General features: G+C 37.5%; 1 protein-coding gene across 1 annotated transcript; it reads left to right on the forward strand.

The window, feature by feature from the left end:
- The first annotated feature begins 22152 nt into the window (after window positions 1-22152).
- LOC149922954 (uncharacterized) lies at window positions 22153-111549 on the forward strand. The gene is made up of 7 exons (XM_090163255.1): window positions 22153-22287; window positions 36594-36779; window positions 36844-37588; window positions 58018-58198; window positions 62132-62271; window positions 68599-69002; window positions 110778-111549. Exons 2-6 carry the CDS (start codon window positions 36633-36635, stop codon window positions 68898-68900), a joined length of 1515 nt encoding a protein of 504 aa, XP_090019381.1. The 5' UTR covers window positions 22153-22287; window positions 36594-36632; the 3' UTR covers window positions 68901-69002; window positions 110778-111549.
- Window positions 111550-144179: the final 32630 nt, after the last annotated feature.

The raw sequence follows: 144179 nt of genomic DNA on the forward strand, positions 1-144179 counted from the left end.
CCATTAGTTTTGCCATGGCAACCGAAAATGTTTTTGACAACACAGTATGTATATTTTCCCATTGAAAATAACAATCTGATCAATTTTACATATTTTGATCAAATTGACCAAAATTCATCAAAATATCATAAAGTTCATTTCATTAGTCAATTTTGATCTATTTTGTTTTGGTTGAATTTTTTTTTAGAAGTGCTCAGATTCCTATGTTATTTTCAATGGGAAAATATAATTTATACTGATTTAATCCTGTGTCTTGTGGAACAATAAAATAAAATGAAAAAAAAAAGCATGAACAATTTTAAAAGAACCGCGTATAACATTTAAGAGAAACAATCAAATTTAAATAATTCCATTTAAATTTCAAACGTCATAAACTTAGAGTAATTTAAATTTGACTTTCTATAAATCTTAAAATGTAAATCAGACAAAAACCACTTTGTTCACCAGTTCTTAAAATACCGATTGCCGACTTAACGTCAATATTAGAGGGTAAAGAGTTCCACTCAATAACAATCCAGATGAAAATTTACAATGGATTCAACCTTTGCCATTAAAGTTCTGTTTCAGAAGCATTATAAGCTTAGAATCATCCATTTCCACCCAAATATTTTCCATCCATTCCCTAACCGAAATCAAGAAAAAAATCTTATTTGTGCCCATTCCCGGGTAACCGTGCAAAATGGTAAAAATGTATCTGATTAGAAAATTTATTTATTTTGAGTAAATGAATAAATTTTTAAAGTAATTGTTGATTTGACACTGACCCGACGTGAGCTCAATAAACTTGGAGCCAATTAAGCCCTTAATTATACACACATACAAGATGTTTCAATTTTAAGGAGTTGTAGGGGGTGAGTTGAGAAGTATGCCTGTTTATTTCCCATTTTCGTACGATGAGTTAAAAGAGCGCCAGAGAGATTCAAAGTGTGGCCTACTAGCCCCTGGAAGTAGGCTGCAACCAGCGCAAAACCAAGCAGCCGGGAAATGCGAACATTAAAGTTTGGGTTCATGTGTTTGGTAAAAAAGGACTTTGTAAACAAATCGAGGTAACCAGCGTAAAAAAAAGTAAAATTAAACAGTATTTAAAGTCCCTGCTGTTTGGTTTTGCGTTTGTAGGAAAATGGGGAGAAAACCGGCATACTTCTCAACTCACCCCCTACAACTCCTTAAATTTTTTTTGCATAACCTTTCGTAACACCCTGTATACTTTAATAGCATATGGTTTTTTAGCTCACCGGTCATGGAATTATCTTTCCAACTAATGGTTCTCATTTCAAATTCCAACGCGTCAAGGAGAAAATAGTACAAGAAGCAAATTTCAATAACCGCACAGCTAAATAACTATTAGAATGGTACTTTTTCACAACAAAGGGAAGCCGAAGTTGACGTCATAGGTCACCGAGGTCACACTGAGGTATGACGTTAAAGTACTATTATCGCCTAACTGCGCGTGTGTTGGATAATATTGAAACTCGCGAATAAATCTCCAAGATAATGGACTAAGATTAGGAAAAGCAGACAACATGGATTACTGACAATTGCAATCGTTTCTTATGGAATATTAGTAAGAGTCATATTTTATTTATAACTATGATCTGTAAAGCGTCATAAATTGGAGAAGAAATTCGTGCTAGTAAGGCGCTTAACCTCAGTCTACTATAAAAGCTAAAAGTTTAGGAGCGTGTAACAAAATATACGACTTCTACGCGAGTTTTTCTAAAAGCCCATCCACTTTCCAACATCCAGCATAACTAAATAGTGGAGTACGTAAGATTTCAGAGGCAATTTCTACTTAAGCCTGGTTCCCTCAAAAGTCAGCTTGAAATATGAGTGCAAACTCTGAGTAGACGGCCCAAATCTAATTCCGAGCGTTGCAATCTAATTTTCGGCACTCTCGCGCGCTCTCTTTAGGACTTATAGAATAAGACTACTTTGGTACATACTGGAGCGTCTCTTATATTTTAAGAGCGCACGTCCTAAATGCGGAACGCTAAATGTAACGGCAACGTAGTACTCGTCAAACCTAATAACGTCGCGTTTCCGCGTCACAACGCGTGGCCAAAGGGTTAAACCATTTCACAGTTGTCTTTTATGACTTTATTGGTTCGAGCTATACGCGTCTCATTAGGGAGTCAAATCCAATCAAAGCGAAGTAAGGCTTACCTTGACCCACTTGGCAGAAACTACTTTAATCCACCCAGCTTCGCGACTACGGCATTTTGCCAATCGCGGAATATCGCCTACGGGAGTCTACTGAAATTGAACGAAGCGCTTTATAGAATTTGATTAAGATAATGGATGGATTCCGAATAAATTAAAGGGATTATTTTATTCCGAGTCATTTGATTGCAAATGTAAATTACTCGGAAATAAAAAGTGGCGCGGGGAAACCGGATTAAATGTAATTGAGTGCGGAGGCGGTAAATGCGCCAACATAAAGAAGCTTTATTATCGATAAACAAAGAGTTGGTACTGTTTTCTGTCGTGTTATTGTTTACAGCTGAACGTATTCAATCTCAAAATGTATAAGCACTGAAAATATGTGGGCAGCATCTCTGGCAACCTTAGGCAGCACCCTGTTCACCTCCCGATTTCCGAAAGAAAAACCACGCCCAACCCCTTCGCCCTTTGTAGAGTGGGGTGGCGTTGTGGTTAGCTTTCGCCTCGCAACGAGAAAAGCAGGGTTCGATCCCAACTTGTGACACTGGGTGGAAACTCGGAACCACTCCTTCCGCCTTGAGTTTGCGAGCTTTCTCCCCGCTGGTTAAAGTTATTTTCCCCCGAGTTTTTCGGTTTCCCTTCCATAAAAACTTGTAGAGTGTAGGGAGCTGTTGGCAAGCGTGGCATGAAGGGCTGGCCACCACCCTCCTACGCATTGTAACCCGGCCATCCGAATTAAAGGCTTTAAAGGTTGCTGGCTGACTTAGGCCTAGGGTGGTGCCTTGGGTGACTTCGACCTAGGGTGGTACTTTGGGTTTTAGCCTAGCCTATATATTCTATGACATTTCTTTTGGTATTTTAGAGACGTGGTTAAATTGCAATTTAACTGTGCATCGAAATTGAGTTACAAGTATATATACTTGGTCACCACCCTCCTACGCATTTTAACCCGGCCACCTAAATTAATGGCATTTAAAGTCGCTAGATGACTTCGGCCTAAGCTCATACCTTGGGTATTAGCCTAGGCTGCCTAGCTGATTAATATTATTTCTTAACAAGTTGGCAAGCCAAAATATCTCTCTCCTTGGAAGAGTTAGTCCATGGATAAATAACAGGAGGGCCGACTCAGCCTTTGGGCTATGAAAGTTTATTTTGAAAGGAGATGCTAGCGTCACCTGCCGTCGTACTGTACTAAATAGCGCTGAAAATTTTAACTTGTCCTGTTATTCCTCCATGTGTTTTTATGATATTATTTATTTTCATTTCGAAGACGTGAAAGTCAGTGGCTCAGCTGTAAAAGGTCCACCTGCTAAGATTATGACCGGGTTCGATACCTGGCAACGACGGTATTTTATATTAAAATAATGAATTAATTTTAATTTAAGCGTAAAGGAACACGGACTTTCTCCAAGGCTCTTTGTCTAAATAACGTTGTAGCGTATTTTCCACCTCCTGACGTACAATATCCGTTTGCTAAAAACATGACTCGGGTTCGATTCCTGGCCACAACCGTATTTTAAATCAATTAATTTTAATTTAATCTATAAATAAAAAATCTTACAGAATAAATTAACTTTTATAAACTTATTAACGTAAATTTATTATAGAACAAATTGACGTTAATAAGTTCGTAAAAACGTAAACGAAGACGGACTTCCTCAAAGTTGTTTTCTAAATATCGTTGTAATATAACATGTGTCGGTAGTTCTGTCACGCAAGAAGGCTCGAGTTCGGATCCCGCTTAGTACTATCGCAAGTGACAATAAGAGCATTTGTTGGAAACCCTGCCATTTGGATGCTAAGACGTTTAACATAGCCCTTAGCACTCGGTCCGTCCCAAATCTCAATAAATAGAAGTTGGAAAGTAGAAGCCCCGTACACGCTCAACACAAACACAACGCAAACACAAGACAAAAACAACACAAACACAACATAAACACAGCACAAACACAACACAAACACAACACGCACAACACCACAACAAAAACACAACACGCACAATACAAACACAATAAGCACAACACAAACACAACACGCACAACACGCACAACACAAACACAACACCCACAACACAAACACAACACGCACAACACAAACACAACACGCACAACACAAACACAACACGCACAACACCACAACAAAAACACAACACGCACAATACAAACACAATAAGCACAACACAAACACAACACAAACACAACACGCACAACACAAACACAACACGCACAACACAAACACAACACACACAACACAAACACAACACGCACAACACAAACACAACACACACACATGTCGCAACACAAACACAACACCCACATGTCGCAACACAAACACAACACACACATGTCGTAACACAAACACAACACACACACATGTCGCAGCACAAACACAACACGCACACATGTCGCAACACAAACACAACACGCACAACACAAACACAAAACAAACTAAACACAAACACAACACAAACACAATACAAACACAACACAAACACAACACAAACACAACACCCACACATGTTGCAACACAAACACGAATTTGAATTCTGGCGTTTTAAAAACAATAAACCCTTTTCAAAAATTCGAGAAACTGCGAACGAGGTTTTTATTACACTTGGCCCTGGTACTGCGAACAACAGACAAACAAACAAACAGACACGGTGATTGCAAAACCCCTAATAGGCAAAAAGACACTGCAGTGGATCGTGAGCTCTTTCCTACTAGGCAGAGAATATCTTCCGCGAATCATAAATTCAGTTAGCCTGAATTCGCGAGACTTGATTAGATTATCGATATATATTATTGGAAATAAAGTGAATAACAGGAATTCCACACTTATAAAGAATGTTTTACAGTTCAATCCTTTTTGTAATAGGCGTTTCAATAAATGCCGCTCTCTTTTTCTTTCCCCCTACACGCATGCGCGTGAGTTACTGAATAAAAGAGTCACGTGTTTATGTTAGTTTTTTTGTGCAAGGCTATAGTTGATAGCGCGTGCGAAATTGAACGAGCTCTTCTTTATTGAAATATTAAGTAGCGCGTGCTTTAATATATCACGCTTTTACAAGTATGGCCTGGCTCTCTGTATTACTACTTCTAGGCAGATCATTGAACAGGTTTTATTTAAGCGTCTATTTTTTTGTTTAAAGACCTCTATTGTAGGTGATTTTGTGAAATTTATGCCATGTTCCTACGGTGATCGTGCAGATTTCTGCTGAGTGCATGAAAGGATAAAGGGTAAGAAAGATTTGAAATTCGAGTGAATTTGTACAGCGGGTAAGCAATTTATGGAAATGACCTGTCAGGTTGACCGTGTTCCTAAAACTACTTTTTTTTGGATTCCCTATGTTTTATTCAGCCATTTTCATTTTTTCATCAGCGATCTTACAATTTATGTACACTGTTAACGTTATTCGCGTGGAACATTTAATTTCGTAAGTTTTCACTGGGTACTTTTCGAAAGAAATAATACTGAGATGGAAATTTGATATTATAAAACTATTTCATTAGAAAAATACAGTATATGTTTCACCTAGGAGCAACAAACACAAGGAGAACGCTGCTAGCCTTTAAACAAGCTAAGGCAGTGTTGTGTACAAATTACAAATTTGATTGGACGAGCCTTTACGCTAAAGCGTCTAACCAATGAAAGTTGTAAGCAAGAAAATCCACGACTTTTGACGGGTTGCGTTCTGTTTGTGTGGGGTGCTGTTTGTTGCTCCTAGCTTGCACATTTTGGCGAAAAATTAACTATCATTGAAAATGCCTTGAGATTGCCAGTGGCGTAGCTAGAAAATTGGACCCAATGCAAAATAGGAAATGGGTTCACTCGGAAGACTAAGCTTGTGGGTCCCATTGCATTGAATTGGGTGCTTTGGCTTATTCACGCAACTGGAGGCTGCGATGGTACACTTTTAATTTTTACGTCCCAGATGGATACTTTTCTCGTAACAGGTATTTTATTTACTTCTGACATTACTGAGAAACAGAATTTACCTATATACTGCAACAAATTTTATAACTTTCTCGAAAAAAATGGGCTAAGATATCAAAAGGTTGCAATTGACTATAATAGTTTGTAGCCTTAAGACCAACAAGGATCAATGCTCAAGGTTTCTAAGAAAAGGTGAAACGTAACCCCACAGTGCGATTGCTACAATGAAAAGCGTATTCGATCGTTTAGGACGCCTACGCTCGCGTTAATACAACGCGCTTAGGGTTACGCTACCGTTAAAAGTAACGAGGGGGTAAAATACGAACACTCGTAGATAGGGGTAACCCTTAGCGATTACCGGGATTAAACACCCTTCCGTATTAGAGCACTCGTCTATAGAGAAGGACAAACCAGGAGAATATCTATCTACCTTCGACAAAAGTTACTATATTTAGCCAGCGACGTATCTTTTATAGAAGCAAAGAAAAAGATAGACCTTAATCTAGTTTGCAAGCTACTCTCGAAGGGAGTTGCCTGCCAGCACCCATTCTTCAACTCTATATAATCCAAGTTCGGACTGATGGAAATACATCCTAGATACCTTCCCACGTTGGGCAGGGTTTATAGTGCGAACGGGGCGTACCCGTATACGTGGGATTTAGTCTAAATAAGCGAGAGGGCGGGTGCAGTTTCTTCTTCTCCGTATCTATATATTCCGGAGCGGTGGAAGTTAATAGAAGGCCTGATAGGACTACGGAGGATCCAAGGCTTAATTGAAAACCTGGCAAAAGGGATCGAGTCTGGAATACCGAAGGGAAAAATCTGGGACGAATGATAAAAAAGGCTTTCCTTCTTCGAGCACACGAGCACCTGTGCACCTTCGGAGGGCCCCGCAACGATATAATGAGTTGTAATTTCTCCTCTAACCCCTTATTTCCTTTTATCCGTCCTAGAATAAGGGAAAGCGCCTATGCCTCTGCGCTGGAATAGAGGATTCCAAGCAGAATGATAATGAGCCTCTGAGAGACCAATCCAATATCGACTATAATGACGCTGTTATTAATTAATTAGATAATTATCTATTAAAGAATGTTAATTTCTGCAGCCCGATTTGACCCTATAATTCTGAAATAAGGTTTAATGGGGATAGCAAAAGGAAACTGTTCAACAATTAAAACGATTACGGTAAAATAGGGCTAAAGTTTTATTATAAAATATTTACAGAAATAAATAACATAATAATAACCAGCTAGACTAATACACCTTTATCCCAAGTTCCGAGTTTTCACCCAGTGCCACTAGCCTCACTCGAACCCGACTCCCCTTATTACTACGAGGCAAAAGTGCATCCCACTGTTAAAATATGTAGTTTTGGAATAACGTTTAAAATCATCATATTCGACTGTAATATTAAAATAATCAGACTAGACTGAAGGACTCGTGAATAGTGGTTTATTTTTGGAAAGTCGATTTGATTCTATTGTTATTTTCTTTCTCACCCTGGCGAAACCAACACAAAAAAATCTAAAAGCCGTATCTTATATTGTTTACGAGAAAAAGTAAACAATAAATAGGTAAAAAGTAATATTATTATATTCTAAAATGGGTAATAGTAAAGAAATTGCTAATTATCGATTGGAAAAACTTAGCAGTTATCAGCCTGAATAATTGTAAAAATGGTCATTCATTTGCCTGGGTAATTGAAAATTATCACTTATCAGCCAGGATAATTGGAAAAATGTTCACTTCACTGCCTGGATTATTTGGAAAAATGTTCACTTCTCAGCCTGGATAATTGGAAAAGCTATCACTTATCATCCTGGATAATTGGAAAAACTATCACTTATCATCCTGGATAATTGGAAAAACTATCACTTATCATTCTGGATAATTGGAAAAACTATCACTCATTTGCCTTGATAATTAGAAAAATTAATTAGCCTGGATAATTGGAAAAATCTTTACGTATCAGGCTGGATAATTGGAAAAAATTATCACTCATTTGCCTGGATAATTGGAAAGATTATCCCAAATCAGCCTAGACAATTGGAATAATTATCCGAAATCAGGCTACAAAATTTTAAAAAATCACTAGACTAAAAATTGGGTATATTAATCAGCCTCAAAAACCAACTTCTAAGAATAATAAGGTATAAATAATGGTAGTTCAATAATATACTTGAATACTTAATTTAAGCGTAAGGCAAATAGAGCAACGCGACTTAATTGGCAACCCGGTAACCTTCGCCAACGAAGCGATATCTTGTCCACACTACACTTATTACTTATCGCGGTACGCTTGTTACGAAGGAAGAACTAAAGGAAGATTGGAAATAGGAGAATGCCCCAAACACGAGAAAGAAACGTTACCTCCCCCAAAAAAAATAAGAATTCCGAGATCCCGAGAAAGAAGCTCAGGCTAGACTGCGGAAGAAGATGGGGATGAGAGGAGAGAGGGGGACATGTTAGCGTTGAGAAAAAACCGAGTTGACACTCCGTCTTGTTATTCGTGACGGATTAGGTCTGCCCCAGAAAGCTTCATATTCCGCTCCAACGAAAAGAGTGCCGCGCAAATCCGCCGATAACAAGCGGACGAAACGGAAGGGTTCTCCCTTCGAAGTGAGCCCTAAACAGCGAAAGCTTTACCAAAAAAGCGAGTGGCTTTTCGCGGAATGTTTGCCTCCTAATTCAACAACAACCGAATTGTTAAAAATATAAATTCCGTCGTGAAATATTAAATTTTATTTTTATTTAAGAAGTTGGTTTTTTTATATTCTTTTGTAGGGTCTTATTTGTTTTTATTTCAAGTAAAAAAATTTCTTTGGTATTTGCACACTTACAAAGAGTATAAAATATTCTAGTACTTGAAATAGTTTTGATAATATTAACACAATGGATAAAAAGCTATTACCAGAAGCATATGTAACGTAATTACTCGTAAGTATGCCGCTGTACCTTTATTCCATTAAAAAATCTTCCGAAATGGTTTGTTTCACCACGAACCAGCAAAAAGTTGGACTACTTTAAATTTTAACCGTTTTATTCATCCTACTAATTTTGGAAGTCACACTATTGGCTAGAAACAATTGTATTTTATTTAGGCCAATGGGAAACCTCTAAATTGAGAAAATCGTTAATAATTATGAATAAATAAAGAACTAAATTAGTTAGAAAAACAAATATATCCCGTTCGAGCGATAATTTTGGTCTTAGGTCGAATTAATCAACAATTTTCGACGAGTTGCCAGACGAACTAAAAAAAAACGAGTCTGAATCTTGTAGACAGATTGCCGTAACGTTTTCCGCGAGTTGATCCAGAGCCAGTTGATGAAAGATCGTATTCAGTTTTTTCGTTCTTAATTAAGCTCCTGCAAGTGGAATAATGGCGTAATTGGACTCCGACACGCAACTCACGCGTTATCCTATCGGAGGATGAGAGGCTAAACCAAACAATTTAAAATTACAAAACTCGTTGACTAGCAACGGAAAGACGAAAAGTGGTGGATAATAAAATATAGGAAATGCTAGTACGAACCTGCGATGAATTGCAATTTGAAGAACGATGGAAAATGAGAAAAGGTTAAAAATCAACACTGCGCTGAAAGTCTGGAACAACTACGCGCAACCTAATTATTTATTTATGAATTTAATATATTGAGCTGTTGGCTCTCGTCGAATGAAGGGCTTGCCACCACTCTCCTACGCATTGTAACCCGTCCACCTGTTTAAGGCATTAAAAGTTGCTAATTGACTCGGGCCATAAGGTGGTGCCTCGGGTGTTAGCCTAGCTGATTATTATTATGATAAATCGAGATGTTGAACTAATAAAAATAACAGCTGTACTACCCCACAATTGGACTATCCTAGAAAGACTATGTTATGGGGTCCTGCACTCTAAAAAAGGTTGGGTTAAAACATTTGGGCAAAACATACTTTGACCCATATTGAGTCAATTTTGACCCAATTTTGGTTATTATGGATATTTTGGGTTAGTATGTTTTACCGTATGAAATCGGGTTATTTTGAAATCTACCACTTCAACCATACTTGGGTTATTTCTTACCCAAAACAAAGTATCAAAATATAATTTCATCAGCTGTGGTTTCTACCTTTGTCAATTTTTTCATTCGACATAAATCTCGCCAAATTTTGATCACTAGTCACTACCAACAGTACCGGCCGTCCGGCTTACAAGCTAATACAATAAAAGGATGAAAGTTCATGTAATGGTAATTTTATTTTTAGCTAATAGGAGTATAATAGAACTTCATAGGATTAAATTAATAAGCTATAGCTTTTGTTCTAAGTAACAAATATTTACAATGAAGAACAGTAAATTGGAAAATAAGCTTTTGATGGTTAACAACAGCACTAGACTATTGACCCAATTTATTTAGTTAAAACGATGACCTAATTATTTGGGTCAAATTAATAGCACAACCCTTTATTTTGCGCTATTTTTTACCAAAGCCCATAATTTTTATTTATTTATTTTTTGCCCAACCATTTGGGCAGTTGTTAATTTATCCAATTTTGAATTATTTATTTTTACCCAACCATTTTGTCAGTTGTTAATTTACCCAATTTTGGGTTATTTATTTTTACCCAACCATTTGGGCAGTTGTTAATTTACCAAATTTTGGGTTATTTATTTTTACCCAACCATTTGGGCAGTTGTTAATTTACCCAACTTTGGGTGATTTTTTTACTCAACTTGGGCTGTTTTCATTTTGCCCAAATTTATTGGTAAGTGAAATACTGACCCAAAATTTGGTAACAATTGACCCAAAATGGGTAGAATTTGACCCAACCTTTTAAGCGTGTATGCTAAATATTTATTTTCATAATTTATTTTAAATCTTAAATAATGAGGCCTGCTTTTCAAATGAATATCTAATCGAAGACATGGTTCAAGGTCATACAATTTTCCGAATATTAAAATATCCCACCATGATGAGATTGTCTAGCAAATTTCGACAATGTAACACGACTTGTTTTGGAGTTATTAGCGCTGTCTTGCAATTTTCCCTTTTACGGCCTTTATGATTTTAGTAAATTTTTCTCGACTTCCTATTGGTCGAATCCGATTGGGTCTACGCTATTTAGACTAGGGTCTTTGCCCAAATCCGTGTTTCTATATCCGCTTAAGGTTATACGTGTAAAGGTTTTAAAAACCGTTTCCAAAACCGCAGTGTTTTAAAAGTAAACGGATTAACGTATATTTCAAGGGTACCCGTGTAGTTTGATTCGTTTACACGGACCTATCGACACGCTTATCTTAAAACGAAAATCCGTGTTAAAAATACGTTAATTTCGCGCGTTTTAATTTAAATTTAAACTTATAGTATGTGTCATGAAGAAGCCTTCTTGGCATCGCGGATAGACTTGTGGTAGGTGGTGAGGGTGCGTTTATATTCATCCCAATCACCACCCTTCTTTGCCCTATTGCAGAGCCTACGATTTTTTTGCGCACACTGAGAGAAAAAAGCCCTGTTCAAATTACATTAAAGTGTTGGAAGCAGGGGATGCCAAGAGGTTTCTGTAAATATAACAGCTTATTCCGTATAATAATATTACAAGTAATTTTATGTTAATTTAACATGATGAAATAGCTGTAAGTAACACAGTAATAAAGTCTGTCAAATCAACATGAATAATAGTCGGGAGTACGTAAACCTTTTTCGTAATTTTAGTGGCATATTAAAGTTGGTTTTACACATGCTCCGGTAGAAAATACTTTTTATATCTCAGTAAATTCGATAAGTAGCAAATAATTAATTCAACAAACAATATTGTAGAAAATACACTAACACGTATAGTCAAATTTACGAATAAGAAACAGAATTTTTGACGTGGTAGCTAGGAAAAAACAGCTAATCTGCAGCGCTTTCTCCCATTTTTCATTAAAATGTAATTATAAGGTTATCCGAACAGACAATTCGATAAAATCAAGGGGCTAAACCGGGCAAATCCCTCAGAGAGACCCAATAATGCACAACTTGTTCTTTGGTTTTTTAAAATTACGCTTATGTTCAGTCCTTTAAAGTTTGTATTTTTTAAAATTTCACGCGTAAGGTTGATTTCTAGTACATAGGTAAGGTAACCTACGTAAAGAGACTATATTTCAAAATATAGCATGATTATAATTTACATGCTTACATAATTACTGATACACAGCTATTTCACTAGTAAAAATGATTTTGTTTTACGAGGCAACTGGGCTTTCAGGTTTGCCAGATAGTTACTAATCTAATTGTGAGCCTCTCTGGTTCAAGAGAAAACGGCCAAGCGTTTTACGTCTCTATAAACCAAAGTAAATAATCACGTAAGTAGTATTTTACCGAATTGTTTATTGCTGTAAATCAATTCGACAAACGACTAAATATTAAAACGCTCTTTTCCGAAAGAAACACTCGCTTAGGTTGTACAAAATATCTCACGGTTTTTATGTTTATCAATTTTTGTTATTTATTTCGTACAATTTGTATAACGTTTTAATTAATATTTAATTAAAACCATTTGAGGCCGATAATGGATGGCTATAACCACAAAACATATCCTGACTCTATCAATAACAGATTTCAAAATAGAGCTACTGAAAGTTAAAGTTTAGTCAATCGGGCAGTGCACACAAAAATATAATTTTCGGCAATGTCGGAATCGAAGACATTTCCATATCACTTCTTGGTCTGCAGGGTGAAGGATTATCAAAGAAATTAACATGCATTATGCATAATTAAATTTACGGGGTTCAGATGCTATTCACTAACAACCTTGTAAGTGTTCACCAATTGTTTATTGTAGAAAATGGAAAATTTTCATTTAGACCACTTTTTCAAATTTGAGTTTTAAATAAATGATAATATATTGTGCAGAATATCAAAATTTAAAACTCAAATTTAAAAAAAATTGCCTAAATGAAAATTTTCTATATCCTACCATAATCTATGGGTTAACACAGATTAACAATGCCTTTTTTAAACTATATTTAAAGGCAACTTCGCTTACATTTAATTCTGAAAACACTGAAGCTCCGTTCAACACGATAACTTTAATTCATGCCAATTTCCCACAGAAATAAAACTATTTAATCCAAAATTATTTAACCACCCTTATTATTGCTCTAAGTATAATTAGTCAGTATTGGGTAAGTGAGGGTGAAAATACTATTATAGGTGTGCCATTTTTTAAACTTGTATTTAGTTAAGCCTAGGCCATTTGTGTATATGAAAAATACAATACATATATTTACTCATCTTTAATGACTTCATTATTTACTTAAGTATTACTTAATTATTATGAAATTCTACTTACTTATTTGTTGTGATGATAATTTTATCTGCATGGCAATTTCTGGCAAAGTCCGATATTACCACGACCTAACCGTTACTTTTTGAAAACCGCTGTCAGCTATCTCAACAAGAGGGCAAGACATAGGTTATTTGGTATTAATATGTAACACAGGCGCTCCTTAAACGACCCTTTAGATGCAATATATATGTTCCATGTTCAACAGATGTCCTATGGACGTAAAGAGTACGGATTAGACCACTTAAAGTACACGTTGAACATCTGTATTGCGTTTGTAAATAAGTAAATAGCATCTAAGTCATACGTATGTTCAACCGATGTTTTTAGGCGCTCTTCAGATGTCATAAAGATTTGCAGTGTAGATGAAGGGTGGTAGTGCGGGGCGCGCCCCCGCAGCAATGAAACAATAAATAAAACTGATCAAAACATTAGTGTGCTGAAATAACCAGTTTTTCAAAAATACTCGCTCTCCGATGAATTATACGTTTGAAGTTTGTAAATTGAAATTAATGGATTCCAGTATATCTACAGTGTCAGATATGCTAAATGTTTTTAAAGAACTTCAGTATTAATCTTACTGAAGCTGGCCGTTTAAGTACACATCTGTTATTCAAGTAAATTTTACATAATGAACTGTTCATTTTACACTCTCGATGTATGTAATAAAAACAGCTGCAAATATTCCTGAACATTTTTACAATGTCCTTCTGTACATTTTACAAGACCAACCCATTATTATAGAATACAGGCCATTTATGTACTTAAGTTCCTGTATAAAATAAAGGATACTTGTAATTTGTACAGAATTATTCTGTACAAGTTGTACACACACGTTTCATGTAAATATCTTCTGTTAAATTAAAGGATAACAGTAATTACCACAGGATTATTCTGTGTAAGTGATATACAGACGGTGCATGTAAAACTATCCTGTTAAAACTAGGGTTTTTTCCCTCAGTGCAGCCTGCCAATCTCGTTGTTCCACCAAGGCACTAACCTTGACCGGTTGGCAGGCTTTGCCCGACAATTGCGGTGATAGGAGTCGATAATGGACTGTTGCACGCGATCAAGAGCCAAATAGAAATCCAACACCGATGACAGCCGTGGCTTATCACCCTTAAGGAAGAAGCTTAAGTCTTCCCTGTAACCGGACCAATCTGTGCCCTAGGGTTACGAATAGCGGTACAAGCCCATACAGGTTTGACCAGAATATTAAAGCAAATGTGTCTGTGATCCAACAAAGACGGTTCGTTAGACACATGCCGGTTCTTAATTTTATCTGCGACATTCGCTGTACACAGTGTGAGATCAATGACCTCACTTCTGTTAGAAGTAACAAAAGTTGGTACATTGTTCCTATTCAGAATGTGAAGTCTGGTACTAACCAGATATTCCATTAAGTCGTTACCACGCTAGTTGCAGTCTGAGCTGCTCCAGATTTCGTGGTGAGCATTAGCATCGCAACCGATGACCAACTTCCTCCCCGAACTCTCACAATAGTTGACCAAACTGGCCATCCCCTGCGAGGGGGGAAGAGCATCGTCGTACGGTAGGTATGCCGATGCCATAGTAACCTCCCCACCACCATCCGACGAGGTGATGAGTTTTACCGTGGCAATATCCAATTGTCGCTGTCAAAATCAGAGTTAGATATGAGAGTTGACGTTAAACATTGGATCTTGTTTACGCCCAGCGACCCAGGCCTTTAAAATTGTACTGTCCAGTTTTGAGAAGAAACTCCTTAACTCATATCAAGTAGGCAAGATTAAGTTACGTGTTACACAACTACACTATCAGGAAACACACGGGGAAACGTTACGAATAATCGATTGAATGGAAAACCGATTAAACGATTAAACGAAAAAAACTGTTAAACGTTTATACGGTTATACGTTTTGAATAAATCGTGTAAACGGATAATTCCAAAGGTTTAGTGCTATTAGTTTTATAAACGTACTTCACTTAAAAATACGTTTATACGTAGACACGTTTATACGGATAATAGTAAGCCCTAATTTAGACCTAAACCGCGACGGGGAACACTTTTATAATTGGAACCAACTTTCTAACACTTACGATTCTCGAGATAGTGTTTGGATGACCTTGAAAACATGGTTCAAGGTCATCGAAATTTCCAAAGAAGATTTCCCCCTACACAATCTATGCGACCTAAAAATTTCAAAATCGTACCTAAAACTATTTTGGAGATATTCGCCCTGGTCCATATTTTAGTGGACACAATATAGTTTTATGGCTAAGCCTCATTCCGTGTGTGATAAAGCCACGCACGGCTCCTAACAAGCATTTCGGCAAACGCCATTGGCTAAGAATAGGCCACGTGGTCAAGTTTCGTTTATCTCCTGACGGATCATAAGGAAAGGATTCCCCATAAGGACAATTGAATAATTGTCCTTTGATTATCCCTAAGAGAGAAACAAGGATTTATTCTTACGTAAGGAATCCTTATTTTTAAGGCGAGTTCTAGAAGCAGACGCCGGTACCGATTAGACCTTAGGCCATGGCTCGAGTACAAGCTACATAATTGGCTCTTTTAACCATCTAAACACGTGAATTTAAGAGAATAATTTCACGGGTGTTGCATTCGACTTACAAGGAGAGTACCCGAGGTGTTTATTTTCGATTTTGTTCAAAGTCGGCCGTACTGTAGACCTATATGAGGTATGAAATTTGCCAAAAGGAGACGTCGCACTACCCATTCCGAAAATGTTTTTGTCCACTTAAGACCAAAATAAGATTTTTTCCTTATTTTACTCAAAAAATGTTACAATTTTAACCCAAAAATGTTCCAATTTACCCAAACTTGATGAAATTTACCTAAATGTGGTCCAAATTACCCATTTCGTGATTTTAATTTTTTTTTTAAATTTTCGTAGGTAGGATCCTTTAAAACCGAAAAAAATCCCATGCTTTTTTAAAGGAAAAGTCCAGGTTTGGTAAAACTTGGGTCTATTTGAAAGATCATGTTTAAATATACTCAAAAATATCAGTCGTAAAATTGTATCTTTTTTTAATGACGAGAAATTAATTTTTAAACGAGCGAAATTTACCGCCAAGCGATCTGCCATTTTTTGTTTCGGGGTGACGTTTTAGGACTTTAATCACGCGCTGTTCGCGCTATAACAGGCTTTAACAGCGCTCTGTTCCCCGCGCGCGCTTGCTCCGTGTGCGGTCTGCGGAGGGAAGGTGAAAGAAAATGGCAGCTCGCTTGGCGGTAAATTTCGCTCGTTTAAAAATTAATTTCTCGTCATTAAAAAAAGATACAATTTTGCGACTGATATTTTTTAGTATATTTAAACATGATCTTTCAAATAGACCCAAGTTTTACCCAACCTGGACTTTTCCTTTAAATGGAGATTTTTTGTTTTAAGTGGTCAAAACATTTTCGGTTGCCATGGCAAATCGAATGGGTTGTGGAACGTCTCCTTTTGGGAAATTTCATATCTCATATAGGTCTACATTACGGCCGACTTTGAACAAAATCGGAAATAAACACCTCGGGTATTCTCCTTCAGCACGGTGGAAATGTAGCCTTCGACATTCCAAGTGTATACAGGTATAATTTCCTAATAATAGAATTTGAACCCATCTCGGGTTAGGCATTTTACCACGTTGGAACTTCTTTTTATAGAACGTTTCCCGCGCTGAAATCAATCATTCGGTCCGGTACAAATTCATTTTGCATAATTGCTCGCTAGAATCATTTTAGCGGTAGAAAAAGCGATAAAATGTTTCGGGAGGAGGGTCGTATCAGTTCGCGTCGTTAAAATTTCGGGTGTGCACTAAATTAATCGTGCTCGTTTATCACTTTGGCGAAATTTTGAAAATCTGAAATCTACTTTTCGCACTCGCGATGGCGTAGATCCGAAGTTCGTGTAGAATTGGCGTACGGAGCCGAAATTTGTCAGCCATTAAAATAGCGCGCATGCAGCCAGTGGCCGTCGGCGAATCATTAGCGCCACTCAGCTATGAGGCCCGCTATTAGCTTAAAGCGATTAGTCGCGGGGTGTTTCATAAGTCAGACGGGCCCGCGATGCCGACGCTCATTCCTCGGCTGCCGGTGATATTTTTACGCTAATTGCTCATTAATTGAATTAGCCTGTAATGAGAACTTTTTACTGTACGCCGCTTATACGCGGAGCGAAGCCACCCCATTATTCCGTATGCCCGCGGAAGAACATTAACGCTGAAGATTTCCCCTCAGTTCTCTCGCAACAAATGGACACATACAGAATGCGATTTGTTTACTTATATTTCTAAGTTGTTAATTAGCTTAATTTTGTCCCATTAAAAGCATACGCCGGGATGATACGCGCTAAGGGGTTCCAAAATGGGCCAGGGCCCCCGTTTAAACAATAATGAAAAGCTTCTACATAGTCGTTAGTGGAGATACTTTGCGAGAAACTTGGAAGAAGTGTTCGAACTCTGACCCCCCGGCTGCACGGGCTCCCTCAATTTGTACCCGCTTAAGCCTCTCTTTACTCTCTTCCGAAAAGGCTACTTAAAGGGGTTTTTAATAAACCAATGTTTATTTCATATAAAGTAATATAAACCGTTTAAAAGGTGGATTTCTACAGAACGCATGTGGTCGGATAACATTTTATTAAATTTCTTTAAATTTCACGGTTCCAGAATTGAGTCAAAGGATTGTAATGATAATATCAATGTGAAAGCGTTCACTAAACAAGATTGAGTTTTATTCGCGACCGAAAACTATCGCTACGCCCCCTTTGGTTAGCCATCCAAACCTAGATAGCAAACGCTACTAATTTTTCCTCATCATTATTCGTAAATTTGGCTTTATAGATAATGAAACTTTCATTTTAATATAATTTTTGCAACTTTGGCTTATATTTTGATGTTTATTTAAGAAAAAAGTTCTAATGCCTTTATAATTGGTCTGTAACAGACGCTAAATCATAGGCGCTACCTCGGAGAAGCTAGCGTTACGCCACCTAGACTCGTTTCGGTCGAGAATAGCAAATTACCATAATAGGGACTAGAAAATGTAAAAGCTTCTACGTACAAATAGAGTAGGTAATTATAAAAATTACTCGAGTAACCAATAGTTATCATGGAAATCATGAAGCGCTGGCGATCAGTAAATATATTAAAAAAAAGCAAATAATGGAAAAATAATTGTACTTTTTGTATTTAGAAATTTAATAAATGTATTTAAGTTGATCTCTAACACAAAAATAGAAATGATTTCAGTACGTTTCAAATATATTATGATACAAAACCAATATTTCTAAAAAAAATACGAACCGTTTAGCCCCAAGATTTTTAATAAGTCAATTTGTAGTTGACTAAAAAGTTGGAGGGGACAATTAAATTAGCCGCTTCCTCCAGCAAAATATTAATAATAATCAGCTAGGCTAATACCCAAGGCACCGCCTTAGTTCCAAGTCATCGAGCATTGCCCCCCCCCGTGCATTCCCCCATTCCCTACGCCCCTGATGAAGCGTAAGAAAGGTATAGTTAACCCCCCGTTATGTTCTCTTGTTCTTTATTTGCTTTTACGTATACAGCGGTCGCTTGTCAAGATGATGCGTCTCCGGGGAGGATGTGATTTCCTGACTGACATTTTGCGCCATAATCGTAACAAACCCATCACGATCAAGTTGACATCCGCTATAAACGAAAGCTGATAACAAAAGAGAAACTATACAATAGATCGGGCGGCGCGGCGGGGAAGGCGACAGAAGGGGCAGATACGTAAGGTGTCGGCGAGGTGATCGCTACTAACTACTTTTCATTCGCTGGTAGAGAGGAAGGGGTTGACCCCTATTTACTGGAAGTGTCAATTCTGCGGGGGGGAGGGGAAGATAAACCGCGGCGGTTGGGCTTTCACCCGGAAAACGAAAAGGAAGCCATAGAGGACGCGCTTCATTTTATCTATTTGGTGATTGATTCTCGGGAATTAAGAGAAACAGTGTCCGTTTCCAATTCGCCGTATCCGGAGGTTTCCGACCCAAAGACGCGCGAAGGATATGTCCCGAAACAAAGGGACCACGACTGTCCCCTAAGAAGCCCGAAATGACAAGATGGCAATATATTTTTGGACTCTTTCCCCTTAGTCCGCCGTTTCACGCGTCGCTAACCACCGCTCGCGCTGTCCAAAACACCTGACTCGATTCTAAGGACAGTTTCTTCCTTTTTCTTAAGGGTTTAAACCACCGCCGCTTCTACCGAAGGGCGTATACCTTACAATTTGGATAAAAGCGAGGGGCAGGTCACTTCCTTGATTAACGACGCACCCCGATGATTTAATCATGATTATTTTGATTAAATTCAATTTAATCACGATTAAGTTGATTAAATCACGTTTAATCATGATTATAATGTTTAAATCTGATTAAATCATGATTAAATGATTAAATCTGATTAAAATTATTAAATCTGATTAAAATGATTAAATCTGTTTAAAATTATTAAATCCTGATTAAAAAATTATCGTGATTAGTATGATTAAATCGTACTTTAGTTTTGATTTTAATGATAAATTCTCTATTCGACCGATTATATTGATTAAATCTAATTAAAATGATTAAATGTAATTAAAAATATTAGATCATGATTAGAATGATTAAATCTCGTTTAAATCGTGATTAGATTTTTTAATCTTGATTACCCTGATTTAATCACGATTACCCTGATTTAATCATTTTACTATGATTAAGACGCACCCAAAATGGAAGTGACCTGCCCCTCGGATAAAAGGAACTTTTATTTAGAAATATATACGTTTTTTATATCCGGAATACAACGCCTCTGTCGGAAATTAAATAAAATAAAAAATACCGTTTTTATAAATTTTAATAAATAATATTAAACATTTTCCTTGAAATAAAATTTTCGAATTTCACTTAATACTGAATGTGAATTCTATAGTTAAAAGGAACCATGGCTATGGACTACATTGCAATGGATGATAAAATTAGCGAATAATCAGATTAGTCCATAATGAAAAGGGATAAAAAAGCTAAACCGTAAACAAATTTGAAGAAATTCAAAAACTTACAAATAGCTCGTACCAATAGGTCTTCCCTTTTGGACTAATCTACTTATTCGCTAATTTTATCATCCTTTGCAATGCAATCCATAGCCGTGGTTCCTTTTAACTTAACATTTGGTATGTATTATTACCCACCACTCTCCCCCATTTCGGATTTCCGTTGCTACGCAACGCGTTTTGAAATTTATAATGTTTAGGGTTTCTCTATTCGGTGTAATAGTCGCAAGCCAGCCTTCCCGCACGGTACTGACGAGTGTCAAATAGGACGAAACCGGTATACCGTTGGAATTTCTGTCCATTATTATTTTATTTTATTTTATTAAATTTAGTTTCTCACATGAAGATCTATGTGGTCCGAGTTGTGCGTCTTTATGTTTGCTCAAAGTACCAGTTATTTGTAAGTTTTTAAATTTCTTCAAATATGTTTAGGGTTTAGTTTTTATCCCTTTTCATAATGGACTAATCTACTTATTCGCTAATTTTATCATGTTAATTCTATAGTTTTTCTTGACGGACTCACTTCTAAAAATTAAATTAAAACAGTTTTAACGCCTTCTTATCGTAAGCATTGTAACCCGGCCACCTGTTTAAGGCATTAAAAGTCGCTAGATGACTCGGGCCTAAAGCCCCATTTTCATGCTCGCTGGTAGCGGATAAAAATCGTCAAAATTCGCTTCCGCCACTCGCAAGCGTGAAAATAAAGCTAAAATATCTGTTTGAAACAGATCGACGCGGAAAGTGAAAAAATGTGTAGCGGAAGCGGATTTTGTCGATTTTTACCCGCTACCAGCGAGCATGAAAATGGGGCTTAAATTTAGGTGTTGCCTTGGGTATTAGCCTAGCTGATTTTGATTATGATATAAAAGCTCTGACGTAACTGGTAATTTTCGTACGTCCGACTATTAAAAGAGCGCACTCCGTAGTAGCAAAAGATATCGGTATTTGCATAAGTAACATTATAGAATAAGTATGACACTTCCTATTGCTATAATGCTAATTTTCTAGCCGAACCTTTTATCGGCACTGATACTCTCTTCAAGCTATGACTTGGACTCGTGACTTACCGTTTTGGATGACAACGTTTTGATAAAAATTTAAGCCTTACATCGGAGAGCACGTTCTGGAGTCGCGAGGGGCCTTGGCTTTGTTTTGAACATTGAATTGGGAATAGTTTTGAAGCCCGCGTGCGAATCACGCGTGATAAAAAACATGAGCTCGTAGTGCCGAGAAAAACTTTTTTAATTTTTATCATTTTAGCCTAATATTCCGCCTATCTATCGGAAACCAGATATTTCGGCTTAGCGGAAGTCTCGCGTATATTAGACACTAGAGGGCTCTGTGCCGAGAAAATCTTGATTACGCAATAACTATGAAAATCAGTTTGGTTGTAAATCTCGTTAATTGTCATACTTATTGTTATTACGTTACTTATGGTATTTGGTATAAAACGAATTTACACTGGTTGGAAAAGCGACGTAGTAGGGGTTTCCGACACCAGGTGACGCGAGCGGTTCTACGGCGATCCTGCCCGGATTCGACCAGAAGAACGTCGCGTTGAATCTCGTCACAACCTCCGCGAGTCTCAATCGAAAGAAGCCGCTTGGCCGGCGCAGAGCTCGGCCGCGACGTCCCATTCGCGCGTTCTCTCAGCGCCTTCAGATTGCCCTCGAATACATTCTAGTTTCAAGTTAGAATTCCGTCGCTTGTTATTTGTGGAATTCCGTCGGCGGCGCGTGGACTTCGATTTAAGTGTGATTAACGTCTAAATTTCCAAACGTAGAGGACGCGAGCTGTGTACATGGTGCTACGGACTAAAATCCGTTTAGGTCCATGACTCTACAACCCTAGTAAGTTAAACGTACCTTTTGGTTTTATTTTGTTTAACAATAGGCTGCAGTATAGCTCGTATCTATTAAAGAGCACTAGCTTCATTTTTTTTAAAAGCAAAATCGTGTATCGTGAATATTTACATAAAATCAATAGCGTTATGTATATTAGAATATATTTCTTCCCGATGGTTCTACTTTAAATAAGCCGAACTGTTAATAGCTTCTATTTCCTCCGGAAATTTATGGTAAATATAGATTAGGTCGACTGCCAGGCCGGTTCGTACGGTGTGTTTAAATACGGATTTATTAATGGCGTTTTTAGTACTAGTAAATCGGTCAGATTGAAAACGATCTCCTGGTAGCGTACTTCACTCTACACATAGAAGCACCGCGGTTGGAACACTTCTACAGGCGTATGTAGATCAAAAGTAGACTAAACCACTCCTTCGATGATAAAATAGTAACAAATTAATCTCCGGTACCAAAGTTATTTAGGAATGTAAATTTAAAAGGTAAAAATATGAATGTAATTGTTAATGGTTGAGCTGAATAATAAATTACGTATTCGCGTCATTAACGTAACGGGTCTTTTTAAATGATATAATATCGAGGTTATAAAGGAAACGAAAATGAAGAATGTGAGTTCAATTGTCATTCCTTCGGAGAGGTTCGTGGGAGGGGGGTCCAATAAAATGGAAGGCGCGTTCCATTAGGCCAATTTCGCAGTCGTTCATCGAAGTGAAACGAAGCGGAAGAACTTCTGATGGACACACCCCAATCGCGTTGGCCCTGCCAAGTACCAAAAAAAGGAGAGCCAACTGAATATGAAAGAGTTGAAAGAGAGAGAAAAAAAAACGTCGGCGAAGAGGGTTGGACATTCTCGGACATATTTAACCCGTGCGGGGAAAGACGGATTTCAGTCATCCAGCCCAACCCGACACAGAGAGGTAAAGGTTCGCAGCCAAAAATATACTGCGAGTTTCGTTTCGCTTCAATCACTAATTTATTCCTGTATTTATAATCGTATCTGTAATATGCAAATTAGGGAATTGGTGGAGTATTTTCTGTACCGAATTTGGTATAATAGGATACGCGAAGGTCAAAAGCGTTGTTGGACAGTAGTGAACAGAAAAGAAGAATAGTGTAAAGTGTTCGGTTTCACGATTACTGTTAAGTTTAGATAAATAAGGTTTGGTTTATAGCTTTAAATAAGTTCCTAGGTTGAATTACTTTAGTGATTTTGGTTACGTTATGTTGCAAGGTAAATTATGTTTGCAAGTTAATTTCAGAAAGGTTGGTTTTGTTGTTTTAATTAGGTTATGTGGCTTGGATTAATAAGGTTTTGTAGTTTTAATTGATTAGGTTTGATTGTTTCAATTATGTTCTGTGGTTTTAGTTAGGTTTTATAGTTTGGATCAATTTGGTTTTGTAAGTTTAATTTCGTTTTTCGGTTACATTCTGGTTAGGTTTGGTTAGGTTGACTTAGGTTTGTAAATATAATTTTGTATTGTTGTATTAATAAGGTTTTGTTGGTTTAATTAGATTTTGTTGGTTTAATTTTGTTTTCTAAGTTTAATTTGTTTGATGGTTACGTTCAGGTAGGTTAGGTTGGTTTGGGTTAAAGCCTTAATTGCTTTTAATTAGGTTTTTTAGATCAAATAAGAAGCACAATAAAAAACAGTTTAAAACTCAAATATTTTCTCCAGCTGGATATTTATACGTTATACGTTTAAATATTCCTGAAAAATATCCTCCAAAACATATTGGATGTAAAAATAAATTTATATTGTAAGTTTTTTATGTTTCATTAGTAATTTTGTAGGTTTAAATAGGTTTTGTAGTTTGGTTTAATAAGGTATTGTAAGTTTAATTTAGTTTGCCGCTTACGTTCAGGTAGGTTAGGTTAGATTTCGTTAGGTTGACTTAGCTTTGTAAATTTAATTTCGTTGGACGGTTACGTCATGGCTTAAGTTTGTAAGTTTAATTTCGTTTGACGGTTACGTTAAGGTAATTTAGGTTAGTTTGTAAGTTTAATTTCGTTTGACTGTTACGTTAAGGTAAGTCAGGTTAGTTTGCTTAGGTTTTGTAAGTTTAATTTCGTTTGACGGTTACGTTAAGGTACGTTAGGTTAGTTTGCGTTGGTTTGTAAGTTTAATTTCGTTTGACGGTTACGTTAAGGTAATTTAGGTTAGTTTGCGTAGGTTTGTAAGTTTAATTTCGTTTGACGGTTACGTTAAGGTAAGTTAGGTTAGTTTGCGTAGGTTTTGTAAGTTCAATTTCGTTGGACTGTTACGTTAAGGTAAGTTAGGTTAGTTTGCGTTGGTTTGTAAGTTTAATTTCGTTTGACGGTTACGTTAAGGTAAGTTAGGTTAGTTTGGGTAGGTTTGTAAGTTTAATTTCGTTTGACTGTTACGTTAAGGTAAGTTAGGTTAGTTTTCGTAGGTTTGTACGTTTAATTTCCTTTGACGGTTACGTTAAGGTAATTTAGGTTAGTAATTTCCTTTGACGGTTACGTTAAGGTAAGTCAGGTTAGTTTGCGTAGGTTTGTAAGTTTAATTTCGTTTGACGGTTACGTTAAGGTAAGTCAGGTTAGTTTGCGTAGGTTTTGTAAGTTTAATTTCGTTTGACGGTTACGTTAAGGTACGTTAGGTTAGTTTGCGTTGGTTTGTAAGTTTAATTTCGTTTGACGGTTACGTTAAGGTAATTTAGGTTAGTTTGCGTAGGTTTGTAAGTTTAATTTCGTTTGACGGTTACGTTAAGGTAAGTTAGGTTAGTTTGCGTAGGTTTTGTAAGTTCAATTTCGTTGGACTGTTACGTTAAGGTAAGTTAGGTTAGTTTGCGTTGGTTTGTAAGTTTAATTTCGTTTGACGGTTACGTTAAGGTAAGTTAGGTTAGTTTGGGTAAGTTTGTAAGTTTAATTTCGTTTGACTGTTACGTTAAGGTAAGTTAGGTTAGTTTTCGTAGGTTTGTACGTTTAATTTCCTTTGACGGTTACGTTAAGGTAATTTAGGTTAGTAATTTCCTTTGACGGTTACGTTAAGGTAAGTCAGGTTAGTTTGCGTAGGTTTGTAAGTTTAATTTCGTTTGACGGTTACGTTAAGGTAAGTTAGGTTAGTTTGCGTAGGTTTTGTAAGTTCAATTTCGTTGGACTGTTACGTTAAGGTAAGTTAGGTTAGTTTGCGTTGGTTTGTAAGTTTAATTTCGTTTGACGGTTACGTTAAGGTAAGTTAGGTTAGTTTGGGTAGGTTTGTAAGTTTAATTTCGTTTGACTGTTACGTTAAGGTAAGTTAGGTTAGTTTTCGTAGGTTTGTACGTTTAATTTCCTTTGACGGTTACGTTAAGGTAATTTAGGTTAGTAATTTCCTTTGACGGTTACGTTAAGGTAAGTCAGGTTAGTTTGCGTAGGTTTGTAAGTTTAATTTCGTTTGACGGTTACGTTAAGGTAAGTTAGGTTAGTTTGCGTAGGTTTTGTAAGTTCAATTTCGTTGGACTGTTACGTTAAGGTAAGTTAGGTTAGTTTGCGTTGGTTTGTAAGTTTAATTTCGTTTGACGGTTACGTTAAGGTAAGTTAGGTTAGTTTGGGTAGGTTTGTAAGTTTAATTTCGTTTGACTGTTACGTTAAGGTAAGTTAGGTTAGTTTTCGTAGGTTTGTACGTTTAATTTCCTTTGACGGTTACGTTAAGGTAATTTAGGTTAGTAATTTCCTTTGACGGTTACGTTAAGGTAAGTCAGGTTAGTTTGCGTAGGTTTGTAAGTTTAATTTCGTTTGACGGTTACGTTAAGGTAAGTTAGGTTAGTTTGCGTAGGTTTTGTAAGTTCAATTTCGTTGGACTGTTACGTTAAGGTAAGTTAGGTTAGTTTGCGTTGGTTTGTAAGTTTAATTTCGTTTGACGGTTACGTTAAGGTACGTTAGGTTAGTTTGCGTTGGTTTGTAAGTTTAATTTCGTTTTACTGTTACGTTAAGGTAAGTTAGGTTAGTTTTCGTAGGTTTGTACGTTTAATTTCCTTTGACGGTTACGTTAAGGTAATTTAGGTTAGTAATTTCTTTGACGGTTACGTTAAGGTAAGTCAGGTTAGTTTGCGTAGGTTTGTAAGTTTAATTTCGTTTGATGGTTACGTTAAGGTTTTTTAGGTTAGTTTTCGTAGGTTTGTAAGTTTAATTTCGTTTGACGGTTACGTTAAGGTTTTTTAGGTTAGTTTTCGTAGGTTTGTAAGTTTAATTTCGTTTGACGGTTACGTTAAGGTAAGTTAGGTTAGTTTGCGTAGGTTTTTAAGTTTAATTTGGTAAAGTTAATTCGGTTCGTAGTTTATTTTAGTATTGCCCAACGAATGAATGCCATCTTCACGTACCCAGCTTTAGAAACTAGAAAATCCTGTCCTTACATTCTCCGGCGCTCATAGGGATGGGAATGATCCCAAATCGCGGAGAGAAGGGCTAACAGAAAGAGGAGGGCTCTCCTTTCGGCCCTACAGCCCTGATTGATGTTTACAGTGGAAAACAGGGTCGTATCGAACCCCGAACCAAGTCGGCGTTCCGTACCGGCTCTTTCTCTCTCTCGGGCCCGAACGCTCGTTTATTTATACCGCGCGCCATGTTGATTATCGAGGACTGTCGTATAAAACGATTATTGCAAATAGCGGCGAGCCCCTCACGCCTCGTCGAGCGTCGCTTTTCTCATTCGAGCGTACGAACCTTCGTAAGATATGCCACCTTTCTTTTATTCCCCGCGTCTTTATTTTCTGATTATTCGTTTACCAATGACGGGCCGGCCAATTTATTGGCTGCGCTTTTTTATTGATTAATACATTAAATTCGACATAGACGCGGGCTCTTCTCTACGTTTGATGGCGAAGGTCGGGTATCGGGTCGTTTGTCTTCGGCGATCGGCTCGCTGGCCCCGCGCGACTCGCTGTTTAAGGTGAATGGCACTGAGAAGTTATGCCCGACGTGTTAAAGATTTATGCAAATTACGCTCGGGAATTATTATAGCCGTAAGAATGGAATCTCCGTCGGCCATTTGTAAGGCGGCCGGGACAAATGGCCCAGTATTTTAAAGACTGACTCGCGGAGAGAATCGATGGATTTTAGAAATTAATTTTCTGATACTTTATGACCTTTGATTATTAACTCTTAATTGTCTAACAAACGCGTTTGATACACTATACAATCGTTATTATTAAATTTCTTATTTATCTCAATTCGACGAAATTTGTTTATAAATTTTAGAGAAAACGTAATGTATAACTGAAATAAAATAAATCTACTTTCTTATTTAAATAGATTTCTTTTATTTAAATCGATTTTTTATTTAAATTTATTTCATTTATTTAAATCGATTTTTTATATAAATAGATTTTTTATTTAAATCGATTTTTTATATAAATAGATTTTTTATTTAAATCATTTTTGTTGTATCGATTTATTTTATTTAAATAGACTTTTTATTTAAACATATTTTTAATTTAAATAGATTTTTTATTTAAATGGATTTTTTAAACAGATTTTTTCTTTATACATACTTTTTTTATTTAAATAGATTTTTTATTTAAAGTTATTGTTTTATTTAAAAATATTTTTTATTTAAATAGATTTTTTTAAATATATTTATTTTATTTGAATATATTTATTTTATTTAAATCGATTTCTTTTATTTAAATCGATTTCTTTTATTTAAATCAATTTCTTTTATTTAAATAGATTTATTTTATTTAAATAGATTTATTTTATTTAAATCGATTTATTTTATTTAAATCGATTTATTTTATTTAAATAGATTTATTTTATTTAAATAGATTTCTTTTATTTAAATAGATTTCTTTTATTTAAATCGATTTATTTTATTTAAATCGATTTCTTTTATTTAAATCGATTTCTTTTATTTAAATCGGTGTTTTTAATATTCTGATTTTTAAACAAATAATGGAAGTTTTCCAATCTAATTGATGCGTACTTTGGTTCGATCGGTTATATGTAATCTAAAATGAAACTAAGTCTTAAGAAAATTTTATTACTACTTAATATTTGAGAAAATATTTCTTCACAATTTTTATTCATCCATTGAAATACTTTATGTGTTTTAATCAAAATCTTAATTTAAATCAACACAGCCCCGAAGTCCGCTTTGCTACAATGATTAAAAGCTCTTATTTTTCGGGACACTCCGCCAACTTCATAAATTCAATATTATATTATTTTAGGTTTAAATAAATGCAAACGTTTTAGTTTATAATCATTGTTTGTTCGGTACTTTTTTTTCAAAAAAAAAGTGTAATCTGGACAGTAAATTTGGACCGTAATCGCGAAGGAAAATCCTTTACGCAAACAAACCGGAAAACTTCAATTCCCCCAAAAGTTTTTAAAAAGCTAAAACTATTTGCTTAAGTTAAATAAAGTCCACAATACACCAAGCAGCGATGCGTGTCTCAGCTTTCTACTATTTTTCTTTCTACAATGTACAGGTACAACTTGGTTGCCTTGGACTCGCCCTTAAAGCTATAGTCGAATGTACATTAGCTTTAATAAAAATAGAAATAGACTCTTTCGAGATTTCACTCCGTTGGGAATTTATCACGTTTAAATATAAAGCAAAGAAGTTGTTACTTAAGACAAAATGCCTAAACCTACTATGACGTATTCAGTGACGTCAACAGTCCCCCGCTTCTATCCCATCATTTATTTCGTTTATTTCCCAACGTAGAAATATTTAAAAGTATTAAAGGCCTAGGATTTCTTCCGCCTGTTTGCCTTTAAGTTTTCTTCCCGCCGCGCAAATATCCTGGTGGTAGGCCACCGTGTTCTGTGGTTGGCCTACCACCAGGATATTTGCGTGGTGGGAAGAAAACTTAAAGGAAAACAGGCGGAAGAAATCCTAGGCAAATTTAACTTCACCATACGATAGCGCATATTGAAATGTACCTTTTTATAAATAATATTTTATCTATTTAAGGGGGAAGAATATAGTAAAAGCCTCTTTTTCGTTCAAGCTGAACGTTTCTGTTTTAAAAATTATATAATTGAATTATATATTTCTTATTAGGCTGAACCTTTCTCTAGTGCTTAAAATAATTTTGATAATTCTAATATTAATAGTTAACGAGATATAAGGTTCTAACTAAAGGGTAGTTTGGGCGCATGCCCAACGTGTTTAGCTCCGAGGGTCCGAATTAAAACAAAATAACTTAATTACTTTTAAATTTAAAATTGTCAAAATTATTTTAGTCACTCAACAAGAGGCTGTTCTACATTTAAATATTAATTTTATAAGTTAAAATACAAAATTAAAAGAGTTCAGCTTGAAATAGCGCGAAAGTAAACAATGGCCACTGTAGTCTTCCCCCTTAAATAGTTTTAAACGTATTTCTGTCGTATTTTCTTTTGAAAAATTAAAGCGAGCCTACGAATCAATCAATTAAATACCATTAGAAGTATAGTAATACTTATCTCTTAAAAATAAGATATACTATATTTCTGTTATTACAAGATATACCATAGTATTTTATTTCAAAAATATGACTATCCATATAGATCGATTTACAATTTTTAACGGGCAAAGACGACTTTAAAGGGGTAAAATTCATCCGAGGTAACGTGGTGATGGCGTTATTTGTTAGTAGATGGCGCTTGGATAGCAACATGACGTCATAATTTTGATTTTCAACGATTGGTTGAAAGTTTTCAGTTTTTAGTGGAGAACGGTTTTGTCGAGATTTAAAATACAAAATTATCTTCCCTGATTGGATAGTTTAAAATTGTACTATAGTGCCATCTATGGCGGAGAGTGTTAACTACTGTTAAAATTAATTGTTAATTTAAATTACAAAAATTATATATTTTTAATAAGAATTTAAAGTACTATAATTTAGTAATTAATTAATAACTTTTTAAAAAAGTTCATTTTTCTTAAACTTTATTATTAAATAGGAAGGTGGATTTCGCCCCTTTTTGCATATTTCCCTGTAGGCAATATGTGAATGCGTCTATACCATTATGATGTATATAATATATTTCTGATATTAGTAGGTGGACCACCCTATTTTATTTCAAAATATTGAAAACAAATAATGAATCGTAGACTAGACAAAGACGTAGCTATAGGAATGACACGAAACATACACGTGAAAACCGGAACTCAATTGAGCCGGGCAGTTTCAATCTTGATAATGGACATTTTTTTAGCTCTCCAACCGGTACCACTTTCTTCGAGGTATAGCTATCACGAATGAAACTTTCTCCGGTCAAGAATAAGTTTGGCGAAAGAGAGGTGGGCGGAAGTATAAAAGATACACCGAAGCCAACTTAATACGCGGGACTAAATTTGGTATCGCCAGCCGATATTTTTTTTTGGCTCGGAACGGTTGGCGAATAAAGTTTGAAAGTCGCCGATGTGGCACGGTATGGAAAACTAAAGAACCGTGAAGAAACGAAGTAGAAGGCCTGGGCTCACCGTCGGCACTTTACCAGCACTGCGTTTTTTGTTGGTATTACTTCTGTCTCCAGCGGATACGACTTAAAGGTGCCTCGTACCTTTACCGGCGCCAAGTGCCCACGGGGAGCGCTGTTTTCTGGTTCAGTCGAAACTTTCGTCAAGCCTATAAAATATTTATGGCTTACGCGGCTACCCTTACAAAAAGTCTAGACGTAAATAATAATAATAATAATAAAAATATGCGACCTTATTCGAGTTACGTTCCGAAAATAAGTTTACTCGTAATTAATCATATCCGGTTTGCTAGTTCGAAGTTGTAGAATGAATTATGTCCTGACTCGAGACCAACTTTGATGACTATGATAAATGACTGGTCCGTGGCTAGACCCGCGAATGTCTCGTCTAAAATATGTCATATTACCAGCATTAACTTTTACGGAATATTGCTTATGTTAATAAGATAAATCACGTTACGCGAACCTACAGATTATCTAAGATGGATTCCTTCGGGCAACCACGCTCCCAGAACGGACTACAAATTTTGATACGCATGGGCTTTCTCTGATTTACGAAATTAATTGGGTTTACGGACATTTTGGATCTTCATTTGAATAATGGTCTGTGGATTAAACCAGGGTTGTAGAGAGATGGTTCGATCACTAAGCAATTCTACCATAGGAGAATTTAGCTAAAGAAAAAGTGGCAAATAGATGGCGCGCCCGACACTGTGTAGCCCCTTCAGATACTTATGGGCGTTCCCCCAATTCATAGAAGTACTGAGGTGCAGCCTAATTTATAGGAGATAGCGGGAAATTTAAATTTTACAAGCTAACTGCGATCGCTTTAATTTCTGTTTCGTTTCTACACGTGCGAATTTTAAAGAAACTTACTTTTTTAATATTTATAATTAATTAGCGAACATTAAATTTTAGTTTCTCAAACATTTATTTAGGAATATAACTGACCGTAGTTTTGCCTTTTGGCTATTAATTATTTTAGGTTTGCTTAGATTGTTTGCAATTTTCAAAAAAATAATTGTTAATGCGCTTATAACAAAGTGACAATGAATTCATTTAGAGGTCATAAAGAACCGAGATCGATCGACACGAAAACTTGGTAGTGTTCTCTTTCCATATGTACTCCAGTGTAATGAGGTAAAGCCGACAAAATATCTGTAGTGGCTACTTGGCGTCACTAGCGCCATCCGTGGTAGAAAAATATATCGTCAAATAAAAAATGTAAGTGATCGAACCATCTCCCTACAACCCTGGTTAAACGAAAAAATATGATCAAAATTTTCTCGATTTTAAATTAAACCAAATAATATGAACTTCTATCAGTTAGCGCCTCGAATCAAACCTCCGTTGCCATGTATACTGTTAAATTGGAATTAAATAATACTTATCTTAGAGTGGCCATATTGAGATTAACTTAAAACTTGCTTGAAACAAAACGGGAGCTAGAGTAGGCTAAGAAGGTTATAGACTACTTTTAATTTTACTTGGGGCCAAATGTTAAAGGTTAAATAAACTGCCATTGGGTAAACAAATCAGTCCAATGAAATTAACCACGCCTCAACCAGCTGATTTACGGGCCGAAAGAACGTAGATCTCAACGCAATTATTTATTAATCCCGCAAATATTCGACAGCGGGGCAATGCAATTTTCAACACTCTGGTAACGCGATAACTGGGCGATTTGCACTTAGCAGGAGTAACGGGATATCACTCGAAAGAGGGGAGATAATTAAATATTTAACATCGTGGGCACGATGGTAGCGTGTCTGAACTCACTGAAAACGCCTTTCGAATATACCTGTGTAATAATAAAGAGCGTAAATCCTAGTTCATATTTTATTTAGAACTAAAGGAGGGTGGAAAGAGGGGAAAAGGTCTAGTCGGTGCCAACGTGATTAACTGCGGAAATACAAACAGCCTAATCGCGCCGATAACGTTATATTACGAGTTGCAAACATTAACTCGAAAGTTAAGAGATAACTCATCAGCCGTGATATGTCTCGTTAGTTCGCGCCATACTTTGAGCGAAAGTTAGGTTGAAAATGTTTGAAGTGCTTTCCGTATTACTCGTATCATTACAGTAGTCTCTAGAGAATTGAGAGACGATGAATTATATAAATATTTAAGCTGCCGTCAGTCGATCGTTTATCCAGTTCGCAAACGTACGAAAGTATGACGTTGGAATTATTATTTTCAAAGAAACGTGATTTTATAATGGTATTTGAAAACCCATATTTCACAGTGACGGACAAAAATAAAGTATTTTAGAGCTTAACATTGAACGGTCCAAATTTACCCGTTTTTATGAAGAAAATATTTATTGGTACTTGCGGTATGGATTAAACACTAAAGGATGTTCCACGGGCTAGCTTCTTAAGGCAAAGTCCTCGTTAGCTACGTGTTATTTTTTGTTTTTCTTCTATCCAGGGGCACCGGATATGAGTTTGTAGCGCCATCTGTTATTTTTTGGAAGATTTATACCGTGATTTTTAGAATTCTACTGCTATTTTTTCGATACCATTATTTATTTAAAAGCACATGAGTTTGTTTGCCCTTTGGATAGAGAAAAATGAATTTCCGGTTTTTCGGACTGGCGACGCTAGGTGGCGACGTGACAGGGCATTTGTTTGTTGGACCATCCTTAAGTGTTTAATCCATGCTTGGGGAAAATGAGGAGATGGTCTTATTTTTCACGTCACCCCCGTGTGTTTCCGAACCCAATGAAATGCAACCCAGATCTGAGCGTACTATAGCAAACCACGAGGTTAACGGTAATAATAAGTAATATGGAGCTGTTGGCTCGCACGCGCAGAGACAGTTTTTTGCCTGTTACCGAGAAAAACATATCTATTATCATAGCCGGCTACGCTATGGCAGTCGTAAATCACGGTCCCCCGTGGAGCCCGTGGCGCCATCTAAGTAAACTGGCAGTTATATGTCGGATATAAAGGCTTGATGAAATGCAGATTTAACTAGAAATTTAGTTATACCTTTGAGCTCGTTAATTTAAAACGCAAATTATTAATTGAATAGACGTGGAAAACAGTGTAAATAACCTCAGTGATTATTGAAGTGGCTGAGGATGGCATCTAGGATCAACAAACACGAGGAGAACGCAGCTAGCCTTTAAACACGCTAACGCAGTGTTGTGTACAAATTTCATTGGACGAACCTTTACGCTGAACGTTTTATGGAAAGGGGGAAGATAATTTCCGAATTTCCCTTTCCAACGGCAGCAGGCGCTAAAGCGTCTAACCAATGAAAAGTGTACGCAAGAAAATACACGACTTTTGACGGGTTGCTTTCTCCTAGTGTTTGTTGCTCCTAGGTGGCATAAAGCACTTTCCACCACCCTCCTAGGAATTGTAACCCGGCCACTTGTTTAAAGGCCTAAAGTGGTGCCTTGGGTATTAGCCTAGCTGATAAGGAGAATTTTCATAAGTTTAAATAAACACGGATAAATCAAACAGATTTTAAACATCACAAATTAAATTCAAAATTTTGAAATGGATTTTGAAACTTAAAAGTGAAAATGTTCGAGCTCTAGATCTCTCAAAATCGCGAAGAGGGCCAACTTGTTAGGCAAATCAATGAACTGGTAAATGGAGATCGATATCGGCTGTTTGCGATTTCGCTTCGGCCTGGAGGCAGAAAACAGAAAAGCCGTGCCAAATAGAACGTTTGATTCGCGGAATATGAGATAGTTTGCGACGCGTGAATCAAAAATGACAACAACGGTGTGTCGTAAATTAAAGGGTGCGGCTAAAAATCACTACATAAACGGTTTCGATTTTCTTCCTCGAAAAGAAAACGCGATTCTAATAACTCGGAATGTGTCACGAAATTTGCCGGCTAAGAATTCATTTTAAGCCTCTCCCCGCCCTCCACCGATTCTCACGTGTAGAACCGTACTTCTCGCAAACAGCGCCCCCTTACGCTCTTTATACATACCCGATAAAGGAAGCCATGTTTCCTATAGCCCACTTTTAAAGATATTCCGCCCATTACAACTCCGAAACAGGGTCGCGTAGACGCCTTTATTCTACAAAGCTTCGGAAGTCGAAGCTAACGGAAACTTGAATACATTTGCTCAATAGACCTTTCTATAAAGTAACAATGGCCTTCTTGTTTAGATGAATCGGGCGCGTCACTCGTGACGTAGATGTGACGTTTCACTATAATAGCCAATAGACGCTAGCATAAACTTTATTTATGCTAGGAGCAACAAACAGAAGGAGAACGCAGCTAGTCTTTAAACACGCTAAGGCAGTGTTGTGTACAATTTTCATTGGACGAACCTTTACGCTGCACATTTTACGGGCGGGGGGAAGACAATTTCAAAATTTTCTCCTTCCGACGGCAGTAGGCGCTAAAGCGTCTAACGGTTCTAACCAATAAAAACTGTACCCAAGAAAATGCACGACTTTTGACGGGTTGCGTTCTTCTTGTGTGGGGTGCTGTGTTTGTTGCTCCTAGCTTGCACATTTTGGCGAAAAATTAACTATCATTGAAAATGCCTTGAGATTGCCAGTGGCGTAGCTAGAAAATTGGACCTAATGCAAAATAGGAAATAGGTTCACAAGAAGGCCGCGTTACTTTATAAAAATAACATATTCCGTGCGAATTTTAAAAGACGAGCAATGGACAAAATCCACGAAGAATATTTAGAATTGGATAGTGGTACAATTATAGAAGTAGTTTAGCGGAAGAGGTGGAAAGTGAAATCTACACTTCGCATATCACCGATGAAATATATAATTTTAAATATTTGTCGTCATGTTTATGAAATAGGAGCTCAATTAGACGCGGATCGATGGCGAATGAAACAGAGTACCGGAGATCGTTGATAAACACTCCAATCATACGCGCAGGCTAGAAGGCGGCTCGAGCAAAAGACACTCTCTGGCGGGCGCCTAATCTCTTCTCTCTGGCACTAAGAACGACTAAGGCGCCAAAACAGAAGTGTAAGCTATCCCAAAGGAAAGAGAAGATACTAATACCGACCCTGTGTAGCTCCTTTACCAGAAGGCGCCCTGATAACATTTCGCGTTACGATACGGTAAGACGGCGTAGTCAAACGTTAAAAGGGTGTCGACGCCGAAGACTTCACCCTCGCTCTAGCCTTACGAAGACCGTCAGCCGAAACGACACTGAGCTAAGCCTAGGCCGAGGGAAAATCGATTTCATAGACGTACCCCGGGCCGAAGCGGGGATGGCGGGAAAGGACATTTCGGCGTTCTGTGGCGACCCGGAGGGAGAGGGGTACGTTGAGAGCGGGGGAGGTCGAAGGGGGTGAAAGGCTTAGTCTGAATTCTTCGGCGAGGATTAGCGGTTTTAAATTTCCTCGCCCATTATCAACATTAAAGAAGAGGCGGGGTGGGGATGGGGAAATCGAGAAGGTAGGAGAAGACTCAAAAAAGGCGTCGGATGCTCTTTCCTTTCTCTTCGGAATTTTTTTTCCAGCTCGGCCGAAATTTTATGGAGACAAATTGAGGCGGGCTTAACTGGGGCTTCTCCTAATGGTCATTTGAATATAGGAAAAGCCTACGACGAAGGAGATCGCTCCCCGGGACTTTTTAACGACATTTTAATGGTTGATTATCGTCGCGCGTGTTGGACGGACGGAAAATCCCATACTAACTATAGTGAAAATCTTGTTCTCCTTTTTGCCGCCAGTTTTTTTTATCTTGGACGCGTTCCATTTTATTATATTTGAGACACTCCGGAACACCGAGCACCCGCGCTTTATTCCAATTCCAAGCCCATTTCAGGTTTATAGAGGGTGGAGAAAGAAAGGGTTAAAAGCTTTTTGCCATTTTGGTGGAAGAATTTTTTTTGGAAAAGTCGTCTGGGAATTAAGTTAATTTTATCCGTTTGGCAGCTCGCCTAGGCTTGGGACCAACGCCGTACCCTGCCGAACATGCTCTTGTCTCCGTTGGTTCTCTTGGAAGTGTTGCTCTGTCTGCCCAACCTGGTCTATGGCGTTCCACCTCTCCCCGCGCCCATCGGAGTCGTCCCTTGGTTCCGATGTCCTAGTCGATCCCACATACGACCGTGCGTCTGTCAGGTTGGTACCTAAGTTACTTATCGTCATTAGCGATACTATATTTATTGATATTTGACGTTCGCAGGAGCGGCCGAAAGGATTGGACGTGTCCTGCGAAGGAGGGACGGTGTCTCATTTGCGCGAGTCCTTGTCGGTGGTGTCTCAGTTGGGACAGACGGTTTGGTTCCTCAAGGTGCGCAACGTCTTCGTCGAGTCGTTGGAGAACTCCTTTTACCAGGGCATGGATATCCGTCACGTGACGATATTTAACGCGAACCTGTCTTCGGTGGACGAAATGACCTTCTCGGGTCTCGGGGACAGGATGGAGTTGCTGGACCTGTCCTATAATTCCTTGACTCAGGTGCCTTCCAAAGCGTTACGCGCCCTTCGCGTGCTCGTGGCGTTGAGCTTGAACCACAACCGCATCGAGATTTTGCACGCCGGTGCCTTCAAGGGCCTGATCTCGCTGCTGCGGCTCTCCCTCTTGGGCAACGAGATCAAGTTCATCGACGACTTGGCTTTCATCGGCATCGGCGGCAACTTGACGCGCATGAACTTGGGAGGCAATCAACTGACGTCGGTGCCGTCGCAGGCGCTGAAGAATCTGACCGTGCTGCAGACGCTCCAGTTGCACGAGAACCAGATATACGCCGTCTTGCCCGAAGAGTTCCGCGGGATGGGCGATAGTTTGGACGTGCTCAACTTGGCGCGCAATATGCTTCAAGAGTTGCCCGCCAGAACATTCGGGGCGCTGCGGACGCTCAACTCCTTAGATTTGGAAGGAAACCTGATAGGTAGCATCGATTGGGCTGTTTTCTGGGGCATCGAAGGTAAGCCTTTCTCTAGAGCTCTCTCTATCTAAAATACATACACGAATGTATATGGTTGCGTAAATAGTTGATGACGTACGCGTATACTGCAATAATGATTGCGGTTGGTGACTTTGAACCTAAATTCGTTTGGTTCTTTAGGCTGATTTTTAAATAACCATACAGGGTGTCTGAAATTGCTATGACTGTGCATTTTTCTCAACAACTACACGAGCTATAATTGTGAAATTATTAGGGTGGTATTTGTAATATTATATTAAAATTTTCAGAAGAATCGAAAAAAAATTCACGTTTTCCAAAAATTTATATTTTGGCGGGAAAATGCAAAAAGAAAACCTTCTATGAGAAAGTTGTAGATAATTATTGAAAATGTACAATAAAGTTGGTTTCATCGTAAAAGACCAATTTTTCACGGAGATACGAAGTGATGAAAAAAAAAGCTGAGTTTTTGTAAATGTAAGAAATGGCTTAAGTCGAAAATTTATTTTAAACAAAAGGATATTTTTATTCATTCAAAAATTAATTGAGGTCTACTAGTTGAGGTCTCAATTTTATTTTAATTATTAAGTCTACTATTGAAACATTTCTTTTTGCTTTTGTACAAAAGTCGGTTTTTTAATTAGTATTTAAAGTCTTTCCGTTTTAAACCATTCTCTAACGATTTTTCGGAAAATTTTAATGTAAAGCGTTGACGTTTTCGAGAAACATATCCAGTCAGAGCAATTCCGGACACCCGGTTTATTTTAAATGTAATACTTTATTAATAATAAAATGTAATTTTAATAACGATTTACTATGAGTACCGATATGAAGGCGTCCACGTATTGGAGCAAAGTCTATACACTCTTTTACGAAGTCGGTCATTTCACTACAGGCCTAATTTAAAATAGTACAGGCAAGGGCGCCTGCACGTGCTCATCAGCTCGAGACGTCGCGTGAAGCGGCCTTGCATGCACTATTTTAAATCAGACCTGTATTAAAATGGCAGCTCTCACAAATAAGGATATAAAAGAGTGTATAGCTAAAAAAAATCTGTCGCGTAATTAGAATATACTTTAACAACAAAAACGAGAAAAACAAAGTTATTTTTGAAGTTTCGCCGATGTCAATGCCAGCCCCTTTTTAATTGATAAAGATTTAAATTGAGTTTTGAAGAATAATTCAAAAACCGCCCTTAAAATCTTCCAAATCCCAAGGAAAACTAAACACGAGTCAAACATAAAACTGGATAAAACCAGACAGAAACCCTTATAGCTCCAGGAAACGAGCAGTCTTAAATTAATATCGTAGATTACTCTTAAAGATAACAGTTTATCTCAATCGCTTTTTACCACCGTTAACTAAAGCGTAAAAAAGCGTAAAAAATAATACGCATAAAACGGGAAAATCCTTTCTCGGAAAGAGTGTAAAAGAAAACAACAAGAAATATTATTTGCCGAGTTATTCTCCCGCCAAAAGTAAATACAGCTCGTCTTCGCAGTACGCTATAAGAGTCTGGGCTGGGTCTGGGTAGCTTTAGAGGTTCGACTTCGGAGAGTAAAAAACCAACTGAAAATAATAAATGTAAGGAACTAGTCGGGGGAAAAAACGCGGTCTAGGCACGAGAAAAACTTGGCCTCGTCGCTTGTTCGTTCTTCGTACTTTTTCTTCGGAAGGTTTCGGTGAAAAATTAGGATCGGCCAAAAAGAACATTTGGCTCCAGACCGACAAGCTTCGGCTATTTTACGAATGTACCAGCTCCGGTGGACTAGACGTTAACGAATCGCCGTAGCCGTCTAGCGTGTAGGGGGATATGGAGGAATCGCGAGGTTATACTTCGGCCAACAAAAACTAAGCTGGCCGAGTTCCGTGCTTTTAAGGGTCGGGTCGCGTGGTCCGGCTAAGCAAAAACTCGTTAGAAGTTTGCGGGGTATAAAAACGAGCCTCGTATATTATCGGGCTAGCAATGTCCAGAACGGAGGAAGCCAACCCGAAGAGATCGCGTGCTCACGGCCAACTCGCTGACGATAGGTTACAGGGAGCGGGCGATATCGGAGTACACGGCGTTGTTCTCTTACGGGGGCCATGATGAACGGGAACGGGTGCGCTCGTACGCAGACACGCGTAACTCAAAGTATAAGTTTGTTTTGTTCGTTATTTGGACGGACCCTCGTTAATAACTCATCTTTAGTGCCTACCGCTTTTCCACTCTATATACTCTGTTACGCGGCGCCGGTCTTGACTAAAATCAACTCCAAAGCAAGCTGATCTATTGAAACGTTTTTATATTGGCAAGTAGCCAGTGTCCTAAGTGCCACCTAGGAGCAACAAACACAAGGAGAACGCAGCTAGCCTTTAAACACGCTGTGTACAAATTTCATTGGAAGAACTTTTACGCTGAACGTTTTATTCAAAGGGGTGGGGATACAATTTCCGAAATTCCCCCTTCCGACGGCAGCAGGCGCTAAAGCGTCTAACCAATGAAAATTGTACACGAGAAAATGCACGACTTTTGACGGGTTGCGTTTTTCTTGTGTGGGCAGTGCTGTGTTTGTTGCTCCTAGGTGGTAGCATCTTGTTGATATAAAAACTTCTCGACATTTTGTTTTTATCGCGAAATTTATTTCAAATAACCTTATATATTTTTTCTTTTTAAAATATAAGAAAATAAGTTTGTTTAACAATGGTTTTTGGAATTTAGTTTATATTTATTTACGCAGAAAAATTCATCGTTTTTAGTTCAATTATAAAGCCTTTGTTGTAGTATTTAGAATATAATTGTTTTCCTGTTAAACAAATGCACTCAAAGGGCCGTCATTTCAGCGTTAAACAAATATGCAATTTTAGAAAATGTTCAACAATATTTTCCCGTTTTACTGTACGGAAATAAAATTAAAACCAGCCCCGGAACTAAACAAAGTTTCAAATCGTGAATTATCAACTTTTAACGCGATACATAAATCGTCAATTTCAAACGTCGTAAGTCCAGACAAATCCGAAACATCTTTTACTTCCGTCCTGTAAAACGTCCGAGCGGTTCCGATAAGCGGCAATAGCCCAGGGTGACCAGCCTTCTTCCATTGAAAATAGTCGTCATAACGCGTCACCAGAACAAACATCCGGAGGTTCTTATCGGGGAAACGGAGAGGGCAAAACCCAAATCGGAAGAGGGCGCCGTTTGTTTCGGGGCGGCGCGAAGATTTCTAGGACGGATGCGGGGAACGTAACCCCCGTTTCTCTCTTAGATAACAGGCGACGATAAAAGTGGCCCGTTGCTTTAGCTACTTTTATTGGAAAATATCGAACAAAGGCAACTTTATCGGAATATTAGGGCTTTTGTGGCAGACGCGGGGTGCGCAGATCCCAATCGGTGAAAGCTCATTTTCGGCCCATTTCTACGCCGTCACCGTATCTTTTTCTACATTGCGAGCCTTTTTTAATAATACACTATAATTAATCAATGGATGGAGGCGGATTTCGGGGGTAGCCAGCATCGCGACCCAGTTGATAAGCCTAATTGATCCATCGATTCCCTTCGCCCTTCGAACCCCCTTGTCCCAGGTTTCCCGAGATTTACTTCGCTACCGAGTTTCAATTCTCCGCGTTTGGACAAGCAGGACTTCGTATCCAGAAGAGTGGCTCAAATCGTGTCCTTTCGGTGTATGACGTTAATAAAGGAGCTTTATAGACTTTCTCAATATGGCGGTAATAGGTCTTTCTATAAAGCAACTTGGCCTTCTGGTTTAAATGTTTCTTACTAGAAGCAACAAACACACAAGGAGTACGCAACCCGTCAAAAGTCGTGGATTTTCTTGTCTACAGTTTTCATTGGTTAGACGCTTTAGCGCCTGTTGCCGTCGGAAGGGGAGCATTCGAAAATTGTCTTTCCCTTTCCGTAAAACGTTTAGCGTAAAGGCTCGTCCAATGAAATTTGTACGCAACACTGACAAGGAGACTACCCGAGGTGGTTATCACCGATTTTGTTGAAACTCGGGGGTTTGGTAGACCTTATGGTAGTATGAAAATTGCCAAAGGGAAAAGTTGCAATGGGCTTTAGTTTTCCCATGGCACCCGAAAATGTTTTTGATCTCTCAAAACAAAAAATCTCCATTTAAAAAAGCATGGGATTTTCTCAGTTTCACAAAGTACTACTGACTTAAAAAATTTTAAAAAAATTTATTTTCCAAACATACCCAAAAAGATTAATTTGACCTATTTTGGGTAAAATTGATCAATGATTTTGGCTAAAATTGATAAATTTTGGTTAAATTTTTACAAAATTTGGGTAACCTAGAAAATCCCATGCTTTTTTAAATGGAGAGGTCAAAAACATTTTGGGTTGCCATAGGAAAGCTAAAGCCCATTGCAACTTTTCCCTTTGGGAATTTTCATACTACCATAAGGGCTACCTAACTCCCGAGTTTCAACAAAATCGGTGATAACCACCTCGGGTAGTCTCCTTGTGAGTTAGCCTGTTCAAAGGCTAGCTGCGTTATCCTGGTGTTTGTTGCTCCTAGCTATAAAGTAACTTGGCCTTCTTGTTTAAAGGTTTCTTACTTTTACAAGTCTAGAAGCGCGTGATAGAGTCGCCAGAGGAATCTCGGATTGTTTTAGAGCGCGTGAAAATCGCGCGAACTACGATTGCACTAATAAAAATTTGTCTTACGACGTAATAGAAACATTTTATATTTCTATTTATTGTTAAATTTATTTTATAGAAACGTTAAAGAGCCACACCGGCGTTTAGGAGCGTAGGAACGTTCTAGACGTTGGAGGGGGCCAAGAGAAACGAACAGGGGCGTAGGAACGTTCTAGACGGTGGAGGGGGCCAAGAGAAACGAACAGGGGCGTAGGAACGTTCTAGACGTTGGAGGGGGCCAAGAGAAACGAACAGGGGCGTAGGAACGTTCTAGACGTTGGAGGGGGCCAAGAGAAACGAACAGGGGCGTAGGAACGTTCTAGACGGTGGAGGGGGCCAAGAGAAACGAACAGGGGCGTAGGAACGTTCTAGACGTTGGAGGGGGCCAAGAGAAACGAACAGGGGCGTAGGAACGTTCTAGACGTTGGAGGGGGCCAAGAGAAACGAACAGGGGCGTAGGAACGTTCTAGACGGTGGAGGGGGCCAAGAGAAACGAACAGGGGCGTAGGAACGTTCTAGACGGTGGAGGGGGCCAAGAGAAACGAACAGGGGCGTAGGAACGTTCTAGACGTTGGAGGGGGCCAAGAGAAACGAACAGGGGCGTAGGAACGTTCTAGACGGTGGAGGGGGCCAAGAGAAACGAACAGGGGCGTAGGAACGTTCTAGACGTTGGAGGGGGCCAAGAGAAACGAACAGGGGCGTAGGAACGTTCTAGACGGTGGAGGGGGCCAAGATAAACGAACAGGGGCGTAGGAACGTTCTAGACGTTGGAGGGGGCCAAGAGAAACGAACAGGGGCGTAGGAACGTTCTAGACGTTGGAGGGGGCCAAGAGAAACGAACAGGGGCGTAGGAACGTTCTAGACGGTGGAGGGGGCCAAGATAAACGAACAGGGGCGTAGGAACGTTCTAGACGTTGGAGGGGGCCAAGAGAAACGAACAGGGGCGTAGGAACGTTCTAGACGTTGGAGGGGGCCAAGAGAAACGAACAGGGGCGTAGGAACGTTCTAGACGGTGGAGGGGGCCAAGAGAAACGAACAGGGGCGTAGGAACGTTCTAGACGTTGGAGGGGGCCAAGAGAAACGAACAGGGGCGTAGGAACGTTCTAGACGGTGGAGGGGGCCAAGAGAAACGAACAGGGGCGTAGGAACGTTCTAGACGGTGGAGGGGGCCAAGAGAAACGAACAGGGGCGTAGGAACGTTCTAGACGTTGGAGGGGGCCAAGAGAAACGAACAGGAGCGTAGGAACGTTCTAGACGTTGGAGGGGGCCAAGAGAAACGAACAGGGGCGTAGGAACGTTCTAGACGTTTAAGGGGGCCAAGAGAAACGAACAGGGGTCTGGTTTTGAATTTCAATGGAGTGTAGCTTCTCCGAATGCATGTGTACTTTTTACTACTATGTAAAATGGAGGGAAAAGACTGAAATTTAAACACAGTTGAGGTTCTTAAGCTTTATATGCTTTTAAAATGAGAATTTGAGCCTTTTGAAGATTTCAACTGACCAAAAAGTTGGAGGGTTCAATAATATTAGTTTCCCATCCCAGCAAAATTCTAGGGAGGGGCATTTCCCTCCCCCCCCCCAGTTCCTACGCCCCTGCCGGCGTTTGAATTTGACGTGCTTCACGGGCTACTTTCCAAAATAGGATTGGTCGTATCAGCTACCACGTGCTGAATTTGGGCCGAATTTTTAGTTATAGGTGATTTTGTGAAATTTATCCAAATTTGAAATACGTAAATATGAAGCGAAAACCTACTCATTTATAATATTGCTATAATTTAAAAAATAATCTATTTCCTTAATTTCAAGTTCAAGTTTCAAGTTTGTTTATTAGTTATCTTTGACCTACATAGAGGTATTTAGGGCCAAGTCAAATTAGGCGTATAGAAGAATACCAAATTATCTAGAACCAAAGAAAATATATCGCGAAATTACTTATAAAAAAAATCATAATCACAGTGTTGCCAGTCATGACTTGTACATAATGGTGGCTGCCATATTTTGGCGCTAGCCAAATCTATACAACAAACGGTATATTTGGTAGCGATTCGGCTGTCATTAGCATTAGAAAAGTTTCATGTTCTTATAATATATTAATGGATATTTAATCATCGAGTACTCAGCCTTTTTTGAGGTCGAGTACTCGAACTCGACCTCGAATAAGTAATTGGAGAATACTCGTCGATTACCGAGTACCAAAAAATTGCATAGTTGGGTACCCGATTACTCGAATAAGCTGCTCTCTAAACTCGTCGAGTATTTATTTTTTCTATCCTCGTTGCTTCAAAGTGCAAAGAGGGGGTTTTACAACTTTTTGTAGGGCAATTAAAGGTGGAAACTGTGGTTCATTTGAAATAAAGGAATATTTTTCAGCATTGAAAGTTACTTTATACTCCTTTTAAATTTAATTTCATAATTTCTTGAATAAAACCAGCTCCTAATCAAGTACTCGATAACCCGACTCGTTAAAAATATTACTCAAGTTTTTTTAGCTACTAGACTCGAATAAGAGAAAGTACTCGATTATTCGACTTGACTTCAATATTACTCTCGACTCGAATAAGAGGAAGTTTCCCGGTAATCAAGTACTCGATTACTCGACTCGAATACTCGATGAAAACATTTTATACTCGATAACCAACTCGATTGCCTAATATTTAAACACGAACTTCATTTAGATTTAAAATAATCTTTCTTATATATTTTAAGCGACATTTTCCTTTTTAAAATAAATCTTTATTTCTTTCCGAACACCGGTTTCACAATTATTAAATATTTTTTTAAGAGAACGACACTGTTAGACGCATTTTGGAACACACTACGTAGGCTTATCAGAGTTCCAAAGATCTGAGAAAACTATTTCAAAATACATTTATCTGGATTATTTTAACATCGAAGGAGCGAAAGAAAAAATCATTATTCATTTTTGCGCGTAATTCATCTTTCATTTTTAATGAACTGACGATCTTTACATCGCGTGATGCTGCAGCGGAGGGATACGTAGAAAGGCCTAAAATAAAAAAGTTGCGCTACTCGAAATGGGACGAAGAAGGAAATATATGTAGCAAAATTTCCACTGCTCATACATTAAATGCCCAATTATTCAAGTTCCTGATTTACGCGCAATTTGATTCTCTCCATTTCAAAAATTCGTACTGTATACGTTCTTCTCAATGTTACTTGGAACTAAGCTCTTAAAAGTACACTGTGTTACCGTTCTTTTGCAGCGCATCAAGGTGAAGTTGTTTCAGAATATACCTAAACGCCGGGTCGCGTGCGCACAAAGTCCTTCCTAACACGCAATTAAACGAACCAAAAAAAAGCTAAATTAAAGGCTATAGTTTCAATCTACGCTGTAATAAAAAGCAATTGCTTATCAACTTTCGTGTAAAAAATTGTAGAATTAGTTTAGAAAAACGATGTATTAAATATATTTAATATTATCAGGAGTAAATAGCGGGAGTAGGCACTTTTCAAGAATTTTCCCGCCTTTTCTGTCTCTGCTTTCTGGAGTTTTACGCGGATGAATACCAGAGAGGGAACTACAATGTACTACGCTCCAAGCAAGTAAGACGCGTCTAAGAGATGTAAATTGGCCCTAGATCTATTTTGCGTTTCGGTCGAGGGTTAAGGTTTATTCTCGGTAATATTTTCATTTTCTGTAAAGTAGGGCTGTGCGAGTAGTGGTTTTAGGCAATCGAGTCGGGTACCGAGTATCTGAAAACTTTTCGTCGAGTGTCGAGTCGGGTAGTATTTTTGTCGAGTCGGGTAATCGAGTACTCGATTAAGCCAAAAATTTCTTTATTCGAGTAGTCGAGTAGTTAAGAAAAACGTTCGAGTACTCGATCGAGTTTTTTTCGGGTAATTTTCTTTAATTATTAATAATGGTATTCTTGATTATTCATTATACTGTATTAAACTTGATAACGAATTTAAAGCTTACCTATTCATAGATAAGTTGACTGATTAACTCTATTATTAAACATTTAAATTACTAAATTGATACCTACGTAACCGCCATAGCGTCATCCGAATTCAAGGAGACGAAAAGAAATATAGTCATATCAGAGCGTCGCGTTGAAATTATTGTGGCGGAAACACAAAATTTTGTAAAATACTCGTCGAATAGTCAAGTATACCGAACCTGATGGGGAAAATAATAACCCGACGAATTCAGCAAGGTAGCTTATTCGAGTATTCGAGTACCCGAATATGTAAATTTTCGATACTCGATAATCGACGAGTATTGCATTTTTCTAAATCGAGTTACGAGTTCGGGTACCCGACATAAAAATATGTCGGGTACTCGATGATGATCGAGTACTCGCACAGCCCTACTGTAAAGCAAAAACGTTTAATTTGGAATTCCGGGAGGAAATATGAAGTATGTAAATGTTTCATTTATATATTTATCCGTTAACATTCATATTTAAATAATACTAGCTGGGGTAATATGAATATTTGAATTATAAATTTTACGATGATTATTTAACTATTTGAATTTTTTAATATACTTAAATTACAATTTAACATTTCTTGCTTAAAAGAATGAAGGAATATCAAGGAAAAAGCGCTAGTGACGAACACAGAACGCTGCCATAAGAGTCTCCACGCATGGCACCTTACCCAATATAACCAACTATTTAATGACCATATAATCCATATTAACCAATTATACGTTGATTATAGAATAATTCGCCTTTTATTATACGGCCTAGTGTCTATAGAAGAAGTTTCTTTAAAAACAATTGCAATAATTTGAGTTTTTTTAGCGTGTATGCCTAAAGAACTAAGAAATTCGGTCTTTTGGCTAAGATCAAAGTGTAGTATCTTGTATATAGCGGATATACCTAATTATTAAATGAATTCAATTAAATAAAGTAATTTTTCCGACTGTAACCGTTGAAAACCACAGTCAGGGTAAAATGAGATAATATACCAAATGTGGTCGACCTAAGTTGAAGACTGTAGATTCCTATAGCGGACAAACATATATATAGGGTTTTTATCAACTAAGAATCAGTGGCGCTGCTAGCTAGAAAATGTTTTTCAGAACAACCAATAACAAAGTTGTTCGGGAATGATAAAAATGATCTTTATAAAATTTAAGGTAATTTTTAATTCACTTAAAAGAGCAAATTCAAGATCGTCCAAGTCTCCGCAGACATGTTATTTAGTTATATCTCAGTTGCTCCGTCACCCAAGCACACCCATAGAAATAGAAATGAGACTAGAACCACGATCGGATTGGGGGGAGACGTACCAGCTAGAAGGCCGCCATTAGATTGGAATCGCGCTTATCCGCGCCATCTAATAAAAAAATTGAAACTAAATATGATCACGTGGCAAAACGTAAGAAACGTAGTCTGGTTTGCTAAATGTTCTTCGATCGGTTTGTATAGAGTTGTAAAGAAGACAGATTTATAATTTCAACGACATTATATAAGTTATTTAAACAACTATGAAAATCGTTACGTTCGCAAGAATCTACATTTCCGTAAATTATAGTTTTATAAACGTTTTAAATTTACTGGCCTTGAAATAAAATAAGCTTTGAAAACTTAGGTCTAATTGCTTTCCCTTTCATTTCCAGGTTTTGGTCTCTGGCAATTTTGTGCAGTTGAACTTTGGCATATAATATAATTAGTTTTCTAATTTAACTATTTCGGTGATGGCCCATCCCCAACTGAACGCCAAACATATGGTCTTGAAGTTCGCTGAAAATGAAAAAAATAATTCCTATAATATTACATATTTATAAGCCGAGAATTTAATTATTTTCGAAATCGGTTACTACAGACCAAACAATAACGGATCACATGCCGACTTGCACTGGCCAAAGCTAATATTATTATATATGATATTATTTGGTATTTAATAAAGGGTCATTTCAAAATAATACAGTAAACTGTAAAATTAGAATATTAGAGTTTAAAACTTATTGGCTGTAATAATAATATAAACTTTAGTGTTAAAAAAAGTAGAATTAATTACCAAAACTATGTGTAAAATTTGGTATCTTCCCATTGCGCCGAATCCCATTCGACCGAATTCCCATTAAACCGAATTCCGCCAATGTTTTTGATGAAATTAGCCCAAAGGCGGGTTTTGTATTTTTAGGCTTATGAAAGGAAAGGAAATTGTGGAGGTAGTGGGCAAATGAGTTGACCACTTTAAAAATTACCTGGTTAGGTTAGGTTAGGTAACACTGCATGCTGTTCTGACAGATGTTGAAACGGATAAAACCGAATCCTAAAACCGGAGTAATGCGGGTTTTTCGGTCGAATGGAACAATCCCATCAGACCGAATCCTAATTCCGCCAAAGTGCGGCTTTTTCGGTCGAATGGGATTGGGTTCGGTCGAATGGGATTCGGCGCAATGGAACAGATTCTAAAATTTGGGTGGTTTAATAATGTGAAATATACGTTGCACACGTTCCAAGGACAGTTCAAAAGCAACTCCCGAAAAGAATGCGTTAAATCGTGGACGAACTTCCCTGGCAGAGGGACTTGTTATCGGACATTTCTTAATAAACACATTTTCATCGTCGGCATCGCCATCCGGTGTCATTAAAATAATTTAAACGTGTTTGGATTCTAGAGGCTGGAACTTTTTTTAATGTGATTTGTTAATTCATAAAAATTAACTTTATTATTATATGGTAAACCGTAAAAGTACAAAACTTGGATTAAGAATCGATAGAAATCGGGCGTACAAAGTTTCCCAAGTTTGGCAAAATTCTCTAAACTCGGAACAGAATATAAAATACAACGAAGCGTTGGCACTTTCCTCGCTGGCATCTCGTGGAAAAATATTCCGCCTTTAGGGTATATAGAAACACGACGAAATTTTTTTGGATATTTTTATTTTCGTCATATTTTTTTATTTTTTTTTTATGGTTCGTAAGCGTGTTACTAGGCTATCCTTTTTCCTTTCACATCCCCGAACCAGGTAATCAGCTAATCAATACTCGAAGGGGGCTCAAAATTGTTGCGGGGGGGGAGGGGCAAATGTATGCTCTAAAAAAGAAGCAGAAGACGCGATTGAAGTATAGAGAGATAAATTTGAACTTGAAGGAGACATTTTATCGGGAAAAATATGATCTGCCAGAAGGAAAAGAAAACTATAAATACATGCTTTTGAAGAATCTGCTGTTGCTTTAGTGGAATGCATGATGATAATGTTTTTAAGAGCATGGAATTGTCTAATTGAAATGAATAATTTCCCTGCCATCTGATAAGTAATAGCGTGTTACATTTCCCAACCACAGGGTAAGCTGGCGTCATCGGTTACTGAGGGGTATGATTATTTTAATATTAATAATAATTAATTATCAAAGAAAATAAAGTTTTGATAGCAACACTAGTCGAGGTGGCTAACTAAAAACACAAACAAAAATAATTTAAAAATAACATAAGAATAAATTAAAACTTCTAAAATATTTAACCATAAGATAAATATTAATTTATTAATAAGATCAGAAAAAATTAAAATTTCAAAAATATTTAACAATAAGATAAGAAATAATTAATACTTCAAAAATATTTAACAATAAGATAATTAGAAATTAATACTTCAAAAATATTTAACAATAAGATAATTAGAAATTAATACTTCAAAAATATTTAACAATAAGATAATTAGAAATTAATACTTCAAAAATATTTAACAATAAGATAATTAGAAATTAATACTTCAAAAATATTTAACAATAAGATAATTAGAAATTAATACTTCAAAAATATTTAACAATAAGATAATTAGAAATTAATACTTCAAAAATATTTAACAATAAGATAATTAGAAATTAATACTTCAAAAATATTTAACAATAAGATAATTAGAAATTAATATTTCGTTATTATTTAACAATACGATAAGAAAAACTTAATATTTAACTATAAGATAAAATAATTTAATACTTCTAAAATATTTAACAATAAGATAAAATAATTTATTACTTCTAAAATATTTAAAAATAATAAAATCGAACGAGAGATTACAAAATAAATTTAATATTACTAAATAAAATGTTGTGAAATAAAGGAATTTAAAACTTTCAATAAGCTATTACCTTAAATGAATTCCGAAAGCAATTAATGTAAAAGAGTAATTAAGAACACAGTGGCTTTCTCCTGTACGTCAGCAAACAACCTATTCTACGTCCGTTCACTTTGTACGACATCCATGTCCGCTTTCCAACTTAACTGGCGCATGCGCCACAAATTATTCAAACTAACTTGAAACGTGCCAAATAAAATTTCGCATACATCCAGAAAAAAAGAAAAGAAAGTTCAATTCCGCCTTAAATTGTTAGTCAGCTTCATTTTTCCAAAGTTGCAATACCGAGAATAGGGGGGTGCGATAGAGACGCTTAATTCTTGGCACGTAGTCGTCCAAATCAATGGTAGCCCACTCGAAAATAAATGAAGTAGTTCGACCTCCATTTTCAGATTGGAAGCCTCGCTTCCTTTCGCGAAGCCGCCGCGAAAGCATTAATTTGCTAACGCTAAATGTCGATTATGTTTATAATTAATGCTAACGGTTCTATAGGCCTTTCTAGACGACTTCCCAACCCTTTAACTAGGTTACGTTGTTAACCTGGCGGTTCTACGGAATTGGAATACTATCGCGTGATATCATAAGTAACGTAATAAAAATAAGTATGACAGTTACCATAACTTATTACCGAACTTATTTTAAGTTCTAGCTAGAGGTCTGGGACGGTTAATCATTATCCATGTTTAAATTGATTTTTTTTCGGAAAAAAAATTTAAACAAAGAAATTTACCGGTTAATATTTCGGAAAATTATTTATAAAACATGTGTTATTCGTAAAATTTGAGCTTTTTATCGAAAAAAATGTAGTTTTTCCGATTAATTTTACAAATTTATCAAACAATTAATCGGACAATACAGAAATATAAATTACTTGATCAAAACGTTTTACGAATAATTTTTAGAGCTTTATCTATTGAATAAAAGTTAACCATTCCCGACCACTAGTTCTAGCTTAATTCTTAACATAGAGACCCCTAGTGTCGAAATACGCGTAAGGCGAAATATACTATACAGTTCGGTTGCAGGTTTATGTGGGCGAGTCTGTCAGTGTCGAGAAATATTCGGTAAGTTAATGAACATTAATTAATTATTAATTAATTTCCATAGCCTAGAATTTAACATAAACGTGAAAACATACTTTTCACGACCTAAAAAGACCGTTAAGAAAAGTGTGCTTAAAATAATGACTTTAATCATAGTAAACTACCCCGAAGAGGAACCTATTACTGGATATTTTATATTGAGCAATTTTTTAACCATCATATCGCCATCTAGTGCGATTAAAATAAGTGTTTGTATTATAGAGGCTAGATCATTTTTTACAGGCTGTATTTTCAACCATTTTTGACGCAACGTTGATACAATTACAATTCCTTCTGGTGATATTTTGCCCATTCTTAAGATATCTAATCCTTCCCTTGGTTTAAAAAAAACACGTCTATAATTGAATAAATACGTTAGGAAATTTCAACCTACGTATAAAGCTATTGAGTGGTATCACTCAGTTTTCGGTCTTAGGCTAAATTGCTTTTTAAGACAAGAATGGATAGCCGATCGAAAACAAAAGATTTAATTTAACTCTCTATACTTCGAGCTAAGGAAACAAAAACGCTAAGTTATAAAAATCAACCGGAGACTTTGGCAAAGATTAAAAAGGATCTCAGAGCAAAGACCGTTATTTTTCTTTTCGTATTCTTTTTGGAATTTCTCCGAAGCGACCGCGAGATAAAAAGACCTTAATACTTTAGTAAAACAATTGGAAAGACCGTGTTTGTATGGAAAAAAACCGCCTGAAGGTGGACTCTACTTCGGCCGAGTTAATACGTGTAGGGACTCGCTTATTTCGAACTGAGGACCAGTCCACCCAAACAAATACTACACGAGGTCTAATTTTAGCTCAAATAATTTAATTTCTTAGTGCGTTAGCCAGAACTCAGAGGTCCGTGAAACGTTAGGACTTTTTGATCTGTGGGAATGTTATCCCGAATTAAATGTATACATAGTGAAAAGGCTGAAGTTAAATTATTTAACTTTCTTAATTATAGAAAATTGGCTATACCGGTTTTTATTAAAAAAAAGCTCATAAGAACTGTATTAAATACGTTCGATATCGTAAGTCGGAAAATTTTCCGCGGAAAATGACCGAGGCCTTTTTCCCGGAAAAGTTTCCGTGTTTTCATTCCATGATCAGTCTAATATTGTTTGCAAATTGAAATAAAGCGGAATTTTCGCCTAATTTTTTCAAATCTTTAAATAAAACTAAACCTCTAGACTGATTAACAATGTAACACTATTAATGTTGAGTAGTATGTTTACTGTTATGAGACATTTTATATCGATAAAAAGTTAAAAACATTAAAAACCCTTAAAAAGTAAAATGTTCCAATTTTTTCTTTTTCTGATTTGCAGAAAATTTGTCGAATTGTGAAACATTTTCAGGAAATTTTCCGCATTTTATTTTTCTGGAAAATTAACAACTCTAATATTAAGAGAGAACTGTCGTCTATTTTTGGCCTACTATCCCCTGTATAAGTGTTCTATACGCAAAGCACCGGTGCTCAGGGATAAGTCGACATTTAGGGTGGTTGTTCTTTACCCATGGTTTTGATGACCATCATTTACTGAAAGCATTCGAAATTTATTTATCAAATAGTTGGAGAAACTACAAACAGCTATAAACGGCTACACCGAAGAGTGCGAGCGGAGTAAATGTCCCCAAAACAACGGTCATATTTCACTGTCGCAAAAATGAAATGAAAATTTGTACTGGCGTCCTAAATCGTAACGATTTTCCATTAAAGCGCATCAGAAACAATAATAAATCCGGAATTTCCTGACGCTATTATCAAAAATGAACCCGATAAAAATGCGGAAGCCGACGGGGGGAAGGGGGCCCAAGCAGGAAGCGTGATAGATGGGAACAAACATGCAATAAACTTGTTAAAAAGAGAAAGCTGACAAAACCTCAAAAGGCGCGGGCCCTTATAATAACACCGACTGCAGCGCCATCTTCGCGGATATTTAAACGTCTATAGATGTCGGGGAGGGGGGGGGGGGTCTAAAGACCTTTGTAAAAAAGTAGAGGGGTTTTAAATAATCGTCAGTGGCGACGGCGCAGAGATAATAACGGTAATAAAGGACCCGAAACCCGGTTTCTCTCTCCATTCTTCTTTGGGCTCGTTTATTTCTCCACTGATATAATAAACCCTTTTTATGGAGCACCGTACGAGACCAGCCTTCGCGGCCGAAACAATGTAGTTCCTCAGCTGATAGAAATTTTCGAAACGAGAGACTCGGAAAGAAGCCGGTTTAACCATCCGCGGAAGATCATTTTTACGAATATAACGATCTCTGTACAAGGCCTTTTCTCCCGTTCTCTCTCTATCTGATTCTTTACTCCGCAGAAGGATAGGATTCCCAGAAAAGGGACCGAGACAGGGTTGCCACACTTTTTATCACAAATTCCCGGACTTTTCCAGATTCTCCTTAACCATATTTTCCTTAATTTTTTTTAAATAAAAATTTGGAAATTTTTTAATATATCTTTTCTATTTGCCATCTAAATTAAATTATGCGACTTTTCCAGGTTATCCAAGTACCGTGGCGACCCGTAAAAATAATTAGTATTTTCCACTAATTAAGAGTTGAACTTCTATTCCTCTCAAAATTTTAATTATTATTCGTTTAGTCCTTAGTTTTTTAATCACCATGAATATAAATCGTAGTTGGTCTTTTTTATTTCGCAGTTTTTTTTATAAAAGAGTCAAACTTTGGTTTTTCATTGAAAAAGAGTAAAAGTTTTTACTATCTCAAAAAAAACTAAAAAAAAAACCTCGTCTATAAAAAAGCAATTTTAATTTTTCGCCAAAAAATCTAAAATTTTTGTTCGTCGCCGAAAAAATTTTAGTTTCTTCCAAAAGAGATAAGCTTTTTGGAACCTGTGCCGGGTACTGCTCCCTATGGAGATAAGATTTTTGGAACCGGTCCCAGGTACTGGTCTATATAGAGATTAGCTTTTTGGAACCGGTCCCAGGTACTGGTCTATACCGAGATTAGCTTTTTGGAACCGGTCCCAGGTACTGGTCTATACCGAGATTAGCTTTTTGGAACCTGTACCGGGTACTGGTCCCTATAGCGATTATCTTTTTGGAACCTGTCCCGGGTATTGGTCCCTATAGACATTATCTTTTTGGAACCTGTGCCGGGTACTGCTCCCTATAGACATTATCTTTTTGGAACCTGTGCCGGGTACTGGTCTATATAGACATTATCTTTTTGGAACCTGCGTCGGGTACTGGTCCCTATAGACATTATCTTTTTGGAATCTGTGCCGGGTACTGGTCCCTATAGAGGTTATCTTTTTGGAATCTGTGCCGGGTACTGGTCCCTATAGACATTATCTTTTTGGAACCTGCGTCGGGTACTGGTCCCTATAGACATTATCTTTTTGGAACCTGCGTCGGGTACTGGCCCCTATAGACATTATCTTTTTGGAATCTGTGCCGGGTACTGATCCCTATAGAGATTATCTTTTTGGAATCTGTGCCGGGTACTGGTCCCTATAGACATTATCTTTTTGGAACCTGCGTCGGGTACTGGTCCCTATAGACATTATCTTTTTGGAACCTGTGCCGGGTACTGCTCCCTATAGACATTATCTTTTTGGAACCTGTGCCGGGTACTGTTCCCTATAGACATTATCTTTTTGGAACCTGTGCCAGGTACTGCTCCCTATAGACATTATCTTTTTGGAACCTGTGCCGGGTACTGCTCCCTATAGACATTATCTTTTTGGAATCTGTGCCGGGTACTGGTCCCTATAGAGATTATCTTTTTGGAACCTGTGCCGGGTACTGGTCCCTATAGACATTATCTTTTTGGAATCTGTGCCGGGTACTGGTCCCTATAGAGATTATCTTTTTGGAACCTGTGCCGGGTACTGCTCCCTATAGACATTATCTTTTTGGAATCTGTGCCGGGTACTGGTCCCTATAGAGATTATCTTTTTGGAACCTGTGCCGGGTACTGCTCCCTATAGACATTATCTTTTTGGAATCTGTGCCGGGTACTGGTCCCTATAGAGATTATCTTTTTGGAACCTGTGCCGTGTACTGGTCCCTGTAGAGATTAGCCGGGTACTGGTTGTTATTACCAACGTCACGACGGTAATTAAAAAACTAGAAATATTAATTATCTTATTCAAGACGTTTCCTTCGCGGTGGCCGGATCGAGCGTACCACAGTTCTTCCGGTAGCGGCTCTTGTAAGAAAAAGCGTAATTACAGGTCCGTATGAAAAGATGAATGCCGTCCGATAGTGCCAAGACGCGGACCTCGTTGAAGAGAAGGCCATTTCTTCCTCATCTTCCTGATTCGGTATCATGAAAGGAAGAACGCTTTTCGCCGGTGGTCAAGATACAAGGATTCTCCCGGGTGATTTGGAAAGCTTCTCCTCTTGTACGGACAAAAGGCGACACGCTATCATTCCAAAAGAGCCAGAAATAAACTTAACGACTAACGGGGACCATTAAGGCGATATTTTTTAGCGCGCCGCAACCAACCTCCAGTCCACCGCGGCGTGATTAGTTACGCGTCGAAAGACTCGCGTATATAAACTTAACCAAGTATAATTCTTTTATATCCGCTATTTGGCATTGTCCAGATAAAAATGGTATTAAAAATATAAAAAAAGGGTTAAATAATACTCTCGCTGGGCACCAGAGGGCGGGATTTCGAAACCACTCGATAATAGGACGGAAAACCGGAATTAAAAAAGATCGTTTTGCCACGAATTAAAGGATAAATCTAATTGCTTTTGTAGCTTTTTATACGGTTTAGTTGGCGGGAATTTTCTCCGCTACGAATAAATCTTATCTATACGTTGGCAGGAAACGCGCAGTCTCCAACAACGGATGGTTTTTTTTTAATTTCACTGATATACCGGGATGATAGCATTAATGGTTTTTGTTGCGCTAAAATTGAGAGGTTAATTACCCAGTAATGGTTGAAGTCGTATGTACCATTATCTGGTCTCGAGATACGACTTTTCCGGTTGAAACGAAATAATACGTAATTTGTCCTTTTTATTTATTTAACCAAATGTTTTTTTAATCCGTACTAGAGAAATAGCTGAATTAGTTTAAGGTTTTAGCTTCACACCGAAATCTATTTCGAGTGAAACTACTGTTTTACCCGAAGTATTGCTGTGGTCGTCGCTGACGTAATTTGCAACACCTTCTGAATAATAATGGAACTTGAAATTGAGTTAAGAACGAGTTATTGTGATAGATAATTTTTAAGGTGACGTATATGGGTACATATTGGTCCGAAACAGCCGTATAGCCCAAAAGGGCCAAAACAGTGGCGTTGACACAATTTAAGGGACCGGTTTTTCTATGAAAGGTATCTCTTTTCACCTTCAGGCGTAGTGTCAATATATGTCACTTTAGCGCATTGGAGGCTCAGTATATTTGCTACTTAAATACTTGCGGATATTTAAATCAATAATTTAATTTTTTTAAATCATTTGATTTAAAAATTTAGTTAAATCAGACAACCATAATTTGAAGTCATAATTTCATCGTGAACAATTCCAATCTCTTGTCCACTTACGTGACAAAAAATGAAAATGATAATTATTATTAATATAATATATATTGTTATTGTTAAATAAAAATTAATCAATTAATAATTTTTGGAAATTGACCAAGAAAACGTTTGTGCTCGCTGGGAATAAACTTTTCAAAAAAGGAAGTACCGTTTTTTTCAGACATGACTCCAAAGCTAAGGCAGTCGTATTAAAATGGTCAATTGTCCGGCGAAGTGTGCCAGATCGAAAGAATAGATGAGCGAGGTTTATCGAAAATCAGCGGTGTGCTAGCTGGCAGCTAGGAGCAACAAACACAGCATCCCACACAAGGAGAACGCAACCCGTCAAAAGTCGTGCATTTCCTGGTGTACAATTTTCATTGGTTAAACGCTTTAGCGCCTGCTGCCGTCGGAAGGGGAAAATTTGGAAATTGTCTTCCCCCTTTCCGTAAAACGTGGAATAAAATTTGTACCCAACACCGCGTTAGCGTGTTTAAAGGCTAGCTGCGTTATCCTTGCGTTTGTTGCTCCTAGCTGGCAGGCACAAAAGGTCCCGATCGCAAAGCAGACAGGCCGCTCGACCTTCTCCAAAATCACGTTTTGCGGGAAGCGTAAATGCAAAACGAAGCATTGAGGGTAAGAAAGTTTCAAGGGTGACAGGCAGAAGAAATATCTGGTACCGTTAAGGTAAAAACTTTGGAAAGGAATATAAATTGGAGAAAAACGAGCCATAAATAAATATTGAACTTTTGGTATATCCGAGATCGTTAGGATAAGAAATCGTTACCCGATCATATATTTTAAAAGTTAAATTATTACAATGACACGGTTAAAAACACGAAATTTATTTTAAAAACGTATTTAAAATAAACTTCATCTTTTTAACCACTTAGTAATCGTTATTGTAATATTTTAACTTAAATCAAATCGTTACCAGAGTTAAAACATCTTAACCTAAATAATCAAGATTTTAGAAAAGTAATCCATGAAGTTTTGAAGACTTTTCACAAATTATAACATGGTATTAAACAATTTTCAATAATTCAAAATTCTAAAAATCTAGTTTTAATAGAAAAAGGTGAAGTTACTATATTTTACTTTTGCTAATAGCAAAAAGCACAAATTCTAATATCAATTATGTTTTTTTTTCGCGATTGTTGTCAACAGGCTCACTGGAGTGGTTAAAGCTGGGAAACAACCAGCTGATGTCCGTGCCTTCGTTAGCCCTGCGCAACTTGACTAAACTGCGACAACTAGACCTTAGGTCCAACAACATCAGTTACGTCGGCGAAGACGCCTTCTACCCTTTCGGCGTCAACATCAAGTACTTGTACTTGCAGAAAAACAGGTAAGAAAGAGATTGAAAAGAAAAAAAACTAAACTCGAGACAACTTAATGGGAGACTAATTTTTGTCCGTGGAATAAATTAAACCCGCATGGTCGTTTCCCTTCGCGATAACGTCGCCGGAGAAGCGTGCTGGAAGGCGGGGCAATCACGTTTAGATATCGCGAGTTACGCGAGACTAACCGGGGGCGTCTATACTTTTATTAGATTCGCATGGGCAGCGGCGCAAAAAAAGGGAGTCCTAGCCCCTGGTCTCCGTCTCATTTATATTCAAATTACTAATTTCCATGCGTGAAATTAACGTTTTCCCGAGATAAACCCTCTGAAACGACGACGTAAGCCTAAAAAATTGCCAAGCTTGACGAAGCGACTCTGCGCGACAAAAAAAGGCACGGAATGAAGTCAATTGTGAGGGCTTCTAATTCTGGACGTCCAACGTGGTCGTAATGACTATTTAACTGCGCTAACATGCTTTAGGATCAATTTTTAGTCCTTTCGTAATTCATATTTTCCCCATTATACGACAGAGAGTATATATAAACTATCAAAAGGATAATTTGAAAATATTATAGTTATTCGGTAATGAATTTAATAACCTACACGGGACGGGTATTACCATTAAGGGCTACCGCGTTGTCCATTTGAAACAAAGTGGCTAATTTAGTTTTAAAATAATTGAGAAATTATGTTACAAAAAACGTGAAAAATCAAAGGATATCATTTACGCTTTTAGGTTATCAGAATAGCCAACTCTTTCAATTTCATACCACGCCCTAATTTTAAGCGCCATCTATAGTTTAAAGCTAGGTTTTGAGCAAAAACGTCTAGAATGCTTCGACAACACTATCACGATGCGTAAATTCTCAACCTATTGACTTATATTAAACATTACCGTCTAAACCGTCGAACATTTTCTTCCTCTAAGAAAAATAAATCAAGAGAAATTTTATAAAAAGTATGGATATGGAAATATAGGTGTATAGCGCGCGTTAGTTAGAACCATAAATCTCCGTTGAAATTTCCGGGGCTACAGCCACCTAGAAGTAACAAACACAAGAAGAACGCAGCTAGCCTTTAAACACGCTAACGCAGTGTTGTGTACAAATTTAATTGGAAGAACCTTTACGCCGAACGTTTTACGTGCGGGGGGGAAGAAAATTTCCGGATTTTCCCCTTCCAACGGCAGCAGGCGCTAAAGCGTCTAACCAATGAAAATTGTACAGAAGAAAATGCGCTACTTTTGACGGGTTGCGTTATCCTTGTGTGGGGTGCTGTGTTTGTTGCTCCTAGCAGCCACTATAAACTACCATTAAAGTAGATGAGGAGCGAACGCTACCTTGATCTTCTTCTCTGAAGAAGAAAAATGCCGTGGCTGCGTGGATCTCTTCCAGAGATGGGCATCAACAACAAACAAGGAGAAATGAGATCAGCCGGGATGAAAGGCCGACAGAGGGAGGCAGTGAGGTGGACGCGCCACCAGAATATCGTAGTGCGGAATATCCCACTCTCTTTGGGATTCATCGCTTTTGGAGGTCTTTGCATCCGAATTCGTGGAGAGTGAAAGTATGCGCGTGGAGATGAAAAAAGAAGCTTGATGCGAATGAGAGCGAATAGAGAAGAGCTTTGACCCTAAACTTTGACACACACTCATTCGCGAGACCTATACGTTATCGACCGAATTTCGTTTTCCCACTATCCGTCTTCTCAGTACAAACGCGAAGTTTCTAAGCCCAACTTTTGAACTATGGTTCTCCAAGTTTACCTCACGCGTATTTGAATGATGATTGTGAAACTCAAAAACTTCAAAATTAGGTTCGTTTTAGCCTCGGTTTTAGCTTAACATTTGGTATATACTATTCTCCACCACTCTCCCCCTATTCGGCTTTCCGTTGCTATTAATAAAAGAATACATTATTAGTGTTTAGGCTTAGTTTCTCTTTTCGGTGTAATAGTCGTGAGGCAGATTTCCCGCACGGTACTGACGAGTCCCAAATAGGACGAAACCGGTCTACCGTTGGAAATTCTGGCTATTTTTAATTAAATTTAGTTTTTCACTCGAAGATATATTTGATCCGAGTTTCGCGTCTTTATGTTTTAATTTCTTCAAATTTGTTTAGGGTTTAGCTTTTTTATCCCTTTTCAGTATGGACGAATTTATCGTGCGTTTCAGTTTAGCACTTTAGCTCGTATCTAACGTTCACGAAATTTCGTTTCCATGGTAACCTTTTCCATAGAACTAGGTACGGGAGATTTTCAATTTACGGTCCACTAATTGTATGTTCCGTGTGAAACAAGCTCTCACTAGGAGACTACCCGAGGTGTTACACACCGATTTTGTTCAAACTCGGGGGATTGGTAGACCTTCATGTAACTTGAAAAATCCTAAAGGGATTTTATTCAATGGGCAACGGTTTTGCCATGGCAACGAATAATGTTTTTGACAACTTAAAATGAAAATTTTCCCATTGAAAATAACATGGGATTTTGACCGATTCCTTGTGAAACATTTTACAAACTTGAAAAAAAAATTAAAATTATAAAAAAATTGATAAAAATTGACGAAAAAAATCAAAATTGGTCACATTTTTATAAATTTTTAAAATTTTTTTCACAGGGAAATCGGTCAAAATCCCATGTTATTTTATGTTGTCAAAAACATTTTTCGTTACCATGGCAAACCCGTTGCCCATTGAATAAAAACCCTTTAGGATTTTTCAAGTAACATGAAGGTCTACCAATTCCCCGAGTTTGAACAAAATCGGTGTGTAACACCTCGGGTAGTCTCCTTGTCAGTGATTTTTTTCACGGAGACGAATACTTATGAGATATTATGTTACATATGGAATCAAATTATAACTAAAATTTACCCTATTTACAGCTAGTAAATTTTCACTTTAACTTTATCTAAAAATTTCGTAAAACTTAAAAATATATACAGGACCATTTTTACTTTCGTAAAATAAGTTCGAGAAGGCTGCCATAAAGACGGTTAAATAAATTCTTTTGCCTCCCCCCCCCCCCCCAGAAAGGATTCTTTAGAGGTTTTTTGAAGTTGGGGGTAGGAAAAAAAGGGAACTTTTGTTGACGGCATGCTGCCATCTAGGAGCAACCAACACAGCACCCCACACAAGGAGAACGCAACCCGTTAAAAGTCGTGCATTTTCTTGCGTACATTTTTCATTGGTTAGACGCTTTCCGTAAAACGTTCAGCGTAAAGGCTCGCCCAATGAAATTTGTACACAACACTGCGTTAGCGTGTTTAAAGGCTAGCTGCGTTTTCCTTGTGTTTGTTGGTCCTAGCTGCCATCCTCAGCGACTTCAATAATCACTGAGGTAATTTACACTGTTTTCCACGTCCATTCAATTAATAATTTATGTTTTAAATTAACGAGCTCAAAGTTATTACTAAATTTCTAGTTAAATGAGCATTTTATCAAGCCTTTATTTCCCACATATAACGGTCAGTGTACTTAGATGGCACCACGTGCTACGCGGGGGACCGTGATTTACGTCTCCCATAGCATAGGCGGCTATGATAATAGATATTTTTTCTCGGTAACAGGCTAAAAATGGTATCTGCGCATGCTCAAATTTCCACCAATCTGGTGCTCCCTCCCTAGATAGGGTTCAGATTTGAAGAGTCAGCGACGGTTAAATATTTCACCGTCTATAGGACCGTGGGGCATCAGTGACCTTGTCCTATCCCACTTCTACTAGCCCCTGTTTATATAAGCTGCCGCAAACGAGCCTGCTATAACCGAATCAAGCCGACCCCCCGAAAGTACCAAAGTTTAAGAACAAACAACGTTTTCAAAGTCTATCCAACTATCTAAATTTTACAACTCGAGATAAGACCCTTTCTAGAGAAACATTGTTTTTATCTTAACGTGAATTAAAAAGAATGATTCTGTTTCCTCTCTTTTCGGTGGCACGCAGCATTGAAAATCTGGAGCCGGGTGCACTGGATAATTTGCACGCGGTGGAATGGCTCTACATACACTCGAACAAGCTGGATACGATCCAATACGAGACTCTGGGCAGCGTGCTAGACACGATACAAGTTCTGGACCTGCACGGTAAGTGCTTCATTTATAATACAAGAAGAGCCTCAGAAACACTCCGCGAGAGAATCTTCCTTTGATCACCGAGTTTATAAAAGGAAATTTCCTTTCTTTAGAAATGTCTTTTTTATCTCTCTCCCATTTAAAAAGTTCATCCATTTCAAAAGGGTAAACTTCAATTTCAATCGCCTTTTTTCACGGCCCCCATTTCTTTAAAGAAAGGCACTATTCTTATCTACATCACGAAAAATTTAAAAAGAGCTTTTATTCGAACGGTGATTGCGCCAAATATATATACCAAAGATCTCTAATGATAAATGAATCTCGTCTCTGGATTTGTCAGCGATGTACGATTTACTTTGGACACGTTTCACGGATTACAATAAGAGTTCACTGGTACATTTTTATGTCTGAAGTAAATGATGCGCCGTAAACTGCATCGTTTTTTTTCTAAGGGCCTTAAATTGCAGTCCAGTATACGCGCTAGTTTTTCAACTGTCACACCTACATCCTCCAAAAATGGCAGTTTTCCAGTGATTCCCATTGCATTTATCCGTTTGACTGTGCTAAGGAACCAAAATTTTACCAATAATTGGTTAAATAAGCACCAAAAATGGTTAAATAAACCACGTGTGTCAATCGAAGTTTTCGCAGTTGGGTTTTGAAATAGAAACGTTTTGTAAAATTTAAATTTATAACAATTTGTATTTGAGTGCTTGACATTATGTTATCTATCGAAGCAGCAGATACCCGTCTCGCCCAAACGGTTGAAGAAATATGTAATATACGGCAGGATTATTATTGAAACTTATGCATTTATGATTATCGACTGATTTAGTCGTAGTAGTTGTATTTTTCTAAGAATTACAATGTATTTTCTTAGACGGTTGAATCGCGAAATCCTAGAAATCCTTTGTGGATCGAGTGTGTTACGGATAAGAGTACCGAAACTTTCTATATGCATTCTATGGGTCTCTATGAGTAAACAATGTCTAATAAACATGGGTCCTAAAGTGCTTCGTTTCAGAGATATGGGCTCCCAAAAAACTACCCCAAAACCCGGACACAGCCTTAAATCTGGCAAACAATATTCTACCTTGAACCAAATTGTTTTCAGTAAACTATCAATTGTTTTTTATCCGTGAGGCGAGAAAATTTAATAACAAGTGGCACAAGTTCATTAATATTCTTTTAGAAGTAAAATGAGTTTGAAGACAAAGCCATTTTAATTTTATTGACACGGTTCCAAATAAAATAAAACATTTTGTCGTTACGAACGATTTTAATTATCAAAATTAAAGATAAAATGTCATAAGATTTCTAAAAGAATGCTTTTAAGTTTGTCTAATTCGTTCTGTGGTTAATATGGCACGTCCGAGAACGCTTTTTGGGTTAGAAGTTCAAAGATTCAATCGTTCGTATATTTGGTAAAACCAGTCGAAATATTATTTGTACCTCTCTCCAGGTTACATGCCAATCACAAAAAAAAAACAATGTTTAAACTTTGTGTCGATCTGACACCAGTCTTTTAGGAATCTACTGCTGGTTGAATCTTGGAGCTTCTAACCCATTTTTCTTGAGCCCGTCCGTGCAATAAACGTTCCTAGACCAATGTGCCATATTAGCTACAAAACGAATTAGACAATTTTAAAACCATTCCTTTGAATTTTTATGACATTTGTATCTTTAAATTTAATAATTAAAATCGTATCACTAAATTAAAATGGCTTTGTCTTCAAACTCATTTTACTTCTAAAAGGAAATTAATGAACTTTTGCCACTTGTTATTAAAGTTTCTCGCCTCACGGATAAAAAACAATTGATAGTTTAATGAAAACAATTTGGTTCAAGGAAGAATATTGTTTGCCAGATTTAAGGCTGTGTCCGGTTTTTTGGGGTAGTATTTTGGGAGTCCATATCTCTGAAACGAAGCACTTTAGGACGCATGTTTATTAGACATTTTTTACTCATAGAGACCCATAGAATGCATATAGAAAGTTTCGGTACTCTTATCCGTAACACCCTGTATAGAGGTCAGCGGAACGAATAAATTAACAGTCAAAATTTCGATTAACCATAAAAAGTTGGGTTAATTGTTTTTATGAACATTTTATACGAATAAACAACGATTTAACATGCAAAAATAATCGGTTTTTTCGTATGTTTTTTTTGGATAATTTGCGGTTATGAATAAAAATAAATAATTGGATAATTTCTTATTCAAACGCCGATCTCTATCTATGACAAACGCTTGTTCTGATTGGCTTAAGTGATTACTTATCACGCAAAAAAGCCCCACCCATCCTAGCCCCAGATGGTAAAAAGTTCTATAGTTCGATATCCATGGGTATTAGCCTAGATTATTATTATTATTATTACATTCATGCTAATACTAATTATATTGTTAAAAGACTCATCCTAATTTTTATCTTTACCACAAGTTAATTTACGTCTGTTCATACAAAAATGTCTAATACATTTTAGTTTACTTTTAAATGAAGGCAATGCAGTTCAAATAAACCCCCTAGTTTCAAAATTTCTTAAATAGGCCTTCTATAATATCGCCAAAAAATCAGTCAATATCTAGCAGATTTTTGGTTAGAAACGACTAACATTTGGAGAGAACGATACCGAAAAGAATAAATACAAAAGTCAGCTTCGAAAATAGCGTAAGCGGCGCCAAATGTAGCAAAGAGCTGTTAGGAGCGAAATTCCGATGGATGTAGTGTAGAGCGCGCAGTCTGATAGAGTGTCCCTGATAAGAGAAGGCCTTGGATATACGAGTGGAGGGAGAGAGAGAGAGAGAGAGAAAGTGGGCATCCACTTTTTCATGTAGAGCACGTTCAGTCATTTATGTTTCGGTCTAATACGTGCCCTATTCGGCCCAACTGTACCCCTTCGAATCTACCTTTAAAGTAGCGTAAAGGGCTCTCTCCTTCTAGCCAGCCTTTAGGTCAAATTAATCGATTGGAATAACAGACGCTATAGAAATGGCGGAAGCCAGATGAAAGAGAACGGACAACGACCACCGAGAGAAAGTGAGAGCACAGACCACCTATACCCAAGAGGGACATGTATCGCTGGTAGTCATTTCATTTGTTTTTTTATGTCTCGAATGTGATGTGACTTTTTTTTAAGAGCGCGCCATCTCAGGGCAAGTAGAGGCAGTTTTGAAGGTACAAAGACGAGCACGTGCGAGAAAAAAAATGAAATCGTGCACGACTTTTTATTTTAATTTCTTAAAATACAGAATTTCCACGAGCTATTTTCTGTTTGCTATAAAAAAAGCGGCATCCAATGAGGTAGGATAAATATAGATCCAAATCCGCCTTCCAGGACGTACCGTTTCGCGGGACAGTATTTATCGAGTTGGAGAGTTAGGCCTAGTAAATTAACTTAATCAAATCGTGTTAGCGCCATCTATCGTGTTGTTGGAAAACTAACCCTTAATATATTTTGCAAAGGTGTCTGCTTATAGATACAGATGGCGCCAACACGATTGGATAATGTTGAAACTTAAGCCTAATTCAACTACTCGTATAAAACGTGACCCGCGAATCCCAGATTTGCTTGGATCTCTATTTATTCTACCTCATTGGCCGCGTCACTTTTGAGACACCGTTTTTCGAGGTTGATGCGAATCCTTCTTGGGGTAGGTGGTTTGTGTTGGAAAAAGACGGCTTCTTATTTCTCCGAAACGTGGTCTTTCCAAATTGCGCCATTACGAAAGGGAACTAAGCTTCTGATTAATTTTTTAAAAGGTTTTTGGAAGAGGAATTTATGCCATTAAAACAGTTATTTTTATATTAAGGAATTCATTAGAATTTAATGGGGATTAACTGTTAATGTATTGTAAAAGGGATTTCAATAGCGATGGTTTTATATACAATACCTCGGGAATAAGTCAATCTCACGATCGATTGGTCAAAATATTCTCGTATATTTTTAAAATCTCATAGCTGACAAAATTTGGTATTTACACTATCGTCATCTGAAGCAACATATAGCAGGCGACAGTTTTCAAAATACAAATAGCTTTGATAATTACTAGTTCAGCAACGAATGTAGAAGTGTCGTCACGTTTTCATCTGTCATGACAGCGTGGAATCAGTTTATTGAAACACCTAAATTACCTTAAGGCGACTCCTAAGTTTCGTTAAAAGTTCTGAAACATTTTCTTGGTTTATGGTACCACACTAATTAAATTCCCCTTTCCATAAAAACTTGTAGAGGTTAACGGCAATAGTTAGTGTAGGGAGCTGTTGGCTCGCGTGGTATGAAGAGCTTGCCACTACCCTCCTACGCATTGTAACCCGGCCACCTGTTTAAAAGGCATTGTAAGTCGCTAGATGCCTTGGGCCTAGCTAGTTATTATTATTATTCACTTAAACCTCCTATTTACATACATACGCGTTGAAGTGACATCAGAACCATCTGCTATGTTTTATTAAACTTTGAGTTGATTAATTCAAGAGATGATAGTTTAGGCACAGCAGAGCACGTAGAATAAATCGATTACTTATAAATACATTTGTTAAATTTAATTAGTGACTTGAGAAAATTACCGATTAAAGGAAATATTTTACTCGATCCGGTAATTGTTTTGGGAGATGAGAAACTGACTTTTCGTCCACTGGCCATTTTAATATAATAAATGGACTCCAAATTTAATAGCCAAGCAGCTGTATGGGTTATAATGCTGCGTCTAGCGTTCAAAATTAATATACTCGAAGCGAATTTACCCGAGTTGAGAGGGATAACCCGAATTTCACAGTCAACGACCAATCAATAATTTTATTGAAACACGACAGCCCATCAAGAAAAGAGCTCACCAAATTTGGTTCTGGAGTCATTTGCAACGTGTATACCTCCTAAAAAAGGACATTATCACACTAAATTATTTTAAATTATATTAAAAATATTCGTCACTTTAAGATAGTGGATACATTTTGGTGGCGCCATCATTAGATCGTTAATTAATGTAAACTTTTAAGGTACCCTTTAAATTTAACTAATCACTATAATTCGGAAAATATTGATTATTTTATTGCAATATTAAGTAAGAAAATTCAAAACTTTTATTCGTGATAATTCGTTAAATATTTAATAATGTTTCTAATAATAATTTATTACGCAATTTCAAAGCTTATAGAACATGACAAAAGATTTCATTAAAAGAGGAAAATAAAAGTGTATATATTAACTGAAAAAATATTTTAGTTTGAATATGGTTTAGAATAAATTTTGTTGATCACAAATTCCTTTGCTATTTTTTAATTGCTTTAATATTTTGGTATCTTTTTACACGATTACACGCGCTTGTTAAATATTTTTTTAGGTTCTGGGCAGTTTTAACTTTCAGCACGACTAAGAAGTTAACTTAACATTATTTATATTAAAGAAGTTCAAGTTATGAACTGTTATAAAAAAAATAAAAATAAGACCAAAATAGTCATATACTTGATGTACATTTCGAATTTTTAGTTTTTCAAATATCTTTTTAAATGGAGCTAAATAATTTGCACGAGCTATCGATCTGTCAATTCTTATTCTACATTAGAAAAATTCGTCCCAAATTTAAATATGGCGGAGTGGTTAGCACTTTCGGCTCGCAGCAAGAGGAACCTGGTTCGATCCCGGCTTGCGGCTCTGGTTGAAAACTCGGAACCACTCCCTTTACGTTGAGCTTGCAAGCTTTCTCCCCACTGGTTAAAGGGGTTAAAACTTGTGGAGGTTGACAGTAATAGTGAGTGTAGGGATTTGTTGGCTCGCTGTCTCGAAGAGCTTACCACCACCCTCCTACGCATTGTAACCCGGCCACCGGGTATGAGAAAATGTATGTCAAATGGAATGGGAATGGATGGAAACGGGTGGTCATGGATTGAACAGAAACGAATTTTTGGACGGAAATGGGATGGTATATGAAACGTTTTCGACTCAACGGCAGCTACGAACAGCAAACACAGCACCCCACACAAGGAGAACGCAACCCGTCAAAAGTCGTGCATTTTCTTGCGTACAGTTTTCATTGGTTAGACTCTTTAGCGCCTGCTGCCGTCGGAAGGGGAAAATTCGGAAATTGTCTTCCCCCCGCCCGTAAAACGTGCCGCGTAAAGGTTCGTCCAATGAAATTTGTTCAACGCTGCCTTAGCGTGTTTATATGCTAGCTGCATTCTCCTGTTTGTTGCTCCTAGACCGCAGCTCTCTAGTTTGCAAAGTCAAAGGCTTTTTATATAAGTAGTAAAAGTTTGGATTAAATATAATATTTTGATACAATTCAATGTATCGAATTTTCGTAGCTCCGAAGGTTTTAATGAAATCTGTTCAATTTACAATTGGCAGATAACCCCTTCCATTGCGACTGCCGGATGACGTGGCTCCGCGACTGGATCAACGACCAGCAACATTCGGTGGTCAACATGCCCAAGGAAACGAGATGCTCGTCCCCGCAGCCTCTCTCCAACCACCCGATCTCGGACCTGGACGCCGGTCAGCTAGTCTGCAATTCGGCTCTCCGCCGCTCCGTCACTCCCTTCGCGCTGCCCCTACTTCTTCTCTTCCTACGAGTACTCGCGATCAACACCAAGAGCGACACCGTTTTCAGCGGCGACCGCCCGTCGTTGCCATCTACATACGGACAATGATCCGGCCAAGGACATCCGGCGTTTGGGCCGACAAAGAAAGCAGCGGGAGTCGGGATACAAAGGAGAGAAGGAAGGACACCGCGTACAGGTGTGTGTGCCGAGGTAAGGATTAACCGTTCCAACCCGCGAGCACCGAAAACTTTTACGAGATTGCGACACGGGCGAAAAAGGAAGCGACGCTTTAGCCGGAGTTTTAACTATTTTACCAAAGCGAGTATGTACATTTATTTAGACTTTAAAACGGAGAGGTCGCTATAAACCTTTTAGCGAAACTTTCGGGGGTGAAAATGGAAGAACGCTATCGAAAGAGGTAAACCTCGATCTAATCGAGACCGGAAGCTTAGCGAGATATCGTTTAAACTTTACTCTAGCGCCGCCTTTAAACGCGACGTCAACTAAGACTACGTAGCTTTACAATTTCTAGGAAAACGAGGCGCGCGAGCTTTCGGCTTAAAAGAAGGATTATTGCTGGAGAAGACGCTCTTCGGAGCGTCTCCACTTTTACGATTCAAACTTTTGAAAAGGAGTGCTTGAGGGGGGAAAGGCGCTTTAGAAGGCTTCCTAATGTTGTCGAGGCTTAAAAGCCTATATAATGGTATTTTCGGTATAAACAAGAAAACTAATTACACGGGTTGTTGAGAGGGGATATAACGTATCCAGACACACATAGACTCGGCCGTCCGAGGAAGCTTCGGAATAATAGCCGACCAACCGAGCCATTATATACCACCTTTTACGATCGCCGCCTATCTCACACTTGAACATGAGATTTCACCGCTGAGGGTATATATATACCCGATAGGGATAGATGGTATCTTTTATAAATCTTTTACACACCTTGACTTCATTGGGAGAGTTTTCGGAGAAATAGGTTGGACGCCTTAAGGCGTGGAGAGAGATAAGGGCCAGCTTATATTACTCTCCTAGGTGAAGTTGAAATTGCTCATTTGAGGAGGATTTTCGGATAAAAGTTCCTTCATTTGCTAAAAATTATAACGGATCTTGAGGTGATTTAGCTGTCTTCACTTAATTAAGTTCTTTTGTTTTGACGTTAGTAGGTAATAATGAATGAATTGATGAATATTTAATTACTCTTTGTAAAAGAACAAATCCCTTTTATAACAAGCAGGAAACCATAAATATGGTTTCACGAGAGACATACTTTAAAATATTTGGCATCGTCAAAAACATATTAGATCAGGAATCCATACCTCTACTTGGAATGCTTATCGCGGTAGATTTTCGTCTCGATGTGGCTGACGGTTTTTTTGACGTCACTATGTTAACTTAACAAACAACAACGTGAGAGTGGAGCGCGCGCGGAGGTTTTTTTTATCTCTCGTAGGCGGGGCCAAAGCCGTCAGAGTGATCTTACCATAAGCGATACGGCAGGATAAGCATTCCAAGTAGAGCTATGGATTCCTGATTATATACATTAATTTCGATAAAATAAGTTTGGAAAAAAAATTAAAGAAATATAGAAAAATAAAATAAAACAATATAATGGATTATGGATATAGCTAATATTACAGTTATTTACAATACGTACAGCTCAAATAGGAATGCATTTGCAAGAGGGAATAATGTTTTAAATTGGGCACTAACTAGAAAACATTTTAATTCATAATTGTCCCCAACGCCCCATTACATTATTCATTTCGTCACGACCAGATCTTGACGGTGTTCTGCGAGAAACGCGCTAATAGGGGCATACTAGAGAATTTTATAATTTAAAAACATTTATTTAGAAATATAGAGCAAAATTTTACATTAACCGAGACAGTAACGTAATAATATGAAGATTAAAATTATTTTATGTTAATTGCGTGGTATATGAAATGAAAATGAAATGAAAATCTTTATTTAGAGTGCTTTGCAACAGTTCATAAAGGACCAGCAAGGCAAAACACTGAAATTAGTTATATACATAAACAAGGTATAGAAAGAATCACTTGAAAAATATTTACAAATACAAAGTTAGAAAATGCAGCGATACATTAATTGAAATAGATGCGGTTTACAGGAGAAAAAATTACACAAGATTTAAAATCGATGAATATTTACATGAAAAGATGTCAAATTGAGTGGCATAAGAATTGCATGTCTGTTGCATACGCAAAATAGGGGAAATTGGTTTTGACTTTGTAAACGGAATTTGTTGACGGGTGCTATGAGATGGTATATGGAAGTTTAGGTGGGGGGTTAAGGTAATAACGTTAGAGTGTTTAATCAATTTCCAAAGGAAAATAATTTCGCGTTTGTGTAAGAATAACTGGATCGTTTCCAAGTTTAAGTGGTCTAGGAGGTAAGTGTAATGATACGGTTTGGTCTTGAAAAAGTGTGTATGGGCAAGTTCGATAAATTTGCGTTGCACGCCTTCGATCCTCTCAATCAAGTAGCTGGCACAACCACCCCAAGATAGAGCGTCAAATGTTAATTTCGTTCGCACTAGGCTAAGGTAGAGATTGCGGAAGCTTTTGGCGGAATGCAGTGCCCTCGCCAGGCGTAGGACTCCAAAAAGCAGGCGACGCGAGCGACCGACTGACCAGGAAATTTGTGCATGAAAATAAAGGCCCTGGTCAAAAAAAGTTCCAAGGTCCTTAAGTGTTTTAGTTCTCGGTACATGCTCATTGTTGACATGATAATTGGTCGCGATGGTATTGCATTTCCGTGTGAAAGATATGGCTAGGCTTTTGGAACCGTTGATTAGCAGGTTATTGTTTTCGCACCATTGGTGGATTCCTCTCAGGTCCGATTGTAGGGCTCTGCAGTCCGCAATACTGGTAATGGTTTTATAAATTTTGTTGTCATCAGCAAATTGCTTTACTGATGAGGACTTGACCACTGATGGAAGGTCATTGGCGTAAATATTATAAAAAAGGGGGCCCAATGAGCTGCCCTGGGGTACTCCGCAGGTAGTGGCATAGGACACGTCAGTCACACATCCGTTGCATTTTAGAATGTTTTTGCGCCCGGACAGGTAATCTTCCACCCATATCGCCGCTGAACCTGCCAGACCGTAGTGTGATAATTTCTTTAAAAGAAGCGGGTGCGAAACTCTGTCAAATGCTTTCGACAAGTCAAGTGACACGACATCAACTTGTCCTTGGCTCAGAACGGTTGGCATCACATCATTCAAGAAGGCAACGTGGTTAGTTTCCACGGAGCGTCCTTGTAAAAAACCGTGCTGACAATCGGTAAAGTTCTGTCGAAACCAATCATATATAGCGGCGTGCATCACAGCGTCAAAGACCTTTGCAAAGCAGCATAAGAGAGAAATCGGGCGATAATTTTTGACATCCCCGGCGTATCCAGATTTAAAGATAGGAGAGACCACCGTCTGCTTCCATAGCGAGGGGAACTTGCCGGTGGATAGTGATAGGTTAAAAATGTGTTTTAGGATAGGGACGAAGATAGCGGAGCATCCCTTTATTATGAATAACGGTATATTGTCAATGCCAGTGGAATTCGTGAGTTTGAGTTTTTTGATGGCTAGCAGTATGGAGGCCTCGCTGATTGAAAGTGTCGAAAGTTTATCGGCACACGGGGACAAATTTGAATACGGGTAATTGTTAAAATCGGTTAGGTTGTCAGAAGCGATGGTGCTGAAGACATTAGAGAACTCATACGCTAACGTCACAGGATCGGAGGTGATCGATGAATTTAAATTTAAAGATATTGTGGAAGTTTTTGGTTTGAGTCTCTCATTCACATAAGCCCACAGGTGCTTAGGGTTAGAGATCGATTTTTCGTAAACCGTGGACGCGTGATCTTTTTGGTCCCGTTTTAGAAGACGCTTGACGTCCTTACGAACCGTTTCGTATGTTAACCGGTCCGCTTGTTGTCCACACCGTTTGAATTTGCGATGGAAGATATTCTTCCTTTTCAAGGCAGTAATAAGTTCCGCAGAGTACCAATACGGATGTCGATATTTGGTTTTGGGCGACGCTTTCGGAACGTGACGATGCATAGCGTCATGAACCCGAACGGTGAGCATATCAACACACTTGTCAACGTCGCTAGATTCGTAGAGGAAAGACCAGTCAGCTCTGGACAGCTCAGAGTATAGGCTATGGTAGTCTCCCTTCTTGAAGTTGAGCTTCGCGTCGGACGGAGGAGCTGTGTTGTGTTGTATGTCACCGTGGTAGGTGACCAATAAGGGTGGGTGAAAGCGATCTACAGGGACAAGTGGTACATCAGGTGACATCGATGTGACCAGACAGTTGTTGGTCAAGATGAGATCCAAGATGTTGCCATGTGAATTTTGTACCGTATTGGATTGAGTCAGGTTACAGTCAGAGCATAAGTCAATTACGGCTTGGGCTTTTCCACGGACATTGGGATTACAATTGGTATTGGAAAGTGATGACCAATTAACGCCAGGTACATTAAAGTCACCAAGTAGAATTATGTCGCAATTTAAGCTGGAGAGGTGTGATGATAGGGTGGATAGGACGGTGGTAGCAGTCTCGAATTTAAGTTTAGGCGTTAGGTAGAGATTTCCAATTAATAGGGTGGTATCGGCAGTTTTTATTTGTACAAAAACACTGTCCTCTGAGGTTTCAAGGTCGGGACGGCGCAGAGAGGTAAAAGTGTTGTGTATGGCAATCAATACGCCACCACCGAGCGTAGTGCCGTCAGTTGAAGGCCTGTCAGAACGATAGACAGTATAGTTGTCCGGAAAAATGTCCTTGCTGAAGTGATTCGGCGTTAGCCAGGTCTCAGTCAAACAAATGATTGGATAGTTATTCAGGAGAATATTGGAATAAAGTTCATGTGTTTTGGTTCGTAGACCGCGCACATTTTGATAGAAAATATCGAATTTGAGAATGCGTTTACGACCCATTATTGTCATTCGTTGGTTCAATGGATGATGGTACTAGAGCAGGGCTCACGCCAGCAGAGGAAGAAGCAGTCTGAACTGTTTGCATACCAGGACCAGTTCCTGGAAGAACTTTCGTGGGTGACTGTTGGTGGGAGATCGAAGCTGCGGACTCTGATTCGTGCTTCCTCGTTTTGTGTAGTGGTCCCACGAATTCGTTCAGTAGACAATCGCTCGGCCAAGTATTGACATCTAACAGCGTGTCAAACTCAGATTCCTCGGTCGATACATGAAACGAGGAATAGGAAGGATAGCGAGTTTTAAGACGAGTGCAAATAAGGGTCGACAATGAGTTTTCGGACTCAAGGCAGGCCCTTAGGTCCAGAGCAGTAAGAAGCGGATGAAGGCGAGTGACAAAAACGGCTCGACGACGAGGTTTGACCACCTTTGGAACAGCCTTCAATGAGGTGTTTGTGTTAGAACCCTTTAATTTAAGAATGTATTTATCATTAGATTGACGTCGACGATCGACCTTCTTGACGCCTGTGCTCGAAATCTGGCCTCGTGGCTTAGTGTCGTTCATCTGGCTGCGCGAATTGCCAAAGGCAGCTTCGCTTGAGGCCTGGTGGACATCAGGAAGTGACGTGGCCCTGCCGTTCCTACGGGCAACGACAGCATATGGGTTATTTGGAGGAGCGTTGCCGTCGGAGGAAGCTTCTGAGCCTTTATTCTGCAAAAGCCGCTTCAGCTCAACGTTCTCCTGCTTTAAATACACTATGTCAGTTTGCATAGTTGCCAGGCGATTCAGAATTTCGACAACTGCATCTTGCAAAGCAGTCTGGGCCGACCCCTTGTCCCGTGTGAGGCTGTCAGCCTTGTGGAATTCGTTGAGAATTTCATAAAGAAGAGATGGAGTTAAATGGTCACCATTACCGGAAGAGCGGCTGGTATCGCACGTAGCAGAGGAATTGAGTTGGGACCGCGTACCAGGAGAGGACTGCTGGCTGGCACGGCGACAGCTAGCAAATTGTTTATTAGTCGATGAATTCTGTTACAATAGTGGGGTTGGGCTAAGTCTTACTAGACTTTTAAGCCCACACTTTACTGGTATAAAAAATAAATAGATTTGTTACATATAAAAACAGTTAATGGTAAAGATAAAGCTAGGGTTATGAAAAGTTTGTTACATATTCTTTCGCAATTTTTTTTAAAGCTGTACATGTTTTTACATCATCTAACTGTAGAGAATTAAAAAAATTTATACCTTTGTGAAAAACAGAGTTTAGTCTACGGGTAGTTTTCGATTTTGTCACTAGTAGTACATTTTTTTGACGAAATTCATAGATTGTGCTGTTATTTTGTTTAAATTCATTGTGAATTTCGTTATTGACTGATTTATATATCATATATATCATATGATGATAATGAACAAAATTTTACGAAGTGGAAAATTTAGTTTACCCAGAAGTATTGTAAGGAAATACAAAGTAATACAGATGGTAAATGTTAAACCGTTAGCGGTGTGTCCTTCCTTCTTTCGACGGGAAATTATCTTACAATGAAACCATATGTAACATAATAACTCATAAGTATGCCATAAAAGCATTTTCGTTAATGAAACCTTGTACACGTGATATGACGTAAATTACGTCACTTACAACTCCGTGACGAAATACGCGTCATCAACTTTACTGATGGGAAACGGAAGTTAGTGAGAATTCCTCGCGCGTTTCTGGCTTTGCCCGTGTCAAGTTTAGCTCGTGCCTCGCGATCACATGATTTCATTTCCATGGTAACTTTTTCAATAGCGCAAGGATTATAAGCATTTTTGCATTTTTGGGTCCGCTCAATGTATGTTCCGCGTGAAACAAGAGCCGCGTTCACACTTACCCCTTAAATCGCTTCGTTTAGATAACTAGTTTTCGAAACCAGCGTGAGAAATCGCTTCGTGTTGGAAGCAACTTGTCCGCTCGCTTAGAATCGCTTTCAAAACGACCAGGCGGGGAAGTAAAATTGCTCGTATTTTCCAAAATAATGGGAATAAAATTCTAAATAATGTCCAATAGTATTACTGTATGTATAGTAAACACGATTAACTAATTGTTTTGGGATACATTTTAGTATTTTCAAAATTCTAGTCATAATTTGAAATAACGTTAAGCCTTGGCTATTAGCGAACCGGGCTAAATAGATTTCGCACGTGTGAACCAAGAATTATCGTCGTCGGTCAAAACTGGCCTAAACTGGGTTTTAAGCTCTAGTGTGAACGTGGCTAAGGTCTCATTGAATTTTTTCAATGGAAATGTTATACAGAGGCATACTTATGAGTAATTATGTTACATATGATGAGACCTATCTCAATCCCGGGAAGGTGTAAAAGGATACTTCCCTCGTAATTTACTTTTGGTTTAACTGATAATTATTCCGGCAAACAGTAAAAGGAGCGACACTCCCGCGTTGAAGAGGGCGCGAATCTCATACCTGTTGAAATAAATTTAATCATTCGAGACACTTATTAGGTTGAGACTGCGCTTTCGTAGCGCCACCATTCGGGGCATCTTTTCCGCCCACTCCGATCCCCTTTCGCCGCCGCCCCGCTACAACCATCTCGAGCTGGAAAACACAACGCTCCAAATGGATTCTCTTTTATTTCCGAAAGGAGGGTCCTCTTTTGAAATCCAAAGCCAGAGACGAGAGAAAGTGGAAAAACGTCGAATTTAAAGGAGATAGGGCGCTGCCTTTCGCTCTATTGTATTCTCCGCTGGCCTTTCTGGCGTAATTAAAATTCTTGTCAAAAGCGTGTCGAGGGACGCGCCGAAAGACTAATAACTGGGTTAGAATTTAAATGAGCTTTGGGAAGTAGCAGTTCGCTTTAAATCCGGACCGCGTGCCCTCCACCTCCTCTAGAGCTACGTTCACACTTACCCCTAAATTCGCTTCGTTTAGATAACTGGTTAGTGTTGGTTCGGGAAGCAACTCGTCCAAGTCGGTTCGCTTAGAATCGCTTTCAAAACCACAAGGTGGGGAAGTAAAATTGCTCGTATTTTCCAAAAAAATGGGGATAAAATTCTAAATAATGTCAAATAATATTACTATATGAATAGTAAACATGATTAACTAATTGTTTTGGGATACATTTTAGTATTTTCAAAATTCTAGTCATAATTTGAAATAACGTTAAGCCTTGGCTATAAGCGAACCGGGCTAAATAGATTTCGCACGTGTGAACTAAGAATTATCGTCGGCGGTCAAAACTGGCAAACAAACCGACCTCAACTGGGTTTTAGGCTCTAGTGTGAACGTGGCTTAGCTCAACGGCAACGGCGTTTCGAAGTCGCGACAGGGTTGAAGCGTAAGCTTACCCGGGTAATGTTTCAAATACAACGTATAAAAGCCTAAGGCCAAACTTCTTTTTCAAATAAGTCGACGCGAATAAAGTGAAAAGCGACCTCTCTTAGGTTTCGGTCCGATTAGTATCGCTTCGAATATTTCGCAACGAATTTGCTAAATTAATCAAAAGGGATTTTCTCTGGCTGGCAAAACGCGTCGGCTTTCTGTATCTTAATACGTTCGGCGGCCATATTCCCAGTAGCCCTAATTATTAATTGGGTGGGACCCTCGAAGCTTTTCTTCGCGCGGAGAGTATAGGATTGTTCTGGACAGTCCAGATGGTTCCGGCCTCGTTGATATATTTGGCCCGGTTCGAATGGCGGGAGTATTTACGCCGCGTTACTCAACTATTTTCTTCAACCTCGATTAATTTTCGTATAAATGTTTACCTTCGACGAAAACCCATATTTTACTAGCGTAATGGGCTCGGCTTGTTTTAGAAAATAAACCCGCGGTTGCGGACGATTTGTCGCGGAGGTGTCCATCCAGACGACCATTAAAAGAATATTAGGGACCTGACTGAGCTTCTCTGTCGTACAGAGCTGCAACTAGAGTACACTACACTTTTCTTGTCCCATATTTAACACCTTAACAGGTTTATAAAGGATGTTATTCTACACCTTAAAAAGCAGTTTTCCTGCTAGGGTGTTTATTTACACTGTTTGGGGTGCGTATGTCCTCCGTTTTGGTTCCTTTGTTATACAGTTTGTGGTATAAAACTATTCCCTTCAGGGTTATTATCTACTCCCTCTAGGGTACAAGATCACTCCTTTTAGGGTACCAAATGATTCCCTTCAGGGTGTTATACTACCCCCTTCAGGGTTCTACAATACTCCCTTTTAAAGTTTTCAACTACTCCCTTTAAGGTTCTAAACTACTGCCGTAAAGGTGCTACAATACTCCCTTTAAACTGTTAAAATACTCCTTTTAGGGTACTAAACAACTGTCTTAAGGGAGCTACACCCTTACGAGGTGTTAAATCACTCAATTTACGGGTTAATATAACACTCTTTATACACCTTTTCAAGTTTTTAATTTGGGACAATAAAAATCCCTTTAGGGCGTTTAAATTAACATTAAAGAGCCATTTTGGTATTAAGGTGACTACTTCTATCAGAAAAGAGAAATGTTTAGTAACAAAAATTAATTTATTTACCTAAAACTATGGGATTGCGGAGATTCTAAACATGACCTTAGAATACTTTGTAGTGATAGTTCATTCGCTTTCGATTTGTCTTGACACTCTTTCACGGATACAATCGCCATCTATGTTTATGTTTTGTGATTAAAAACCTACTAATTCTTTTCTGCAAAACTTAAATCTGTTTGGAAAAAACTGCCGTAGATGGCGCCATTACAAATTCTGACGTACTTTATTACGTATTCCTTAGTATCTTCCTACGAGACTTCCTCCCGTTTCTACAAAACTTAAATAGCATCTGTTTTGGATAAACTGTCGTAGATGGCGCCATTACAAATTCTGAAGTACTATATTACGTATTCCTTAGTATCTTCCCACGAGACTTCCTCCCGTTTTTACAAAACTTAAATAGCATCTGTTTTGGAAAAAACTGCCGTAGATGGCGCCATTACAAATTCTGAAGTACTATATTACGTATTCCTTAGTATCTTCCTACGAAATTTCCTCCCGTTTCTGCAAAACGTAAATAGCATCTGTTTTGGATAAACTGTCGTAGATGGCGCCATTACAAATTCTGAAGTACTATATTACGTATTCCTTAGTATCTTCCCACGAGATTTCCTCCCGTTTTTACATAACTTAAATAGCATCTGTTTTGGAAAAAACTGCCGTAGATGGCGCCATTACAAATTCTGAAGTACTATATTACGTATTCCTTAGTATCTTCCCACGAGATTTCCTCCCGTTTTTACATAACTTAAATAGCATCTGTTTTGGAAAAAAACTGCCGTAAATGGCGCCATTACAAATTCTGAAGTACTATATTACGTATTCCTTAGTATCTTCCTACGAAATTTCCTCCCGTTTCTGCAAAACTTAAATAGCATCTGTTTTGGAAAAAACTGCCGTAGATGGCGCCATTAAAAATTAAATTAAATTAAAGCGTGGAAACACTCAACAGCATTATCGGATTGAAGGGCAAACCAATATCCAAAACTAATGTTTCCATTGTTACTATCAGAGCCGACCAAGAACAAATGATAATGGGTTCTATAACGAGGGGATATCAACGTCTTAATTAGGCTCCGAAAACACAGAAACTTTATGGTTTAAAAATGAAACCTGCACCATATCAGGCTCAAGGCTCAGTGGAAGTCATTTTCCACGAACCACGGAAGCATATACCGCATCACGCTTCAAAATTGACCACGTGTATTACTCCGCGTGAAAATGCAAAATATAAATAGTACTCTTTGGGGATATTAACCAATTTATAAACAATATTTTTTTAAGGAAATAGTATTAGAAAATCACAATAATAATTAATTATCACCATCCCCAAAAGAGCGTAAAATTATCAGTACGAAAGATGACTACTTATTTATATGAAGTAGTATGAACAGTTCCGTTTTAAGACCTTCGTAAGCCCTAGGCACTAACCTTGTAAGAACTTTGTAGACCCTATTCTAAAAAGAAATTTTTTAATTGAATTTTCTTATGCTCATAAGATTTCGTGGTAATCGGAAAAAATGTACAAAGGATAAAATGTCCACATTACTGGCAGATAGGTAAGAATGTATAGGGAAAAAATGTACACATACAAGGATAATATGTCAAAGAAATATATATTTTTTTTTATAGCTATTTACATATTTGGTTTACCAAACCTAATATTTTGGCTTACACCACGAAGAAATTGTCGGATTGTCTTTCGGCCCTCTAAAAAATCTTCAACTAAATTTTGGAGTCGCGTTTGTAGCTCACAATAAACCCTTTTTTGATGCGAACCCCTTTACCCTCATTTATAATTCTTGTATGAACACGTGATTCTTCTTGTTGAAGAACTTCTATCAAATCGAACAAATTTGGATGATCCTGTCCAACTAGGTGAGCGAAAGCATTATTCCAACTTTCCGATATATTGTTGGTCCTTGCTTGGTTCACAAGCGTGCTTCGTGACAATTCTCGAGGACAAGAAGATGGTGGGAACATTGGCTGTTGTCTTCGTAATCGCAAACCCAATTGGTGTTTTCTGGAGCGGCAATGTCTTAACTGCCCCGAGACGTAAGTATTAACCAAATACTCCAAGACCTCTTCCGCTAGTGGTGGCACACAGCTTTTTTAATATTTCATTCCTTCGCCTACGAGGTTGGTTGGTAATAAAAACCCACCAACACATAGTTTTTCACCGCCTTTATTACTGGTTATAACATGGATATCCATCGGGCTACTTTAGAGGAACTGATTAAAAATAGAAAAATACAAAGGTTTTTATAGTAAAATAAAAAATGTACATTTTTACCTACAACGTAGACATTTTTTCCTTGAAAAACATTTCCTATTAATAATAATAATAATCAGCTAATAAATAGCCATTTTTACCTCTCCGAGGGGACTTTGTACCCTAGGAGGGGTTATACAACCACCGTGTCTGTCTGTGGGTCTGTCTGTCAGGCCTGCGAACGCGTTCGCATTTTCGGGGCAAAGGGTAATCGCTGCGTACGCAGTTCCTTAAAATAAGAGAAAAGGTTTTTCCAAAACGGCCCGTTTTTTGTTGTCATTGGGTGTATTATAAATATTTTTCAAGTTGCGTTAGTACCGGGCGGGATTCGAACCCGAGCCCTCCTGCATGTCAGGTGAGCATTCTACCACAGAACCACGGATACATTGTATACCTCACTGAAAATTAAAAACTCTTCCGAGGAGAGGTATATTTTGGCTTGCCAACTTGTTCCCTTGTACATTTTCTCCTACAATCAGCTTTCGTGGGCCCCATCGGACCTTCGTAGGCCCCGGGCACAGTGCCATTGTGCCCATTGGATAAACCACCCTGATTAATTGTCTTGGGTATAACTATTCGCGAAGAATATGTAAAGCAAAGTTAATTTTAACGCGTCAACAAAGTAATAACGCGGAAAGAGTGAGAGGTCACGAGCCGAGGTCTCGATACCCAATATTTAAAAGTCCGAAAGTCCGCTCTCAAAAGACGGAAGAAAGAATTCCCTATTATTAATTCATTTTCCCATTTAGCGAAGTTGGGGGGCATAAATAATATCCGGGGTATAACGTCGGCGTCCAGCCTGGCTTTAGTTGACAGGCCGAGCGTCGTTTGCCAGGGTGTGGTGGCGGACTCGCTTCACTCGCGGGGCTCACCTAGCCGGACGTCATTCCGGAGTTTAGAGGCTCCGATTGTACAGTCACCTCAAACACGCCTTTTTCGCGACCGGATATATCACAATTACGTAATGGTGACTATGGAAATGGAAAAAGCTAAAAATTGGATGAAGCTAATCAAACGATTATTACTAAATTCGTCCGCAATCAGGCCGAACTTCGCCTGTCAGTGGAGGTGGCACCCGTCACGTAAATACGTTCAGCCTTCGTGGCGCCACTTCGAACAATTATAACCTTTTTCATTTCATTTAAGCTAATGGGAGTAAATCCTCCACTTGGGAAAACCAACCAAAATAACGGGGACTAATTATTTCGGTTAAATGTCCGTCATCGTATGAAAAAGAAATCGAAATGGGCTAGTTATTCATTCCCAGGTTTTCAACTAATACCGAGATTTTGAAATGTTTTGATTTTAAACAATGGGATTTGGAATTATTTCTAGTCTCACTACAAGATTTAGAGCTAATTTCTGGTCACAATTCACGATAAAGAACTTATATCTAGTCGCAAATAAAGATTTTGAACTTATATCTAGACGCAACTCAAGATTTTGAACTTATATCTAGTCGCAAATAAAGATTTTGAACTTATATCTAGACGCAACTCAAGATTTTGAACTTATATCTAGTCGCAAATAAAGATTTAGAACTTATATCTAGTAGCAACTCGATATTTAAAAATTATTTCTAGTATAATCCCGGGATTTTTAAATAATTTCTAGTGTCATTCCGAAATTTTTAAATAATTTCTAGTGTCATTCCGTGGTTTAGAAATAATTTCTAGTATTATCCCGAAATTTTGAAATAATTTCTAGTATCATTCCGAGATTTATAAATAATTTCTAGCGTCATTCCGAGGTTTAGAAATAATTTCTAGTATTATCCCGAAATTTTGAAATAATTTCTAGTATCATTCCGAGATTTATAAATAATTTCTAGCGTCATTCCGAGGTTTAGAAATAATTTCTAATATTATCCCGAAATTTTGAAATAATTTATAGTGTCATTCCGTGGTTTAGAAATAATTTCTAGTATTATCCCGAGATTTATAAATAATTTCTAGCGTCATTCCGAGGGTTAGAAATAATTTCTAATATTATCCCGAAATTTTGAAATATTTTCTAGTGTCATTCCGGGGTTTAGAAATAATTTCTAGTATTATAACGAAAATTTGAAATAATTTCTTGTATTATACCGAGATTTAGAAACAATTTTTAGCGTCATTCCGAGGTTTAGAAATAATTTCTAGTATTATCCCGAAATTTTGAAATAATTTCTAGTATCATTCCGAGATTTATAATAATTTCTAGTATTATAACGAAAATTTGAAATAATTTCTAGTATTATAACGAAAATTTGAAATAATTTCTAGTATTATACCGAGATTTAGAAATAATTTCTAGTGTCATTCCGTGGTTTAGAAATAATTTCTAGTATTATCCCGAAATTTTGAAATAATTTCTAGTGTCATTCCGTGGTTTAGAAATAATTTCTAGTATCATTCCGAGATTTATAAATAATTTCTAGTATTATAACGAGATTAAGAAATAATTTCTAGCGTCATTCCGAGGTTTAGAAATAATTTCTAGTATTATCCCGAAATTTTGAAATAATTTCTAGTATCATTCCGAGATTTATAAATAATTTCTAGCGTCATTCCGAGGGTTAGAAATAATTTCTAATATTATCCCGAAATTTTGAAATAATTTCTAGTGTCATTCCGTGGTTTAGAAATAATTTCTAGTATTATCCCGAAATTTTAAAATAATTTCTAGTATCATTCCGAGATTTATAAATAATTTCTAGCGTCATTCCGAGGTTTAGAAAAAATTTCTAATATTATCACGAAATTTTGAAATAATTTATAGTGTCATTCCGTGGTTTAGAAATAATTTCTAGTATTATCCCGAGATTTATAAATAATTTCTAGCGTCATTCCGAGGGTTAGAAATAATTTCTAATATTATCCCGAAATTTTGAAATATTTTCTAGTGTCATTCCGGGGTTTAGAAATAATTTCTGGTATTATCCCGAAATTTTGAAATAATTTCTAGTATCATTCCGAGATTTATAAATAATTTCTAGTATCATTCCGAGGTTTAGAAATAATTTCTAGTGTCATTCCGTGGTTTAGAAATAATTTCTAGTATTATCCCGAAATTTTGAAATAATTTCTAGTATCATTCCGAGATTTAGAAATAATTTCTAGTATTATACCGAGATTTAGAAATAATTTCTAGCGTCATTCCGAGGTTTAGAAATAATTTCTAGTATTATCCCGAAATTTTAAAATAATTTCTAGTGTCATTCCGTGGTTTAGAAATAATTTCTAGTATTATCCCGAAATTTTGAAATAATTTCTAGTATCATTCCGAGATTTATAAATAATTTCTAGCGTCATTCCGAGGTTTAGAAATAATTTCTAGTATTATCCCGAAATTTTGAAATAATTTCTAGTATCATTCCGAGATTTATAATAATTTCTAGTATTATAACGAAAATTTGAAATAATTTCTAGTATTATACCGAGATTTAGAAATAATTTCTAGTGTCATTCCGTGGTTTAGAAATAATTTCTAGTATTATCCCGAAATTTTGAAATAATTTCTAGCGTCATTCAGAGATTTAGAAATAATTTCTAGTATTATACCGAGATTAAGAAATAATTTCTAGCGTCATTCCGAGGTTTAGAAATAATTTCTAGTATTATCCCGAAATTTTGAAATAATTTCTAGTATCATTCCGAGATTTATAAATAATTTCTAGCGTCATTCCGAGGTTTAGAAATAATTTCTAATATTATCCCGAAATTTTGAAATAATTTATAGTGTCATTCCGTGGTTTAGAAATAATTTCTAGTATTATCCCGAGATTTATAAATAATTTCTAGTATCATTCCGAGATTTATAAATAATTTCTAGCGTCATTCCGAGGTTTAGAAATAATTTCTAGTGTCATTCCGTGGTTTAGAAATAATTTCTAGTATTATCCCGAAATTTTGAAATAATTTCTAGTGTCATTCCGTGGTTTAGAAATAATTTCTAGTATCATTCCGAGATTTATAAATAATTTCTAGTATTATAACGAAAATTTGAAATAATTTCTAGTATTATACCGAGATTTAGAAACAATTTTTAGCGTCATTCCGAGGTTTAGAAATAATTTCTAGTATTATCCCGAAATTTTGAAATAATTTCTAGTATCATTCCGAGATTTATAATAATTTCTAGTATTATAACGAAAATTTGAAATAATTTCTAGTATTATACCGAGATTTAGAAATAATTTCTAGTGTCATTCCGTGGTTTAGAAATAATTTCTAGTATTATCCCGAAATTTTGAAATAATTTCTAGTGTCATTCCGTGGTTTAGAAATAATTTCTAGTATCATTCCGAGATTTATAAATAATTTCTAGTATTATAACTAAAATTTGAAATAATTTCTAGTATTATACCGAGATTTAGAAACAATTTTTAGCGTCATTCCGAGGTTTAGAAATAATTTCTAGTATTATCCCGAAATTTTGAAATAATTTCTAGTATCATTCCGAGATTTATAATAATTTCTAGTATTATAACGAAAATTTGAAATAATTTCTAGTATTATACCGAGATTTAGAAATAATTTCTAGTGTCATTCCGTGGTTTAGAAATAATTTCTAGTATTATCCCGAAATTTTGAAATAATTTCTAGCGTCATTCAGAGATTTAGAAATAATTTCTAGTATTATACCGAGATTAAGAAATAATTTCTAGCGTCATTCCGAGGTTTAGAAATAATTTCTAGTATTATCCCGAAATTTTGAAATAATTTCTAGTATCATTCCGAGATTTATAAATAATTTCTAGCGTCATTCCGAGGTTTAGAAATAATTTCTAATATTATCCCGAAATTTTGAAATAATTTATAGTGTCATTCCGTGGTTTAGAAATAATTTCTAGTATTATCCCGAGATTTATAAATAATTTCTAGTATCATTCCGAGATTTATAAATAATTTCTAGCGTCATTCCGAGGTTTAGAAATAATTTCTAGTGTCATTCCGTGGTTTAGAAATAATTTCTAGTATTATCCCGAAATTTTGAAATAATTTCTAGTATCATTCCGAGATTTAGAAATAATTTCTATTATTATACCGAGATTTAGAAATAATTTCTAGCGTCATTCCGAGGTTTAGAAATAATTTCTAGTATTATCCCGAAATTTTGAAATAATTTCTAGTATCATTCCGAGATTTATAAATAATTTCTAGTATCATTCCGAGATTTATAAATAATTTCTAGCGTCATTCCGAGGTTTAGAAATAATTTCTAATATTATCCCGAAATTTTAAAATAATTTCTAGTGTCATTCCGTGGTTTAGAAATAATTTCTAGTATTATCCCGAAATTTTGAAATAATTTCTAGTATCATTCCGAGATTTATAAATAATTTTTAGTATTATAACGAAAATTTGAAATAATTTCTAGTATTATACCGAGATTTATAAATAATTTCTAGTATTATAACGAAAATTTTAAATAATTTATAGTATTATACCGAGATCTTGAAATAATTTCTAGTATTATACCGAGATTTTGAAATAATTTCTAGTATTATACCGAGATTTATAAATAATTTCTAGCGTCATTCCGAGGGTTAGAAATAATTTCTAATATTATCCCGAAATTTTGAAATAATTTCTAGTGTCATTCCGTGGTTTAGAAATAATTTCTAGTATTATCCCGAAATTTTAAAATAATTTCTAGTATCATTCCGAGATTTATAAATAATTTCTAGCGTCATTCCGAGGTTTAGAAAAAATTTCTAATATTATCCCGAAATTTTGAAATAATTTATAGTGTCATTCCGTGGTTTAGAAATAATTTCTAGTATTATCCCGAGATTTATAAATAATTTCTAGCGTCATTCCGAGGGTTAGAAATAATTTCTAATATTATCCCGAAATTTTGAAATATTTTCTAGTGTCATTCCGGGGTTTAGAAATAATTTCTGGTATTATCCCGAAATTTTGAAATAATTTCTAGTATCATTCCGAGATTTATAAATAATTTCTAGTATCATTCCGAGGTTTAGAAATAATTTCTAGTGTCATTCCGTGGTTTAGAAATAATTTCTAGTATTATCCCGAAATTTTGAAATAATTTCTAGTATCATTCCGAGATTTAGAAATAATTTCTAGTATTATACCGAGATTTAGAAATAATTTCTAGCGTCATTCCGAGGTTTAGAAATAATTTCTAGTATAATCCCGAAATTTTGAAATAATTTCTAGTATCATTCCGAGATTTATAAATAATTTCTAGCGTCATTCCGAGGTTTAGAAATAATTTCTAATATTATCCCGAAATTTTAAAATAATTTCTAGTGTCATTCCGTGGTTTAGAAATAATTTCTAGTATTATCCCGAAATTTTGAAATAATTTCTAGTATCATTCCGAGATTTATAAATAATTTCTAGCGTCATTCCGAGGTTTAGAAATAATTTCTAATATTATCCCGAAATTTTGAAATAATTTCTAGTGTCATTCCGTGGTTTAGAAATAATTTCTAGTATCATTCCGAGATTTATAAATAATTTCTAGTATTATAACGAAAATTTGAAATAATTTCGAGTATTATACCGAGATTTAGAAACAATTTTTAGCGTCATTCCGAGGTTTAGAAATAATTTCTAGTATTATCCCGAAATTTTGAAATAATTTCTAGTATCATTCCGAGATTTATAATAATTTCTAGTATTATAACGAAAATTTGAAATAATTTCTAGTATTATACCGAGATTTAGAAATAATTTCTAGTGTCATTCCGTGGTTTAGAAATAATTTCTAGTATTATCCCGAAATTTTGAAATAATTTCTAGTGTCATTCCGTGGTTTAGAAATAATTTCTAGTATCATTCCGAGATTTATAATAATTTCTAGTATTATAACGAAAATTTGAAATAATTTCTAGTATTATACCGAGATTTAGAAATAATTTCTAGTGTCATTCCGTGGTTTAGAAATAATTTCTAGTATTATACCGAGATTTAGAAATAATTTCTAGTGTCATTCCGTGGTTTAGAAATAATTTCTAGTATTATACCGAGATTTAGAAACAATTTTTAGCGTCATTCCGAGGTTTAGAAATAATTTCTAGTATTATCCCGAAATTTTGAAATAATTTCTAGTATCATTCCGAGATTTATAATAATTTCTAGTATTATAACGAAAATTTGAAATAATTTCTAGTATTATACCGAGATTTAGAAATAATTTCTAGTGTCATTCCGTGGTTTAGAAATAATTTCTAGTATTATCCCGAAATTTTGAAATAATTTCTAGCGTCATTCAGAGATTTAGAAATAATTTCTAGTATTATACCGAGATTAAGAAATAATTTCTAGCGTCATTCCGAGGTTTAGAAATAATTTCTAGTATTATCCCGAAATTTTGAAATAATTTCTAGTATCATTCCGAGATTTATAAATAATTTCTAGCGTCATTCCGAGGTTTAGAAATAATTTCTAATATTATCCCGAAATTTTGAAATAATTTATAGTGTCATTCCGTGGTTTAGAAATAATTTCTAGTATTATCCCGAGATTTATAAATAATTTCTAGTATCATTCCGAGATTTATAAATAATTTCTAGCGTCATTCCGAGGTTTAGAAATAATTTCTAGTGTCATTCCGTGGTTTAGAAATAATTTCTAGTATTATCCCGAAATTTTGAAATAATTTCTAGTATCATTCCGAGATTTAGAAATAATTTCTAGTATTATACCGAGATTTAGAAATAATTTCTAGCGTCATTCCGAGGTTTAGAAATAATTTCTAGTATTATCCCGAAATTTTGAAATAATTTCTAGTATCATTCCGAGATTTATAAATAATTTCTAGTATCATTCCGAGATTTATAAATAATTTCTAGCGTCATTCCGAGGTTTAGAAATAATTTCTAATATTATCCCGAAATTTTAAAATAATTTCTAGTGTCATTCCGTGGTTTAGAAATAATTTCTAGTATTATCCCGAAATTTTGAAATAATTTCTAGTATCATTCCGAGATTTATAAATAATTTTTAGTATTATAACGAAAATTTGAAATAATTTCTAGTATTATACCGAGATTTATAAATAATTTCTAGTATTATAACGAAAATTTTAAATAATTTATAGTATTATACCGAGATCTTGAAATAATTTCTAGTATTATACCGAGATTTTGAAATAATTTCTAGTATTATACCGAGATTTTGAAATAATTTCTAGTGTAATTCCGAGATTTAGAATTGAAGGGCTAGTTTGTATATAATTATATTTTGAAGTGAATCTACATCCACATCGAGCTTTAGCAAGCTTGAAGGGGGGGGGATGAGCGAGTTTCTAATTACAGCAGCTGGGGGGGCAGTGGGGGGGGGCAAATGATCGGATAATTCCGCGGTCTTTCAGTTTTAGCAGGTTCGCTTATGTAAGGGAGAATAATATGGTGGATTTTATTTACTGGAGCGAAACTTAGTTGGCTTTATCACGGTGAAAGTCAAATAATGCCAACGGGTTTTGCGCGGCTCTGTACTCGCCAAAATACTCGCCCATAATGGTACAATCATTAGCGATGAAACGAAAAATGTTTTCAGGGAATTAGAAAAACCGATTAGTTTTGCCCCATAAAACACGACTGGTTATTATATCCCGAAAGATATAGACATTTTATTACGAAGATATAATAAATCGCCATACTTAGCGGAGCCGAAACGACATTTGCTTGATAGGCCAATTCGTTGTATGTCGATTCGCACGCGGAAACTAACTTTCTACAGGTCTTGGCCAATAATATTTCATCAAATGTTGACCCACGTCGAATCGTACGTAGCGTATGGCCCCTGGTGGCGCTCTTCTCCCTGAACACCTTTTAACCTTTTTTTTATGTAATTATAAAATGTTTTGTAAATAGTGAAAAAAATTAAATATTGTTAGTGCAACTTCATTTCCGATTTAAAAATTTATATCGTTTTTTTGTTTTAAACTGCTCGCGGATTCAGAAATGGATTCCTCCCTGTTTTAAAAGGGATTTGTACAATACATTTAGGAGCTAATAAATATTCATTCATTCGTGCGACGGGGCTGGAATATTTCTACAGGCGTTGACCTATTTTTAACCAACTAATGTTAAAATATTGGAAAATGACCGGTATAATTATCGGACAAGTGATTCGTACATAATTTCAATACACGAATTTCCAACGAGTTAAAGTTGAAAAATTGCGATAATAATTTTGATAGGACAATTCGTTTCGGGGCGGGCGCTGCTAATCGAAAAAAGGGGCGAAAATCGAACAATCGTTGAGGGAAAGAGAGAAACAGCCAACTAGGGGGGGGGAGTAACGACGCTCGACCCAGCTTAGCAGCTTGAAGCGGCTTACATATTTGCGAGCCCTTCTCCGCCTACTTAGCGCCGGCATCTTGAACAGGGGTTATCGGGAATGCTTTTCCCCGCTATCCCTTATGAGATCTCCGATACCCGGAGAGAAAGAGAGGGGACGCAAAAACAGCCTCGTCTCTTCCAAAACCATTCCCCCCCCCCCAGCATCTTCCTTTTCCCTCCGACAGCTCCAAATAGAATCTTATTCTAGGTTCCATCTCCATCCCGCCATTTCTGCTCTAATACGAAGCGGTGACCCGAGGATTTCTGAATATCGAAAGAGTGGGAGACAGAAATATTTTCCTTCCTCCTGTCCTTCCTGTTATTTGTGGAGCGGCAGAAGCCGCTGAAATCCCGCGAGGCTCGGAGCGTTGATTCCCGAAAGCGCGACCGATTCACACCGGAGACTTTCAACGCTTTGTCGATAAAGATCCCTAGCTCTCTCTCTCTCTAATACCGGATTTCCCTTCATTTGCAAGCGCCTATTTTACAAGCGAATGAGGACTAAATATTATTCATTCACTTAAAGATGGATTTCTATAGAATTTAAAGGTCGATTTGAAAATTTCTCGAGCGTCGATAATTGGGGGATGGAATATAATTACAAAATATTATTCGTTGCCAAGTAATAGGGTACGTGGCTAAATTATTAATTAAACGATTACGTGAGGGTTAAATAATTTATTTTATGTTGGGATAAAATTATTTATGTTACATAGGGTTGAAATTACTTATGTTACCTAGGGTTGAAATTACTTACCTTACCTATGGTTGAAATTACTTATGTTACCTACGGTTGAAATTAGCTATGTTACCTAGGGTTGAAATTACTTATGTTACCAAGAATGTATTTATTTATATTTAGGAAGAATGATTATGTTGCGACAATCGCCGGGCACGTTGAACGCCTTTCCCCCGTCTCGCGCGGGGGGAAAGACAAAACGTCACCGGCGTTTGATTTCCATCGCGTTAGGTGACGTAAATTTTAAGCAGCCAATGAAATACCGGGACTATTCGTTTTATTTTAAGCGGAGGAGCGTACTGGGGGGACCAACGCGTGGATTGAGAGAATGGCTAAAAACCGTCTCGACATAGACATTCTCCCTAGGTATAAATAAATACATTCTTGATGTTACCAAGGGTTGAAAATACTTATGTTATGTAGTGATTAAATAATTTATGTTATGTAAGGTAGAAATTGCTTATGTTATGTAAGGTTGAAATTACTTATGTTAGGTAGAGGTTAAATAATTTATGTTAGGTAGAGGTTAAAATTACTTATATTATGTAAAGTTAAAATTAACTCATATCATGTAAGGTTAAAATGAACTTATATTATGTAAGGTTAAAATTACTATTGTTATGTAGAAGTTAATAATAATAATCAGCTAGGCTAATACCTTTGGCCTAAGTCATCAAGCGACTTTTGAAGCCTTTAATTCAGGTGGCCGGGTTACAATCCGTAAGAGGGTGGTGGCAAGCCCTGCATGCCACGCGATCGAGCCAACAGCTCCCTACACTAACGTTTGGCGTTAACCTTAACAAGTTTTTATGTTACGTAGAAGTTAAATTATTTATGTTATGTAGATTATTATTATTATTTCTTTGATTAACATTCCATATTTTCAACCCATTTTTAATTTAAATTATTTTTTTATTTTAGTTTTTGAAAATACGCCTAGTTAAAATTTACATTCGCGATGCCAAGAATCTAAATCTGCCCACCATTTTATTATTAAACATTTTTAATTTAAATCTAAGTAGCGGAAATGTTTCCACGTAGCTATGGCAGTTAATAATTAAATAGTATCTACGAAAATGGCACAAATAGAAGGTTGAAGCTGGTCCGCGGTGGAGAGTAATTGCCGGTGACTGAAGTGTCAATACAACGACGGAATGCTACGCCACCACCTTAATCGATGGGTACCCACGGAACCCGCAGCGCCGTCACACATCAACAGAGATATATGTGACGATGTTGGCGTAATTTCCCCCGTCCAAGTATATAACTGTACACGTACAGGGTGGGAGCCTCAACCGTGGTCCATCCTCGGTACTTCTCCTAGTACACCCGAGTGCTGCGGGTGGAACACTTCTACAGGCGCTGGTAGGCCAAAAATAGACCAATGGGAGAATTGGATGCCTCAGTCGTGGTCCAGCCTCGGTACTTTTCGTAGTCTAAAAATAGAGCAATGGGAGAATTAGAAACGCATCCTCCAAATGCTTTTTCGGGCGATTGGACAAAGATGCGCTTCTAATTATGCCATTGGTCTATTTGTGGAATACCAGCGCCTGTAGAAGTATTCGACCCGCAGCACTCTGGTGTACTAGGAGAAGTACCGAGGCTGGACCACGGCTGAGGCTTCCACCCTGTATATAAAGATGTGTTTTCCGGAGGATGCATTTGCTAAACAAATTTGTGAGAATGAGCTCGATTCTTCATCGGTGACGAAACAATGTCCTTCGATCGGAAATGGAAAAGCTGCCAAATTCCGAGTTCGGCGAAACGGAAAGTAATTTCGGTTATTAAATACGCGTTTAGGATATTCATCTATTCGTCATAATTAAATCGATTATATTACGTTGTATATATTTCGGCCACTTGACGAAAATTAAATTAAACCGAACGTAGTATCCAATATGGTTTAGTGAAGGGTAATCATAATGGCGGACATTTTTTCTGACGAAGGGAAAGTTTAATTATTTTATCAATATTTCATTATTTCAATTAAGTCCAACCAGATAATGTATCTCTTGAGGGACAAGTATCAATCTAGGCAGGCTCGACGTGTATTTCAATGGCCGCTAATTGACGCCAAATAGATAATTTGTAATAGAGTTCGACGCCGCCGTTCAAGCCGCCACGCCACCCTTTTGCCTCGTTTTCGGCGCGCCGCCGACGATAGGTCAATTTTACGCCGTGCTCTTTCCAATTTCTTCCCGAAAAACCAAAAAATATCAAAGCCAGACAATACTAGTATTCCAAAGCTTATTATTTCAGGTGACATTTATTTCTAGTATTGTTTTTTGTAGTATTTCTTTTAAATAATGAATGCGTGTTTCAGTTCCTACTTCCTAGCCCGTGTTAACTTATAATTAGCATTTCAATTTTTTATATTCTTTGATGAATTTTTAAGGCTTACGCCACCAAACTGAAATAAGCGCACGCCGCCGCTGAATGCTCTGAAAATGAGTAACGCTGTCACCGACAATTTTACATCGGCGTTGGACTCTAATGTGTACACCGTATCAAGGCTCAAAATCTACGTCGTACTTAATTATAAACAATAGCTGATTAAGTGACCTTGCCTCAGACTCATCTCCGACACCCTGCCTTTTGGCATCAAGTTGGGGAACCATCTTCAACCCACTACCCTTACCAAAATGTGAGTCTTACTTTAGTCGCTAATTAGTCTCAATGAAGGATCAAGGATTTTTAAGTATTATGTAAGCATAAAAAACTGAGATCCGAATTTTGGGTCCTAAATAAAATATATTTTAGTCTCACTAAAAGAGTTTTATTAATATATATTTAGATGAAACTCATTATAGTCTCATTTTGGAAGACCCAATTCTGGAGACTTGAGAGAAGCTTAATTGAGAGTTGATTGTGGGTTACAATATTAGATTAGAATAAGAGTTATTTAAGACTTCACTTTAGTCTCATATGGGGAGACCCATTTTTAAGGACTTGAAAGAGACTTAATTGAGAGTTGCTTAGAGGTTACAATATTAGATTAGAATAAGGGTTATTTGAGACTTCGTTTAGTCTCATATTGGGAGACTAAATTTTGGAGACTTGAAAAAGGCTTAAATGAGAGTAGATAATGGGTTACAATATTAGATTAGAATAAGGGTTTTTTAAGATTACACTTTAGTCTCATATGGGGAGATTCATTTCTGGGGACTTGAAAGAGACTTAATTGAGAGTTGCTTAGAGGTTAAATATTAGATTAGAATAAGGGTTATTTAAGACTTCACTTTAGTCTCATATTGGGAGACTCAATTTTGGGGACTTGAAAAAGGCTTAAATGAGAGTTGATTATGGGTTACAATATTTGATTAGAATAAGGGTTATTTAAACTTCACTTTAGTCTCATATTGGGATACTCAATTTTGAGGACTTGAAAAAGGCTTAAATGAGAGTTGATTATGGGTTACAATTTTAGATTAGAATAAGGGTTATTTAAGACTTCACTTTAGTCTCATATTGGGAGACTCAATTTTGGGGACTTGAAAAAGGCTTAAATGAGAGTTGATTATGGGTTACAATATTTGATTAGAATAAGGGTTATTTAAACTTCACTTTAGTCTCATATTGGGATACTCAATTTTGAGGACTTGAAAAAGGCTTAAATGAGAGTTGATTATGGGTTACAATTTTAGATTAAAATAAGAGTCACTTAAGACTTCACTTTAGTCTCATATGGGGAGATTCATTTCTGGGGACTTGAAAGTTGCTTAGAGGTTACAATTTGAAGTTAAAATAAAAGTAATCGTAAATATAATGGCCACTTAAGTTTGATATTAAACAGCTTATTGTTCAACTGCCATGATGGATTGCAACTTGAATCTTGGTTACAAAATGGTCATAAGGGATGGGCTGGCTAATTTTGGTTAAGCTCAACCCACTTGAAACCCTAAAATTTTTGTAATAAAATAACCGTTTAAAATTTTTAAGTATACTAAATAATATAAATATATATACATTTTTAAACTAGGATATTTCCTTTCAAGTAAAATTTATTCCGTATGAGTGTGTAAATAAACTGAGCTGAGTTAAAAGTAGCCAGCATCTAGAGCCAGCCATGAAGTCTGGAGATTTTAGAACTTGCAATCCAGCATGGCAGCTGAACATAGTGGTCATTTTTGATTCAGTGTTTAATAATTATTTTAACGTTGGATTTGAACGGACGCCCGACCGTGAAAGTGGTCTGCTGTATAGCGACCGCCATGCAATAACTGGTGAAGAATTTAACTATAAATCACAGTGGACTGCTCACATATAGGGCACCCTGATTGTACTCATATCGGCAGATTTACCAGTATATCCAGAGTTTAGATCGAGTCTCCTAAAAATCGCATTAAAAACGTCTTAGTAAAGTCTCCTACAAATAGTAAAACGCAGGTATAAATAGAGTCTCCTACAAATAGTAAAACGCAGGTATAAATAGAGTCTCCTACAAATAGTAAAACGCAGGTATAAATAGAGTCTCCTACAAATAGTAAAATACAGGTCTTAATTGAGGCTCCTACAGAAAGCGAATTTTAATGCAGTGTCTTTCAAATCGGAAAAATCATGTCTAAATTGAGTTTCCTAAAAATTAAAAAATATGGGTTTAAACCGAATCTCCTAGAAATCACGGAAATAGTGTTTAAGTCAAGTCTCAAACAAATCGCAAAAAAACAAGTTTAAATTAAGTCCCCCACAAATAGTAAAACGCGGGACTAAATTGGGTCCCTACAAATAAAAAATCTGGGTTTAAATCAAATCTCCCAGAAATCACGGAAAAAGGGGTTTAAATCAAGTCTCAAACAAATCGCAAAAAACAAATCTAAATTAGGTCTCATAGCAAGATCTTAAATAGAGCTAAAAACGAGTCTTCTTTAAGGCTAGCTTAAAGAAACGTAAATAAAACTTGATTGTATCTCGATTTAAGTATATTTTTAGTCTGAGTTTTGGACTGTGGGAGACTTATTCATGATTTATTATGGGCTTTGAATAAGTCTTTTTTAAGGTTTTATTTTCGAAACATAATTTTGGTAAGGGTAAGCCTATTTGTTTATTCGCCTCGCAGTGGGGAAAAATTAATGCATTTTTGGCCAAAATTATTTTAATATTTTTTATGTTCTATCATTTTAAAAAAAAAACATACAGAATAAATATATTTTTTAAATTTTTATGCTCTTTATAATTAAGCCTTATACAAATTTCCAACATAACGTATTTTATAGGGAAACGTCGGAATCATTTAAGGTGTTTTTAATAAAGGGGCAAATATGTGCAAATTTTTATTTTTGAATTCTACGAATTTAAGTAATTAAGATTATTTTAAAGTGAGAACCACAAACATGTTTAGGCGTAATATCAACTATAATCTAAATTGAAATTTTAACGTATCAATACTTTCATTTTTAATAAATACTGTAAAACACTATGGCTCACAAAAAAATCTTAAAAAGTGGACTATCCTCTTGGTAAATGCTTCATTTTTATATATTTTCAGAAAATATAGCCAAAGTCGCAGTGGTTAATTAATTTAATTCTACATGTTTAGACTTGTAGCTTTCTTTTAAAAGGAAAATTAAATTTAAATGGACATTTTTTTGTTTTGAGTTTTGTCCAACGTTAATGGCCTTGGGTTCTACTGTGCGCTTTTGTTAATGAACCATATTTTGCCGAATTTACATATCATGTATTTTTTCCTACGAAATGTTTTTTGGAGTGAATAACAACTGCTGTATAGGGAGGTTAATACTTCTTTGGAGGCAATGTTTGTGTTCCTTTTAAGGAAAACATTTTTAAGCTGATCAATGTATCCTCTTTATTTAGAACATTTTCAATGGTTGTTGGGAAAAGGCAACGTTTTCGATTTTATGATCAGTCACCCATTTATTTAAATTAGAAATCATTTAATTTTTTTCCATAAGTTTAGACTATTTCCCTTTCCAAGACTGTTAAAGTATACTACGAAACTATGTGAAATTTTTAGAATGTACTCAATCGGGGAAGATCGTTGTTATTCGTAAATTTCAGCAAAATCGTGACATTTTTCACGGTTTTGGAATTTGGATTTTTTTAACGCTAGGTGGTAGACGGAAACTGTCAATGAACAAGTTGTAGAGCATACTCGGAAACCTTCAATGCAATTGATTTGGTCGGAATAGGTCAATTTGTCACCGAGATATTAGGTCATGAAAAATAAAAAGTTGGTAGTAGGTGGTCTTTTTCACAACTTATTTTAAAAGAAACCTATCTAAATTGTAATGTTTGTATGACTGCTAAAAATGAACGTTTTTTAAACTAATTTCTTTTATTGGTAATTAATTTGGATAGAAAACATAATCTCCGAAAGTGTTATATATGATGGTTTAAAAGAAGTGCAGACGGTTTGAGACAAAGCTTATAGGAGCCGAGTCTAGCTTAGGACGTCGCGAGCGAAATCTCCGCTGATGTAAACTACCCCCGTTTCTATATGAATCATTAGGGCTACCACAGTATTCCCTAGACATTCCCAGTTTATGCGTATATAATACCTACTATAGCCTGCTAACTAAACCCCGCATGCAGTCACGTTTATAATCCAACTAAATAATCCAATTTTGAGTAGAATAGACCAATCTACAAAATCCGAGCTAAACCCTTGGCAAAGAGCTCAAAGCTATTGCTGTTGGACTGGCAACTTTCATTATTCTTTGGTTTTAAGAGTTTGGCTTATGTTCCGTCCTGATTCGGGCTAGACATATTAAATTTATTTCGTTATATTCTATATCGACCAGCGAACCAGTGTTGCATGTTTGCGAGATCACGGCCGGTTTTGACCATTCCCATTCGTTGAAGTTTCTATGTTAACAAAAATATCTCTCGGCTCTGAGCGCCCCTAGCGGATAATTATTTTTAGAATAGTTTTTGCATTGAAGCCAATATAAAAACGAGCGTGGTGCTGAACGCCGATAGTTTATAACGGGAAAATCCTTGTTCGTGGAATTTCGGCGAATGGGTTTGCCGCTATTGCGCGAGTTTCAAAGTTGGCCGTGATCAGATAAACGATAATAATGAGCCACCCTGGTTCATGAAAATCAGACCAGACCTTCAGACTCTCTATACACAAAAGTAAATAATCAACAAAAATAGTATTTTATAGAATGGTCTATAGACGCATTCACATATTGCCTACAGGGAAATATGCAAAAAGGGGCGAAATCCACCCGAGGTACCTTTCTATTTAATAATGTTTGAGGTAGATGGCTACACTATAAAAACTATGAAAAATAAACTTTTTTAAAAAGTTATTTATTTATTACTAAATTATAGTACTTTAAATTCTTATTAAAAATATATAAGTTTTGTAATTTAAATTAACAATTAATTTTAACAGAAGTTAACAGAAAATGGCACTATAATGCGATTTTAAACTATCCAATCAGGGAAGATAATTTTGTATTTTAAATCTCGACAAAACCGTTCCCCACTAAAAACTTAAAACCAATCGTTGAAAATCAAAATTATGACGTTATGCTGCTATCAGAGCGCCATTTACTAACAAATAACGCCCTCACCACGTTACCTCGGATGAATATTACCCTTTTAAATTCGTCTTTGCCCCTTAAAAATTGTAAATCGATCTATTACAAAGATATTTTTAAGATAATAAAAACACCGCAATAGTTCTTTTTATAAAATAACCTAGGCCATCTTGTTGAAATGTTGGCTCCCCGCTTCAGTTATGGATCCGTTTTCTCTCTCACTAAAGAGCTTATGAACTCATTCTTATTCATTGGCTGAACTATTCCAGGGCAACATTTCAACAAGTTGGGCAAGCGTAAAGACATTTTATAAAATCAACTATTGGAAACCACAATGGATAATTTAAAAAAATGTACATTTTGGCTTGCCAACTTGTTCTCTCCTCGGAAGCATTGTCCCTAGTGGTATTAATTTCTCGAGATGACCCTCTAAGTTATATCTCCCCAATTCAGAGTTATTTACTAATAACGTAATCCCGGTTCAATCCCGCCCGGTATAAAATTTTAATTTAATTAAAATAATTGAAACGAAACAACCGAGATTAATTTGTTCAGAATATTATAAATTAAGTAGTTACAACAGTGAGTTAGACGAACTAGAACAACGCACAATTGAATTTAACCCTATTTACAGAATAATTTTATCAGTTAAATGTAATACGAAGCAAACTTTAATAAAAGAAATATCTACAGAGGGTATTTGTATTTTTATCGCTTACGATATAACAACACAGAAAACCTTCTTTAAACCACTTCACACGAAAAAATGATAATTAAAGCCAACAACACCGCCCAAAAGCTCAACACAATCAAAATTAAAATACAACTAGCGGTATTAATTTCTCGAGATGACCCTCAAAGTTATATCTCCCCAATTCAGAGTTATTTACTAATAACGTAATCCCGGTTCAATCCCGCCCGGTATAAAATTTTAATTTGAATTAAAATAATTGAGACGAAACAACCGAGATTAATTTATTCAGAATATTATAAATTAAGTAGTTACAACAGTGAGTTAGACGTACTAAAACAATGCACAATTGACTTTAGCCCTATTTACGGTACAAGTTTAGCAGTTAAATATAATACGAAGCCAATTAATACGTAGATATCTGGTAGTGGACGACTCGTAGACTGTCGGAACCATCCTGTTGACGTTGTGACACATACCGCATGAAAAAGACCAAAACCGTCCAATTTCCAATATCATATAATGACTCGCACACCCAGGATATCAATGACTGCATTAGGAATCTTAGATATCCAAATATCCACACCACCAAAAAACTTATTAACAAGAAGCGAAAAACTTACAATTCACAAAGCACAGAAAGCCACTTGACTAAACGTATATCAATAAATGACCGTAGAGGGAATAGTTAGGGTTCTTTATAAATAAACACAAACGAACCCAATTGATGAACTGCATTAAACATCTTAATCAGCCGAGAAAACGTTTAAAATAAATTACGACCGAGTTGAAAACCAGACCAACTCGATATGTTGTTAATAAATGAATTATTAAGCTTGAAAACCAATACGCTAAACCTAATAGATAAGAATATACGACTGAAAAAACTAAATAAATTACAAAAAACTAACGGGTTCTACCCTTTATCTTATCTGCTGACTGCGCTAAAACAAGGTTTGACCATTAAACTTTTTGAAAATGCGACGTATACACTTTGAAGGTTCCGTCAAAAATTATCCTTTCCCAAACGTAAAGGTTCTCAAAACATTAATACACAAAAAATAAGTAAAAAGGTTCCTCCAAAAAATGAACCATTTTGCGGAAGAAGTAAATAATTTTAAAAGAATAAAAGATAAAACAAATATACAACCGCAAAAATAAAACGTCAAATAATAGAAGAAAAAAATCTTTAACTCCATTCATTAAAAAAACCCTAAACAAAAGTACCAAATTGAAATAAAGCAACTTATTATATTAAACAAGATTAAGTCTTTATAATTTTTTCGTAAAAAAACCACATTAGGCCTTCACAATTTCATTCGTAAAAAAATTCAAGACTTTGTTAACTATTATGCTTACAATGAGTGTCTTATTTGCAGTATAGCTTGAAGTTATCGTTGGTTCTGTGGTAGAGCGCTCGACTGCCTAACTGAACGGCCCGGGTTCGAAAGCTGGGTGACGCATTTGTTTTTAATCAAATGAGAAATCGCTAAATTAGAATTTCTTCGATGCAATAATTTCAATCTTCCACGAAATCTTGCTCTATTTCAACTAAACCAAAATTTCATACTCTATTAAATACGCTTTCGATAAAGCTGAAGGTCTAATTTTCAATGAAACGTAATAAGTGTCGGTGGTTCTGTGGTAGAACGTCCGACTGTCAAACAGGCGGTCTCGGGTTCGAAACCCGCCCGATGCGATCGCAAATTGATACTAAGACGAATACCGTGAACAATTGGTGGAAACCCTGCCAGTAGATGTTGAGAGGTAGCATTACACTCAGCACTCGGTCCGTCCCAAAAGTCAATAAGAAAGAGTTGGAGAGATACCACCCGTACATACACACCACAAACTCAACACCCACAAACGTCATAACAATAACACAACATTACCACCCTACACATAAACATTACAATAGCGAAATATCCAAACCACTGAATTAAACCTGTCGTGACGGCGAGCGTTGACGAAAAAAAACCACCAAACCAACCCCGACGGCAAATTAATCCGTTAACGCTCACCGTCCCACGGTGGTTTTGCAAACACGGTTTTTCGACTTTGTTCCCTAATTACTAGCAACTGCGAACGCAGAGATCTCGAGAAACTGCGTACGCAGTGATTACACTTTGCACCGAAAATGCGAACGCGTTCGCAGGCCTGACAGACCCACAGACCCACAGACAGACAGACCCACAGACAGACACGGTCGTTGTATAACCCCTCCTAGGGGACTTTGTCCCCTCGGAGAGGTAAAAAGGACAGAGAAATTATTTAAAATCAGTAGTATCCAAAAATAAAATGTCAATCATATCACGTTCGCGTACGGCGAGGGGAGGAAATACAAAGCCCGCGACTACCCAAAACCTTCCGTTTTGAATTTTAAATGAGGTATCAAAGGCGCTTCCAAAACGGATCAGCTCGGCGCGCGGGCCGGGGCCACAGCCCATCGCGGGCCAGTTTCGCAGCTGACGCCAAAGGTTTATTTCTCACATCGATTGCGCTCCCGTCGAGGCCCCTATTTCCCGCTTATCCCGAGCGCACTTAGAGCGCCACGAAATGACCTCCTAGAACGTCTTCGGCCATAGAAATGGTAATAGGCGGCGCTGCCTCGTCCATTCGCGCCGTTTAATAGTAACGAGATGGTTTGATGTGGGTCAAACTGAACCCGCGTATAGATTCACCATTCAACGGCGTCTTTGCTTAATTGTTAAGGTATCTATCTGGGATTTTTCACGTTTGCACGTTCGTATTCGGTCCAGATAACGGTTTATTCCCAGAGTATTTGTATTCAGTGTGACGAGACAAATTACAGATTTAATCCGGAATGCGTAATACGCGGAAATTAATTAAATGGAATATCTTACGCTTAGCGGATCTTCGAAATCCAACAGGCAGTTGTTGTAATTTTCATTCACGGTATGCTTGTGATGTCACTTGTTATTAGCTAGAAGGCTGGTGGCCCTGTTCTATATCGAGATGATTTTCAATTGGGAGAAAAGGTTTATAGATTAAAATTAATTTTAGTGTTTGATTGTTTTTTATTTATTTGGTCGATCCAGAAAAAGGCAGTTTTTCTGGCGTGGGAAACATTCTACTTCTGGCTGGCAATAGTTGTTTGCAGGAATCCATACTTCTACTTGGAATGCTTATCGCGGCAGATTTTCTTCTCGATATGGCTGACGGCTTTTTTTGACGTCACTATGTTAACTTAACAAACAACAACGTGAGAGTGAAGCGCGCTTAAAGGGGATTTTTATCTCCTAGACGGGGCCAAAGCTTTCAGAGTTATATAGGATAAGCTTTCCAAGTAGAGGTATGGATTCCTGTTGTTTGTTAATGTCTTCAACATTTTGGTCAAAGGAATCGTTGAAAGTTTTTAATTAGCTCAAGGCAATCTTATGTCAGATATCTACATATAGCCTACTTACGGCTGGAAATAGTTGATTGTCATTTTCTAAAAAGAAAATGCTCAAACCATTTTAAATAGCCCTTTTCAATATTAGAGCAGATAATATAAAGAATGTGTAGAGATGCACTGCACTTTATGACACTAAATATCTATCTATTCGAAAACTATCACAACGCCCCCTATGGCTCGCCATTGAAAGCTCGATAGGTAGCGTGTAGTTTTTCCTCATCGTTATTCGTAAATTTGACTTTATAAATAATGATACTCGCATTTTAATATAAATTTTTCATAGTTTGCTTATATTTTGATAAGTTTATTTCTTATGAATTTTTAAATTGTCTGTAGCAGACGCTAGATCATAGGCGCCACCTAGACTCCTTTCGGTCGCGAATATCTATAATGAATGACATTTAATATACAGGGTTGGAGCCTCAGCCGTGGTCCAGCTTCGGTAGTTCTTCTAGTACACCAGAGTGCTGCGGGTGGAACACTTCTACAGGCGCTGCTTCGGCCATTTAATCCGTTATTTAATTATCGGTTAACTAATTTTGGTAAAAACAAAGTTACGCACTTGATTTCCGCGAGAGCAGACGACGATTTAAAACTGAAAATGAAAATAAAGACCTAGTAACATCCAGCTAGAATTTGTAGAAATTCTAGCTGGATAATTAATAACTAATTAAATAGCGGGGCAGCGCCTGTAGAAGTGTTAATAATAAAAATTAATAATAATAATCAGCTAGGCTAATACCCAGGGCACCACCCTAGGCCTAAGTCATCGAGCGACTTTTAAAGCCTTTAATTCAGATGGCCGGGTTACAATGCGTAGGAGGGTGGTGGCAAGCCCTGCAAGCCACGCGAGCCAACAGATCCCTACAATAACTATTACCGTTAACCTCAACAAACTTTTATGGAAGGGGAAACCGAACATCTCGGGGGAAAACCCCTTAAACCAGTGGGGAGAGAACTTGCAAACTCAACGCGGAAGGAGTTGTTCCAAGCTTTCACCCAGTGCCACAAGTTGGGATCGAACCCGGCTCCTCTTGCTGCGAGGCGAAAGTGCTAACCACTCTGCCACCCCGCAGAACCCTGGTATACTAGGAGAAGTACCGAGGCTGGAGCATAGCTGAAGCTCCCAGCCTGTACATTTTGAAGTCGATTGAAGCTATAGCCTACCTCTGGCACCACACCTGGCTAAGGGCACACTGAAACCACTAAATTTAGATCAATTTAAAAGCTTCAATTACGAAACTTGAAATATAAACTGCGTGGGTTCACTCAACATCAAAATCCCATTTAATAGCAAGATTCTACAGAAGCTCTCCCACTAACGTTACACGATCTTCTATAGAGACTTCAGCAGCCCTTAATCGAAATGATAGTTCCCTTAAACAGGCAACATCACTTCCGCCCATCCATTCAGAATCTAACCTTTTCAAAAATAAAATAAAATTAGCGGAAAATAAATGTTCCTTTCAATTACAATTGTAGCCATTCGTATTTTTTTGGTAACCTAGTTAGAAAACTCGTTACTTCAACTAAAAGAAAAAAGAAAACATACAAAGTCCCCCCACCTCCAAAAATAAAGGTATATATATATATCTATATATATATATAGATAGATATATAAAGAGGGGCAGCCTTAAGCCTCGGCACCACATAATCGCTATAAAAAGACACTGGCCAAGAAAAACAGTCAAAGAGAGTTTGAGGCCGAAGCAGAAAGATCCGACTGAGATAGAAAAAGAAAGCGATCCGGCTGCAAAAAGAAAGCTTGCACTAAAGGTGGTTAAAATGGCAATAAAGGGGGGCAGTTCGCCTTAGGTCCAAATACTATAACAACCTTCACAAAGGAACTTTCTAGCTCGTCTACAAGTACTTATACCTTACTACGGCCCCCTATAACTTATATATCGTATATAATAGTACTAGTACTAGTAGTACGACTGGTATATCGCCTCTTCCGTAAAAAGCAATCAAAGATTTTTCGGTTGCGATCACGTGCAGCAAGAACGGTCGGATTTGGCGCCAACTCCGGCAAAACTTCGCTGCGAAAGCGAGATAAAGCAATGGCAGGAACATCCCCCCCCCCCAGTCCATTTCCATCCTATCCCAGTTTTCTTTCACCTTTACAGCGACCGAAGAATCTAGATATAGCTAAGCGTATATTGATCGCCGGGATATACCTAGGCCCAACTTTACGTTCATTCTTATATAAGGTCCTGGCGAAGAAAATTACATTCTATATACTGAGCCCGAAGAAGATTTTCTCCCTTTTTTCTCGTCTTTTATATAGATATATATATATATATATATATATATATATATATATAGAAAAAAGCCCCGTTTTTGGCTGTGACGAAGACGCGGAGAGAAACGAGAATTTAAATGTTTATATTTCGGCTGGATGCATAATAGAGCTTTCGTCGGAGGCGGCAGGGGGACTAAAGCCCTTCATTAGAATATAGCAGTTCTTTTCCAAGAAGTACGTCTTTTGTGCGGAATATCAGAATTGGAAACGAAAAGGGTTCAGAGAAGGGGAGATTTCACTTTTTGCCTTTGTGAATCGTTATTAAATAAATATTAAAAGGGAGGGGTATTTCGGATTAAGAAGATGGAAATAGCTTTTTCACTCTCGCTTTTTGTAGTATGTTGTGATTGGAGAGTAAGCCGATATCGGATTATATTCACTTCCGGGTTGCGCTGGGTTAATTACGCAAATGATAAAAGCTCTTTATTTCCAATCGAGGGGCAGGTCACTTCCATTTTGGGTGCGTCTTAATCATAGTAAAATTATTAAATCAGGGTAATCAAGATTAGAAAATATAATCACGATTTAAACGAGATTTAATCATTCTAATCATGATCTAATCTTTTTAATCATAATTTAATCATTGTAATCAGATTTAATCATTGTAATCAGATTTAATCATTGTAATCAGATTTAATAATTTTAATCACGATTTAATCATTTTAATCACGATTTAATCATTTTAATCACGATTTAATCATTTTAATCACGATTTAATCATTATAATCACGATTTAATCATTTTAATCACGATTTAATCATTTTAATCACGATTTAATCATTATAATCACGATTTAATCATTTTAATCACGATTTAATCATTATAATCACGATTTAATCATTTTAATCACGATTTAATCAATAAAATCGGTTGAATCGAGATTTTATAATTAACATCAAAACTAAAGTTCCGTAATTTTATGTTAATGATCAATATTGATGGTTCTATCGCAATTGTGTTTGATTCTCGTTCTAATTTCTAATCGTGATTTAATTAAACTAATCACGATTTAATCGTTTCAATCAGGATTTAATCATTTTAAATCGTTTCAATCAACATTTAATCATTTTAAATCGTTTCAATCAACATTTAATCATTTTAAATCGTTTCAATCAACATTTAATCATTTTAAATCGTTTCAATCAACATTTAATCATTTTAAATCGTTTCAATCAACATTTAATCATTTTAAATCGTTTCAATCAACATTTAATCATTTTAAATCGTTTCAATCAACATTTAATCATTTTAAATCGTTTCAATCATGATTTAATCATTTTAAATCGTTTCAATCAGGATTTAATAATTTTAAATCGTTTCAATCAGGATTTAATAATTTTAAATCGTTTCAATCAGGATTTAATCATTTTAAATCGTTTCAATCAGGATTTAATCATTTTAAATCGTTTCAATCAGGATTTAATCATTTTAAATCGTTTCAATCAGGATTTAATCATGATTAAATCAGATTTAAACATTCTTATCATGATTAAATCACATTTAAACATTCTAATCATGATTAAATCAGATTTAAACATTCTAATCATGATTAAACGTGATTTAATCAATATAATCGTGATTAAATTGAATTTAATCAAAATAATCACGATTAAATTGGATTTAATCTTTCGAGGGGTGCGTCGTTAATCAAGGAAGTGACCTGCCCCTCGTTTCCAATATAGATAGGGATTAAATTCAAAATTGATTTTTCTGATTGCTTTGAGTTTGAACTTGAAAGCAAAATAGGTTTTGTTTTCGTTAATGGTTCAACTGTACCGACTTCGTAGTCCATTATTTTAGAATTTCAAGATTCATAATTCTGTTGAGCTTATGTTACATTTCGTAACTGAATGAATAGCGTGATTTCTCCTAAGCTGTTCTTTTCGTAGCGTCATGAATGACAAATGTTGTGTTTTCTATTTGACTGCTCTCGAGCGCTCTAGATCGCTCTAATCAACATATTATGTTCCATTTCCTGCTCTCGGGTGCTCCAGAACCAATCTGCCTATTTCGACAGATCAACGGATCGAAATTGAGATCGGAGGAAATTTTGGCGTGTTCCTTTTAGATTTTTTGGCAAAATGGCAGACCAAGACGCGAAAATAAAAAATTACTAGCAGACGAAAATCAACGTAGGGCGGGAATATTTTCATGTAATGTTCCATTTTCAGTTTTACTCAAGTCAATCGGGGTGAGATCTATGACGTCAGAGACAGATTCGGAAAGAATCTCGAGCAATCAAATGGAAAACGCTAACAAAAAGCGTGCGATGTGGTCCGAATTCAATCGAAAACGGTACGGTTTTAAGATGAGAAGACATTTTGATAAACACGGATACACGAAGATTAAAATTTTACCTTAGACAATGTTCATAATTTGCGTGTCGTGGACACTGGTTCAGCGAACAATTTCAGTTTCTTTTAGCCTTGGAAATGAAAGCAATTTAATATTTATATTATCTAACCGTATACTCAAGTCGTAATTTATTTTAAAAATGGCCCAGCAAAATATTGCGTTGAGTTGTCCTTCTATCCTGACCACTCTTTCATATTTTGCAGTCCAGTCACGAGCGCTACTAACATAAAAATGTTTATTTATAGTCTCCTTTATCGTTTACATTTATTGGTCGCGTTACGAGCCCTACCGCGTCGAAATGGTCAAATCTTTATTTAGCCATTGCCGATCATTTTCTAAGATAACGTTGACAACCCGACGCGAAGAAAATAACGATTACTAGCGAGGCTACTAGATAAAACAATAACCAATATCAAGCGCTAAAAAAATTCGTTCTCAACAACAAAACGGCAAAACAGGATATACCTAAGTGAGACAAATTGATTTTGAGCGTCAAATATTGATACTTTGTCCGCTGTTATCGGAAATCGGTCATACTAAATAAGATACTTAACAAGAAGGAACTACGAATAAAAGGAATCTTATAGAATAGATACAAGACGGCCCAAAATAAAAAAAAACAAAGCTAAAAACAATGAAGGAGTGTCGGAAAAGCCAGCCATCTCAGTTACCACCTAACAAGGGGGGGGGGGGCCTTAACCTGAAAAGAATTTTCAGTCACCAAAATCTAATTAACAACTCCTCTTCGGCGGTTTTTTCTGTCCTATCCAAGCGAATAAAGTCGCGAAATAGGAAGGTCTTAAGGTGAGACCTTAAACAGTCATGACACCCAACAATGGCAGCCCGCAAAAAAAGGAGAAGCTTGTGAAAGAATGGAACGGAACAAGGAGAAGAAAAGGGGGAAATTACTTTTAAGGCGCGGAGATTCTTTGGGAGCAATTGGAATCGCTTTTTATCGTGACTTTATTCGAGTCTGCCCCGTTTTTTTGCTCCGTCTTTTATAGTTCCGACGTATAGCGTAGGGAAGAAAACCCAGAAATAATTCCAGCTCAAAGAATAAGGCTAAAAAACGTTTCTGATGAATGCCTTTTCTGCAAATTCGCCTCCGCCTGCCACTTCTCAATACGAGTACCAACCTTAGCGCAGAATCAATCTTGATTTCTTTTCCGACACGTTTGTTTTGCGAATCCTTCCGAAAGTGTAGTCAAGGTTTTCGGGATTCGCCAGAGGCGTGCTTGGGCTGCAGGGTCAACAAAAAAACTGCTAGTTTCGCGCATTCTAGCTTTCTATTGTTTATACGGAGTCTAGGCTATGCCAATAAAGGTGGTCACCCGCAGTCAAAATACCCGGTAACCCGTAAAATCCACCCATCCGCGTGTGGGTGTTGGTGGGTGGGGAAAAAATGTTTTGGGTATTTTTGGTTTTGTCCAATTTGTAGTACGGGTTGGATAGATACTTCGGGTACACGTTGAAAACCAATATTTGGACTACTCTATGCTTAGCATAATTTGTTTTCATATTTCTGAGCCACAGAGAGATGTAAGGTCAATAAGTTCATCCATATGTAACGTAATTACTCATAAGTGAGCCAGAAATAAATTTTCCTCATTGAGACCTTGTTGCGAGGATATGACGTAACTGACGTCACTTCCCAGTCGATGACGGTTTTAACATCATCAAAACTAGTTCTGGCGGGGAGGGAAGGAAGCTAAAACCAGTTTTGCACGACCTTAGTCTGTATTTTTTTGATGGCTGTGAAAAAAGTCTAATTTCAATTTTTAATACAGAGATGTTAAACAGAGGCACACTTATGAGTAATTGTGTTACATATGGTTACACATTTCATATGTTCTTTGCTCGAACGAATTGAAATACAGAAATCGATAATTAAATACATTCATCCTGATACCGCTCTGTCACACCGAAGAGGCAAAATGTGGAGAGGTATTATTAAATGCCAATTTATCGGTATAGGTGGCGGTAAGCGAAAATAATGAACCAGTTGACAGAAGTTTAATTTTAAACCGAAATTATTTCGCATCACAATTTTTGTTATTTGACCCTTAACGAAACTAGAAATAAGTAAATTTATTCTTATAAATTCTGACAGTTTTGTATCTTCAAATGGAGATCACTAATTTAATTTATTTAACAAACTGATATAAATTCGAGCTTCAAAAATTTTGTATTTTAAAAAGTATGTCCAATTTTAAAAACAATTTCGTCAATCGAAGAAGAGTAAAAGCTTTTTGATAAACAGTGATTCGTAGAAGCGAGTGCACTTTAGTTAAATTAGGAAAATGGCAGAGGAAATAACAAGAGCCCATTTCATCAGCGAAACGTATTCGCCTCGTAAAATATCCATTGAAATAAAACAAAAAATAACAATAAAACGGAAAACCGCGGCTCGGACAATTTAGAGACTATAAACGAGCGCGCAGTAAAGCCCCCGAGAAAGATAGCCGTGTATACCATTATAGCAACGATAAATAAACCATCACGATATCAAACGGCCATCTCTCCGAATGCACCCCTTTGAATATGTGGATCAAAATGGCGTCAAGCTTCGTTTCGCTATCTCAGAGCGAAAATGTTCTAACTTGGAAATTATACATTTTGAGAAACTTTGGCTTACGGGTAATTCCTGATGAGATTTCTACCATCCGTGATACCGTATCCAGAGGAGGACTGCCCAGGTGGGAAGGTGGGTAAATTCCCACCAAATTTTGCTTTGGAGGACGTAGAATTTGAACTTTGACCCCTAATTTGGCCCACAGTGTATATCTCGAACGCACTGACCCTTGTCTTTCAATTTCAATTATCTAAAAACTCACGATGTTAAAAGTTTTAGATAACAAGAAACTAAAGAATTGGTGGAAAGTTTCAAAAATAATAATAATAATAATTTTATTAGTCAGGAAAAGAAAGTTAAATACACTTATTGAGCCCTGAAACACGAAATATACAAACAAAAGAAAACAATATGAACAAAAGTGATATACAATATGGGTATACAGCAGATAGAAAATTATATAGATATATATATATATATATATATATATGCATTTTTTTATATAACCGATTGTTTTACTTTAAACAGCATTTTATGAGGGTTTTAGCAAAAACATCTATGTTGTTATTCCTTAAATCCTGTACTATATGATTACAGGATTATATGAAGATAAAACCTGCAGCGTTAAATGAAAATCGCAATTTATTTTTTTAACTAATGTTGTTAATTTTGCGGAAATATAAAATGCAGAAAAATGTTCCGCAAATCGGAAAAATAAAACATTAAAACATAATTTACTTTTTAGGCGTTTTCAATGTTTTTAACTTTTTATCGATATAAAATGTCTAATATCAGTAAACATACTACAAAACATTAATAGTGTTACATTGTTAATCAGATTAAAATAGTCTATAGGTTAAGTTTTACTTTCAGATACGAAAAAATTAGGCGAAAACGCCGCTTTATTTAAATTTGCAAACCATATTAAACTAATCATGGAATTAAAAAAATTATTATTTTTTTCGGAAAAATACGGAATATTTTTAACGCAAAAATGTGGTACCTCAATATTACAATAATTTTGGATTGACACTTTAAAACCAAGGCAGTTTTATATGAAAACTCTCTAATATTGTTAAAACCAGACTTACAATATCTTGGCAATAAGGTAGCGATCTTCCATTCACCCATATACACTCTTCAAAATGATGGTCAATACCGTGAAAATCGGGACGATTGTTGCCCAAAGCACCCTATAAGTTCGAAACGACTTCGTAACATCTCATTTCAAATTTCCAAGGGTATACATGCAGCCCAATAGGGAGTGGGTTTAGGGGGATGAAAGCCAAGCTTCTACCCGTTACGAAGTTGCGCCTTGGAAGTAACATAACGCCTAAAATAACGTTTACTTTCTTTACAGAAAAGAAGAAAAGTCGACGGAATAAAAGTTCCAGCAATTTTTCAAACACGCGAAATCCCTCCGCCACCCGCGTTATCTCCGCCAAAAAAAGTAGTTCCAAGACCCCCTTCCCGGAAAAAAACGCGTCGTATGAAGAAAAATAAGGAATATAGGAAAATAAGTATGTATGACCGGAAACGAATGTGAAAAGAAATATTTCGGGGGTGAAATACTGACGAATATGTGACAAAAAACTGTAGAAACTAAACTATATTCCCCTTCCTTTTCATACGTAGCCTCGTAAAGCCAAAGACTGGACAAAGCTGTGAATTATTCATGAACTTATTGGCATCACTTTTACAGGCATGGAAAAGACCGGGATCTCCCCCACGCGCTATGACGGTAATCGGTAAAGAAAACTCGTGTACCGTGATTCGACGCAAAAAAAATTCGTTTCTCATACGCTGACCGGTACCTGTACGAGTCAAACTATTTGCTGGCTTTTTGAGCCGTCTTATGACCACCGAATACGTGATTTCATGGTTCTTTAGGGCGCCGAACGACTGTGCGTGATTCGAATGCGAGCTATATATAGAGACTATTTACGCTATACGCGTCGCTACACGACCATAACGTATTCATTTCAGGGATGCCATTGTTTCGTTATCCAGCCAAATTGGGCGGTTTTTCCGCATAAGTTGGTGCTGGTCGGGAAATTTTGTTATTTTGTAGTGACATATTAGTCCCACAGTTTGAAATAAACATTTGTTAATGTATTTTGCATATTTAATTTTTAGCTGGTAGAATTGAAGGTTTTATATAAATATTGATTTGTGGTCGAAATTGGTTTTTAAAAAGATTATTTTGGTTTTATTACGATGTAACTACACCAAATTATTTCAAAAAAGTGGAATCAAAATATGATAATATATTTTCATGAATTAATTTAATTTTAGCCTATTTAATTTTTATGTATTAGACTTGGATTTTTGATTTAGTTTTAAAACTGAACTTTTGATGGAAAATCGGTGGTTTTATAATATTTATTCAGTAAAAAATACCAATAAATAAATAAATAAATACTAATTTCTAAGAAAAAATCTAAAAAATTATATGTTTTGCTAACTTAATTTGGACGTGAAAATTTTAATTTATTGATATATACTGTGGCTGAAGTGATACAAATTCAAAGGCCCGCGTTACAAAGTTGCAATGAAATGGATTATAGCACACTGAAAAACATTTAAAAAATTCGGCGACCGACCCCACGACATGGCCAAGAAGAAAATGAAGCGGACATTTCTAAATATCGGGTGAATCAAAAAAGCTGTTTGTATAATTGAAAATGAATAATAATAATATACGATTATGTAATATATCATATATAATAATATTGCATGTATGAAAACAATTAAAAAAACTATGTATTATAGTGATTACATTCCAATATTTGATCGTTTCCATGTAAATATTGTTACTAGAATATAGAGATGAAAAAAATTACGAATGCTATTAAAATTGTTCTGTTTTTTTACTCGCATTGAGTTTTATTTTTCTTCACATATAGAAGTAACAGGAAGTACAAAATATCGCAGACATCATTGTTATTATATTTATAACATTAAATTTAAGAGCATCCGGATATGGCAAACTTACGTCTAAGGAAAGGGAACCGTAAAAACTTTTTAAATACGAAATTTCGAAGAAGCGTTCTGAGAAGAGAGAAGGAAAAAAAAGACTGGAAAGTATCCTCCATTCAGGGTGCACTTAAGGACCAGGGTTCTACTTCATATTTTCTACATTGAAAAAAAAGAAAAAAATAATTTCATTTCTTTACTCCTCTATATTCCTTCACTTTTTGCCTTTTCCTCCACTGCTCTTCGTTTCAGAAACGCATTATCTCCAAAAATGGCATTTTGAGATAAATAGATTTTGGTCATTCTTATTAAATATAACAATACTAACCCGGCCACCTGAATTAATGGCTTTAAAAGTCGCTTGATGACTTAGGCCGAAGGTGGTGCCTTGGGTATTAGCCTAGCTGATTATTATTATAATTATTATTATTATAATTATTATTATTATTACAGTATTTAGATAACTGAAAACTAGTTGTTAGGGAATCTTTTAGTATACGCAATCTAAATATGACAACGACTATCGCCAAAATTAAGTAAATCTCAGAATAATTTGACGTAATGCGTTTTGTACGTTTATATTTGGCTAAAACTCTTGGCAGAAACGCATTATGTGGTCTAATAATACTAAGTAACGGCAATTGTGACTGTTACCCTGGAAATGCAGCTGAAGAAATTTGAGCAGATGCAATTATACGAAATGAAGACTTATTGGTTAATACCGACATAATGCGTTTCTGCAAATTTTCGACTGTCGTTAATGCGTTTCTGCGGAGTATTTTCGAAACTTTTAGATTTTAATGCGTTTTTACATTTTCACATCTCGAAAACTATACCAGATTATCCAGATAGAAGAAAACGGACTTGAAATTTAGAATCAGCGCCCTAAAATTAGTACGAGGAGCATTCAAACTCAAAAAGTCAAAAATGGTCGATAACGCGTTTCTGAAGAGAAAACGGATTTTTGCAGGACGACCAAATTCCCCATCTATAAATTCACCTGTATTTTATAGCTGCGGGACCGGCTCATTTTCGTACGATATTTCCACTAAAGCTATAACGAGGGTAAAGTTTGTATGGTCTTCTGAAAGTAAAATTTTCAACTCACATTAGCAACTTTCCCTTCGCTCTTCTTAAAAATCGGACTCAACTCGACGCCGTTCCAAATGAAGTTGGGGAAAAAATCGTTCATATTTTCCGTAAAAAAGAATGAACTGAAGTTCATAAAAAAGAGGGTGGTGTAATACGATTATACGATAATATAAAATAGTCAGGGGCGCTCAAATTTAAGGCTTCTAAAATCCGTCTTACTGAGAAATAAGCGGCCAGACCCGCGTCTTCGAAAATATTAAAAACTCTTTCCTGGGCCGCCGCGCCCTCACGCGCCTAACGTCCGTACTAAAAATCGGTGCTACAGTCGTTCAGTGGCGCGGAAAAATCGAGATGACTAAGGAAAAGTTACTGTTGGGCTGGTTTCGATCTAACACTCCCTCGCGAGCCCAGGGAAAATAGCCAAAAAGAACCTACATCACCTAGTCGTTTAAAACTGATTTATAAAAAGAAAAGTCTACCTTGTTCGTAGTTTTTTTTCTAAAAAACCTTACTCAGCGAAATTCCGCCAAAGCTAGGCCAGATTTAGACTGGCAACAACGGGTGTACCGCGGTAAGCTAGAAGAAAGAATGCAAAAGTTATTATATCGCGTTTCAGACGCCGAGGATCAGCGAGAAATAGGACCCAACTCTCGCAGGGTACAGAGTTAATTTATCAGTCAACTTTAGTATCGTATCTTTCTGCCCATGTCGTTTAGTATAAGGCCCGTTGAGCGTAGAGAGTATACCTATGCGGGTTTCCGAGCAAGACCGTTTTATTTTCATTAATTCTTTATACAATACAGGGTGTTTCAAAAGGTTATTCAAAAATATTAAGGAGTTGTAGGGGGCGAGTTGAAAAATATTCCTGATTTTTTTCCCCATTTTCCTACGATGAGTTAAAAGAGCGCCAGAGAGATTCAAAATGTGGCCTACTAGCCCCTGGAAATTGGCTGCAATGAGCGCAAAACCAAGCAGCAGGGACTTTAAATACTGTTTAATTTCAGTTTTTGGTTACCTCGATTAGTTTACAAAGTCCCTTTTTACCTATCACACGAACCCAAACCTTAATGTTCGCATTTCCCTGCTGCTTGGTTTTGCGCTGGTTGCAGCCTACTTCCAGGGGCTAGTAGGCCACACTTTGAATCTCTCTGGCTCTCTTTTAACTCATCGTAGGAAAATGGGAAAAAAACAGGCATATTTCTCAACTCACCCCCTACAACTCCTTCAAATTTTTGCATAACCCTTTGAAACACCCTGTATACGTGTCAGCGACTTCAACCGTTATTGGTATAACGGGGCGAAATTCATCCGTTATGGTGCCTGGAGAAATACATTTCTTTATTCGTTCCGGTTCCGAGCAACACCAGAGTCCCCGGAGTAGATCAAGAGACCTTCCTTATAAGCGTTCTTTCATCCCTATTCCCCGACCCCAACCAAAGAGACAAAGAGAAATGCAGGACTTGGACGGCAATCTATTACCAGAAACGGACGAAATGGAAAATGCCAGTCTCGTCATGACCTCTCGCTTGGAATTTCTCCAAAAAAAACCGAGGTTGTCCTACGGGATTGTCCGACGTATACGACTATATAGAGATGACTCTCTCAACAACCGCGGAACGTATAAGACCTATCCTTCGCTACAACTATTAGAAGGCGTAAAATTCTCGGGTTTCGAAGTAGTAACGAACCTTCTTTTCTCAGGCGTTAAAGAAATTCCGAGCACACAGAACTTTCAAGTCGCGTGAAATGAGTTATTACGGCCGAAAGAAGCCCTCCTAAAAGACTCAAAAGCCACTCCAATGGAAAAAATTGATATAGCTGTTTCCCCACGAAGGGAAAAAGGTACGGAATAACTTTCTCCAGACGTCGACCGCTTCTTAATAGAGGGGTTAAGCTTCCCAGGCTTAAACGGGAACGCCGTACCTTCCACTATACATCGCCCACGGTTCGGCAGTATAACTAGGCATTGGTGACAAAGCATTCCAGAGTTCCCGTTTAAACGTCTAGACGACTGCTTATAATTTCTAATAGCGTATACGGGAATGATCCGCGATGTATTAGATTTGCAGGCGTGCCAGAATCGCGATAAACGACGGTATCAACGGCGGGACACGTAGTGTTGCGCTAGCTTTAGTGAAATGTACGCGTTTGGGGTTTTGGTATCGCGAATAATAGCTCGCTTTTTATACGGTACCGATGCAATCAAGAAAACACAAAATCCCCTCGCGGCAGTCTCTGATAAAGAAAACGATCCGTAGATTGGTAACGGACGAAATAAATATAACTGTTTTCTAAATGGTTTTTATATAGCTTCCGGATACGAAATATAAACGGCTCTGGGAACTTGCCGGATCGTATTTGCCACTTGGGAAAATCTACCGCCCGTCCTCACTAACAAAGGAAATGGAATAAAAGTTGTCCGTTTTAATGAAGAATCTTAAAATATTTGATTAATATCGATTCTTTGTCCTTCCACGCGATGTCGTTCAATCTAAGTCATGAAGGAAAATCAATTTCCACCTTCAGCATAAGCGCAATTTCGACAACTTTATTGTTTTAGAATGTTAATTTTCCGCTATATATTTATATTTTTGGAGTTATATCTACAAACCATTATTTTAAAGTTTACTTTTTAGGAGCGAACGGCTGTAATGATTTGTAACGTCTAAGCTTACGCTTAATATTTTATGTCTAATACAAACAAAAGGAACAATTTAATCTTCTCTACTGGAGGTCTCCAGCATGCACGACCATCGCGTCCCTATAGATTTCCCCGCACCACAAGTTGACGCTGATAGCGACAGAAGTCTCTCCACTCTTTTGAGTACCTCTTCAGCGTAAGCCGGGAAACATTTTACCGCTAAGTGGTACGGCCGGATAAATGATCTGGCCACTAGGGAAGGGTTAATGGAACCCTTTAGAATGAAAATAATAAACTTATGATGACACTGAGAAGAAAGGAAAACAAAACGTCCTGCAGACCTATCTTGTAAGGCCGTTTTGTTGTTTCAAACAAGAACAGTCTGGAAAACAGGATTACAGAAAGTAAGGGACATTCGTATTTTCTAACTGGGGAAATATCAAAATATATTATGTCGGTTAGAAGGGCCGTTCAGAATAAATTCTTTTGAGTTGAATAAATTTGCCTATTTATAGCTATCACCGAATAATTTAAAACTGGTTTTCACAAGAGCAAAATCGCGTCAAACTTTGAAATTTCCTTGGTATATAATACAATTTTGCCCAATCCTATCAAAATATCATAAATGGGATTAGATTCAAAGAGATGAGCTACTGAGAGGAGATGAAATGAGATGACACTGGATGAGATCAGTGTGGTGATATAAGACCATAAGTATTTATCTCTCAGAGAGGAGCGTTCTAATGGTATTCCCTTGAAACATGAACCTGCGCAGGCTTTCACCATTTTTTCAAAACATTTCGGAAAGAAAAATAGTGCAAGACGAAATACCAAATTTTTTCTAAAACTTTAAATTTGTTTTATAAATCAGTTAATATCTCTAAAAAAGGAGTTTAAAAACCAAAAACATGCAGCCAGCCCAACCTTACCTGTTGCGGACTATGCCATAGTATTTTGATGGTCGTTTTCAAAAGTTAAATAAAATATTTTTGTACTCATATATGTATCAATTTATTTGGTCTTCTCAGTTGTGGTCCTATTTTTAAACTTTGCCCATTTTTAGGTGTACTATTTATTAAATCGTCAAAAATTTAGATCAAGCAATTAGTTTTTATTACAGGGAGAAGTAAATTTGGGTGAATTGGGATTGAAAACGAGAAATATTATTTTGTTTTTAGGGACCACTTGCGCTAAGACTCGCTTTAATATAAAACCTCTAATTTCTTATATTGAATCTTTTGAAATACTAAATTACTCCGCAATAAAAGTTGCGATTATATTACCTAACTCTATACAAACCAAACATAAATGAAACGTAATAATTTAGGCACGAAAAACATATTTATACGGAATTAATAACAAAAACCACGGATAATAATCGTTAACGGCCAAACTTCAGCGAGAATAGAAAAGCTAAATATATAAGTTGTTTACTTAATTACTATAGCGTGATTTTTGGTCGTTGAGCGTCGTCGACGGCTAGAAATCTGCTTCCTACATAATACATAAAGGCCATTTCATATTGCGAATAGCTAGAAACGACCCCAAATCGCGTGCATACAAAATTAACTTTAATGTCGCTGTTTGGGCAATTAGTCAAGAGCCACAAAATAACAGCTACGTGGCGTACTCAGTCAGCCTTTAACAATCAGGCCTCTAAATAAGGCAAAGGCTACGCTAAATACTTAATGAAAGTAGAAAATCCAGAGCCACACCGAGAGTAGAAAGCGTAGCGGGTAATCTTCCAAGCCTATCAAATTTGTTTAGTAAAGCGGAACCACCAAATGAAGGGAACGGCCGATATTGAGATATACAAATATCAGGGCGCGGGAGGAATTGAATTGTGCATGGCTAAATAAACGATGAATAATAAGGCCTAACAAAAATCCTCCGAAATGTGAACTGCTCAGAGGGCTTATACGGATTTTAATTAAACGTCGGCGGTGACGGAGTTCCGGTGGATAAACACTCGACGTGAAATATTACTCAAAACCTCGACGACATTTTTGAAATGGATTTATGGTAGAAACGTCGTCGATTCAATCGCTTTTATTTCAAATTTGCATTTACATTTTCAACTGGCCCGATAATCAAACGCGCGGAAAAATGGAAGATAAATCGAATTCAATAATAAAGTTCACAAAATTTGTCGCCAAAATGATTCGACTTTTATAAAATGTCGATTCAAATTGAATTACTTCGAATTAAAACTTTTTGGCGTTGGAAACCGAATACCGTAAGTAACGTAACAACAAATAAGAATGACACTAACTATTGGTTTAATGTCAGTTTTTGGATGTAATCTTGTTTCGACACTGATACTCTGGCCAAAGTTCAACTTGGACCCGCAACTGAACTAAGTATAATATTATCATCCTTGGTAGTAGAATATTTTGTTTTGGACATATTTTGACCATAGAGGGATCTGTGTTGCACTAAACCTTGACAGCGCAACAACTCTGAAACTCAATTCGTAGATAAGTTTTGATAATTATCATACTAATTATTATTATAACGTCAATAACTGACGTTATAATATCAGCTAGGCTAATCAGCTAGGCTAATACCCAAGGCACCACCTTAGGCCCAAGTCATCTAGTGAATTTTAAAGCCAATAATTTAGGTGGCCCGGTTACAATGCGTAAGAGGGTGGTGGCAAGCCAAAAGCTCCCTACACTAACTATTACCGTTAACCTCGACAAGTTTTTATGGAAAGGGGAAACCATAGAACTCTGAGGAAAACCCCTTTAACCAGTGGGGAAAGAACTTGCAAACTCAACGCGGAAGGAGTTGTTCCGAGTTTTCACCCAGTGCCACAAGTTGGGATCGAACCCGGCTCCTCTTGATAGTTATCAAAACTTATCAACGAAATTTAAAAATGTTGATAATTTTTTTTTATTGGGTCGAGCAACTTTCGGAGTTACCAGTTAGCCTGACAAGAAAGGGGGGTAGCCGGTACAAATTACCGGGGCCCGTACACGCTTTGGGGCCCCCGTTTGAGCCCTTCTACGGTAATTCTCCCGCGAAACAATGTTGTTAATTAGAAAAATAAGTTAGCTCTTGGGGCTCGAAAGTATTGTTTTGCCAGGGCCCGGGCCCGCTCTCGGCGGCCCTGGTTACCAATTTCGCATATCCCTTTTAATAATAAAGCGATGACCTTGGTAATCCATCCGCCAAAGGAAAACAGAAACGGCAGATGGTATCTTCCCCGCAAAGAGGGAAACCTAATCAAGAGTTTATTACGTTTTGCGGAGTTTTGGGGGGAGCGGAAAGCTTTCTTCCCCCGGGGCGCCGCCTTCCAGCGCGTCCGCGGGAATTTTTCGAAAGATAGATAATTCGGAATCGGGCTGGACGTTGTCCTTTTAATTTTCGTCGAGGACGGAATGGGATTCATCAACGCGCAATTTGGTGAAAAATAGGCCGCCAGTCGTCGCGTTTAGACGATAAAAGGAAACGGGAGAAAAAACACGCGAGAACAGAAGAGGCTGACCCGAAAGAACTCGGAATTACGAATCGGTGGTCGCGTGTGGAGAGCTTTTCTTCCGTCGAAAAGAGGAGAGGCTTTTCCGCGCCGCAATTTCCGCTTCGAGAAGTATAGCGGCCCCGATTATGTAGAATTCGAACCCCGAAATATTTCTCTCTCGGCGGGATAGAAGCTCGGGAAATTGTGTCGGAAATATTTTACTTCATACATTCGAATCGAATGACACCATCGGAAGGAAAAACTTCTTGCCGGTAATGACGCGACCGAAATCTATTTCGTTGGAAACGACTATATTTAGCCGTGAAATAGGAATGCCACGTCATATAGTTGAAGTTCGTGCATGCTAACTTCGGATTCGCGCGATACAATTAGAGCCTATAACGCCGCCGATCGAATGCCACCATCGCCGATATTTTCAATGGCGCCGAACCACCGCTTCCGATAAATTTTGTTCCCGCCGCCAAGCACGTATATAAGAGGGGGGGTTAAGGGGTTCAAACCCCTCCCCCCTTAGGAGTCGATTCATTAAATGTATTAAAAAAACTTCGTTTGATACACGTTCGGAAATGTCATTGTCACTCGTCCCGAGTCTAGCCAGTACTTTAAATATGCGTTATTGCTAACGAAAAATTTAGCGCTCGCGATTTAATCTGGTTGTCTTATAACCCGTCCCCCCCTTAGACTTTCTATATCTACGTGCTTGCCCGCCGCCAAACTTTTTTGAGTTTTCCTATGTAACCTTTTTTGAGTTTTCTTATGTAACTTTTTTGAGTTTTCCTATGTAACTTTTTTGAGTTTTCCTATGTAACTTTTTTGAGTTTTCCTATGTAACTTTTTTGAGTTTTCCTATGTAACTTTTTTGAATTTTCCTATGTAACTTTTTTGAATTTTCCTATGTAACTTTTTTTTTTCAAAAACAGAATTTTTTGGGTGCTTCTTTGCCTAACGCCACCAAAGAGTGGTAATGCCAACTCATCTCACCCGGTGTTTTATCTTTAATGAAATAGGAACTCAGACATTTTACAAAGGGGTGTAATCTTAATTCGTAGTTTTAGATTAAGGGGACTTCATACCTTTGGTAGTTAATTCATAGTTAATAAAAGAAGGGAATTACCGTTTACCTCTTGCTGGCGCCTATGCTAGCGCCCATGCTGGCATGCGTAAATAAATAATAATAATAATCAGCTAGGCTAATACCCAAGGCACCACCTTAGGCGACTTTTAAAAGCTATTAATTCAGGTGGTCGGAATACGACGCGTATTAGAGTGGTGGCCAGCCCTTCAAGCCACGCGAGCCAACAGCTCCCTACACTAACTATTAACGTTAACCTCAAGGGGCGGATAATGAAATATCAAACTATCGATTGTGTAGGTTCAATTTTAAGTAGTGGCAGTATGTTACGCTTTATCCGGTATTTTAGCAAAATTATAAACTAAATGTTTAAGCGGACGTAAAATACCTGTTTATTTTTGGTGCCCAAGACTTAAATTGGCACTATCGACCGTATGTCGAAACATATCATTAAAATCATTGACGTCAGCATTACAGACCACCAGGATTTTGAATTCGACCAATACTATCGATGGTTTGATATTTCGATAGCAGCCTCTTCCGCACACGCGCATTGTCATTTTTGACGGATCAGGATTTTTTTGTCATTTTTGAATTTTACACAATAGCCTCCCAGATTACAAAATAAAACCCTGATTAAGAAAACAAAATTGTTTTAAAATGGATTAATTTAAAATACTGATTTAAATTAATTTCAACTAATTGTAGCTAAATTATATAAAATATATTATTTAAAAAAGTACCGAAATTCTGTGCATAGATTTAACTAAAGAAATTTAAGTTTTGTTTTCAAAAATATTAAGTTTTCATTTTCTGTTTGGCTTAAGCCACTATATAGCTTAAACCAGCCAATCCCGCCGCTATTAATCAGTCCTTTTTCTTAGAGCTAATTCTTTAGTCATTGCCGCCAAAAAAATGTTACAAGTATTTAACATAGATGGTAAATTTCCCAGAAAAGTGGTTATTATAAAAATCTTGTCTCTATATGATAAAGCTTTGACCGTCCAGCTAAAATAAATTAATTAAAATTAATTAAATGAATAGTAAATCACGTGAAAAATGCCACTAATTCTGATAACTTAAACGCATTTACTTCTGATTTTACATTTCTTATATTTTTCTTTAGATATATATTCATTTTCAAGGCCTTTAGACAACTTTAGATTTCTCAAAGAATTTCTCAAGAGTGGATGAAATAATTCTGCTTTATAGAAAACGTCTTCGAACAAAGAAGTTCTGGCGCAGTCCTTGCCACAATTACAATCCACTTAGAAGGCGTTAATTACTCGGAAGAATCCTTTCAAATTGCAAAACGCGGCAGCAGCGGCGGCCAATAATCTCAAATTGCTAAAGAGCGGAAACTCAGAAAAGAAATTTCTTCCGTCGAATTTCACCGCTTCGAAACCAATCGGCCATTTCGCTTAAAAGGGAAGTTCCCGCGTATATATTCATTGAGAACCGATAATAGCACTTATTGCTTCTTACACTTCAACGGATAATTCTTAAACGCGAATTCCTACATCTGATACTTTACGTATCCGATGGATTTTTGTTACCGACAGACCCGTACGCCCTACGTTTCAGAAACGCATTATCGACCATTTTTCACTTTTGAGTTTAAATGCTCATCGTACTAATTTTAGGGCCCTGATTCTAAATTTCAAGTCCGTTTTCTTCTTCTGGTATAGTTTCCGAGTTGTGAAAATGCAATAACGCGTTAAAATAGAAAAGTTTCGAAAATACTCCGTAGAAACGCATTAACGACCGTCGGACATTGCTGGGCATTTTCGTCAAAGAGCCGCTAGCTCAGCTCAATCACCTCTCGCATTCGCTAGCATAATATCCGCTCACGCTCACGCATTTTTGAGTGGTAAAATAAGCGCTCCTCTCTTTCCACTCTTTTTTGAGCGATTAAATAAGCGTTCCTCTCTTTTCTCTCTTTTTTGAGCGGTAAAATAAGCGCTCCTCTCTTTACGCTCTTTTTTGAGCGGTAAAATAAGCGCTCCTCTCTTTTCTCTCTTTTTTGAGCGGTAAAATAAGTGTTCCTCTCTTTCCACTCTTTTCTGAGCGGTAAAATAAGCGCTCCTCTCTTTTCACTCATTTTTGAGTGGTCAAATAAGCGTTCATCTCTTTTCGCTCTTTTTTGAGCGGTAAAATAAATGATCATCTCTTTTCGCTCTTTTTTTACCAGTAAAATAAGCGCTCCTCTCTTTTCGCTCTTTTTTGAGCGGTAAAATAAGCGCTCCTCTCTTTTCGCTCTTTTTTGAGCGGTAAAATAAGCGCTCCTCTCTTTTCACTCTTTTTTGAGCGGTAAAATAAGCGCTGCTCTCTTTTCGCTCTTTTTTGAGCGGTAAAATAAATGATCATCTCTTTTCGCTCTTTTTTTACCAGTAAAATAAGCGCTCCTCTCTTTTCGCTCTTTTTTGAGCAGTAAAATAAGCGCTTCTCTCCTTCCACTCTTTTATGAGCGGTAAAATAAGCGCTCCTCTCTTTTCACTCTTTTTTGAGCGGTAAAATAAGCGCTGCTCTCTTTTCGCTCTTTTTTGAGCGGTAAAATAAGCGCTCCTCTCTTTTCGCTCTTTTTTTACCAGTAAAATAAGCGCTCCTCTCTTTTCGCTCTTTTTTGAGCAGTAAAATAAGCGCTTCTCTCCTTCCACTCTTTTATGAGCGCTGAAATTGGCGCTCCTTTCATTTTCGTTTCGCGCTCTTTTAAAAAACATTTTATCGCCCAATTTTGTCATTTATAACAAAAGCGCTCACAATGAGAGAAGCGGTGCCCATCACTGCCGTCGGAAATTTGCAGAAACGCATTATGTCGTTATTAACCAATAAGAGTCTTCATTTCGTATAATTTCATCTGCTCGAATTTCTTCAGTGTCATTTCCAGGGTAACAGTCGCAATGGCCGTTACTTAGTATTATTATACCACATAATGCGTTTCTACCAAGAGTTTTAGCCAAATATAAACGTACAAAACGCATTACGTCAAATTATTCAGAGATTTACTTAATTTTGGCGATATTCGTTGTCATATTTAGATTGCGTATACTAAAAGATTCCCTAACAACTAGTTTTCAGTTATCTAAATACTGTAATAATAATAATAATAATAATAATTATAATGAATGAATGAATGAACGTGGGGTCTATTGTGTAACAAAACAATCCTGGGTACAAGATCAGCTAGTTGATACACATTTTATCAAATGAGAAAAATATACAATGGTGAAAATAATGACATAAATGCATTTTTATGAAAATGTACAGCAATAGATAAATAGTATGGAAGTAAAAGTTATAAATTTTTTATGTCTGACAATTTACAGCTAAATAGGTCTAGTTTGTACATATAGTTATTTGCAGTTTTTTGTAGACGGTTTAGTGGGTTAAGGCTAGTATACAGTGTGTTGAATATTTGCTTATTTCTTAGCTTGTAGTTTGGTACAGATATGTTTAGATTAGAAACAATATTTTCACTGGCCACTTTATTATTTTAATTCAGTTTTATCTCGAAATTGTGCTAAGGTATTAATACTAAGGTCAGTAAGATTTTTTCCATAATTATAATTGTGGGATTTTAAAAAGTTGGTGTGAAGATATTCAACAAATTTCTTTTGTATATTTTCTACGCCATGCAAAAGGTATGGGCTGCACCCACCCCAAGCTAGTGAACCGTACATGGCCCTAGATCTAACTAAACTCTTGTATAAGAGAACAAAGATTTAGATTGCGTATACTAAAATATTCCATAACAACTAGTTTTCAGTTATCTAAATACAATAATAATAATTATAATAATAATCAGCTAGGCTAATACCCAAGGCACCACCTTCGGCCTAAGTCATCAAGCGACTTTTAAAGCCATTAATTCAGGTGGCCGGGTTAGTATTGTTATATTTCATAAGAATTACAAAAATCGATTTATCTCGAAATGCCATTTTTGGAGATAATGCGTTTCTGAAACGTAGGGCAGCACGGTATAAAGCGTTTAATTTGTTCGGAAAACGTCGAAGTAGTGATTATCAAACGATAGTTACGCGATACGAAGTTGCTAGATTACGTATAACGAAATTAAGCTGCTTTCGGAGGCGAAAGAAAAATGAATTAAAGAAAGAAAGGTGGATCGAACTCTGTTATTAGGTTTTTGCCGCTCTAACGACCTTAGTCCTGCGCGGCGCAATTACCGACGTAATGGATTTTCAGCTATTAGGCCCAATAAAAGATGTCCTCCTCCTCGTTCTCGCACAAAGCGCTGAAGAGACGGGTACGAGTTCCATTCATAAAGGCAAACCAGTTTCGCGAATATTTAGAATGGGATCTTTCCAACAATCGTTCTACAAATATTGTTTCCTGGAAAACGTCGAACCGCGACTGTTGCTTTAAAATTGCTTAAGTCAAATACGATCGGTAAACATTAGTTTCATACGCGATAATAATGATGATCCAAGATGCGTTGAATTTGGAACAAATAAAGCCATTTGGAGAAGGTAAACAAATTTGGAATTCAGAAACGTATTAGCGGTGTTTTGCCAAGTTTGGCATGCATTTTGTAGTGTGGCGCTACCATTCCACCACATTTTGGAGAAACGATCAACGATTTTTGGACAAGTTTGATTAATTTAACAAGAAGATTACCCCCCAAAATTGATACCAGACTTTTTTACGCGGAAAAAATTACATATATAAATAGTGTTGTTAATTTTACGGAAAAATAAAATGCGGAAAAATTTAAAAAAAAATTCCGCAAATCGGAAAAATCAAAAATTCTAACATAAATTACTTTTTAAGGGTTTTTAATGTTTTAAACTTTTTATCGATATAAAATGTCAAATATCAGTAAACATACTTCAAAACATGAATAGTGTTACATTGTTAATCAGTTTAAACTAGTCTAGAGGTTTAGTTTTACTTTCAGATTCGAAAAAATGAGGCGAAAATGCCGCTTTATTTAAATTTGCAAACAATATATTAGACTAATCATGGAATGAAAACTTTTTTTTATTTTTTCCGACTTACAACACTAGATATAAATTAAATTTTGGAGATAATTAATTAAAATCAAAGCCTTGAAGATGTTTTCAGAGAGAACCTGTGAAAATATTATTCAACAAAATAACAGTATATACTTCTGATACATTTAGTTTTTACCAAGTTTTACGTGACGGAACGATCCGTATAGCGGAAGCTTAACAAATGGGATTATTAATGCACGAATACGATAAATATTTTGGTCGATCACCATATATTCTTACACTAAGTCGCCATCGCCAGTTTCCCGGTATCAATCATTGAGAACGTGGATCGTTTGACTTGGCTTTGAGGACATGAGGAGGACGCTCGTCACTTTCCAGCACGCCGTCATCAATCTAGAGGAAGAAATTCCGGCAGGAACGAGTGTTTAAATCCGAATGGGGAATCGCGAGACCTTTGATTCGCGAAAGTGGAATCCGCTCCGGGTTCGGAGTGTGATGACGAGAGAGGCTCGAGAGGACGACGGAGGAGGTCTGAAACCATCCTCTTCTGCAGTTTGGCTCGTCACTTTAACGACTCTTTCGCGTCACTTTAACGGCTATCGATAATGCGTCTCATTTGAGTCGAAACCCTTCTCTTTCGCCCCCCCCCCCCCCCACTAGTTTTGAAAGCCCAGGTATAAAAGGTTAAGCGCGCGGGGTCCACCGTGAAGGGTCCCGAATTAAGGTGCTTCACGAGGGTCGCTCCAGTTAAAAGATAAATGGGCCCATTTGCGACCACCTTGAGAGCGGCCTTGTTTATTAAGGCCACGTTATACTTAAGTGCCTCCCGAGAACACGGATGGGTAAACAACAGTATATTAAACCCAAGCTAAATTCTCAATCGCTTTAAAGTTTACAAAATTGTAGGTCTTAGAATACCAAATGGACTTACAGAATCCAATAATGACGTTGTTTTCGATTAAGCTGCAAATATACTCACATTTATAGCAAGAAAGTAAAAGAGTAAGCCCGTACGAAGAAACCTTAAGCGAGGAACACCTACGACTTTTAAACTCTGTGTGTTCTAAGGCTAAAAGCGCTTCTACACGTTCTACCATAAGTCTATAATATTATTCCATAAGTTTGTCACTTTTGGGGAAATTTTACCGACAAGGAGGCCGACTACCCGAGGTGTTACACACCGATTTTGTTCAAACTCGAAGGATTGGTAGACCTACATGTAACTTGAAAAATCCTAAAGGGATTTTATTCAATGGGCAACGAAAAATGTTTTTGACAACAACTTAAAATAACATGGGATTTTGACCGATTTCCCTGTGAAAAAATAATTAAAAAATTGTTCAAAATGTGACAATTTTTTATTTTTTTCGTCAATTTTTATCAATTTTTTTTATAATTTTGGTACTTTACTTTTTTTCAATTTTGTAAAATGTTTCACAGGGGGACCCTGGGAATCGGTCAAAATCCCATGTTATTTTCAATGGGAAAATTTCCATTTTATGTTGTCAAAAACATTTTTCGTTGCCATGGCAAAACCGTTGCCCATTGAATAAAATCCCTTTAGGATTTTTCCAGTTACATGAAGGTCTACCAATCCCCCGAGTTTGAACAAAATCGGTGTGTAACACCTCGGGACGTCTCCTTGTGAGAGCTAGTAACGGAGTGACGTCATCACCAGAAGGAAATCTCCCCCTAGCGAGGCGCTGTCAAAGGCTACGTGTGGCGCGTTAGCAAGATGACGCAAAACGGTGAGGAAGCCCGTATTGCAGTTTGTCTTGTGAATAGCTCTCAGTAAAACTTTTGAATGTGAAGAATAAGAAGTGTCACAGTTATATAACAATATTATACACTTATGGCTCTACTTACACGTTTTCTGTCCCATGACAAAACCAAGTAAACGCCATTTTTTAAATTGGATTAATATTATTTCTTGTTTTAACGTAAGTCGTAATTACTGGCTTAACTCAGAATGGAAACTTGAAATTATTCTAGTAGGTGTACCGTTCGCGTGTATTGTAATTTACTACCTACTAGAAATATTCCAAATTGGCGTTTACTAGGTTTAGCCATTAAACAGCCGAACTGAATTCTAGCTTTAAATACATTAAATACCTTTTGAAACTAAAAATGGCAAAGCTAATAAATGAACAACAATTTTTCCAAGGAATTTTATATTTTCAAATAGCATACAACTCGTAGGGAATCATTAGATGATTCAAAACTCAATGACCTTAAACCATGTCATCAAGGTCATTCAAAATGTATCTCGTGAACCGTTGGGAAAAGAGATTCAGTTCCCATTAGAAAGGTGTGTGCCATCGCATTTTATGTCCAAGGGGTTCTGAAGTAAATTTGGCGAATGGGAAGCCAAGAAAACCAACACCAAAAACAAGAAGGTCATAATAAAAATTTTCAAAGACTAATTATCAAATTAAAAATGTATTTCAATTAAGCTCGGATAATACATATCTTATAAGAGAAGTATAAATCTCCTAGTACTTGAAATATGTAGCAGCATAAGTTTATCTCCCTATAAGTTAGAATCGTACATAGGCCGTGCGTTAAGAGCGATTTATCCCAAGACGTCGAAGTCGCCATCTGATGGCGAAAAATCGAAATATAAGCTTGCCAGTGAAATCAGGTTTCAACGACTGGATCGAAGTTTGGTAGGCCTAACGCGAGTTGTCGCGAAGAGATAAGCTTTAAACTTCGAATATTTTACGACAATGCCTGTTCATATTGAAATGAATAAAATATTCTTCCAAAATGTTGACACAATAGTTGTTTCGTTTAAATTTCCTCAAATCAAGGATTTCGCCAGCCAACAAACCGATCACATTTATAAAAAAAAACGACGTTAGGGCTAGTTCCGCTATACGTGCTATCTTCGCGTGCTTCTGTTCGTCTTGTATCCATGGAGATATCCGTTTCCGCTATCGACGGAAGTTGAAGAAGCTAAAAAGATAGGGCAAAAAATCGCCGCAGGGAGTCATGTTTATCGGTTCTGATTTTCTTATGCGAGAAATCGCTGTTAATTTTAGATCTATGGCGGACTCTAACTTATAGGGAGCTAGTATATTATAAACTTATGGTACCAGGCAACCGTTGTTTTTTCAAAAACATGGTGGGGGTTGAAGTACATCATTTTGTAATTTTCTAAAACTGTTACTATTACTATTTATAAATAATGAAATACATTTTAATAGATTGTAACATAGAAAAAAAATTTTATTCGTGACGAAAGTTGGTGCATTTTGAAGACTGCTTCGATCCGGCGAATATACGTGTTTCATTATAATGATGTAAATTAATACTTATCTCAAATATGAACAAAGTCCCTAAACCCTTCTGGGGTTTCTCTACAAATTCAAATTGCCCTCCACTAAATACGTATTTAAATATAAATTGAACCAAAAATGTATTCGTGTTAACAGAGAATACGCATCCGCAACTACAGCAGTTCTGTTTCCATGATGATATACTCCGCCTACAAGAAGAGAGAGAACCGGCGATCTTATCTTATCATAAAGGGTGAAAGATGACCAAAAGAAAGGTGGCGGGGCGTGGTTTATCTTCCGGGAATCACGAATCAAACCGGGTGGAGGGGCGTGGTTTATCTTCCTTGAATCACGAATCGAACCGGGCGGAGGGGCATGGTTTATCTTCCGGGAATAACGAATTGAACTGGACGGACCGGCGTGATTTATTTTCCGGGATTCAAGAATCGAACCGGGTGGAGGGGCGTGGTTTATCTTCAGGTAATCTCGAATCGAACTGGGTGGAGGGCTGTGATTTATCTCCCGGTAATCTCTAATCGAACAGGGCGGAGGGCGTGGTTTATCTTCCGGGAATCACGGATTGAACCGGGTGGAGGGGCGTGGTTTATTTTCCGGGAATCACGAATCGAACCGGGTGGAGGGGCGTGGTTTATCTTGCGGGAATCACGAATCGAACCGGGTGGAGGGGCGTGGTTTATCTTCCGGGAATCACGAATAGAACCGGGTGGAGGGGCGTGGTTTATCTTCCGGGAATCACGAATAGAACCAGGTGGAGGGGCGTGGTTTATCTTCCGGGAATCACGAATCAAACCGGGTGGAGGGGCGTGGTTTATCTTCCGGGAATCACGAATAGAACCGGGTGGAGGAGCGTGGTTTATCTTCCGCGAATCAAGAATCGAGCCAGGTGGAGGGGCGTGGTTTATCTTCCGGGAATCTCGAATCGAACAGGGCGGAGGGACGTGGTTTATTTTCCGGGAATCACGAATCGAACAGGGCGGAGGGGCGTGGTTTATTTTCCGGGAATCACGAATCGAACAGGGCGGAGGGGCGTGGTTTATTTTCCGGGAATCACGAATCGAACCGGGCGGAGGGGCATGGTTTATCTTCCGGGAATAACGAATTGAACTGGACGGACCGGCGTGATTTATTTTCCGGGATTCACGAATCGAACCGGGTGGAGGGGCGTGGTTTATCTTCAGGTAATCTCGAATCGAACTGGGTGGAGGGCTGTGATTTATCTCCCGGTAATCTCTAATCGAACAGGGCGGAGGGCGTGGTTTATCTTCCGGGAATCACGGATTGAACCGGGTGGAGGGGCGTGGTTTATTTTCCGGGAATCACGAATCGAACCGGGCGGAGGGGCATGGTTTATCTTCCGGGAATCACGAATCGAACCGGGTGGAGGGGCGTGGTTTATCTTGCGGGAATCACGAATCGAACCGGGTGGAGGGGCGTGGTTTATCTTCCGGGAATCACGAATAGAACCGGGTGGAGGGGCATGGTTTATCTTCCGGGAATCACGAATAGAACCAGGTGGAGGGGCGTGGTTTATCTTCCTTGAATCACGAATCGAACCGGGCGGAGGGGCATGGTTTATCTTCCGGGAATAACGAATTGAACTGGACGGACCGGCGTGATTTATTTTCCGGGATTCACGAATCGAACCGGGTGGAGGGGCGTGGTTTATCTTCAGGTAATCTCGAATCGAACTGGGTGGAGGGCTGTGATTTATCTCCCGGTAATCTCTAATCAAACAGGGCGGAGGGCGTGGTTTATCTTCCGGGAATCACGGATTGAACCGGGTGGAGGGGCGTGGTTTATCTTCCGGGAATCACGAATAGAACCGGGTGGAGGGGCGTGGTTTATCTTGCGGGAATCTCGAATCGAACAGGGCGGAGGGACGTGGTTTATCTTCCGGGAATCACGAATAGAACCGGGTGGAGGGGCGTGGTTTATCTTCCGGGAATCACGAATAGAACCAGGTGGAGGGGCGTGGTTTATCTTCCGGGAATCTCGAATCGAACAGGGCGGAGGGACGTGGTTTATTTTCCGTGAATCAAGAATCGAACCGGGTGGAGGGGCGTGGTTTATTTTCCGGGAATCACGAATCGAACCGGGTGGAGGGGCGTGGTTTATCTTGCGGGAATCACGAATCGAACCGGGTGGAGGGGCGTGGTTTATCTTCCGGGAATCACGAATAGAACCGGGTGGAGGGGCGTGGTTTATCTTCCGGGAATCACGAATAGAACCAGGTGGAGGGGCGTGGTTTATCTTCCGGGAATCACGAATCAAACCGGGTGGAGGGGCGTGGTTTATCTTCCGGGAATCACGAATAGAACCGGGTGGAGGAGCGTGGTTTATCTTCCGCGAATCAAGAATCGAGCCAGGTGGAGGGGCGTGGTTTATCTTCCGGGAATCTCGAATCGAACAGGGCGGAGGGACGTGGTTTATTTTCCGGGAATCACGAATCGAACAGGGCGGAGGGGCGTGGTTTATTTTCCGGGAATCACGAATCGAACAGGGCGGAGGGGCGTGGTTTATTTTCCGCGAATCACGAATCGAACCGGGCGGAGGGGCATGGTTTATCTTCCGGGAATAACGAATTGAACTGGACGGACCGGCGTGATTTATTTTCCGGGATTCACGAATCGAACCGGGTGGAGGGGCGTGGTTTATCTTCAGGTAATCTCGAATCGAACTGGGTGGAGGGCTGTGATTTATCTCCCGGTAATCTCTAATCGAACAGGGCGGAGGGCGTGGTTTATCTTCCGGGAATCACGGATTGAACCGGGTGGAGGGGCGTGGTTTATTTTCCGGGAATCACGAATCGAACCGGGCGGAGGGGCATGGTTTATCTTCCGGGAATCACGAATCGAACCGGGTGGAGGGGCGTGGTTTATCTTGCGGGAATCACGAATCGAACCGGGTGGAGGGGCGTGGTTTATCTTCCGGGAATCACGAATAGAACCGGGTGGAGGGGCATGGTTTATCTTCCGGGAATCACGAATAGAACCAGGTGGAGGGGCGTGGTTTATCTTCCTTGAATCACGAATCGAACCGGGCGGAGGGGCATGGTTTATCTTCCGGGAATAACGAATTGAACTGGACGGACCGGCGTGATTTATTTTCCGGGATTCACGAATCGAACCGGGTGGAGGGGCGTGGTTTATCTTCAGGTAATCTCGAATCGAACTGGGTGGAGGGCTGTGATTTATCTCCCGGTAATCTCTAATCAAACAGGGCGGAGGGCGTGGTTTATCTTCCGGGAATCACGGATTGAACCGGGTGGAGGGGCGTGGTTTATCTTCCGGGAATCACGAATAGAACCGGGTGGAGGGGCGTGGTTTATCTTGCGGGAATCTCGAATCGAACAGGGCGGAGGGACGTGGTTTATCTTCCGGGAATCACGAATAGAACCGGGTGGAGGGGCGTGGTTTATCTTCCGGGAATCACGAATAGAACCAGGTGGAGGGGCGTGGTTTATCTTCCGGGAATCTCGAATCGAACAGGGCGGAGGGACGTGGTTTATTTTCCGTGAATCAAGAATCGAACCGGGTGGAGGGGCGTGGTTTATCTTCCGGTAATCTCGAATCGAACCGGGCGGAGGGGCGTGGTTTATTTTCCGGGAATCACGAATCGAACCGGGTGGAGGGGCGTGGTTTATCTTCCGGTAATCTCGAATCGAACAGGGCGGAGGGGCGTGGTTTATTTTCGGCGAATCACGAATCAAACCGGGTGGAGGGGCGTGGTTTATCTTCCGGGAATCACGAATAGAACCGGGTGGAGGAGCGTGGTTTATCTTCCGCGAATCAAGAATCGAGCCAGGTGGAGGGGCGTGGTTTATCTTCCGGGAATCTCGAATCGAACAGGGCGGAGGGACGTGGTTCATTTTCCGTGAATCAAGAATCGAACCGGGTGGAGGGGCGTGGTTTATCTTCCGGTAATCTCGAATCGAACAGGGCGGAGGGGCGTGGTTTATTTTCCGGGAATCACGAATCGAACCGGGTGGAGGGGCGTGGTTTATCTTCCGGTAATCTCGAATCGAACAGGGAGGAGGTCTGTGATTTATCTTCCGGTAATCTCTAATCGAACAGGGCGGAGGGCGTGGTTTATTTTCCGGGAATCACGAATCAAACTGGGTGGAGGGGCGTGGTCGATCTTCCGGGAATCACGAATTGAACCGGGTGGAGGGGCGTGGTTTATTTTCCGGGAATCAGTAATCGAACCGGGTGGATGGTCGTGGTTTATCTTTCGGGAATCACGAATAGAACCGGGTGAAGGGGCGTGGTTTATCTTCCGGGAATCACGAATCGAACTGGGTGGAAGGCTGTGGTTTATTTTCCGGGAATCACGAATCGAACAAGGCGGAGAGACGTGGTTTATCTTCCGGGAATGATGAATCGAACCGGGTGGAGGGGCGTGGTTTATCTTCTGGCAATCTCGAATCGAATAGGGCGGAGGGCGTGGTTTATCTTCTGGCAATCTCGAATCGAATAGGGCGGATGGCGTGGTTTATCTTCCGTTAGAAACGAATCCCGTACGTTCTCCGTTATCCCGAACACATTTTTGATTGTACATATCACGGTGGGATATTTGAGTTAGGCACGCGTGAAGGAATGACGATCAACTATTCGCGAGCTTATTATAAAATGTAATCGATGCCACGCGGCGAACATAAAAGATTTTAGCCCCGATTAAATTTTAAAACTGGCCTCCGCTTCCACGATTGTGTGGGGCTCTCTTTAAAAATTAAACGGAGACCCGATAGAGAAAGCCGGCGACGCGGGGGCAGGGGGGCAGGTGGCCTCTCTTTCAACCCGCTAGAAAGAGGGGGAGGGGGAGCGACTGAGTGGGTCGACATTTTCATGAATATTGAATGCGCTAATAAAGGGGTGGGCAGGGAAGAGTGTGCGGGTGACATTTATCACGGAATGGCCCGGGGTGGCCGCGACCGAGGAAGGGGTGACGCCGAAATGGGAATGAAGGCGTGGGAGAAGGCGAATTTCGAGGGGAGGCGGGAAGCAGCGGCATCCGTCGGCGGTCGGAACATAACTTATACTACGGCAACCGGCGCTTATGGATCTTTCCAAAAGTCAAAAGGCACCACTCTTTCGAAGGCAGGCTGCGAAAAAATAAAGATGACCATACATATGGAGGACTGCAAAAGCAAAAGGAGATGAATCGCTTTGAGTGGGGGGGGCACTTTGAGAATGGGAAAGGGGTGAGGGAATCTTACAAATACAAACAAATGGTCGATTAGAAAAGGCACGTCACGAATGAAATATCGATTTGGAGTGTTTCCGACGCGAAAGAGACCGAATTTTCATCGAATATTTTTATCCCGGGCTGCCTTTCAAAAATGAGCAATATTTTTCACACTTATTTGGTCGAAATGGTAATAAAAATGGGGCCGATTTAAGACGTTATTAAACGGAAAATAAAGTTTAAAAAAACCAATCGTAACGCGTGTTACCAGACGACTTTCCGGCGTAGAATATACACTCCCTTAAAATAATAATATACAACTAAATAACAAACCGTAGATTTAACTCCCCAACTTTATAGTCAAATGGTTTAAAAACACCAAACAAACTAGGTTGCGTTAAGATTTCGATCGACTTTAAAAGCATCAGAAAGCGCAGAAAAGTTGAAGGACTAAAAATAACGACCAACTGACTGACTGAGTGGGGTTGCTGGGTGGTCTAGGGGTGGTCTCGGAGTGGCCGCGGTTTATTTTTGGAGAGGGAGAGAGGAAAGCGACCATCAGACAATTGAAGTAGGCAGGTAGATTAAAAAAGAACCTTAGAGAGGGATAGAAAATGGACCAAGATAACGACGGATAATTCGACCACATAGACGAAAACCAGCAGCCAAAATTTACTGTAACTTTATTTTTTTCCTCCTGCGTCTCGTGCGGCATTGGTAAAACGTATCACTAACAAACAATAAAGTTGGAAACTTATAACTTCCGAGTTAAAATGTTGTAAAGATGTCAGATGTCATGGTGACTGAAATTTACCTCATGTTGAGACCATAGATGCCCCCAGATGGTCTTAACATTTACCCTAAGTAAAAACATATTGTTCCATAAGTTTGTCACTTTGGGGATTATTTTACTGAGAGCTAGTAACGGAGTGACGTCATGACAAGAAGAAAATCTCCCCCTAGCGAGGCGCTGTCAAAAGCTACGTGTGACGCGGGAGCGAGCGGACGCAAAACGGTGACGAAGCCCGTAATGCAGTCTGTAAAACTTTTGCTTGTGAAGAATAAGAAATGTCACACTTATGTAACAATATTATACATTTATGCTACAAATAAATACAAAATCGGGAAAAACAAGGTCGAAATATAATAGAGAAATCCAATTTACCTTAAATTAAAAGCTTACACGCGTAAGGGTCGTGTTAGCCTTCGATAGAAGTAGCGATTAAGGTTTACTCGTAAAGAAATCGTATGGGCCTCTTTTCCGCGAGACAGCGGACATATCCCAAAAAGACGGAAGAGAAACGGCCCCGCTGTGGGTCATAAAGGGTGGAAAATATTACGTCGGAAATTTCGTTCAAAGTTTCGGAGCCAAAAAACAGAAGCTGAAAGTTAGAAAACACTTAGATGGACGTCATCAACTATTACGCGCGGAAAATGGTATTTCTGAGAGCGGAGCTTGTCGGCGATGAGTAGCAGAGCGTCCAAAAGCAAAAGCGAGATAAGGAAGAAATGAGACGCGGGAGGGGAGCCTACAATCTAAGTAGCTGTCGAGGGGCGTTGAGAGAGAAATTGAAAATCTACCGCTGGCACTTCTCACCTAAATTTGACGCGGAACAATAAAATTGGGACGAGCGTTATCAAGAGTCTCGCCTTCGCCTACAGCCGCGCGCGCCTTCGCCTCAATTCGTCATCGCGAAACGGCGTAGCCCGTCACTTACGACTACCACGAAGGCTCGTAAACTTCACCTCAGCCTCGCCCGTGACAGCGCCGTCAAAAGAGACAATTCCGGACTCGACCCAATTCCAGTTGGAAAAATTACGGATTTTATTTGTGGAGGGAACGCTTGGCTGCAGTTTAAAATCAGCTGTTTAATAAGTCAATGTCAGAAGCCGCTCAGATATTTCCTAATCCCATCTCTCAGTCGTCCACTGGCACGATACCGCGAGCAAAAAGGAGAAGTCCCGACAGTGACGCTGATTTATTGGGGAAGTCGCCGTTGTCCGCGAATAAAAGAAATTCGGCCCTTTCCGGCGGAGAGGACTCGTCGAGAGTGAATTTACGCGAAATTAAAAGTCGAGAGTTCTATCCAATTTTGAAAAAGTACAAAAACGATTTTTCTTTCGACATAATAGAGTACTTATAATTAACTGACTAAATTTCATTAATTCCAATTTTACTTTTTACCTCTCCGAGGGGACAAAGTCCCCTAGGAGGGGTTATACAACGACCGTGTCTGTCTGTGGGTGGGTCTGTGGGTGGGTCTGTGGGTGGGTCTGTGGGTGGGTCTGTGGGTGGGTCTGTGGGTGGGTCTGTGGGTGGGTCTGTGGGTGTGTCTGTCTGTCAGGACTGCGAACGCGTTCGCATTTTCGGTGCAAAGTGTAATCACTGCGTACGCAGTTTCTCAAAGGGTTGGCAAAACCACCGTGTGACGGTGAGCGTTAACGGATGCATTTGCGGTTTGGTTTGGATGGTGTTTTTTCGCTCACCGTCGTGACGGTTTGGTGTATTACGTTTTTGTAAGGTTTCACGTAGGTTGTGAGTGTTGAATTTGTTGTGTTTGTGTTCTGATGGATGTGCATGTTGAGTCTGTTGTGTTTATATGGGCGTTTTCTCTCCAACTTCTTCTTAATGACTTTGGGACGGACCGAGTGCTGAGTGTAATGCTACCTCTCAACGTCCAATGGCAGGGTTTCCACCAGTTGTACACGGTATTCGTCTTAGTATCAATTTGCGATCGCATCGGGCGGGATTTGAACCCGAGACCTCCTGATTGACAGGCGGACGTTCTACCACAGAACCACCGACACTTGTTACGCCTTTTTGAAAATTAGACCTTCAGCTTTATCGGAAGCGTATTTAATAGAGTACGAAATTTTGGTTTAATTGAAATAGAATTGAAATTGAAATTATTGCATCGAAGAAATTCTACTTTAGCGTTTCTCTATTGATTAAAAATAAATGCGCCACCCAGGTTTCGAACCCAGACCATTCGGCTTGGCAGTCGAGCGCTCTACCACAGAACCACCGATAGCTCCTTAGATTCACTGAAATTAAGACAGGCATCGTAAGCATAATAGGTAATAAAGTCTTTTTTTATTAATGAATTTATGAAGGCCTAATCTGGTATTTTTTAAAGGTTAAATCTTGTTTTAGCGCAGTCAGCCGAGATTAGAGGGTTAAAGGGTAGACCCTGTGGGTGGTCCACTTTTTTAACGACCTATATATAGTTCTGTTAATTCAAAGGAGATAATTTAACGTTAATTGCTTTAAGAGCTGGCGGTTCGTCAAGTGGCTCTCTGTGCTTTGTTGATGGTAAGGTTTTTGCTTCTTGTAAATACATTTGGTGTGGATATTTGGATATCTACGATTTCTAACGCAGTCAATGATTTCTTGGGTGTGCGAGTCATTATATGATATTGGAAATTGGACGGCATTGGTCTTTTTCATGTGGTATGCGTCACAACGTCAACAGGAAGTGAACGAGTCGTCCACTACCAGATATCTACGGTATCTTCATCAAGGGCGAGTGTTGAAATAAAATGAGCGTTAAAGATGCGGCAAGTATTTCGTAAGAGAGTAATTCCAAAAAGCCTCTGTAGATATTTCTTTCATTAAAATTTGCTTCGTATTATATTTAACTGATAAACTTGTTCTGTAAAAGGGTTTAATTCAATTGTGCATTGTTATAGTACGTCTAACTTACTGTTGTAACTACTTAACTTATGATATTCTGAATAAATTAAAATTGGTCGTTTCGTCTCAATTATTTTAATTATAATTAAAATTTTATACCGGGCGGGATAGAAATGGATTAATATTTTTAACAAATAACTCTAAATTGCGGAGATATATCTTTAAGGGTTATCTCGAGAAATTAATACCACTAGGGACAATTCTACCGAGGAGAGGTATATTTTGGCTTGCCAACTTGTTTGTTTTTACCACGCCATCTGGATTTGGAGTGACAGACTAATTAATTTTGAATCAAACCTATAAATTTAATATAAATAATAATTATTAAAAGTTCTTTTTATAAAATAACCTTGGCCATCTTGTTGAAATGTTGCCTCCCCGCTTCAGCTGTGGATCAGTTTTCTCTCCCACTAAAGAGCTTATGAACTCATTCTTAGGCATTGGCTGAACTATTCCAGGGCAACATTTCAACAAGTTGGGCAAGCGTAACGACATTTTATAAATAAACTATTGTCATACATTAAAACCTAGGAGCAACAAACACAAGGAGAACGCAGCTAGCCTTTAAACACGTTAACGCAGTGTTGTGCACAAATTTCATTGGACGAGCCTTTACGCTGAACGTTTTACGGAAAGGGGAAGACAATTTCCTAATTTTCCCCTTCCGACGGCAGCAGGCGCTAAATTGTCTAACCAATGAAAATTGTACGCAAGAAAATGCACGACTTTTGACGGGTTGCGTTCTCCTTGTGTGGGGTGCTGTGTTTTTTGCTCCTAGATTAAAACAAATTAAAAAAGATATTTTCAAAATAGAGCGTTTTTATCACTATTAACAAATTACTGGTCAAATTAAATCCAAAAATATTTGTAAAATTGTAAAAGTTTTAATTACTATTTTAAATTATTAAAATATTATATAAATTAAAAATAAATGAGTTTCTAAATTATAACACGTTAAAAGGATTGGTCAAAATAGAGCATTTTTAATCACTATATTTCGATTAAATTTAGTACCTCAAATTTACGCTAAAATTAAATAAGTAAATTTACTTTATGGAGGGTCGAAAATTCTGGCTTTAATAATCTGGCCGAGAATTAGGGTCGCAAATACAATGGACGCGTTAAGCACGTTCTGGAAAACGTGTAATTAGGAGCGTGTAGAAGAGTATACTTAGTTTTATAGGGCGCGGAATCGTACACGTTTTCTAGAGCAGATCTTAACCCGTCTATTATCTAGAGCTGGAAATTCGTAAAATAATAATAATAAATTAGGATGGTCGGGTATTTCGTCGCGGTCGAGGATATTAAAACCGGGAGAATTTACCGCAAATCGTAAAATTCTGACCATCTTTACCACCTGTACTTCGAAGATGGTCTGGTGGAATATATCTCAAATTTCCTAAGCTTCGGTGTATTTTGTCGTCTGGCAAAACAAGGTTGGATATAACTTCCACAGGGGCCTCTTTCGAAAACTCCTTCCACTTGGCGGAAAGCGCGTCTTATATTCCAAACTCAGAAAGAGACTCGAAATAAAATCAAATTACTCGCGGATAATAAAGAGGTTAAGTTCAGGAAACCTTTAAACGTCACCGACCATAGCCATCCCCCGTGGTTTCGCGATGTTTTTCGTCGAGTTAACTTGGCAACGACGTCGAAGTATTCGCGCAAGAGTCGACGAGACTTTGGTCAACCTCGCTACTGTCGGAGGTAGGATTGGAAAGGAAAGAAGCTGATCCCTATTGCTCGGGTTAAATTTACCCCGACGGAACATTTTAGCGCGGTTCCGTATTTGTCGAAAGTTTTCCAACAAACTGTAGGATTTTAGGGATTTCCGTTTCCAACGCTATAAATAAATAAATAACGACCCAAGAATAGCCGAAGAAGAAACCGAAATCGGGGGAATGCAATCTGGCCAATATTCCGGGTGTTGCCTTATTTATACAGGGTGTTTCTATTGCGAATGATCAAACCCGGAAATTAATTTTCGTTGGTCATGAAAATAATTTGTTTTTGAGTTTTTTTAATTTTTCTGGCTAAAGGTGGTTATTAACGGGTGAGGTGGTTAAGTGGTTAACGTTGTCACCCCGTAGCAAGGAGGCCGCGTCGGTTCTATCCCAGCTTGTGGCACTGCTTGAAAACTCGGAAGCCCTCCTTCCGCGAGCTGATCGCTTTCCCCTTTCCGTAAAAACTTCATGAGGTTAGCGGTAATAGTAAATATAGAGAACTTTTACTCCGCTGAAGGGCTTGCCACTACCCTTGTGAGGTTCCTGGGCTAATAATCAGCTAGGCTAATACCCAAGGTACCACCTTAGGCCCAAGTCATCTAGCGACTTTTAATGCCAATAATTCAGGTGGCCCGGTTACAATGCGTAAGAGGGTGGTGGCCAGCCCTTCATGCCACGCGATCCAACAGCTCCCTACACCAACTATTACCGTTAACCTCAACAAGCTTTTATGGAAGGGGAAACCGAAGAACTCGGGTTAAAACCCCTTAAACCAGTGAGGAGAGAACTTGCAAACTCAACGCGGAAGGAGTTGTTCCGAGTTTTCACCCAGTGCCACAAGTTGGAATCGAACCCGGCTCCTATTGCTCCACCACCCCACTAGCTTAGCTGATTGTTATTATTTCGACACACTTATGGAACGTAATTATAGAGTTATGGTAAAGTCATATTGAAAGGCATCCATTTTGGAATCTAAGCATCACTCTGTATATATTCCAATACCAATGTTTCTCGGTACTATTGGCGAAAATGTGAAAGCTTTTATATCTCTCAGAGGCAAAGTGGAGTTCTTCTGCGTTTGTTGAGCTAGGAGTAAATGGGAATGCAGAAGTCGTTCTTCCGTAACGTCCTTTTCGCCGCGACAGTGAGAGATAAGTATACGCGTTATTTGGTTAAAAATGGGAAGGAACATTTTTGCAAAAACAGACTATACAGATGGAATGGAAAAAGGACTAAATCTTCGTATTCCCGAGAGGACACTCTAAACGAGCTGGAGAGTAAACTAAACCATTCCTTTTTCCAAAAATAACCAAATAGATTCCTTAAAGGAAAAGTCCAGGTTGGGTAAAACTTGGGTCTATTTGAAAGATCATGTTTAAATATACTCAAAAATATCAGTCGTAAAATTGTATCTTTTTTTAATGACGAGAAATTAATTTTTAAACGAGCGAAATTTACCGCCAAGCGAGCTGCCATTTTCTTTCACCTTCCCTCCGCAGACCGCACGCGGAGCAAGCGCGCGCGGGGAACAGAGCGCTGTTAAAGCCTGTTATAGCGCGAACAGCGCGTGATTAAAGTCCTAAAACGTCACCCCGAAACAAAAAATGGCAGATCGCTTGTCGGTAAATTTGGCTCGTTTAAAAATTAATTTCTCGTCATTAAAAAAAGATACAATTTTACGACTGATATTTTTGAGTATATTTAAACATGATCTTTCAAATAGACCCAAGTTTTACCCAACCTGGACTTTTCCTTTAAATGTAAAATACTAGTGTTGTAAGATGGAAAAGTTTTCCAGGAAATGACCGAGGTCTTTTTTCCGGAAAATTTTCCGTATTTTCCGGGAAAAAAAGTTTGAAAATCCATGATTAGTCTAATATATTGTTTGCAAATTTAAATAAAGCAGCATTCGAATCTGAAAGTAAAACTTAACCTCTAGACTATAGCTTTAAACTGATTAACAATGTAATACTATTAATGTTTTGTAGGATGTTTACTGATATTAGACATTTTATATCGATAAAAAGTTAAAAACATTAAAAATCCTTAAAAAGTAATTTATTTTTAACATTTTTAATTTTCCGATTTGCGGAAAATTATCAGCATTTCATTTTTCCGGAAAATTAACAACACTAAATTAAAACGTACTCTAATAATAAACATTCTACGAAATCCACAGTGAAACAAGATTTAATTAAATTAAAAACTATCGAATTAATATACTTCAAAAATGGAGCTTTTAATAATCGTAACTAAATGAGAAGAGATATGATTTAATAAAATGTAATAAACAAATTAAAACACTTAAGAACGGACGTAAGCCTTTGTAGATTGAAATAAATAGTAATTGCGAATAACAAATTCATCGGATGCAAATTAGTTTCGAGTCACGGACGATTAAACGTAATGACGATTTAAGATCTCCGCAAATATTGAGAGCAACGATTCGGCGATGCATCATCAGCGTAGAGGTCAGGCGAAGGGGAAGGCTTGGAAACGTAAACCTAATTAACGACATACCAACAAGATAATACCCGTAAATAGTAACCGGGCCGAAGCCAGCCGACCAGACGAAGCGCAACGTTTCAATTAGCTCTACTCCGCGGACAACGTACAAATAGATTAAAGAGATTACTTAGTTTTAGGCATTTTCGGTTTCCTTAACGGCGAAAATTTTCACAAAGAGACCACGGAGGATTGTCAAATTCCATCTCCGCGTTTTGATCGTTAATTCCTAATTAATTACGACCGTTGTCCGATCCGTCGCCGTAAACGCGAAATATCCGCGGCTTAAACAACTTTAGATTCCCCGACACACCGCGCGGTTATTAGACAAAGTTAAGACGACCAGACGTTTGAACGAGAAAGTCGATACGCCAAGCTAAGGCTTTCGTCAATCGAAAAATTATGAAGTTCCCGCGAAAACTAGCGCCAAGGCTTTGTTAATCACTTTAACTTCATTTGCGCGAAACTAGGCTACGACGAACGTCTTAGAAAATGATTCCGTAGAGGATTAAGATACACTAGCTCGACGAGGAGAGTGAAATTTGGAGCAAAGGAGAGACTATGAGGAACAGGTAAAACAAGGATCAAAGGGAAGCCGCCTTCAACCGAGTGCGTATTATTCCAACGAGGCTGTATAGAAAGTTTTCCGTCTTTACAGTTGTCCTCACCGGATAGCGGCTCTTAAAGCGGGAGATTAGGACCTCGCCGTAGCGTTAGGGTGGTGGGTTATCCTAGCGCCCGCTGTAACAACCTTCTTTTGGGAATTAATTAATTTTCTAAGTATATAGAGAAATATCACCGCGTAGGCGCGACAAACGACAAAACCCACGCCAAACTTTTACGGGACAATATTCGCGTAACAATACGTACGCCCCAACGTTCAACTTTGACCCGCAGCTTTGCTTAATAATAATTATGGAATGATCATTAATTTCTAACGCCTGGTGTTCGCGTCCAATCAAAATATCTTCATCCTAGATACGAATTTAGGTCTAGATGCAAAATTGTGGTAACTGATAAATATTGGGTATTCAATATAATTACTGTAATGTTATAGTAAAGTTCCGGGTAAGCATTTTTTTAATTAAAGTGTAAAATTTACAAAATTTTAACTTTTAATCCAACTTAATTATTAATTAATTTATTAATTTATTAATTTATTAATTTATTAGTTAATTTATTAATTAATTAATTTATTAGTTAATTAATTAATTATAATTTATTAGTTAATTTAATAATTAATTAATTTATTTATTAATTTATTAATTAATTTATTAATTTATTAGTTTATTTATTTATTTATTAGTTTATTAATTTATTAATTAATTTATTAATTAATTTATTAATTAATTTATTAATTAATTTATTAATTAATTAATTTATTAATTTGTTTATTAGTTTACCAATTTATTAATTTATTTATTAGTTTACTAATTTATTAATTTATTAATTTATTAATTAACTAATTTATTTATTAGTTAACTAATTTATTAATTAATTTTTTAGTAAATGTTTTTCAAGAGTTACTATATTTTCAAATTAAAATTATCACGAGGTAAAATGGTTTTCTATAAACAAAACATAGGGTAAATTACAATAATATTGTAATACACTATAAAAACATTAATTTTTATGAAAAATATAAAATACAATCAAATAAATGTGATTTTTCTTTACAATTTTCTGCACTTTTATGCAGTATATACTATATTGAATATAATTTATTTAATATTATTTATGGGGTGTATACGGGATTTTACTAAGAGGTTTTAATTTTATTAATACAATTTTGCACACCCTAATTAACTAATATTTTACTTTTTAAAATAAATTTGTTCATTAATAAAATTAATATTGAGTCGCATGCTGAAAAATAAGAACAATATCGTTCATCCTAATTTCGCAACATCTGAGTTGCAATATTTTTGCGCTCTGAGAGAGTGAGAAGGTGATGAAAGGGGTGTATTTCCAATGTTGGGGCCGTGGGGGATACGGAGGAAATGAAGGGGACTCGGGCCCACCGGGGATTACCCTAACGAGGTGGGCTCTAATTGAGAACCGGAAAGAGCACTCCTGGACCGTTAGAGCGAGTTACAAATTAAAAGACATCCTTCAGAG

Source organism: Leiobunum rupestre, chromosome 11 (genome assembly GCF_980474605.1).
Source record: "Leiobunum rupestre chromosome 11, qqLeiRupe1.1.hap1, whole genome shotgun sequence".
NCBI lineage: Eukaryota > Metazoa > Arthropoda > Arachnida > Opiliones > Sclerosomatidae > Leiobunum > Leiobunum rupestre.

What these genes read in the sequence shown, in the direction of transcription:
- LOC149922954 (XM_090163255.1), top strand. Translation starts at nt 36,633, where the DNA reads ATGCTCTTGTCTCCGTTGGTTCTCTTGGAAGTGTTGCTCTGTCTGCCC. An exon ending in TGTTTTCTGGGGCATCGAAG is followed by an intron (nt 37,589 to 58,017) that starts GTAAGCCTTTCT and finishes TGTTGTCAACAG; the next exon opens with GCTCACTGGAGTGGTTAAAG. An exon ending in ACAAGTTCTGGACCTGCACG is followed by an intron (nt 62,272 to 68,598) that starts GTAAGTGCTTCA and finishes TACAATTGGCAG; the next exon opens with ATAACCCCTTCCATTGCGAC.